The sequence below is a fragment of the Camelus dromedarius genome, chromosome X, assembly GCF_036321535.1.
Source record: "Camelus dromedarius isolate mCamDro1 chromosome X, mCamDro1.pat, whole genome shotgun sequence".
Taxonomy (NCBI): Eukaryota; Metazoa; Chordata; class Mammalia; order Artiodactyla; family Camelidae; genus Camelus; species Camelus dromedarius.
In genome coordinates this window covers 1,861,729-2,001,344 of record NC_087472.1, presented here as the reverse complement: position 1 = coordinate 2,001,344, position 139,616 = coordinate 1,861,729, and the positions used below count along the sequence as shown (strand labels likewise).

The window sequence follows — 139,616 nt, the reverse complement described above, 5'->3', positions numbered from 1 at the left end:
CACTCTTGCCCCTTCCAGGACCTCCGAGAGGCCACCTGAGCCACTCTACCTGTTGGCCACCAATCACCCTGCTCTCCTGCTAAGTCAGGGGATTCGCCTGGCGTGGTTGGCAGACAGCCGCCCAAAGGAGGGGGAGAGAGAGGCTCATACACCTCCCGCCCCCTTGGGGACCCTTCCCCATATGGCCAGGCTGCTTCTCCATCCATTCCCTGTGTCCTTCCCTCCTGGAGCAGCTCCCCTCTGGGAGGAGTCAGGCCTCGGCCCTGGAACTGGAGCCCCCACCCTGGGCAGTCTCCTTGTCAGTCAGACCTGGGGGCACAGGAGCACAAATGGGTATACAGGTGACCCGGCCCACTGCCACCAGGGCAGGGGTCGGCTGGGGGCATGGAGCACCCCAGCTGGCCTGCCCTTCCTCCCTCCGGTGCCATCTCAACCCCAGGGCAGCTCTCCATCTGCTGCACCTCATGGCAATCCAGATCGCTGGACCATGCCTGCAGAGTTGCCCAGAACATTTGCGCATTGGTCCTCGGAGAGGTTAAAAGAGGGGTGATGTGAAGGACAGCAGCAGCAGGGCCAGATTCATTCAGGGACAAGAGTCTTCTAAGAGTTTGCTCCAGGTCCTTTTTTTATATGTTACCATGTAATGATTTCATGAGAAAGCAATCCAGAGTAACCTCAATGTAGTCTTCCCATCCTTTGTGCTGTGGACCAGGGGAGTTCGATGTGGCTTTACCCCTGTACCCTGGAATATTGATCACAGCTGATGTTCCCTAGAGCTGCACAGATGATGTGAGGATGCACACATAGAAGTGCTCTTTGGTGTGTGTAGGGAGAAGCCATGATGGCCAGTTCCACAGTCCGCTTCTGTGTGTGCTGCTGTGGGCTGACTTAGGAGCTGTAGTGGCCTCCAATGTAAAGAAATCACTTGTTTTTACTTCTAAGCATTTGCACAGCAAAGGAAACCATAAATAAAATGAAAAGACAACCTACAGAATGGGAGAAGATATTTGCAAATGATGCAACTGACAAGAGCTTAATTTCCAGAATATACAAACAGCTCATACAACTCAATAAAAAAAAAAACCAAACAACCCAATCAAAAAATGGGTAGAAAACCCAAACAAACATTTCTCCAATGAAGACATATAGACAGCCAATAGGCCATGAAAAGATACTCAACATTGCTAATTTAGAGAAATGCAAATCAAAACTGCAATGAAGTATCACCTCACACCAGTCAGAATGGCCATCATTAGAATGTCTATAAATATCAAATGCTGGGGAGGGTGTGGAGAAAAGGGAACCCTCCCACACTATTGGTGGGAACGCACTTTGGTGCAGCCACTGTGGAAAACATTATGGAAATTCATTAAAAAAAAAACTAAAAATAGACTTACTGTATGATCCAGCAATCTCACTCCTGGGCATATATCTAGAGAAAACTCTAACGTGAAAAGGTACCTGCACCCCATCTTCATAGCAGCACTATTTACAATAGCCAAGACATGGAAACAACCTAAACATCCATTCACAGATGACTGGATAAAGAAGATGTGGTATATATATACAACAGAATACTACTCAGCCATAAAAAAGAATAAAATAATGTCATTTGCAGCAACATGGATGGAACTGGAGATCATTATTCTAAGTGAAGTAAGCCAGAAAGAGAAAGAAAAATACCATACAATATCGCTTATATGTGGAATCTAAAAAAAAAGACACAAATGAACTTATTTACAACATACAAACAGGCTCACAGATATAGAGAAACTTATGGTTACCAGGAGGAAATGGGATGGGAAGGAATAAATTGGGAGTTTGAGATTTGTAGATACCAACTACTATATATAAAATAGATAAACAAATTTCTACTGTATAGCATGGGAAATGATATTCAATATCTTGTAGTAACCTATAATGAATAAGAATATGTAATGTATATATGTATAAATGGATCACTATGCTGTACACTAGAAACTTACACAACAGTGTAAATCAACTATATACTTCAATAAAAACAAATCAATTAATTAATTTTTTAAAAAGAAATAGCTTGTTTTCAAATTGAGATAGAATTCCCATTCCATACAATTGACTCTTTTGAAGTGGACAATTCAGTGCCATTTAGTGCATTCACAGTGTTATGTAATCCTCAATCCTCACCTCTATCTAGCTGCAGAACATTTTCATCATCCCAGAAAAGACCCTATTCCTATTAAGCAGTTACCCTGCAATTCACCCTCTGTCAGGCCCTGCCAACCACTACTTTTTCATTCTCTATAGATTTACCTGTTCTGAACATTTCTTATGAATAGAATCAAACAATATGTTGCATTTTCACTCTGGCATCTTTCATTTAGCATTATATTTTCAAGTTTCATCCATATTGTAGCATATATTGGTACCTCATTATTTTTATGGCTGAATAATATTCCATTCAATGGATAAACTACACTTTATCCATTCACCAGTTACTGAACATTTGGATTATTTTCACTTTTCAGCTATTATGAATAATGTTACTATGAACATTTCTGTGCAAGTTTTTGTTTTTGTGTGAACATATATTTTCATTTCTCTTGGGTAGATATCTAGGGATGGGATTGCTGGGTCCTATGGTAACTCTATGTTTGACCTTTCGAAGAACTGTCAGACTATTTTCCAAAGTGGCTGCACCATTTTACATTCCCACTAGCAATGTATGCAGGTTCCAGTTTCTTCACTTCTTCACCACATTTGCTATTGTTCATCTCTTGCTTTTTGTCTTCTTTTTTAATTGGAGTATAGTCAGTTTATAATGTTGTGACAATTTTATTGCCCATCTTTTTGATTCTAGACATCTTGGTTGGTGTGAAGGGCTATCCCACTATGGTTTTCATTTGTATTTCCTTAGAAAGAAATGATGTTGGGCATCTTTAATCTTTAATCCATTTATATTTAATGTAATTCCTGATAAGATTTGATTATGTTTGCCACTCTTTTCTATATGTTTTATATCATTTTCACCCCGCTAGTCCCCCATTATGCCCTCTTTTGTGTTAAATATATCATTTCTAGTGGACCATGTTAATCTGTTCTCATTTCTTTTACTGTTTTTGAACTATTTTCTTAGTGGTTGTGCTAAAGAATACAACTCAAGTCCTCTGCCTTCCCTCTGGAGCATTCCCCTCCCCTGGCCCCACTGCCAGCCCCAAGTCACCCAAGTCACTAGGCTGAGGGCTACAGCAAAGGCAGAGAGACTGGAGAGAAGGAAGAGGACTGGGTCCTGCATGCAGAGCAAGGGTCTTGGAGGAAGGGGTGAGCCCAACACAGCTGGAGACAAAGAAGCGAAAGAAGAGAAACCTGGTTCTGCCAGCCTGGGGAAGGAGGGCGGGCTCTTCCTATGAGTGGCAGGGCCCAGCTGGCTTCTCTGAGGCCTTAGGGAGAGGCCCTGCCCCCACTGCCCAATGACCCCTGCACTCCTGAGCCCCCACAACAGAGGGGACACTTGGGCCCTCTATGGGGCGAAGGCAACATGAAAGGGGAGCCTCGGCTCTGGTCAAGGTGGGCTGGACAGACAGTGCCTCTGAGCTAAGGCAGTGCGGATGCTGTCCCCACCCCTTTGTACTTGAATAACAGAGGAATGGAAGACCGCCCTGCTCCACAGGCACGCACACAGACGTCAGTGGGGAGAGGGTGGGCACCAAGTTTGGCCTGGAGACAGCCACCAAGAACTTAAGGTCCCTCGGGAAATCTTTGAGAGACAGGGACAGGGCCTGAGACACAGGCCCAGCTGGGAGCTGTGCCACTAGAGCCCCAGGAGAGGGAGGAGCTGTCCCAGAGCCACCAAGGATGCAGATACACATGCCGATGGGAGGCTGTGGGGGAGCTGCCCTGGGGGCTGTGCCCAGCAAGGCTGAGGGCCTCCAAGGACAGGCCATGCGCTTGGCTTCGGGTCAAGGAGGCACAGTCCTGGGAACACCAAGTGCAGCCTCGGGGGACAGGACCTCCTCGTTTCAAACCACACGGGTGCTGCAGGCTGAGGGGCAGCGGCCCACACCCCTTGGCAGGGGCCAAGGGGTCTGGAGCCCACGTGTGGGCAGCGGCTCTGCCTTGCTCACCCCAGGCCCTGCTGCAGATCTGGCGCCTTTCCCAGGCCTCCCCCAGAACCAGTTCCTGCCCCAGGAAGGACCCCGCAGGCTCTGGAATGAGATGGTCAAAGGCGTCCCTCAGTCAAGCTCAGCCCCACCCCAGCCCCACAGGGGGATCTCCACATCCCTGCACAGCCTCATCCTGCCCCCCACCACTTGTCCTGGCACCCCTCCGACTACAAGACTGTGCCAGGCCCCTTCAGTCTGCTCCATGGCCTCCACTGTGGGGCCTGACTCCCAAGAAGGGTGGGGGAGGGGTGGGGCCCAGGTCTTCCCTGAACTGTGCCTCACATCCACACCCCCAAATCCGCCCTGCTCTGGGTGTCCCACCTCACCCCTGGCCTCCCTCCACAGGGCCCTGGCACTGGTCTCCTCATCTCGTGGCCTGAGGGCAGCTGCAGCACCAGACGGCAGGCCGAGGAGGGCACGGGGTCCCCCAGGGTTGGGAGCGGGGGTCAGAGCCCACATCTGCTGGCCCCGGTCTGGCATCAAGTGTGCTTTCCAGGACAGGGGCTCAGTAAGGTGAGCCCAATGGCCTGTTTCGTTTCCGCCTTAGCCCTTAACCCTCTTTCGCTGTCTTCCTTCCCATTTTCAGGAGGAGGGAGGACCTGGCCACCCCGGCTGGTCCTCACACTTGGACGAGGGAGCCTTGGGTGAAACAAGCTGGCGCTGCCTGAGAGCCAGCTGGGCCGTCTGCAGAGACAATGACGCACAAGGAGATACCCAGCGGGGCCCTGAGGACCAGGAAAGGGTGACAGCCCAGGAGACGCCAGAGAGACACCCCAACACCTGCCCCAGCAGAGGGTGGGCAACAGGCCGTGCCTGGGAGCAGGTGGCAGCGGAAGACCAGGGCCACCACCCCGTTGTCACCATTCGCAGTCTGCCTTGCATCCCCCAGCTGTGTTTCCGGGTCTGTCACTGCTAACCACGCGTCTCCAGCCAGGCTCACAGCTGTGTTTCCAGGGCCTGAACTGTGGTGTCTGCCAGCCTGGTCTGGATCCCAGGGCCTCCACTGAGGAGCTGGGGGACCTGGGCAAGACTCTGAACCTTCCTGTGCCCAGTGTTCTCAACTGGAGAGGAGGGAGCATAACAGTGCCCACCTTGCCCCAGGGCTCCTCTGAGGCCTCGGGGAGCGAGCACAGGCACTGCGGCTCAGCCCAGTGCCCGGTGTCTAGTCAGCGCTCAGAAATGGAAGCTGTTAGGAGGGGCTCACACTTCTCCCTGGCTCCAAACCTTTGCAGTGGATGACTGGTGGGTGCACAGCCATTAGTGCCAGGTGTCTGCAGTGGGATCATGGCTCTCAGACTGCCACGTGGGACTAGAAGCAAGGTGTGAGAGTGCCGGAGGGCATGGCTGTGAGCCCGGCAGCAGGAGGGCACACGGTGTCGGGATGATGCTGTTCAGGGCCCAGGTGGGTGTGTGCTGGGACACCTGGATCCGGCCTCCAGGAGAAGATGAAGGCCCAGTGGTAAGGGGCACAACCTGCCCTGTAACAGGGCCATGGGCCGCAAGCTCACTCCCTGCTAATCTGGGCTGGCTGTCAGCCCTGGTGGAGAGAAATCTGCCCCTGCCAGCCATACCTGGTCATCTGTTTAGGGGCTTGACGTTCCTGCTTTGTGATGGGGACCGTGGTTGGCAATGACATGCTAGGGAGATAGGGACTTATCTACTGTGAGAACGGGAGCCATGGGTTTGAGCCCAGGTGGACAACAGTGTAAGAAGCAGGGCAGTGGGTGGTGCTGGGGGCCAAAGTGCTCACGAGGACTCCATGTACAGGGACAGCAATCTCAGGCAGGCCTCACTCCAGGCTCCAGGAGGAGGTGGGGATCTAGTGGAGGATGGCGGCCTTGAGAAGGGCTGCACCCCAAATGATGGGAGCTTCAAGTGGGGAAAATCTCAGAGGGCAGAGTGGGCCCCCAGGGCACGAGTCCAGCCTGGCCAGGGAAGAATGTAGCATGCACCTCTCTGGGAGCCCCAGCAGCCTGGGGCTCTGGGCCCACCCCCCAGGCTTGGAGAAGTGCCTTGTGATCACGTGGACTCTGAACCATGCCTACCAGTCCCAGGCAAAGGAGCCAGTAGGTTGTGGGGTTTGGGTGGCGTAGGGTTCCACTGAACAGGCAAAGGAAAACCGGAGTCCATGGGGAGAAACTCGCATGTTCCTCTCTTTCCAAATCGTCTGCCTACCCATGAAGGACAAAAGGCTTGGAGGGATTGGGCTCCAGCGGGTGGCAGCCTCTCTCTTCTGTGCCAGGCCCGGGAGGAGAGCTGATTCCCAGGGCTCGTCTTGGCCAGCCTGCCTGGGGTCCGGCACTCTTTATGACCCCCTACCCATGAGAAGGGTGGGAAGTGGTGCCCCATGCAACCTGAGAAGGGCTCAGACCCACCAGTCACCCCCCACACGCACACGTACACCTTGTCACACACAATCAATGACACACACTCACACACATGCACTCACACCTGCTCAGGGAACACATACACAACAGGTACACTCTGAACGGGGGAGAGAGAGGGATCAGCCCCCTCGATGCCCTCACTTCTTGTCCTACCCTGGAGGGGAGTAGAGCCCACCTGTGGCCTTCCCCTGATCCTGCACTGCACTGTCACGGACACATCCACGTGTCCCCACAACACGGGACCAAGCCCATTGGGCTAAGCAGGATGCAGGCATGGACCTTGGGACCACCTTCCAGCAACCCCTGTACAGAGGGGTCCAATTACTCCTTCTGTCTCCCACAGAACCTGAATCACTTTAAAGGCAGTTGGAGGGCACCCCTCAATTTGCACTGGGCTCACCCGTCCCCTGGGGTGAGAAGGCAGGACCAAGGATGGTTGAGAAGGACGGTTCCTGGCTCCTCACTCCCGATTACAGGCCCCTCTGAGAGCTGCCCTTCCAGCCACGGTGCTCAGGTAGGGGGTCTCCCAGATCAGCAGTGCCTTCCACCCTGGCCGCTGCCCTCCTCAGGTGGCACTGAGGGGTCTCAGGGCCCAGAGTCAGCCTCTGGACAGGAAGGGGCCATCCCCAGGCCCTGCCTACAGCCCCCTACTTACAGTCCTCCACCTCCTGCCTGCTCCCAGGACACATAACTGTGCAGGGGAGTGGGACAGAGAGGAGGCGCCCCTGCCCTTCTGGGGGCCGCCTTGCCCTGGAATTTAAGTGGAGGACACCTCCCCTGCCTTTCCCCACCCCCACCCAGGGCATGAGGGCTGTGGAACTCCTGCTGGCCTGCCCTCCTTCCATCGGCCATCACACCCCCCCAGGTCACCAGAAGTCTCTCAGTGCCTACACCAACCCCAGCCACTGTTGGCTAGCAGGGGACACTGATCACAGGCAGGTGGACAAACCCACCCACCCCGGAGTCCTGCACTGAGGTCCTGGCAGGGGCTTCTGACCTCACGCCTGGACCCTTCTGTGGCCGGCTGGTCCTTGGGACTGCACACGTGACCTCCCTGAAGGAAAACACACAGTGCTACCAGGGATCCTGTGGCTTCGGGTCCTGCCTGCGGTCCCCCCCCATCCAACGTGCAACCACTTATTCCTGGGGGTTCCCCCAGTTTCCTGGGACCCAGCCAACCACTGGCCGTGCCCACAAGTCCTGTCACCTGGCTCCGTCCAGCCCAGGGTACCACACAGACCCTCTTGGACCCTGCTCTAACCATACTCCAGTGCTGACTCGAGGTCCCAGGCCACTGTCACCTCCCCCTACCCCCATCCCCAGTAGACCCTTCCTTCAAACGCCCACAGCAGAGGCCAGACTCAGCTGAAACTTTCAACGAAATTTATTAAAGAGAAACATTGACAGAAACAACTGAAAAGAGGGAATGACCACACAGACAGAAACTTCTAACGGCCACTAAAGCCCACAGATCTCAGCCCCCTCCTCCTCCTGGGGTCCCTCACCAGGTGTCTCAGCTGCCCCCCACCATGCTGTGGCCCTCCCCGCGTAGTCTCCCTTCCTGAGGGCCCCACGGTCAGCCTCTGGCCAGGACGGTGGACCCCAGCAATGACCGCTGCCCCCAGGGCACCCCTCCACCTCTGGCCCACATGCTGGGGCCTGGCCCTGCCCTCTGGCCCCCACAGGACAGTCCAGGACACTGGAGAACACGGCGGGGAACGCTCCCCCAAGCCCAGGACAAGGGGTCACGAGGAGCAGCGATGGCAGATCACAGCACGGTCCCCGAGGACCCTCCGCAGCCCCCGACCTTCCCCGGCCCAGTTCTTCCTTCCCGAGGCCACCAGGTGGGCGTCGTCCATCTGTCCTTCCCGCCGTCTCCTGGGACCGGGCTGGGGTCTCCGGGCTGGGCTGGGGGTACTGCTCAGAGAAGAACACACACACATCTCCACAAGAACAAGCAGCGGTTGGCCTAAATCTACTCCGACACAGCGGGCGTGGAGCTCACGACACTGGGCCAGAGCGAGCAGAGCCTTGGTGCCCTGAGCTCAGGGCACGTGGCCGGGCCCAGAGGTGGCGGCCCGGGTAGGAGGGACACCCGGCCTGGGTCCACGGGCACCTCAGGGCTCTGCACGGGAACAGGGGCTGGTGTGGGGGTGGTGAGGAGATCACTATGGGGCCTCAGAGACACAGGCTTCCTATGGGCTTCCTAGTACAGGGAGCAGCCTGCCCCAGGGGACGGTGACTAGGGGCCCCTCTCGGAGGCCCAGGCACCTTGACATGGCCCCTGACATCTCCCAGGGCAGTGTGGGGGCAGACGTCTTCAGGTGGCCCTCACCAAGGCCGGGGCTGGGCACTCAGGGATCCTCCTGGGCCGGCTGCCCCAGTTGGCAGGGCTTGGGGCTGAGGCTGGTGTGGTGTTGCCATGGTGGGGGAGGGGCACCTCTCCCCGCCCCATTTGGTGTCTAACATGGAAGGACTCATGGTGGTGGGTGGGGTCTCTTGCAGGTGATGGGGGGCCCAGGGAGTTGCTTTGGGCTGGGCTGGCCCTTCCCTCCACCCTGCTCCCTACCTGGGGTGAGGTGGCTGCCTGGCCTGGCCTCTACCTGCCTCCAGGCCAGGGGGGCCCTGGGCCTGCTGAGCCTATTGACCCGAGGAGGACTTGGGAGGGCTCATCTCCACAGCCCTGTCCTCATTTCCCGGGTCCTCTGGGATGGGCTTGAGCCCCTCCTCGGGGGGCCCCTCAGCCTCCTGGTCTCCTGCCTGGGTGAGGTTCTCTGGCTCACAGCCAGGACCTCCTGGGGCCTCCCGGGAAGCACTACCCATCTGGGCAGTTGGGGGCGCCTGGGGGTGTCTGAGGGTCCTGACTCCCAGGAAGCCCTGCCTATCTGGGCAGGGGTGGGGGCCCCAGGGGCCTCTGAGGGTACTGACTCCCAGGAAGCCCTGTCCATCTGTGCAGGGGTGGGGGCCCCGGGGGCCTCTGAGGGTCCTGACTCCCAGGAAGCCCTGTCCATCTGGGCAGGGGTGGGGGCCCCAGAGGCCTCTGACAGTCCTACCCCCCAGGAAGCCCTGTACATCTGTGCAGGAGAGGGGGCCCTGGGGGCCTCTGAGGGCCCTGACTCCCCAGAAGCCCTGCCCATCTGAGCAGGAGAGGGGGCCCCGGGGACCTCTGAGGGTCCTACCCCCCAGGAAGCCCTGTCCATCTGGGCACGGGTGGGAGCCCCAGGGGCCTCTGAGGGTACTGACTCCCAGGAATCCCTGTTCATCTGTGCAGGAGAGGGGGCCCAGGGGGCCTCTGAGGGTCCTGACTCCCAGGAAGCCCTGTCCATCTGGGCAGGGGTGGGAGCCCCGGGGGCCTCTGAGGGTCCTGACTCCCAGGAAGCCCTGTCCATCTGGGCAGGGGTGGGAGCCCCGGGGGCCTCTGAGGGTCCTACCCCCCAGGAAGCCCTGCCCATCTGGGCAGGAGAGGGGGCCCCGGGGGCCTGTGAGGGTCCTACCCCCCAGGAAGCCCTGTCCATCCGGGCAGGGATGGGGGCCCCAGGGGCCTCTGAGGGAGCTGCCTGACCTAGGCCTGCAGGGATGGGAGGATTTTCGTCTCCCTGAGTGGCAGGGGAGGACTTGCTGGTCTCCCCAGGGGCAGGGGCTGCCCCAGTGGCAACGTGAGTTTCAGGGTCAGCCTCACCAGCCTCGCCAGTGCCAGGAGCCGCCTCGCTGGCCTCTTCACAGGCTGGGGTGGCCTCAGTGCTACCTTCCTTGGAAAGGGCACCCTGGGCGGTCCCTTCACCTGCTGGGGAGGCCTTGGCTCCATCTGCAGTGGTGCCCCCGGTGACGACCTCCTGGGCTGAGGAGGCCTGGGCACCATATTCCTGGGCCGGGACAGCTGGGGCACCTGCCAGGTCTCCAGGGTTCACGCGGGCCTCTTCTTCCACTTGGAGCTGCTCGCTGCCCGCTGGGCCAGCCTCCGGTGCCTCGGTCTCCCGGATGAGCCGCAGCATCCCCACGAAGCCCGGGGGTCTCCTCTCCAGCCTCATCCTCCTCAGCCTGTTCTGGAGTGCAGCACTCGGGCGGGCCCGCATCAGCACCTGCCGGGCGCGCACCTGGTCTGCGATGGCCGGGTGGATGGCCCCCTTCTCCAGGGCCGACTGCAGCAGGCCTTCCAGGCGCATCATGTAGGCAAAGAGAGTCTCCTGGGGCCGCTGGGCGCAAGTCATGAACTTCAGCCGTGCGGTCACCCGGGTGTCCTTGTTCCCAAACGCCTGCACCAGCGCGGCCAGGCAGTCGTGTGCGGCCATGTCGGGATCTTCCACCAGGAGGCCACACAGGAGATCCAGCGCGGGGCCGCCCAGGCTCTCCACCAGCCTCCTCCTCCTCTCCCTCTCAGACACGTGGCGCCACAGGTACAGCATGTCGTTGGCGTGGTCCAGCCAGCTCTCAAAGGACTCCTCCCCGGGGCCAGGCTCTTCCAGCCCAGAGAAGGGTCTCAGGCCCTGAGAGCCCATGTTTTCCAGCACAGGCTGCAAGACCTGCCTCCATGGCCGGTTCCCGGCTCTCGCCTCGACTATGGCTGCTGCTGCTGCCCCCGCAGCTGCTTCCTCACCTGGGGCTCCTGCCTCACCTCCCGCTCCCGCCACACTCAAGGATCCTGCCACGCCTGCAACTCCTGTGTCACCTGCGGCTCCCTCCTCATCTGACACGCCTGCTTCATCTGCAGCTCCCGCCTCACCTGCAGCCCCTTCCTCACCTGCGGCTCCCGCCTCACCTGCAGCCCCTTCCTCACCTGCGGCTCCCGCCTCACCTGCAGCCCCTTCCTCACCTGCGGCTCCCGCCTCACCTGCAGCCCCTTCCTCACCTGAGGCTCCTGCCTCACCTGCAGCTCCTGCCTCACCTGTAGCCCCCTCCTCCTCTGCAGCCTCTACTTCCTGTGCAACCTCTTCCTCACCTGGCGTTCCTGCCGCGTCTTCAGCTCCTGCCTCACCCTCAGCTCCTGCCTCATCTGCAGCTCCTGCCTCACCTGCCCTGCCAACCAATGCTGGTCTCTGGGGCTGGGCAGGGAAATTGGGTCTATCCTGTGACTCAGAATCGGGGGCCTGGGGCAGGAAGACCACAGGCCAGGCCCCTCCCGTGCCTGGTATTTGTCGAGGAATCAAGCTTCGGTTTAAATACTCAGCACACTCGACCAAGGCAACCCTGGACCCCAGCTCCTTTCTGAAGACCTTGCCCAGCACTCGGTACCTGCCCAGGTGCCACAGGGCAGCCCGCACGGCCTCCTGGAATTCCTGGTCCTTGCAGTCCTCCGGGATGCCCAGGATGAGCAGAGAGCGCTGAGCGTTCACGCCCATCCAGCCGCACCAGTCCCGCAGCACCGCCAGTGCCATCGCAGGGACCTGGGGGGAGGGTGCGCGGCGATCCGACAGGGAAGCGCAGACTGTCGCAGTCTCTGCGCCTGCTGCAGAGGGGAGAGAGGGACATTAGTACCAGACAGCCTGCCCCACCGCTCCCCACAGCGGCGGCCTGGCGCCCTTCTCCCGCCACTTCACGTTCCCCACTCTCCACTGCAGCGACTCAGAGCCCCCCGACCCGTGCACCCCTCACCTCCGCAGCGAGAAGATCCTCTTTCGCCTTGGCCGACGCCCCTGATCCTGCCATAGCAGCCAGAGCCCCTCTCACCACCATCTGAAACCCCCGCAGTCGCCAGGAGCCCTCCCCGCCCCTCCCAGACCCCCTAGCTAGGGGTCCTGCCACCCTCTTTCCTAGTGCAGGACCTGGAGCGCCCCTGCTCCCTACACCGACCCTGGCAACCTGGAGAGTCCCCTCCCACGCCCCCCAAACCGGAGTCTGGAGCCCCTCCCCCACCCCACCAGCCCCTGCCCCTCTGCAGCTGGAGCCGCCCTCCCCTCCTGCATCCCGAAGGCAGGAGCCCCACCTCCCCTCCTCGCCAGCGTTGGACCAGGACCCTCTCCCCCACCACTGCCTGTTGGGGCAGCGATGCGGCCCCTACCCTGGGCGCCCGCGGTAATTCGGGGTGGGGGGGTGTCCCACCGGAGCCAAGCCCCGGGTCGCCTGCTCACTTTCTCTGACTCTGCGGGTGCTGCCTGCGGGCTGCGGAGCGGACTCCAAAGGCCACCTCAAAGCCCTGGGGCCAGAGAGTCAGAAGAATGCGCCTCAGGGCTGTGCAGTCCAGGGTTCTCCCAGGCCCTCCGTGCCGAGGCCACTGTGGGCTCCTCAGTGCTCCCAGAAGCCCCAAGTAGTTGAGGGAGCCAGGTCTCAGCCTCTCTGTGCAGGACAAATGGCTGGATCAGGAGAGCATTTGAGGTGTCAGTGTTGCTGCCACGGGACCTGCTTGGTAAGGGCTTGCTGTGGCAAGGTTTGGAGCCTGCAGAAGCAACAGGCACACCCATTGGCCCTCCAGCAACAAAATGGCCTCCATCAGTAATTGTGCCCAATGGTGGGGAGTATGTAGGGGCTGGGAACCAGGAGTCCTGGGGGTAGTGGAACCTAATAACAGGTCCCCAGTGCCACTCTGCACTCACATCCTGCCCTCATTAAGCCTGGAATCTCCAGGAGAGACTCAGATTGGCTAGTCCCAGGCCAGGAGCCTCATCACACCTCTTTACACTGCGAAGCCAGCCCTCAACCACCCAGGCAGCCACTGCATTGGAAAGGCTGTGGGCTTTGGGTCAGGTGAACACAGAGGCTCCTAAGAGCTGGGTGGCCTATACAACTCATCGAACATCCGTGCCCCACGTCTGTAAATAGGCAATAGGAAAACTTTCTTATTTATGCATTGCTGGATTTGATTTGCTGATAGTTGAGTATTTTTGTTACACTGTTCATGAGAGGTATTTTTCTGTAATTATTTCCCCATAATCTTTTTATCATGTTTAGTAACGTCTATTGTAGCCTCACAAAAGGATTTGGGAATTGACCCCTGCTCCTCTATTTTCTGTAAGTGTTTGTTTAAGTTGGTGACTTTTGTTCCTTAAATATTTGCTAGTATTCGCCCATAAAATCGTCTTGGTCTGGCTTTTTCTTTCATTATGTTTGTTTTTAGGAATGTTTTTTTTTTTGGTAGCAAATTAATTTATAAGAAATAGGGCTACTCATATTTTGTATTTAATCTCTTGTCAGTTTTGATAAATTGCTTTGTTTCCAAGGATTGACAAATTTTTATCTAAGTTATCAAAATTATTGGCATAAGGATGCTTATAACAATCCCACATTATTTTTGGATACTGGTATGATTTATAGTGATATTCCTCTTTCGTTCTTGATATTGATGATTAATGTACTTTCTCTTTTTTCTTGATTAATCTTGCTGAGGGTTATAAATTCTATTGTTCTCTTACAAATGTATGACTTTGCTAATTTTCTCCATAGTTTGTTTCCTACTTCATTTATTTCTGCTCTTGTCTCTATTATTTCCTTTGTTCTACTTATTTTGGGTTTACTTTGCTTTTCCTTTTCTAACTTCTTTAGATGGAAGCTTAGGGCATTGCTTTTATGCCTTTCTTCTCTAATATAAGCATTTAAGGCAATAAATTTTCTTATAATCATTTCTTTAGCTGCCTCCCACTCATTCTGGCATTTTATTTTTTATTATTTTTCCATTTGAAATACTTTCTAAGTTCCTTTGTGTTTTCTTCTTTGACCCATGGGTTTTATAGAAGTGTGATGTTGAAGTTCCAAATATTTGGAGATATATTCTTGTTATTACTTTGTAATGGAATGTCACTGTGGACTCAGATAATTTATTATGTAAATTTCCTATCCTTCTAAATTTGTTGAGGCTTGTTTCATAGCCCAGCATTTGATCTACCCAGGTGAATGTACAAGGTGGCCTTGTAAATAATCTATATTCTTCAGTTGTTAGGTACCGTGTTCTATAAATATCAATGAAGTAACAGTGATTGATAATGTCATACAGACCTATATGTTTACTGATATCTTGTCCAGTTGTTGTATCAATTGCTGAGGCAGAGATATTAAAATCTCTGATTATAATAGTGGAAATGTCTATTTCTCCCTTTATTCTGTCAAATTTTCTTTAATATATTTTAAGTTCTGTTTTGGGGTACAAATATGCTTATGAATTCTGTGTGTTCCTGATTAATTGACCCTTACATCATTATTATCCTTTACCTCAGGTAATATTCTTTGTCTTTAACGCTACTCTGTCTAGTATTAATATAGCCCTTCCCACTTTCTTATGCTTACTCTTTGCACGGTATATTTTGCATCCTCTTCCTATCAACCATCTGTGTCTTTATATTTAAATGAATCTCTTAAGAACAGCAAAGACCTTGCTCATTTATCTACTTTGATAATCTCTGCCTTTTAATTGGAGTGTTTAGCCCATTTACACTGCATGTAATTTTTTAAACAGTTGGAGCTAGGTTATTCTTTTATTATTTGTCCCATCTATTTTTGTTCCTGTGTTCCCCCTTCCTGTCTTGGTTAACCAAACTTTTTTTTACAATTCCATTTTATTTATATGTTATATTTTTAGCTACACCTCTTTGCACCTTTTTTTTAGTGGTTTCTCTAGAGATTATCTTTTCACTGTCTACTTAGAGTTAATATTGTAAATAAATGTAAGACTATATTTCCACCACATAAATTCATTCCCCTCTACCCCATCCTTAATGCTGTAGTTGTCATATATATTACATCTACATGTGTTATAAACTCTATAATACACTGTGAACATTTTTACTTTAAAAAGCCATATATGTTATAAAGAAATTAAGAGAATATTTACCCACATATTTACCATTTCTGGTGTTCCTCAGATCAAGGTTTCATATTTCTTCAGATTGAAAGACCTCCTTTAGCATTTCTTTTAGTGCAGGTCTGTTGATGAATTCTTTTAACTTTCATCTATCTCAAAAGGTTCTTATTTCATCTTTATTCTTGAAGGATATTTTCCCTGGATATAGAGTTCTGAGTTGAAAAGTTCTTTTCCTTTCAGAACTTTAAAGATGTTGTTCCACTATCTCCTGGCTTCCACTGTTTCTAATGAGAATTCAGTGAAATTCTTGTTAATGATTTCCTATATGTAATGCTTCATTTTACTCTGACTTTTTCTTTGCTAAAATATCCTATTTTATAAATTCATTATTATTCCCTTGGACCATATTTTTTTTGTTTTTACATTTTACATTTTACACTTAACATTTACATTTTTACATTACACACTTGATTATGTATAGGTCATAATAAACACAACAGCTGAAGTGTTAAGTAGTAGGGTTGGTGCATAGCAGTCATTCATGTATTCATCCATTCAACAAGCATCTACTATGAGCCTACTGTGTCAGACAATGTCCAAGTTCCTAAGGATTTAGGAACAAACTAGAAATGGTCTCCAGAATGGCAAGGAGAGGCAGAAATATAATTAATGGAGTGATACAATATTACTGGGGTGGTGGTAGGGTAGTATACAGAGTGCAGCAGGAAAACCAGGTGAGCAGATCCATCTAGGCAGGGTCAGGAAGGTCCTCACAGAGAAAGTGACCTTTGCATTGGTGTAGAGGAGCTTGAAGAACATCAGAGAAAGATGTCCAGTGGGCAGATGGAAATTGGGATTTGGAAAACAGAAGAGAATTTGGTCCTAGAGAACCAGGTCTGGTGGTCTTTAGATTTGAGTTGGTTGTGTGATGCTGAGGGAATGGCTGAGCATCCCCAGATCATACTACAGGTAGACTAAGAAGATGAGGGTGAAAAAGAGCTGGTCTGAGCCTTCATCAACAAAGGAGAGCTGAGCAGGATGTGTTAGAACCGAGGGCCAGTCTCCAAGCCTGAGTCACCTGGAGTAAGTTTATCTTAATCCTCTAAGGACAGAGACTGTGGATCAAACAGTCTGAGTTCTAAAGCCGGCTATGTGGCCTTAAAGAGATTGCTTAAAATCTATTTGGCTCACTTTCTATAACAGTAGAATGGGAATAATAATGGTACCTACCTCAGGGTCACTGTAAGAATGAGATACTATTTATAAAACAATGCCTGGCACATATCAAACAATCATCAACTAGTAGATTTTGTTATTGATTCATTATTAAAATGAATATGAAAAACCAAAGAGCAAATTTTAATTCCTTAACCACTAGATTGGAACACACATGAATTCATTTATTTAAGAAATATTTATTGAACACCCACTATATGCCAGACATAGTTTTTGGTCCTACTGGGGAAAAACAGTATCTGTGACCTTAAGATCTAAAACTGACATTAAGAACTTAAGGAATCTGTAAACTTGAATGGGGGAAATGCATATTTATTTTTACTAAACTAAGTAAAATTTAGCATTCCTTCCATTATGAATGTGGACAGCAAACCACAATAGTATCGGCAGTACATGTTACTTTGTTACCAACAGAAATAAATATTTTCAAATCCCATTATGTTTTTTTCGAAGTATACTCAGTTTACAATGTTCTGTTAGTTTCTAGTGTACAGCATAGTGGTTCAGTTATACATATATATTCCTTTTCATATTCTTTTTTACTATAGGCTATTACAAGGTATTGAATGTAGTTCACTGTGTTCTACAGTAGGACCTTGTTGTTTATCTATTTTATATATAGTACTTTGTATCTGAAAATCCCAAACTCCCAATATATCCCTCCCTACCTCCATTCCCCTCTGGTAACCATAAGTTTATTTTCTATGTCTGTGAGTCTGTCTCTGTTTTGTAAATAAGTTCATTTGTGTCATTTTTTTTTTTTAGATTCCACATATAAGTGATATCATATGGTATTTTTCTGTCTCTTTCTGGCTCACTTCACTTAGTATGATGCTCTCCAGGTCAAATCCCATTATAGTTATTGCAGATATTTAGAAATAGCATTACCTCAAAATTAGAGAGTTGGTAGACCACTTTTAGATACTGTTATTTTGTGTGTTGATGAAGAAGCACATAAAGCATTATAAAATGTAATTATGAGCATGCTTTATGTCCTTAAGCATATTTATAATAGCTGCTTTAAAAATATCATCTGTGAATTATAGTATCAGGGTCATCTTAGGGTCAGGTTCCCTTGAATGCTTTTTTTCTTGAAAACCACCACATTTTCTTGTTTCTCCTGGTAACTGAGCATCATATCCTGGACTTTGTCAATAACATGTTCTAGTGGCTCTGGCTTCTTGCTTCCTATTGGCTTTCTCCAGAGAGGTGTTGTTGTTATTGTTGCTGCTGCTGCTGTAGCAGGCAGTGAACTTAACCTAAGCACAAACTCCAAACTCCCTCTCCGCTGTGCTGAGCATCATCTGAAATCTCTGCTCAGTTATTTTCTTCGAGTCTACCCTGTGCATACACAGCCCGGTGGCACCAGAGATTTGGGGAGAATTTATATGCCAAATTTCACTTCTCCAGCTGTGGTTCTTTCCTCTCCAGGATTTTCCTTCTCACTTCCCCTCTGCTGTGGTCACCCTGAACTGCGTCCTCTGTATCTCTGAGTTTTAGCCACCTGGCGTGGCATCCCCTGCAGCCTCCCCTCACGTGTGAACAAATATGCAAACGGGGATCTCAAATTCTACCAATTTTTAAAGGAAGAGGCAATGTCAGTACTACACAAACTCTTCCAAAAAAATAACAAGGAAAGAATACATCTAACTCATTCAGTGAGGCCAGCCAGGATTACTTTGATATCAAACCATGCAAAGACACTATGTAAAAGAAAACTACAGACTGATGTGCTTCATGAACATACATGTAAAAATTTGAAACAAAATTTTAGCAAATGGAGTTCAACATGATATAAAAATGATATTATGACTATGTAGTCCAACATAAGAATGCAAGTTTAGTTTAAACCTTTGAAATTTTATCAACATAACTCAGCATATTAATAAAATCAAAAATAAAAACCAAATGATGTATCTTAGTCTATTCAGGCTGGTATAACAAAATATCACTGGGTACCTTATACACAACAGAAATTTATTTCTCACGGTTCTGGAAGCTGGAAATTCAAGATTAAGGTGCCAGTATGGTCCAGTTGCTATGTCCTCACGTGCTAAAGGGGCAAGGCATCTCTGGAGCCTCTTTTATAAGGGCATTAATCCCCTTGGGACCTAAATACTTCCCAAAGGCCCTACCTCCTAATACCATCACCTTCCGGGGTTCGGATTTTAACATATAATTTGGGGGCTGGGATACATTCTGACTATAGCAATCTTCTCAATAGATGCAGGAAAAGCATTTGACAGAATCCAACATCCATGCTGGATAAAAACTCCCAGAAAACTAGGAATAGAAGGGAATTTCCTCAACCTGATAAATGGCATCTACAAAAAACCTACAGCTAACATCATCCTTAGTGATGAAAGACTGAGTGCTCTCCCCCAAAATCAGAAAGAAGATAGGGATGTCCACTCTTATACCTTCTATTCAACATTGGAGGTTCAAGCCTGGGAAATTAAGCAAGGAAAAGACATAAACTGCATCCAAGTTGGAAAGGAAGAACTAAACTGTCTGTGTTCACAGATGACAAGATTATCTATTTAGAAAATGCAATGGAGTCTACAGAAAAGTTCCTAGAACTAATATGTAAGTTTAGCAGTTTGTAGGATATAAGATCAGTGTACCAGACTTAGTTCAAAGCTCAAAAGACTCAGTATTAGTAAGATGTCAGTTCTCTCCAAAGTAATCTACAGAATTTAATCCAGCCTCAGTCAAAATCCCAGCAAGCTTTTTTTCTGGAAATGAAGATGAGTCTAAAATTTATATGGGAGTGCAAAAAACTTAGACTAGTTAAAACAACACTGAAAAGAACAAAGTTACAGAACTTACCCTATCTGACTCCAAAGATTATTATAAAACTACACTAATCAAAACTTCACATTATTGGCATAAAGATAGAAAATACATCAGCAGAACAGCATAGGCAGTTCTGAATCCACAAACTGATGGACAACTGATCTTTGATATAGGCAAACAAATACCGTAGAGAAAGATGATCTTTTCAACAAATGATGCTGGAATGATTGGATAGCCATAGGCACAAAAATGAACTTTAACCCATATCTCACAAAACATACAAAAATTGACTCAAAATGGATTAGAAACTTAAGTAAATATAAAACTTAAAACCATAAAACTTTTAAAAGAAAACAAGATCTTTGTGACCTTGGGCTAGACAAAGATGTCTTAGATATGACACCAAAAGTCATACAAGAGCAGACTGATCAATTTCACTTCGTCAAACATAAGAATTTCTGCTCTTCAAAAGGCAAGCTACAGACTGAGAGAAAATGTTTGCAAAGCATCTATCTGACAGAAGACTTGTATTCAGAATATATAAAGAGATTTTACAACTTAATAAGAAGACAAACAACCTGATAATAACAAAATGGGCAAAAGGTTTAAGTGGACACTTCACCAAAGAAGATTAACAAATGGCTAATGAAGATGTGAAAATATGCTCAACATCACTAGTCAGGGAAATTCAGATTAAAATCATGGATTACACTACATACATATTAGCATGGCTAAAATTAAAAAGAAGACTGGCTGTAACAAGTACTGACTGACAAGGATGTGGAACAACTGGAGCTCTCCTACACTGTTGCTGGGGGTGTAAAATGGTACAACCATTTTGGAAAACAGTTTGGTGGTTTTTTAAAAGTTAAACACACCTCTAACATATTCTAGCTGTACTACCCCTTGCTATTTACCCAAGATAAAAGGAAATACATGTCCAGTTAAAGTCTTGCACATGAATGTTCATAGAGCTTTATTTATAGTTGCCTCAAACTGGAAACAACCCAAATGTCCATCAACCAATGAATGGATAAACCCATTGTGCTACCTCCATGAAACGGACTATTATTCAGCAACAGACACAAGTGAACTGTTGATACATGCAACAATATGGATGAATCGCAGAATAATTTTGTTGAATGAAAAGAACCAGATATGAGAGAATATTTATTATATGATTCCATTTACATAAAATTCTAGAAAATGCAAACTACTCTATAGTAACATAGTAACAGAAAGCAGATCAGTGGAGCAAGAAGACACAGAAGGGACAACAAAGGGGCACGAGGAAACTGAGAGTAATGGATAAATGTATTGCTTTGATTGTGGTGTTTGTGGTATATATATATAGCAAACCTTATCAGATAGTACAGTTTAAACATGTCCAGCTTATCTTTGCCAAATATACCTCAAGTAGGCAGGTTTTTTTAAATATACTTACAAGTAAATAATAAAAGGACAAACAACCCCATAAAAGTGGAAAGCTATTTGAACACTCTCACAAAGGAAGATATAGAAATGGCCAGTATGCACATAAAAACATCATACTCAGCGTGACTAGTCATCAGGGAGATGATAATTAAAATCACAATGAATTACCACTTCACACCCACTTAAAGGGCTAAAAACAAAGGCTGACAACCCCAAATGCAGAGGAAGATTGGAAAGAAAAGGAACTCTCATACATATCTGGTGGGAATACAAGTTGTACAACCGCTTTGGAGAATATTCTGGCAGTTTCTTATGAAAGAACTCTCCTATAACATGGTAATTCCCTTTCTAGGTAGTTAGCCAAGTCAAATGAAAGCGTATGTCTACACCAACTTGTACATGAATGTTCACAGTAGCTTTATTTATAACACTCCAAAATGAAAACAGCCCAGATGATAAGGTGGTGAATGAATAAACCAACTCAAATATATCCAGACAATGGAATCCTACTCAGTAATAAAAGGAAAGAAGTAACAATTCAACATACATAAATCTCCAAACCATCATATCATACTGAATGAAAGAATCCAGACACAGAATAGTACACACTACATGATTCCATTCATACTAAGTTCTCAAATAGGCGAAAGTAATTTATAGTAGAAAAAATTTAGAACAGTAGTTACCTCTGTGTGGAATTGTGGTGGAGACTGGGAATGGACACAGGGAAAATTTCCGGGGTGTTGATAGTGTTCTGTATCTTGACAGGAGCTTAGAGTATGCATTTGTCAAAACACACTGCATGGGGCACTTAAGATTTCTGCATTTCACTGTATGTAAATTTTACCTCCAAAAAACAAAAAGAACAGTAAACAGGTATTGATCTCTAGCTAATGCCATGCATGCTGAAGTGTTAAGAAGTGAAGGGTACTTGTATGTCTGCAACTTACTTTGAAATGGATCAGTAAAATAAGGATAACCATGCAATCAAGCAAGTATAGCATAATGCTAATTGTAGAATACTGGTAATTGGTTCATGGGTAAATCTTTCAATTGATCTGTACGTTGCAAAGTTTTCATAATAAAACGTGGAGGGTAAATAGGAAAAAGAGTTGTTAGCATCTAACGGATAGAACTGTTACAAGAATATTTAAGAAGTTGGTTATAATCATTATCACTAATAAAGCATTAAATGTTTATTTTTTTCTAATGAAGAAAAAATTAGACCATGTCCTTCAGATTCAATTTCAGTGTCTAGCTTCACCGCTACAGTGTGGCTGTGTTTCCCTTGACTTACTGCACTCCAGCATTTTCCTTTTCATCCTAGGGAAATCCTTAGGAAACAGGAATCTTCAAGAAAGCATTGATGGGCTTAGCACACTGCAAGGGGCAGCTGCTTAGATTTTTGTTGACTGGCAGCAAATTCATCTGGAACTGGCGGTCACTACTGCAGCACCCGCGGTCCAAGAATTCTGTTTTCTCTTCATAGTATACGACCTGCTATTTTGAAATTAAGTCAAGTGCGTTTCCCCTCCACCTTTATCCCTGCACGAGCGCGCGCGCGCGCGCGCGCACACACACGCACACATACTCACTGGAGCTCTTAGGCGCCCAATGCGCGCCCCCTGAGGGCAGGGATGCAGCTGTTTTGCTCGCAGCTTTATTCTCAGTGCCTGGCACAGCAAGGACTCACAATACCTTTGGTGACTGAGTAAGGCTCTTTGACCCCTCCAGTGGAAGCTGGCTCTGCTCTGCTTCGCCCTCCGTTGTCATTCCCCCCACCCATATTCCCGACCAGAAGGCGCCCAAGGGAGAGGGGTCCTTTCCATTCCTTCGTTCCCTGCTTCATGGGCTGGTCGGTTCATTCGCTCGTTCATTCATTCATTCATTAATACATTCCGCCCACTCCTCCCGCCTCCACCCAAGCATCTGGCCCTCGTGCGCGGCTCTCCGGGGTCTGGCCGGACCCTCTTCACCAGAGCTCAGCCCCGCCCCCGCCCCGCCTCGCCCCCTCTCCAAGCCAATCGGGGCCGGCGGGCCGGGCGGGACCGGAGTCGGGGCGGGGCCTCGCTCTCCCACTACCCACGGCTGCGCCCGCGGCTCCGGAAGCGCGCCGCGGGGCTGCTGGGGGCTGCTGGGCTCTGCCGGGCGCTGGCGGGTCCGTGGCGCTTCCTGCCACGCCGGGCCTGGCCGCGCCAGCGCTGATCCGCTGAGGGCCTTGCGTCGGCCGCCGCCGGGCCAGGGTGAGTGTGCGGGCCACGAGAGGATTGCGCGGGGCGCGGGAGGGTGTGTGGGGCCGGAGTGATCGTTTGGGCCACGGGAAGATGTGCAGGGGGTGCAGCCCAGGAAAGTGTGCAGGGCCCGGGTGGGTGTTCCAGAGTGCGGTAGGGGTGGGGGACAGGGGCGACCAAGCCTTACTGGTGGAGTGTCTCCGTTCCCGCGGGAAGCTACTTGGCCCTGGGGCCAGCTGAAGCGGGGAACGGTTAGATGGCGAGTATGAGGAGGCCGAAGGCCTTCCCGCGGCGGGCGTGGGGCGACGGTGGGGGGCGGAAATCACTAGACGTGCTCAGGCCAATGCTGCTTTTAGGATAGCCCTGGGGAATGGGAACCGATCGGTATGGGAAGTAGGGGACCCTCCCACCCCAAGTGCAATGGAGGCCGGGGGGACTGGGCGTTGAGGGGGGGTGTTAAAGGGCTTTTCCCCAGTCTGGGGGAGGGGCTGAGCAGCAGTCTGGGACGCGGGATGGGTGAACAGGGGACGGTTCCTGCTGGTTGGAGGAGTCCTCCTTTCCTTTTGAGTCAGGGTCGAGCCTCAGCTTGGCGGGGAGGATGGGGCGGGTAGACTAGGGCCCAAGTGCTGTGAAGGAGGGGGAGGGGCAGCCCTTGCTAATTGAAGATGAGCTCAAGGCCCTGGGTGAACAGGGCTATTTTTCTGTCGCCCTTCTGGGGCCACCATCTCCCGCTCCAGTGCCCCCCCCCCCCCCCACTTAAACTCCTTTGCTGCCTCCTCTAGTCTATATTTGGGTGATTAATTACATGTCTTTCTCCATCCTCCCCCCACACACACTCGTCTGCCGCCCAAAGCCCATGGTCCCTTTCAAACACCCCCCCCCAAATCCTGGCCCTCTTCCCGGAGGTCCCACCCTGTTCCAACTGACACCCTCCAGCCAGCGTTGGCCCAGCCGGGACTGCCACCCCTCCAGACTCCTTGGTCAGTGAAATATTTCCTCTTCAACCTCAGACCTGACATTTTTCTTTTACCAAAGGCTTTCAGATGGGATTGCTAGAACAGCACCCACTCTGGGTACTAATGCCGCCTCACCCCATCCCCCATCCTCCCTCCCCAACTGGGCCTTTAAGTAAAAGCTGCTTGCACAATGCCTGGCACAGTCCAATCCATGTCCCCAAAACGGCTCAGGATCTATATTTAGAATCCTATTGAACAGTGATTTTCAACATTCTTTGGTTAAGAGACCCCTTAGAAAATCACCCAAAAGTGTGAATTCTCTTCTGAGAAACCTGACAGCACAGAGATTAGGATCCCATTCAGGAGGCTCATGGGCCAGAATCCTGTCTACCAAGTGCTGGTTGAAAATGCAGATTTCTTGGCCCCATCCACACCTGCTACTCTGCCCCTTGAGTTCTTAGCAAACCCCAAGCCAGGGTTCTAATCCACTGATTCAGCCCTAGCCCTAACCTGCCCAGGCTCTGCAACTGGCCCGGGGCCCCTTGGGACTTGCACAGCATTCCCACCCCCATTTAGAAATTTTCATATCCAGGACGGTGTAACTTAAAGGAAGCTATCCTTGCAATTTATTTTGATTTTCAGTGAGATACCATGCATCTTCTTGGGGAAATGGGAACATAAACCTTCCCTCAATTAAGTACAACAAACACTAAACATCCCCTTCTGGTCTACCTTCTGGTTTTTTATAGAAGGGAAAGAAAATGGAAACCTAAACAGAGAGGGACAGGTGCCCAGGCATCGTGAAAGAGGAAAACTGGGGAAGACGGAGACAGATGCCTCCTACCCACGCACACAGAAAAAGACACACACAGACGCAAACATCCTGAGAGAAGCAGACATTCCTGGGGAAACACCCTCTCTTTTGGCCCTTTAGGATTCACTTCTAGTAGCAGTGCATTTGCACAGCACAGGGTGGGCCCAAATGAGGCCTTCGCAGCCACATCCTGGTGGGATGTGTTGGGAGCCCCTGAAGGCGAAGCCCAGCGCTGCCTGACTCGGGTGGATTGGGGTCTCAGCAGTGTGTGGGTGTGTTCAGTCTCACAACCCAAAAAGATGTTCCCAGAAGGTGTACCCAAGTCTGCTTCTGTGCCCCCAGATTATTTCAGTCCAACAAGTGGGACCTTACCTACCTGGTTAATCACTCAGATTGTTCTGAGACGCGATGCCATCCTGTGTGTCTCTTTTGGGTAAGCCTGGGTGTTTACAGACCATGTCTGTTGGCCTTCAAGCTGGCCGTGCTGTTACCAGATCCCATGGGTGGGGATGCAAGAGGGTGAGAAGTGTTGTTTTTGTTCTGGAAGCACTTATGTTTTCATATATGCCAGTGTCATCGAACCATCTTTGCCAAGAGACAGTTCTCTCAATCTAAGTAACACAACTCAAGGGAGAACAGATACACAGGAAGGAGAATTGAGAGTCCAGGTGATCGTTTGAATGGGAGAGGGAGCTGAAGGCACCCATCTGAATTAGCTAATGGAGAGTGCGGTTTCCCATGTGACCTATAAAGACACCCTCCAGGACATTTATGCTCTGGCACAGAACTGAAATGAACACCATGAGCCACCCTTTGTCTTCTGGGGTCGGAGGACATTCTGCTCAGGTCCTTACTTAGATGCTCCAGGGAGTCCAGGTGCTTCTGGCATCCCTTTGAAGTTTCTGGACACCGCCAGCTCTGGCTTGGGTGCCCCTGCTCCCTGTCCCCTGCCCCCGCTGCTCAGCTGAGGAGGCTGCTTGGCTATCTGTGCTGCAGAATCAGTCAAACACTGATCTTTTAGGTTCAGAAATGACCTTTCCTAGTAGCCATACATTCTAAGGAGGGATCCTGGGCTCAAAGGTGACCTGAAGACACCTGATTATTCACCTCTTTTTGTAACATCGGTTGGCTTTTGTCTCCATTGAATTCAACTCTTAACTTCTGTTCTTTCAAGTCAAAAGGAATGAATGTTTTGGTTGTCAATGTTTCTGATTCCCTATGGAAAATTCAATTTAAAGAACTTGGTTAAAGTTTACATTGCCCTCTAAAGCACATATCAAGAAGGTTCGTTCACTCACACAAACTCTTATGTTGTAGGAAACAGGATTTTTCAGATTTTCAGGCAGTGGGTTAGCATTGCCACTGTTTCCCTGTGTCCATGGAGCAGCTGCAGTGTCCATGGCACTTGGCTAGGTCCAGGGTGGACTCCGCAGTCAACCTTGATAGGGTCTCTGGTCTCTGGGAGTACATAATCATTAGATGACACTTCAGATCCCACTTAAGGAAGGAAGATATTGTTTATATTAAGAGGCAGAGATTTGTTTTCCCATAGTCTTTCTCCTAACTTCCCTTTCCCGGTTGCGTAAAGGAGTTGAGGCATGCCTTTCCATGGTGAATGAAAGTGCCTTACATTCAAGGTCAGCCTTACCCTCTGTATCCATTGGGTGCATGACAATGCTTTTCACATTCTCCCTGGAATTGCTTTGACCTTGAGCCCCCAAGGTCCACTTTTGGAAGGCAGTGGGCACCTGTCTTTGTCACTTTGCTCACAGAGTCCAGCTTCTTTTCCAGACTAGTTCCACCGTTTTAAAGTAGAGCAGTTGGGCAACATGGCTTCTAAATTATCAGACCGTCTTCGGGATTGATAAAGATTTTATTTTTAACTGCAGTGAGATTAATGTGTATTATCTTTTTTAATGATCTTCCTTTATATCTCCTAAAACTTTTACCCAATATACTTTGTTAATTGCGCAGAATTTAGCCTCCTTTTGTGAAAGCAAGGCTCACGTTTTCCCTCCCATTTTTATGAACGCCTTCTAAGTGGTCTCTGTGTGTCCATGGGCTCTGTCACTGTGGGGGGGTGATCTGAAGTGCGCTTTGGTTGAGTCCCCTGGGCAAACCTGGTACAGGAAGGGCCACTCCTGCTGTTACACAGGAAAGGGTAGTTAACAGTTCACTTGGGGGTTGTGGTTCCAGGACTTCAACAGTTAATCATGCCAGTTAAGTAAAACACTTCGGTAGGATCTGCTCAATTACATGAAACACTTTGGAAGGTCTTGCTCAATTAAACGTGGGTGGCTTGGAAAAACTGTGAGCGAGTGAGAGAGAATGACGTGTGTCTCTACTGCGCAGGGAGAGTCTGCGATGGCGTGTTCACAGGAGGATGGAAAGCCAGTCCCCTAAACCCATATAGACCATTAGGCTTCAAGGGCATTCAGTGGCTGCCTGCCCTCTGGATATGGCCTGGAGTTAGACATTACTGCTCTCTTCTCTGGAGTGGTTCAAAATGTCTCAAATCTTGGGAGCTAGACCTTACGCAAGTTACTTAACCTCTCAGATCCATGACTTCCTTCTCTGTAAATTGGAAGTGGGAATGACTATAGGTTGCAATAGTTACATTAAATTAAGTGAAGAGAGAAGCACCGTGGCAAGCATGCAGCAGGTACTCTGTAAATGGAAGTTCGCTGCATTGAACACAGCCCTCCCCCAAAGTTAATCACATGCCCCCTGGAGCTAGCTGGGGATGCAAGTTGACCAGGAAAGAGAAGGCCCCTGTCATGTGAGAGGTGACATTTCTCCCAGGGAAAATCAGATACAAATGTGCAATTCCAGAGGATAAATTTTAGGTAGTGAAGAGTGTTACAAGTAACCCTGATGGGGCTGGGAGGCCAAATTCTGAATTCTCCAAAGGAGCCACCCACTTGTGGCAGGTTCAGAGGCCCTGAGGGCTGTCACCTTGCATGTTTAGGACAGAATGAAGACCAAGTGTCTGGAAGGAATGACTGAGATGTGGGGTGCAGGAAATAGGCCTGATGGGCTCAGCCAGGACCTTGTCGGGGGCTAAGGTGTCTGGCCTGAGGGCAGTGAGATGAGGTTTGTCATGGACTGTCCTTCTTAGAAGGTGCATGTCAGGTGTTCTCTCCATTCCACTGGGCAACAAAACCTCAATGTCCATTGGACGTGAATTTTTAAAAACGAATTGTATAAGTAACCTATGAGCAGGTCATTTTGTATTGGAAGCCTGAGTCAAACCAGACATCAGATATACCAGGAAAAATCCAACTGCCCAGAGGGTGCCCCGCCCAGGTGACAGTGGGGTATAGATGGCTTGGCTGCTGGGCACCTGGGACTTCCCTCACATGCTGGGGAAGCACCTGTGCTGGGCAGTCTGTTAAAGATGCAAGTGGGGTTTCCGTGGACATTGGGGCCAAAGGAGGCCTTCTGCTCACACCTGTCCATGGTGCTGATAGCTGGGGCGGGGGTGGCGGGGTGAGCCCTGGAAGTCACAACCCCATGGACCTGCCTCTAAGCTTTCTGGGTCTGCCCACACATTCCTGCTAGCACTGCTCCACTCTGCCTGCCTCGTCTTTGTGGGCACCTCAGGATGTTGCCCAGTTTCAAGGACCGTTCCCTCTTGTCTCCTTGGCCTCAGCCCTGTCCTCTCACGTGCTGGGCATCTCTCTTATCCAAAGTCTACCCAAACCTTTTCAAATTGTTTTTTCCTTTCTGATCACCAGAGAAATGCAGCTTGGTTACTAAAACTTCCTTACAGAAACAGAAAGCCAAAGACCTTTCTAGACCTGGACTCTACCCCAGGGTGGCACACATTGCGGTCTAGATGTGCTCAATTTAGCTATGAGTCACTCTCAGTTTATTCCTTTTTTCTTCTAAAATGCAAATATATACTGTTCTCTCCCCTCCCCCTACCTTCTTTAGATTTTTAAATAAATAGTTGCTGTCTGTCTACAATCTTCTTTGAAGGATTCAAATTTTGTAATCTGCTGTCTGTCATCCTGCATAGGCTACCTGTTGGTTTTTATTATCATTTTCAGTTACTTATGTCTCTTTTTTGTTGTTGTTGTTTCTTGTTTCCTCTTACCTATTGATTTTATACTTGAGTTCTTCAATTTTCTTCCTATTCTGAGTTCTAGGATTCCTCACAAAGGTCTCCCTCTTGTTTTTCTGACATTAGGATTATTGAGATCCTTCCTGTTGGGTATAGTATGTTTTCCATCCGTTTACTTTTAACCTATCTATGTCTTTACATTAAAAGTCTTTATATTTAAAGTTTCTTGTAGACAGCATACAGTTGAGTCTTGTTTTTTTAAATATAGTCTGATGATCTCTGTGTTTTAATTGGCGTGTTTAGTCCATTTATATTTAACTTAATTATCCATATGGTTGGATTTAAGTTTGCCTCTTGCTATTTGTTTCTATTTGTCCCATATGTTCTTTTCCCTTTGTTTTTACCTTTCTTCTTTTGGATTTTTTTTTTTTAAGAATTGTATTTTACCTCCACTACTGGCATACATGAGAGTCTTGGAGGGCTTCCTAAAACACAAAATCGTATGTTTTATTTCTACATATGTTATAAACTCCACACTGCCTTATTATTTTTGCTTTAAATGCTCAGTTTTCTCTTAAAGATGTAAAAATGAAGGAAGTAAAAGCATTTTATATTTCCCCACATAGTTACATTCCTCATGTTCTTCATTCCCTATGACCCAAGTTTCCATCTGATATCATTTCCCTTCACCTGAAGAACTTTCTTTAATATGCCTTGTAGTACAGGTCTGCTGGTGACAAATTCTCTCAGCTGTTCTTTGTCTAAAAAAGTTTTTTATTTTGCCTTCATTTTTGAAGGATACCTTTCCTGAATATAGACTTCTAGATTGACAGGGTTTTTTTTTTCCTTTAGCACTTTAAAAATGCCATTCAGTTATTTTCTGACTTGTACACTTTCTGATAAGAAGTCAGCAGTTATTCTTATCTTTGTTCCACTGTCTATAACATCTTTTTTTCCTCTTGTTGCTTTAAGATTTTCTCTTTTATCACTAGTTTTCTGCAATTTGATTATGATGTGTCTCGGTATACATGTTTGGGTTTGGGGAGTTTGGTTTGTTTGTTTAGTCTTGCTAGGGATTGACTGAGCTTCTTGGACCTAGGTTTCATCAAATTTGGAAAATAAATTTTATTCGTTATTTCTTCAGTTATACTTTTATCCCCCTCCTCCTCTTCCTCATCTTCTCAGATTCCAGTTACATGTATGTTAGAATACTTTCTGTTATCCCCAAATCACTGTGACTCTGTTCTTTTAATATTTTTTTCTTTCTGATATTTATTTGGAATAGTTTCGATTACTGTCTTCAAGTTTTCTAAACTTTTTTTGGGGGGGGGGGATGGGAGGGCTGTGTCTAATCTGCTGTTAATCACATCCGGAGAAATTATCATTTTAAATGTTACAGCTTTTACCTCAATAAGTCCCATTTGGTTCTTGTTTACATCATCCATTTCTCTCATTGTATTCCTGTTTTCCTTTCAATACTTATACATAGTTAAACTAGATGTTATCCTTGTTTGTAAGTTCTATCAGCGATCATTTCTGAGTGTTTCTATTGATATTTCCTTGCCATGAGTCACATTTTCCTGTTTCTTGGCATTTATGTAACTTTTTATTGGATGGTGGACATTATAGAGATTATGTTGTTGAGTGTCTGGGTTTTGTTGTTTCACTGTGAAAAGTGTTGGACTTTGTTTTGGGAGGTAGTTATTTATAGAACAGTTTCATCCTTCTGAGGGCTATTTTTAAGCTTTTCTAGAGCAGGTCCAGGGTAGCTGTGGCTCCAGGGATACATCAGTCCAACTACTAAGGGATGGCCCCTTGATTCTCTACTAAATACCCCAGGTGATCACTGAAGCTTCTCTACTCTGGTTGATTGGACCCTGAACATCTCCCTACCTTTGTGTGTCCTAGGAATTGTTTAGCTTACAGCTTCCTGGTCATTATTTTCTTATTCTTTGGGAGTTTCACTCTATGCATGCATGGCTTGGTAGTCAAGAACGACTCAAAGGGAGCCTTACACAGATTTTTTGGAACTCTTCTGCATACCTCCCTCCTTTTTGGACCTCTGCTCTGCAACCTCCAGCTGCTTCAGCTTCCCTGAACGCTGGTCTGTGTTAATGATGAAACCACCAAGCTCTGTTTCGGGCCCCCTTCCCTACACTCTCAATCTGGAAATTGCCTCCAGGAAGAGATCTGGGCCAATGATCAAACTCACCTCATTTGTTTCTGTTTTCTCACAAATCTGATCCAGTGCTGCCTGCTGTCCGATATCTAAAAAGTATTGTTTCACATCTGTTTTTTCCAGTTTCCTACTTATTTATGGCAGGAGATTAAATCTGTTCCTTTTACTCCATCATGGCCAAAAGTGGGCGTCTCTGTCTATCCCTTTTAATATAACATCTTACTTTATGTAAAAGTCTTTCTGGAGTATCTGGGTTTTATACTCCTTGAGCTGGTGTAAAAATGCTTCCTTTTCGTTTAACTGTGAAACAATTTGACCTGACATCAGAACAGAAATGGTGTTTCTGTGTCTGTGAACTTACTGAGTGGGAGGCTTGTGATGCATGCACACCAGTGGTGGGATCCGACAGAAAAAGTTCACTTGCATGTGTGGTTCTTTTATTTCACAACTTACTATTTGAAGATCTTTTTTTTTTTTTTGAGGCTTCTTTTTCCAGCAATTTTGTTCAACTTTTCATTTTGTTAGCTATGTTACAGAAATGTTCTTGCCTGCAGCCATCTTGTTGTCACCTGGCGAGTTGTTTCAGTGGGGTGGGGAGGGGCTCCTGCTCTTTCTTACCTCTCTTCTCTCCAGTGGCCCAATCCAGTTTTTTATGGTCCCTACAAAGTTGAAAAGGCTCTCTCACTTCCTAGTTATTTATTCCAATGTTCTTTTGGGGGATGCTTCCTTCCTGTGCAGTATGAGCATTGATGTATTGGAGGCCTACTGCTTGGAGGCCTGTGGCCGACCTGCCTCTGGGAGCCAGTCCCCCTGCCATTGGCTCTAGGTCTATGTTTGTCCTCAGTATGTGCCTGGGCTAACATTCATTTGTCCTGTCCAGGTTCTTTCTGGCCTGCCTGTATCAGTTCTGTGCCAGCCCACTTTCCCCACTGTTTAGGATCTGTTTTTTCAGGCATACCCGTGCTCTGGCTTGTCACTCAGCCTCTGTGCAAGGGAAGGCGCTACAAGATCTAAAACCAGGGAAAGGGAAATCGCCAGTTTCACCCCAGGGGACCCAGAGGCAGGGCTTCTAGCACTCACAGCTCTTTTCACTTTCCTTAGCTCTGCCTGTCCCCCAGGGTCTTGCCCTTTCCTGAGATGGATTCCCAGGAACCCAAGTCCTGGCAGGCCCTCTTGAGATGCTGGAAGCCCAGGTGAGCTGTGCTTCCCTCTGCCTGGCTTGGGAATCTGTCACTGCTCCCTGATTCTGGCCTCAGCCTCTGACTCTTGCCCCAGCACGACACACAACAGGGCCTGAACCCCAGCTGCTGCCTGCCCTTTCTCTCTCTGCTTTTCTCCCCAGAGTCTGCCAAGGAGGGGATGCCTGCTGGCTTGTAATTCCCATTGTAGTGATGGGGGAGCTGAGTGTCAATCCAGGAAAGTGATTGAACTGAGGTCCCTTGGGAGGACAGTGGGATCCAGGGCCACAGCCCAGGTCTCCTGGCACACGGTCAGGTTCTCTTTCCAGGACTTCTTGAGGCTTGCAGTGATACATCCATGTTAGCAATGCACACCCACTCTCCAGACTCTCACCTCTTGTCCCTGGGGTTACGGCACTACCCTTGCCTCATTCTCAAATGGATGGAAGGACAGATTATCCCTGGGAATTCTTTCAGGATTCGGTGACATTTGGTGATGTGGCCTAATACCTCACAAAAAGGGAGTGGTTGAGACTGGACCCTGAGCAGAGGGCGCTGGCATATTGAAGGTACGTGACCTCCATGGGTAAGGATGCCCCTAGCCCTTCCACCAGCCTGGCCAGCCGCTTCCTGCTCCTACGAAGCAGAGAGTGAGATGAGGGGCACCAGGCACAGCCATACACCTTCCAGGGGCTTGTGCTTGCTGGGGACGGGCTGTGAGGAAATACAAAGGGTCTATGACACCCAGCGTCTCAAAGTAACAGGTCTCTCTCCCAACTCCTGATGGCTTGGAAAGAAGCCTCGCCAGTCTTTTATTGGGAAATAAATTAGAACAAACGGGCCACTATAATTTAGATTACTTTTTTTAAGTGACAAATTATACAAGTTGACTGGCAACTTTTTGGTGGTTTCCTATTGAGAGGGGTTGACATAGCAAGAGCCTTTGCACCATCAGGGGCTGTGTGTGTGAGGTGGGAGGCTTCTTAGGAGGAAAGATGACCAGGTGGCAGCCTTGACAGTTGTGGAAGAACCCCGAGGAGGGGGGAGGGGGGGAAGGAAGAATTAGCTCCTCAGGAAGACCCCCAGCACCCCACCCGGGTGGTGGGGCCCAGAGCCTGCTTTGTCCAGCCCCTGGAGGGAGCTGTCCCTTGGGAAAGGCCTTTGACATGGATGAATGACTTGCCTGAGGATGTGGCCAGCCCAGCCTTTGAGGACTGAAAGGAAGGTTTTCCCCTTCAGAGGGCCTGCCCCATTCTGATGTCAGCTCTGGCTGCCACCAAAATGTCTTTCCTTCTCCCTAAGCAGGAGTTTCGGTTTTGAACCCTGCATTGGTCTCTTACCTGATGTGAGGACACGGGCTGTTGGTGTCAGACCCCTCCCATAACGTGGATTGAGCTAAGCCTTCTGGAGAGTGAAAAAGAAAACTGAAGAAAGGTGAGGATGTGGTGGGGGAGGCCCAACTGAGGCTTTGGGGAGGGGGTGTGGGGGCTCCTCAGTCACCTGGATTCAGGCCCTTCTGTCCCTTCCATCTATGCTCTGTGCTTCTGGTCAGGTGGGTACCAGCCACTGTGCACCCTGGCCTCCAGGCACGGGCTCAGCAGCTGTCTCAGGAGGAGAGTGATCCTTGACCAAGGAGAGTAACCTCCTTTCTTCCTCCTCTGTGGTTTTCATTTCAGAAAGCATCTGGGTGACCCAACAGCAGGCGATGGGTGAAGACGCCCAGTCACAGGAGATGGCATCCACGAGCTCCCTGAGGGCCACTGAGCCCAGCCCTGAGGTCAAACAGAACGGGGACTCAGAGGGGAGGGGAGGGAGCCCCCAGAATATGCCTGTAGAACATCACTTTGCATGTAAAGAGTGTGGGGATGCCTTTCGGCTTAAGGTTCTCCTAGTGCAGCACCAGAGAATTCACAGTGAGGAGAAGGGCTGGGAGTGTGGCGATTGCGGGAAGGTCTTCAAGGGGGTCTCTGAGTTCAACGAGCACCGGAAGACCCACGTGGCAGCGGAGCCCCGGCCCGGCCCCAGCCGCGCCCTTGACGATGCGGTGGAGAAGAGGGAGCAAATGGAGAGGGAGGCGAAGCCCTTTGAGTGTGAAGAATGTGGGAAAAGGTTTAAGAAGAACGCCGGCCTCAGTCAGCATCTGCGCGTCCACAGCAGGGAGAAGCCCTATGACTGTGAGGAATGTGGGCGGTCCTTCAAAGTGAACACCCACCTCTTCCGACATCAGAAGCTTCACACGTTGTCGGAAAAGCCCTTTGCCTGCAAGACTTGTAGCAGGGATTTCCTGGATCGCCAGGAACTTCTCAAGCACCAGCGAATGCACACTGGCCACCTACCCTTCGACTGTGATGACTGTGGCAAGTCCTTCCGAGGGGTCAACGGCCTGGCCGAGCACCAGCGCATCCACAGCGGGGCCAAGCCCTACGGGTGTCCCCACTGCGGCAAGCTCTTCCGGAGGAGCTCGGAGCTCACCAAGCACCGGCGGATCCACACGGGCGAGAAGCCATACGAGTGCGGCCAGTGCGGGAAGGCCTTCCGACAGAGCTCCAGCCTCCTGGAGCACCAGCGCATCCACACAGGGGAGCGGCCCTATGCGTGCGGCGACTGCGGCAAGGCCTTCCGGGGGCCCTCCGACCTGATCAAACACCGGCGGATCCACAGCGGACTGAAGCCCTACGAGTGCGACAAGTGCGGAAAAGCCTTCCGGAGGAGCTCTGGCCTGAGTCGCCATCGGAGGACCCACAGCGGAGCGAGGCGCTGCGAGTGCAGCGAGTGCGGCCGCGTGTTCAAGAGGCGCTCGGCGCTGCAGAAGCACCAGCCAACCCACCGCGAGTAGAGGAGGCCGGGTGCCCCACGGCCCGCAGCGGGGTCCTGCCGGGGCTGCGGCCCCCGGGTGTGAAGGTCAGAGTCAAAGGAGATGAACAGTTTTGTAGCGCTCCTATATTTGATCGTCAGAAAGGTTGAAACCAATTTCTACTGCCACCAGCAATTTATAGGTGTACGTGTTTCCCATTTTGCCTATGGACAGTAGCTTCTACCATTTTGATTTCTTTGGGCTGGTTCAGCTGGCATCAAGTACCTCCAAGGTATTTAAATCCACAGGCCTTGAATCTGAGAATGAGAAAAGAGAAACCTGGATGTGGGGGTGGAGACAGGGCTCGTTGGTCCCCCCCACCCCAAGCTCCCTGCTCAGGGAAACTGAGATGTAGAGCTATTCTGTGATGGCCTTGATGTAATGTGATCCCAACTTTCCCGAAGACAAGATCACCCCAAAGGTTTTTGGCCTACTTGAATTTATAAATTTTAGGGTTGTAAATAGAATAATCAAATGTCTTATACTATTTAATTTATTAATTTAGTTATACATACATATTGTAAATCACATATTATATAGAATAATATATTAATTTAGAAAATGTTCCTCTTTGCCCCAGCTCCACGCCCTGAGATCATTTTATTCTAATTCCTCACATGTACTTCTAACCCCACCATTTTCTCCAACCTCAAAGCCCCTTGAGTCATCAGACAGTCGCAAAGCTTCCATCCACCCAAGCTGTGTGCCACATAGTGCTGTGACAATCCGTGCACAAGGCTCTCACTAGAAATTGCCTCCCAAGCCATAAGTACACGTCCACGTAATATTAGTGTGATTGGTGGTGCTTTTCAGTTCGTCCTAGAGGTCTACAGCACAAGCACTTAAAGCTGTTCTGTTTTTAAAGTGACCTTTAAAAGACTTTTTTAAAGCATCAAAAACTTGTCACGGTGAAGTCATACTCTTCAGATTAAGTACTGAATCTGAGTTAAATTTCTTTTGTGTCCTTTTGTCTTAAACCAATTCAGTCTGGTGACTCCCATGCAGATCCAAAACTAGCACTGACTGGGGTTGGTTTCAGGCTAAGGGGTCTGGTCCTCAAGCAGCACCATTTTGTTCAAGATAAAGTAGTGGAGAGAGCATCCCCACGATAACAGGGACACTCAAGGACTCAAGTGTAAGGGGACCATAACCTTTCCTCCTCTGTAAAACGGGGCGATCATAGGACTACCTCCTAAGGTTATTGTGAGGACTGCGATGCCACGCCTGGCACGGAGGTACACACTCAGTGAAGGTCCTTTGCCGTCATCATCGTAGTTACTGCTGTCGTTCTGTGACTCAGTACCAGAACGTGGGATGGACCCAGGCCTCCTGACTCCTAGTCTCATCTTTCTCTCCCGCGAGGACTTAAAATACTGTTTCCGTTTTCTTGCATGCAAATCGTACATTCATCTCCTTTGACCAGTTATCAAGTTACCTTTGGATATATTGACTTCATACAGCAGTTCTTTCTATATCGATCACGATGATCTCTTTTCCAGTTTGATTGCTTTGCTCTTTGTAGCAGTTTTATTACATGTTTGTTCTGCAAGCTTTTGATTTTTACATATCCAAGCATTCGTTGTTGTCGGTTAAGTCGTAACTTCCATTGCTTCAGTAGTTAGAGATGATGCTATTTTCTTCTAGAATTTTAATTATAAATGAAAAGTTGAAAGCCCTGCCCCACCAGAAGATGGATGCGCCAGGTGGGCAGGCTGGATGGAAATGGGCCAGAGAAGCAGGCTCACTCCTCATCCAATATGCGGACCCTGCATGTCTGTGGGCAGTACTTGACTATCTAACCTGGCCACTCAGGCACTCAAGAAGAATTTCCATCTCGGATTGGCCAGAACACTCTGACTGTTCCTTAGTAGAGCCCTAGCCATCACCAGCAGGGCTGGGCCTCACCTAGATCTATGGGGGGTTGAGGGTCCAAACTTGGTCCTGGTAGCAGCTGGCCGACTTTACAGCTCCTGGGAGCCTTGGCTATGCTCGGCGTGGATTCAGTGCCTGAGCAGCAGATCCAGCCAAGAGACATCTCGGACACGGGAAGACTCACCCAACTGATGCTGTCACGTGGATGGCACCTCCTCCTAGCAAGTGACTCTGGAATTAGAAAGGTCGGTTTGGCAGCTTCCACTTTTGGCATCTAGGGGGAACTCACCCATGTGTTCTGACATCACCTCCTGCAGCCACCCCAGGCCTGGGCTGTGACTTGCCACAGACATGCCCAGGAAGGCCATAAAACAAGGGTTTGGAGGGCAATGATGCCCTTCTGACGACAGCCCATGTGGCATCAAACTAGAAGTTACTCATCCTGGAGCTGGGCTGGTACCTGCAGCAGGACAGCAGCATGGGCTAGCCAGGAACCTGGCCCCTCCGGTGGCCTGCAGAGGCTGCAGGTAGAAGCCGGCCACACTGGGGCTATGGCGTGACTTCCCAGCAAGTGTGCCCAAGCTAGAAGGTGCACCAGACGGCCTGCCGAGGATGGGCCCCCCAAGGCTGGGAAGCAGGGTGCCACGGTGACCCTTGTGACCTGAGCCAGAAGGTATTCTGGAATGGTTCCCAGGCCACATCAGGGGCTCTCTGCGATGTCTCCATCCTGCCCCCCAGGCTGGAGAGAAACCGACAGCACTTGTTACCTAATGATTCTTTTTGCTCCGGGGGCTTCAGTTCTTGCAGTAGTTGTGAATGTGTGTCCAAAATCACTACTTCCTTCTCTCATGAGTTTTCTCTTAAAGCTGTTATGATGAATGTGCTACAACTGTCATTTGGTAAGGAATGTTGACATCCACAGGGGGGCAAGTCTGGCACCTTGACCTGGAAGTACTCTGCTAATTCTGGCCTGGGTTTTATGAAGGATCCAGATGCAGTATTATCTCGGAACTTAGCGGCATCGTCATCACTGCTCCATTTGTCCCCAGCCAGGACACAGCATCTCTCCTTTCCTTTTCTCCATTCTCAGTTCTGAGATTTCCTCTCAAACAAACCATCCTCTAGCATGAACACATCTTTTCCGTCACTGTGTTTGCAGGTGAAGTGTGTGCGCTCTACAAACGCAAGCAGTCTGTGGCTTTAACGTGTGTCCTGTAGTTGCGCCGAGTTCAGTTTTTGTCTCTGGTCACTTGCGGGTGGATTTCCTTGGATTCTTTAGGTGTACTGCTGCGTCAGATGCAAAATGTGATCAAACTTCCTGTCGTGTGTGCTTGTCTGTGCATTCGTGTATCTACCTCATTTCATTTTTCTTTCTGATCACATTTATTCCTTTCGCAAGGCAAACAGAGCAGGTGGGTGACAGAATGCCAGCTCTCATTAGAAATATGTCCTTTTCTTCTACTCTGAGAGAAACCCCTCATTGCTTTTATTAAAGCTTTCAATCCTTGCTGAAATTTTCAAAAGAAAGTGACGGTTTACTACTTCTGCTGCTTAGTAAGATGGACCGTGCTGATTAGTTGGGTCAGACTCACTCTTGCATTTCCAGAACCAGCCCCAGCCACTGGCGGTGGCATCTTTCTCGCGTGGCATTGTGTCCCACGTGCCCGAGGCTTTGGCCCAGTCGTGTGCCATCTGACCCCTAACCCGCACAGGCCACGTTAATTCAACCAGAACTGAGCACCTGACTCATGGGCAGCAACCAGTCGACAGAGCTGGAGACAATTGGGCCAGGCCTTCCGGGATCTCCGTCTGTGAAGGGCAAACAAGGAAACAGAGAGAAGTTTCTAGTTGGTGCTGGAAGAAAGAGGGAGCCACCTGGGGTTTAGAGGAGGTGCCCACATAGGCAGCACTGGCTTGAGGGCCTCCTGGCCCTATCATGTTCTGGGATTTCTGGCGATTGCCCTCCTTGGTCCACTTGTGTCCCCAGCATAGACTCCCTTGACTTGAACCAGCTTTAGGGGGTCTGCATCTTGCCATTTGGCTGCTTCTTGAGAAGAGTCACATGGCTGGCTTTCCTCATGGCCTGTGTGGCCCTCGTGCCTGGCCCAAGTCCCACCTGACTGCCGTAAACACCTGTTTTAAATGTGGTACTGTATTCGGTTCACTAACATGGGTACACATCTATGCCTTCTAGTCTCCGTGAGTTTGACCAGTGCTTATCCGTCTGGGCATCATTCCCAGACTGACCCTGTGTTTGCCCTGGGAAATGAGTTAAGTCACCGCCCACCTTGTTCCTGACGTTGGAAGTATCCCCCTACTTTTGGCAAATCTGTCAGATGGGGGAATTGGTAACTCCTGTATGACTAGTCACATTCTGTAGTTCTTATTGCATCTGTTTGGGTGTTTCTCTTCAAAAGTGTAAAGAGTCTCTTTAAACATGGCCTTCAACTTGCGTATCTGAGAACAACTGTGTCCTACCCCAGTTTGTATTTTGGTTGTTGGCGCTCTTTTCTTGTTCCTCCCTGATCTCCTTAACTTGTCTGTTTTATGGCACTTAATATAATCGGCCTTGCACTAGAGCTTCACTCTCCCCGGCCTCCCCAACCTGGTAGATTGTGAGCTCTTAGAAGACAGAGGTGGCCCTTCACGTCTGATTCCCCTACCAGATCTAGCACAGTGCCTTGCATCAAGTAGATTTCAATAAATATATGTGAAATGGCATTGGTCTTCCTTGACTTCCTTTGTCAAAGCTTACTTGATCATTTCTTCCCTTGCTCTTTTCTCCATGCTCTGGGCTTCAGCTGTCTTGCCCCCAACCCCTTGCTGGATGCCTGGAGGGGAGAAGGAAGTACCCTGATGAGAGAGGGCTGGTTTTCTTGGAACTTTGAGCTGTCCTTTGCCAGGAGGGGCCAGTCATTCAGCCAGCTGCCTTCCCTCACCCCAGCAAGGGCTCTCCCCTGAGTCTGAATTCCAGGTGGGAGCAGGAGACCGGCTGGATGCTGAGCTTCTCCCCTGGGGATCAGAAATGGGGTGACAGAAATGGCTTCTGGGACTTGAGAATCAGCCAGCCTCTCTGGGCTGTGTAGGGATGGGAGTGGGGAGGTCAGTCGTCTTGCTGGCCAGTGGCTGGTCCTCTCTCTAGTGACTGTTGCCTCAGAAAAAGGCAGGTAATGAGGACAGGCTGCTGTCTTCCTGAGCTTCCCAACTGCAAACGAACAGAGCTCAGCCGTGAAGTCCAGCCATGAAGCTGCCCAGTCCTAGAAGGCCAAGGGCTAGATGTGTCCCAACAGGAGGGAGCCACATTTTGGAAAGGAGCGTAACTTCCCCCACCAACTTGGTCTCCCTGGAAGCACCCAGGCGAGGCCTAGTCCTCTTCCCCCAGGGTCCCATCCTCATCAGGCTGTCAGTCATTCTACCCCAAATGCAGCTTGGAGGAGGTGGTGTGATACCATGATCTGTGATCCACTAACAATGGCCCAGGTGAGCAGGGACGGCCTGGGGCATTTCTCTTTGGGCCCTATGGGCCTCCAGCAGGGGATGATGTTCCCTTCTGCTCCTCTCCTAGTGCCCCTGCCTTCTGGGGCCCTGGAGCTTCTACCAACACCACCCTCCTCCGAGGCCCCATGTTAGTACTTTGCTTACCTGAGAGTTAACAGTTCCCAGACCCCCACCCCATGGGCCAGCATCTGGGCCCTGGCTCCCACCCACATCCCTCTGCTCCAACCCACTTCTGTCCACCCCGCAGCCCACCTTGGGGGACCACTGGCATTGTCCTAGTCCATTCGGGCCGCTGTGACAAAAATACCATAATGTAGACATTTATCGCTCAGAGTTCTGGAGAGTGAGAAGCCCAAGATCATGGTCCCGGCAGAGCTGGGACCTGCTGAGGACCTGCTTCCTGCTTCCCAGATGACTGTCATTTAGCTGTGTCCTCCCCAGTAGGAAGTGTTGGGGAGGTCTCTTGGGCATCTTTTATAAGGGCACTAATGCCATTCATAGGGGCTCCACCCTCAGGACCTAAGAGCCCCACCCACTAATCCCATCTCATTAGGGCTTAGGATTTCAATATATGAGTTTGCGGAGGACACACACATTCAGTCCATAGCAGGCATTGAGGTAGCAAGGGGGTGTGTCTCCACTTTACCTTGCCCTTCCCGACAATCTCCTAGCCCACTAGCCTGAAGCTTCCAGAACTGCATCCAGATCCACCCTCACCAGCTCCTCCAAAAGACGCTGAGCCCCACTGGCCCAGGTCATCATCAGAATACTGGGCTAAAATGCATTTCATTCCAAAAACCGAATGCCTGGGCTGCCACAAGACTCACCTTGAAGTGCCCCATGATGTGAATCTGAGGTGGCCTGGCAGGACAGGACTGAAATCATCACACTGGTGATGAGAGAGAAGAAAAGAGAAACATGTGGGCAAGAGGGCCCTGCCCACCGTGAATGGAGGTGAGGGGATTTGGGCTTCACTGGATTCATGCATCTGTGAGCTTGACATATACACTGGGGGGCTGTTTGACTTTTTCCCACTGAGCACATGTTATTGCTTTAATTAAAATACTTGTAGACTATGTAATAAAAAACATGGTCCCCTGATTTCTTCAGCAAGACAGGTTAGAAAAACCCTTTGCTCCCTCAGTCCTCACCCCTTCTTTGACCTTCATTCAACATGCATTGATTGAGTACCTGCTCTGTGCCAAACTCCAAAAGAGAATGACATGATCCCTGCCCTCAAGGACAGGGCACCAAAGCAAGACAGACCTGTAACCAAAATGTTATCACAAGTGTGACCTATGTTTACCAAGCTGGACTCCTAGGATTTGTGCACTTTAGTGGATACCGTTACACTTGAGTTTTTAAAAATACAAACAAAAAACACTACAGAGCCAAACACACATGCACAACATTAGCAAATAAATCCCCCTCCCTCCATCCTCAGGGCCTTTGATTTTACATCCCCAAGAGCTCCCTGGGCCCCGGCCATGGATTCCATGGCGGTGCCCATGATGCTGCTCAACCTGGTGGACCAGTTCGGGGAGAAGGACGAGGAGCTGGCAGGCAAATACGCAGAGCTGGGGGACTGGTGCGCTCAGAGGGTCCTGCAGCACGTCCAGGTGGGGGCTGGAGGCTGATACAAGCTGCCTGACAGGGCCTGGGGAGCTGGGGGCAGGGCGACCCCTCCTCTGCCCACATCCACCCTGCACTGGGCCCCGATGGGCCCCTTTACAGACAGGGAAACTTGGGGAGGCTCAGCCAGGGTGAGGTGTGGCCAAGGACCCTCAAGAAGGTGGAGGAGGGCCCCGGGGGAGCCGGGTGCGGTGAGGGCAGGAGGCTGGGTGCCAGGGCCCCACGGAGCAGGAAATGCGGCCAGACCCAAGTTTGTCCCAGGCCTCTTTGTGTTCCAAGACAGCCACTTCAATGTCTGGTTAGAGATGGCAGGTGGGTGGCAGGTTCCCAGAGGATGAGGGAAAAAGTGCAGCTTCAGCCTTGACTCAAAAGTGCCTAATGGTGGGGGGTGGGGACTGTTGACTCTGAACCTCAAGGAGCCTCACAGCACCAAGCTGACCACAGAAGGGCATGGAAGATGCATTTGGTCAATGTCAGGTGGCCAAGGCCAAATCCCAGATCACACTATCAGGGAATGAATTTCTGAGATTCAGTAATTCTGAACTGTATCTCCAAATGTAACTGTTATTGCAATTCTGCTATCCACTTTCATCCTCCAACTTTCAGGGTTGGACTTCTGGAAGGACCCACACTCTCAGCATGACGTCGGATGCTTTCGAGCAGCCTGCTGGATTTCAGAAGAAAGGTTTCAGTAGCATGTTTACCAGAAGGGCACTTGTACCGAGGATTAACAGTTTGGTCAAATCTCCAAAACCCTTTGTCTTTAGTTGCTGAGAACCATCGGTGTCTATAGCAGTCTCGTGACGAGATTGCTCTTAAATTTTTCAGCAATTTAAGCATTTTGTAAAGTCTGGTTTGAAGTTTGTTTAGTTGAGATCAAACTGGGTTTTGAGAACCTCGTTTTTCTCTGAAACATGATTCTTCTTCTTCATATGTTCACATTCGTTACTATTTCAGGATCAGAGATGACTTACCAAAGACACGATTGTATACAACTTTGGAGATATTCTTTCTGAAGGTTCTGCTTTATTTTATTTTTGCAAACTGAGAATTCCCCATAGGATTTTTTCTGAAAACATAACCTAAATGGAATCAACAACTGAATACTAAATTCCATTCTTAAAGGTCCTTTACCCAGGTGCTATGAATGCCGTGCTGGTACACCAAACCACTGAGTGAGATTATTATCCTATGTTGTATTATAATTTTAAATGTATAAACATTCTCTATTTTATATTCTTTGAAATTTAATTTTAATTACACAAGTGAAATACGGATATAATCTCATTTTAAAATAGTAAACAAATAGGGATGAAATAAAGGCCCTTTTAGCCACTTTCTAGGCCCCTCCTAATCCCCCCTCAAAAGGATCCTTATCTAATCAGTTTTTCTTTTAAATTTTAAGCCAATCTTGTGCATTTCTCTTCAGAATGGATTTAAGAATCAGCTCATCAGTTTCCAAGAAAATTCTCTTGAGATTTTTTTTTTTAGTAGGGTTGCAATTGATGTTATAGATTAATTTCAAGGGAACTTTCATCTTCCAAAGTTGAGCATTTCTCTCCAAGAACATGATCCAGCTCACCATCTACTCGGGCCTGCTTTTATGTCCTACAGTGAGTTTTTATATTTTTCTTCACATCAGTCTTTCATGTTTTAGTACATTTTAGTCAAAAGCATTTTATAGTTTGTGTTGCTCTTGGGCTCAGGGTTTTTTAAAATACTACATTTGTTCATTGCTAATGACTGGGAAGACAGAGCTTGTGAAAAGCTCTCATATGAGCTCTAATGACTTTCCGGGTACTTCTTTTAGATTCTTTAGACATATGAGTATAACATCTCTGAATAATTTGGGTTTTTCTCTTCCAATATTTATATGCCGTATTTCTTTTTCATCTCACATTGATCAAGATGAGTCCTGTACAGAAGTGTGGCAAGAATGGCATAAAAAGGTGTTGAATTTTATCAAATGCTTTTCCTACATCAATTGAGATAAAATATTTATGCTTCCCCTTTAACCAGCAATGAAGTGAATTACATTAATAACTCTGTCAATAGGAATTTATCATTGCATGATAAAGGATATGATTTAGTATCTTTGTGTTTGGATTCATAAGAAAGATTGGTCTACACAGAGCTTTCGTTCCAGTTTCTTCTGTGGATAATGGTTGATTTTGATTTTATACTTCTTGACCATTTTTTAAATTCATATCTTATAGACAATAACCTATTTCATCTAGATTTTCCAATGCATTCATATTAAGCTGCATGTAATAATCTCTTACAATTTTTAGAAAAAATGTCTCTGCACCTGAAGTTTCAACCCACCCTGTTTCTTATGATATTTATTTATTACTTCACACTCTTTTCTCCCAATCAAAACTGCCATGAGTTTGTGCATTTTTTGTTTTGATCTTTCAACTATTCTGAGCTTTGGTTGTTTATTTCTTTCATTAATCATTAATTTCAATATCAAGGGTTTCCTTTGGTTGGTAATTTCTAGTTTTAATGCTTTGGAATCAATGACTAGGATTTTTTTTCTGCTTTTGGACTTGTTGGAATTTTGTTTCTGACCAAACACGTAGTCAGTTTTGGATAATGCTTCATATTCCTCTGAGAGGTATCTGTGTTATCTGATTGTCGGGTGCAGTTGTATATACACTGTATATCTGTTAGGTGAAGTTCATAACTTGTGTTATTTAAATCGTCTATATTCTTTTTTTTATTGAAGTATAGTCAGTTTAAAATGTTGTATTAATTTCCAGTGTACAGCATAGTGATTCAGTTATACACATATATATTCTTTTTGATATCCTTTTTTATTATAGGATTTGCAGATACCAACTACTATACATAAACTAGATAAACAACAAGGTCCAAATACATAGCACAGAGAACTGAATTCAAATCCTCTATATTCTTACTTATTTTTTTGTTTCCTTGGTCTGTCAGTTCCTGACAGAAGTACAGCAAGCCTCTTCCACTCTGATTATGTCAATTTCTTTTTGAACTTTTAGCAGTTTTTAGCGTCATATATTAGCTATGTTGAACACAAAGGTTTATGCCCATCATAACTTCTCTGGACTTGTGTCTTTTATTTATAGGATTATTTGTATTTGTCCCTTTGGAAGCCTTTTGCTTTGGGTTCTATTTCATATGGTAAAAGTATTGCTCTTCCTGCTTCTTTTCTGTTACTATTTTCCTGGCATATTTTCTTATCCATTCATTTTGACCCTTCCCAGGATGTGTTTTGTAACAAGACCCTGAGTTTCTTAGGGATAGCAATGGGTCAAGTTTCAAAACTACATTTCCCAGCCTCCCTTGCAGATGGGAGTGGCCAATGAAATGAGAGTGGAAGTCATTGGGTGGAGCTTCCAGAAAGTTCTTTACAGTGAGCTGAATTAGTGGGAGCTTCTTCCTTTTGGTCATCTTCTGCCCCTTTCTCTTTCTCCAAACCTGGAACATATATTTGATGGCTGGAGCTTCAGCAGTTATCTTGGTACAATAAGGAAAATGCCAAGAGAATCATAAAGACCTTTCTTTCAACCTTCTTCAGTAACTAACCAAAGCCAGTTACTTCTCACTTTCAAACATCTCAATACATGAGAAAAATAAACTTGTTGTTTTTAAACAATCCTTGTTAAAGGTCTCTTACTCCATTCAAACACAGTTCCTATGTTCCAGGGCCTGTAGAGGCAACCAGTGTTGTTTCTTGTGTATCCTTCTAGAGATATTCTTTTTATTTCCATTATTCTATTTTTGACTTCTTATTATGGAACTTTTCTGACATACACAAAACAGCAAATAGTATGATCAACCTCATGTACCCATCACCCAGCTTCAACAACTATCCATTGATATTCTACACATGTACATGTACGTGTGCACACACACAGAGTCTTGTATTACACGAATGCCAGCAGACTGTTCACACTCTCCTTTGCCTTCCCTTTAAAAGTTAACACAGTGTGCCGGAGATGGCTCCACATCAGTACATACTTTCTTCATTCTCTTTAATGTCTACCTAGTATTCCCTTATCATTTCACACATACGCAAATATATGTGTAGAATCAATTCTTAGATGTGGAATCTCTGGGGAAAAGGTATATGCATTTGTAATTTTGATAGATTTCGCCAAAGTACCTTCATAGACGTCATGCCAGCTCTGACTCCCATCAGCAATGCAAGAGAGTGCCAAAATTTCCTACTGTTCCCAAACTGATAATTGGAAAAAAGGTATCTCACTGTATTTCTTTCCTGTGAGCTACATTCATACCTTTTGCCCATTTTTCTATTGAACTGTTGGCATTTTTCTTACAATTTTGTGGGAGCTATTTAATAGAAAATCTAGTCCACTTGTCTCTGATCCATGTGATTTATCTATTCTTCTGGGCCTTGCTTATTTTTCTCAGCACTATGTCTTTAAAATTCATCCATGCTGTAGTATAATACAGAGTTTATTCGGTTTTATCTTGCTAGAGTATTCCACCATATAACTTTACCATAGTGTATATATCCATTCTACCTCTGCTGGATATTTGGTTTGTTCTCAGCACCCAAACGCTGTGATGAATCATCGTCTTAGTTTCTTGTGACTGCCTTAACAAAGTGCCACAAACTTGGTGGTTGACTACAACAGAAATCAATTGTGTCACAGTTCTGGAGTCAGAGGTCTAAGATCAAGGTGTCAGCAGGGCCCTGCTCCCTCTGAAGGTCCTAGGAGAGAATCACTCCCTCCAATGTCTGCCTCTCTGGTCACATGACCTTCTCCTCCTTTATCTCAAATCTCCCTCTGCCTTGCTCTTACAAGGACACTTGTCATTGGATTTAGGACCCACCCAGCTAACCCACGATGATCCTTAATCACATCTGCAAAGACCCTTTTTCCAAATAAGGTCATATTCACAGGGTCTGGGGTTTAGGATGTCTACATATCTCACAGGGGCTGTTGATCCCATGATGATTTACACTTGTTTCCCGGTACCAACATCCAAAGTTTCCCGAGTTTGTATACTTGGCAGTGAAATGTTGGGTCATAGGAGATATATGCCTTCAATGTTCTTACAAAACACCAACCTGTTTTCCAACACACACTCCCATCAGCAATATGTGAAAGTTTCCATTGTTCCACAAGTTTGCCAACTTTTAGAATCATCAGACCTTTTGGTTCCCAGCAATCTGGTGGGAGTGTAATGACAAATGAAGTTCATATGCTTGTGAACCATTTGGTTTTCTTATCTTGTGAAAAAAAAGTCTGTTCAGAACTTTGGCCCATTTTTCTGTTGTGTTATTTGTCTTTTTCTTGTTATTTTGTCCCTTCCATCTTCTAGTTAGGAGAACGTTGTCAGCAATATGTGTTTTTTCCCAAATCTCCCATCAGCCTCTCTTATGTAACATATAGGAAAAGGAATTCTGGGGAATGTAGTTCTGGCTACCCAAGATGACACATTACAAAGCCACCCCAATCCCTTTATAGAACTATGCTCAAATGACTCTGTTTGCTTGTGCCTCTGTTTCCTGACAGACCACTGACTGATTCAGAGGTGTAGTAATTTTTAATCACTCAATAAAATATTTTCTAATTTCCATCATGATGTTGTCTTTGAACCCTGGATTATTTAAATGTATATTTCTTCATTTTTAAACATGTGGGGATTTTCCTAGTTACCTCTTTGTTGTGAGTGTCAGTGTGCCCAGGAACACAGCTGTAGGTGAACAAGTTGGGCCTGTTCCTCTCTGCAGGGAGGGAGAGGCACATCATGGGGAGCTGTGGGGTGTCTCAGAAACAGTATTAGAAAGAACCTATTGGGTTTTAGTGGAGTGATTTTAGGGAGAATCCAAAGAATCGAGAGTTTGCTTTAAATGCTGTCAGAAAGCAAAGGTAGTTCTGTGACTGAAGATGTCAATAAATCTTCTCTACAATAAATCTCTACAATAAATCTTTCTGTCGACTACAGCAAGGCTAAAGCTGTGATTGGGAAAGTCAAGGAAGCAGGGGATGTTTGGTATCTGCAGGTTGCACATTGATGTTGGTTTTATCTGGGCTTAGAAGCAATCCTGAAATGGCCTTGCTTCATCTAACTTTATCAGGGTCTCAGAGTAACCTTGTCTGAGCTTGGTGTTCCATGAGATGGCTTCCATCCAGTGAGAGAACAGCCTGGTCTGGCTGTGAGGGCCAGACAGCTTACAAATGCCAGGGGGCTGCTGTTTTGTTCTTTTTTTCCTTTCTCATGGGTTTCTAGCTTAATTACACCATGGTTAGAGATCATGCCATGAATAATTTTGATCCTTTACAACATGTTAAGACTTGCTTTAGTCCCAGTATGTGGTCAGTTTTTGTAAAGTTCCCATGTGTGCACAGAAGAATGTGTAGTCTGCTGTTGGATGCAGTGTTGTGTCCGTGTTCATTAGATAAAACTGCCAATGTTTCAAATCCAGATCCTTTTTGATATTTTTGTCTGCTTGATCTGCCAATTACTGAGAGAGGTGTCTTAAACTCTCCCAACTCCACATATGAAGTACTTCTGCAAAATAAAATATTTGAACCCAAATCTAGTCAGCCCTCTAGATCCAACTAACAATTTACAGGAAATATGAAGCTCAGAGGAACTTAAACTACCCACAGGGATACAGTCATCAACACAGACTGTGGGAACTCTTCAGTACAAACAACAATTTTCTCAACAAATAAATTGCAAGGAAAAAAAGAGACAGAAGAAGAACCTGCAGATTAAAAAACACTTAAAAACATATTCCCAATAAAAGAATATGAAAACAAATATATATATGTATATGCATGACTGGGACATTGTGCTGTACACCAGAAATTGACACATTGTAAGTGACAGTACTTCAATTTTTAAATTTTTTAATTTAAATAAATAAATAAATAAAAATTTAAAATAAATAAACAAGAAAATATATCATTCCCCATATGGACCTCAACTGGTTCCTGATTCAAGCAAACAAATAACATATAAAAAAAACTGATGGGGGAGAATTTGAACAGAGACTGGATATTTGACAATAGTGAAAAACTTGTTCATTTTCAGTGTGATAATAGTATTGTAGTTATATTAATAAAGAGTCCATCTTTTAGAGGTACATAGTTAAAATTTATGCAAGTGACAATCTGTCACCTTTGCTACATCAAAATATTTTATAATCTTGATGTTGTTATAAATTAAATGTTTTATATTTTTATTTGGAAACAATTTCAAACTTACAGAAAAGGATCAAGACTAGAATAAAAACAATCCAAATACACCTATTATTAGCATTTTTCCTCATATACTGTATCATTCTCATCCTCTCTTTCTATTTTTGGTACTAAAAGCCTCTCTCCTCCCCCATTTGTTTATTCATCTATTTATCTCTTTATTATTGGTCTGGACTCAAGGTTTCCATCTTTTGGTGGCTTATAATTCATTACTGTCCTCACTCATTTGGTGCTCAAATTTGGCCTAAGGCATGGTTGAGTTTTCTAAATATTCTCTGTGTGCCTGAAAAGACTTCTCTGTGGGGCACAAGCTTTGGTATGAATGTCTGTGTGCACATTTACATGTGTCTAATATATATTTTTATGTTAGCTTATTCTTATCTTTAAATCTTCTATAGTGTTGCTTCTATTTTGTCCGTTTAGTGTCTAAATTGCTGGGACAGTTGTCTTTAAATCTCCTACTATGTTTGTAGATTTGGCCATTTCTTCCAATGATTGCTTTTGTCAGTTTCAGAGATAGATAGATCGATAGAGAGACAGACAGACAGACAGACAACACTGTTAGAAAAGGAAGGATAGCACAGCAGTTAAAAGCATAAAATCTGTATTGAACTGCAAGTATCAAATCCAGGATCCTTTATGAATGACTTAATTTGTTTGTGCCTCTGTTTCTTCATCTGTAAAATAAGCATCACAAAAGTACCTTCCTCACAGGATTTTTGTAAGCACTAAGTGATTTCATCGCATAGGGTACTTTGAACGGTAAGTGTCTGCTATTATTACTTACACACAGGTTAATAAATTTTGTAATGTTCAAAGTAGATTGTTTTGTTTATCAATATAAAATGCTTCTTCTAACTCTGTTTGCCTTAAATTCTATTTTGTAGGATAATTAACACGATAATATTTCTTTTCCTTTGGTTAGTATTGAGTTGGTTTAGCTTTTATTTTTCCTTTATTCTCAGCCTTTCTTAATCACCTTATGTTAAGTGTATCTCTTATTTGTTTCATCCATCCAATCTGAGAATCTATTTTAATCAATGATTTAACCTACTTACCCTTATTTTGATTCTTGAAATATTTGGGCTTTCTGTCTTATTTTATATGTTCTTTCTATTTTTTCTTTCTTGCTGTGAATTGGATTATTTACTTAACTTTTTGACTTAACTTTCCTTTACTAATGTGGAATTTATACATTTTGTGTCTATTCATTTAGTGATTATTCTCACATTTTAATGGGCATGTCAATTTATACCGTTTTAAGAAAGATTAAGGTCAATCACCATCTCCAGCCTCCTTCCAAGCAAGATAAGAGCTTCCATGCATTTTAATATCCCTGCCTGCCCCCACTTCATCCTTAGTGTTGTGTGAATTTTCAACACCCCTCCCCAATACTAATTTAGATTTTTCAACATCCTTTGCCAATTTATTTGTCCACTATTGCTTCTCCATACAATTTCTTTCTTCCAGGATGTTTTATTCCTGCAAGAGTACACCCTTTAGTTATTGTATAAGTAAAGATTATGTTCGGATGCTTGTAATAAGGAGTCTCAAGTCAGCAGTCCAAGATTGGCCATGCCACTCAACAACTTTTCAAGAACCCAGTTTCCTTTTGAACCTCATGAATGGTATGAAAATTCCTGGCATAAGGAAAGGAGACAGTTAAAGAGCCAAATGTGCATGTTAGCTCAGTCTGACCGTTTCCAACAGAAGGTTGCTGAGTAAGCAATAACAGTAGCTGCACAGTCGTTTTTTCAGATTTGTGTGTAGGTAGCACAATCCCTTAAACTTGGTACATCTGGCCCTTCCTTTGAATGAGAGTAGACCTGGGTGTAGAATGCCAGGTAGACAGCTTTCCTCCATCAGGACCTGGAGTCTCTTTGTTGTCATATCATGCATAGCTTACCATCAATCTGTCTTTCCTCTTGAGTGAATGTTAAGATTTTTATCTTCGTCTTTGATGTTCTATGCTTTCACCACAATGAATTTGAGGATGTGTTTTCTTTTCTGGGAAAATAAAAAAAAACCTTACTTGGCTCATGGTGAGCTCTTGAAATTTGAGAACTCATATCTTGAGTCCAATCCAGAAATTTTTCAACTATTAACTCCTATAATATTTGATCTCTCATGCTTACTGTTCTTTCCAATTGGATATCCTATTCAGTCTTGGAGGGTCTTGACTGATCATCACCCATGTCTCTTTGTCTCCCTGTGCTATGCTTTAGGGGCAGTTTCTTGTTCTATCTCTTTGTTAGGGATTGAAGTGTTCCCCCTACACACACACAAAATTCATATGTTGAAGGCCTAATCCTCAATACTTCAGCATGTGACTGTATGTGGAGACGGGGTCTTCACAGAAGTGATCAAGGTTCAAGTGAGATCATTAGGGTGGGCCCCACTCTCACAGGACTGGTGTCCATATTAAAAAGGGAAATTTGGAGACATAGCCAGGCATGGAAGGAAGATGATGAGAAGACACAGGGAGAAGATGGTGTCTACAAGCCGAGGAGAGAGAACTGCATGCACACTCCACTCGGGCCTCATTGGCCTCCTTGCTGTTCTTACCACAGGGCCTTTGTACTGTTTCCCTGGCCTGGAACACTCTTCTCCCAGACAGCCACATGGCTTATATCTTAGATTGAATTTCCCAGAGCAGACCTTGAAATGAAGAGTTAAGTGAAAGTACTTTATTTGAGAAGTGAACCCAGGAAGACCAGTAGGAGAATGGGGAAGTGAGGCAGGGAAGGAAGGCTATCAGCACTAGGTGTATTATCAAGCAAGTCACCACTGGGGGCAAGTGAATCTCAAGCCTGAGATGCAAGGGAGCTGAGGTATTTATCCTCCAACTCCCATCCATCATTGCCTGAGGGCTCTTTACAGAAGCATTGACCCCCACCCATCCATATGAGAATGCAGCCAACCAACACCTTAATTACAGCCTGGTGGGATCTTGAGCAGAGGACCAGCTAAGCCCAGGTACCTAACCCAGGGACTGGGGGTTAATAAATGTATACTGTTTTAAGCTGCTAAGTTTTTGGTCATTTGTTATGCAACAATAGAAAACATATACCTGTTGTAGAGAGTTGAAAGGTAACCCTCTAAAAGACATGTAGACATGGAACCTGTGAATGTAAGTTTATTTAGAAAAAGGGTCTTTACAGATATGATTAAGTGAAGGGTCTCCATGTCTTGGCTATTGCATATAGTGCTGCTATGAAGACTGGGGTGCATGTATCTTTTTGAATTAGAGTTCCCTCTGGATATATGCCCAAGAATGGGATTGCTAGATCATATGGTAAGTCTATTTTTAGTTTTTTGCAACCTAAATGTCCATCAACAGATGACTGGATAAAGAAGTTGTGGTATATTTATACAATGGAATACTACTCAGCCATAAAAAAGAATAAAACAATGCCATTTGCAGCAACATGGATGGACCTGGAGATCATCATTCTAAGTGAAGTAAGTCAGAAAGAGAAAGACAAATATCATATGATGTCACTTAATATGTGGAATCTAAAAAAAGAAAAACAAAGACAATAATGAACTCATCTACAAAACAGAAACAGACTCACAGACATAGTAAGAAATCTTATGATTATTGGGGGAAAGGGGGTGGGAAGGGATAAATTTGGGAGTTTGAGATTTGCAAATATTAACTACTACATACAAAAATAGATTTTAAAATTTCCGTCTGTATAGCACAGGGAACTACATGCAACATCTTGTAATAACCTTCAATGAAAAAGAATATGAAAATGAAATGAATATATGTATGCATATGCATGACTGGGACATTGTGCTATACTTCAGAAATTAAAGCATTGTAACTGACTATACTTCAACTTAAAAAAAAGTGAAGTATCTCAGTATGTGATCATTCTGGATTAGGCTGGACACTAAATCCAATGACTAGGGTCCATCTATGAGACAGAAGAGAAGACACAGACACAGAGGAGAAGCCACATGAAGGTAGGAGCAGAAATTGAAAGGGTGCAGCCACAAGCCAAGAACACCAGGGGTTACTGGCCACTGCTGGAAACTGGAAGAGAGGCCTGGAACAGAGGAGACCAACCTTGCCCACACCTGGATCCCAGACTTCTACCTCCAAAATTGTGAGAGAGTCTGTTTCCATTGCTTGAAGCCCCCCAGTTTGTGGCACTTTGTTATGGCAGCCCCATGAAAGTCATAGCCCTGTGAGTGCACAAAGCAGTAGCACACAGGGCAGAGTGCAGCGTGCTTTTTAGAGCTACGGAGTCCAGTGGGGGTAGAGTAGGGAGGGAAGATGACGTCCAGCCTGGGGCCCAGGGGACACCTATGGGCAGGCTGCGGAGAAGAAGTAGAATTGGGCTTGATCCTGAGGAAAAGGAAGTCCGTGAACAGACAAAAGAGACATACGAGAGAGTTAAGCAGGGCAGGGTGTGTCCGTCCAAGGTGTAGTGTTTGCTCTGGTGTCTTTAGTGTGCAAGAAGGACGGGGGGATCATTGAGGAGCTGGGGCTGGTTCTGCTGCCAGCCTTGGCCTCTCTGCTAGGGGCTGCAAGGGGCTGTTGAGCGGCTTTAAGCAAGTGTGGGCAAGATGCGACTGGCACATGTCAAGGATCTCTCTGCTGCTGGATGGAAGACGGTATGGAGAAGACTGACCTGGAGACTGACCTGGAGGCTGGGCGAGCCAGAGGAGGACATCACCGTGGTCCAGAGGAGAGAGGGGACCTGTGAGCACAGTGAGAATGAAGAGGGTGACACGTGATAAAGTCGAACCAGCCGAATGACAAGAGAGACAGAGGTGGGAAAGAAGACCAGCAAACCTCGAGCCAGTGAAAGCTTCCACAGCAAAGTAGACATTGCTTGATGCTCAATAACCCAGAGGAAGCCAGAAAGGCAACTACAGCAGGAAACAAGGCAGTTATGGGAAGGCCCCTGCCCCTGCATGTCTGAACCATCGAGTGGTTCCTGATGGACCCATCAATCTATCAAGTGTGTCCCTTTTAGGTGACTACAGTGGCCTTTCCCTCCACAGGCGGTGATTCTGAGCTCTCTGGATCCCAGCAGGGCCAGGGCCTTTCCAGCCCTTCCCTGTTCTCAGATGGGCATAATTAAATTCTAGGTACAAGGGACTCAGCTGTTACAAGGATTAAATCTTCTAGGCCTGCTTCCCGATTCTTACATTCCATTCAGATTGAGCTGTAAATCTCGGCAGAGAGCAGAATTTTCCAGAGGGGGCAGGGTCTCCCCTGGCTGTGCTCCTAAGGCTTCTCTGCCTCCTGTAGTGGTCAGGGTCCCTGTGGCCAAGGCCAGTGGATCTGTGGCAGCCCCACTCCTTGCAAAAGATGTCCATGTTCTCATGTCTGGAACCTGTGAATGTGACTTTATATGGCAAAAGGCACTTTGCGATGTGCCTGAGTTCAGGACCTTGTGTCACCTTGGAAGAGGGGGGGCTGAATGACACAAGTGACGGAAGCAGAGAGAAAGAGCCACAGGCCAAGGAATGCTCTAGAAGCTGGACAAGGTCGGAAAAGTGGATTTTCCCCTGGAGCCTCCTGAGGGAGCATGGCCTTCCTGACACCCAGAGTTGGACCCAACAAAACTGATTTTGGACCTCTGGCTCCCCCGATGTTATCACCTTCTTGGCAAAGGCTTCTTCTCAGGTCCCAGGGTAGGGTTAAGGGTGCCTAGCAAGACTGTATTTGTAATTTTATATTCTTTTTCTTAGAGAGGCCCCTCCAGATTGCATAAGCTGTGTCCTGCCCCAGCCAGCAAATGTGATGGGCCATCACGCCTATGACTGGGTTATGTTCTACAACATGGGTGACTTTAAGAAAGAGCAATTATCCCCAGTGGACCTGACTTAATCCCAGGAGCTCTTTAAATCAGGATCTAACTGCCAGAGGCAAAGAAGTCAGCAATTCAAAGCACGAAAGGGATTCAATGAAAAGGAAATGCTCCTGCTGGCTTTGAAGGTGGAGGCCACATGGCATGAATGCAGGCAGCCTCTGGCAGCTGAGAACAGAATCCCAGCTGACAGCCAGCAAGCAAGCAGGGACCTCGTTCCTATAGCCCCAAGGAGCTGAACATGGCTAATGACCTTAATGAGCCTCCAGACTAGAAGGCAGCCTGGTGACATCTTGACTGCAGCCTGTGAGACCCTGAACAGAGGACCCAGGCCTGTCATGCCTTCTGACTCGTAGGACTGTGAGCTAATACGTGGGTGTTGATAAAAAGCCACTAAGTTTGTGGTAATTTGTTATGCAGCCATAGCTGACTAATACACTTGCCAATCATGATTTGGTCCCTAGCTGAATATGAGGGCCAGGAGCTGGCTGACTTGGGCTTCTGGGTGTGTCTCAGTTCCTAGCAGAGTGCCTGAGACACAGCTGGTGCTCAATACATGGGATGAACAAGCAGCCACGTGGGAGGCAGTGGTGCCAAAGAGGTAGGAGGGGCAAAGCCCTGGAAACCCAGGTGGTGAAGAAAGGGAGCCTGGAAGGGACTGGGCAAAAGTGGGTGGGGACAGTGATGCACTTTCTGCCATCAGGGCAGGAGGATTGTGAGGTGGTGGCCCCTGGAGACACTCACTCTGCAATTGAAGCAGGAGGTAGAGAGGAAGTGTGAGAGTCACAGTAGCAGGCACAGTGGGAGGGCTGGGGAGGAGACTGAAAGAGAGGGTGGAAGGCAGTGACAGGAGGGAGTAGGGAGAGGCCCAGGGGGCTGGCAAGAGTCAGGAGGCGAGGCTGGTGGGATCAACTGCAGCCAAGATTTCCAAATGGACCTCTGGAGCCCTGGTGGCCCACTCACGGGGCTCCAGGTGGGAGGGTGGTGTGGCAGGGGGCTCGCCTTCTCCCTCACCGAACTCTGAGGTCCATGTCTGTGCCCAGAACTCCTGGCTTGGGCTGGCCAAGGCAAGTGGGTTCTCCACAAAGGTCAGTGTTCTAGAACAACCCGTGCTGTATGCAGGGAAAGGGCTAGGAGCTGGGGGCGCCTGGGGGCCACATGTTCCCCACCCTCATGGAGCTCGTGGTCATGAAAGGGAAATGGGTATCCAGCCAGGAAAGAAGTGGGGTTATGAAGTGATGGCTCTGATGAAGGGAGTCTCAGTTTCCTGTCGTATTCAACAGTTCTGGTCACATGTGCTGCACGAGGCCTTGGCACATGTGTCCCACTCCCATGGACCACCCTCCTGCACCCTGCTGCTTGCCCTTCAGGTCTTAGATTCAAGGTCACCTGCTCAGAGCACCTTCCCTGAGCCCCACTCCCATTAATCTCTATCCTGTTTATTCACTTTGGAGCACTTCTCCCAGTTCATTCTTTTCTAACATGGGGGTGGGATCTTCCATCAACGTCCACTGCCATGACTCTGTCCACTGCCATGACTCCATCCCCTGGGCTCTCACATGCCCAGGACCCAACCTGCTGCGAGCCAGGCCTCAACACCCATTGGCTAAAAACTTGAAGGGAGGGTTTATAAAGATGAAATGAGGTGAAGTGTGGAAAAGAGCCTGGCACGGCATCTGCTGCAAAGTGCTTCTGGCATCTCCTTGAACCGTGAGATCCGTGGAATGTAAGTTTCGGAAAGTTGGTAACCAAAGCGGTGGAGTTGAGAGCATCGCCCGTCAAGCTGGCTTTAATCACCGGACCATGTGGCTCTGGCCCTTTCCTTCCTGGGCGCCCCTGACTGGAGTCATGAGACTCTAAGTTAGAACACATGTTTCCATCAGCTGAGTCACTGATCGAGGACAGATCTTGTCACCACTGGCCCCCCTCCCAGCCCCTGCCCTTGGAGCTGTGCTCACTAACTGAGGGCCAGGTCTCATCCTCGAGGCCTCAGGGCTCTGAAATAGACGTCACAGGCAGAGCTTGTGGAAATGGTGCCTTCAAGGGGAAGAAGGGTCAATTGGGCTTTGAGAGGTGCCAAGGGAGGATCTTGGGCCAGTGGGTGAGATAGAAGTGGCCCGTGAGGTCACAGGCTGTAACTGAGGCCAGCAGGAGACCCCTGGGGAGGGTGCCTGTGGCAGGACGGGCTCAGTCTGGGGTCCGAAATGCAGGAAGACAACCCTGTCTGGGAAAGCAAGGGCCCCGGCGGCCAGTGGGGGATGCAGGCTTGCCAGGTCGGGGGTGGGGAGGGTGGTTGATTCCTTTAGCAAAATGTGTCTGCTGGCTATTTTATCACCTTCTTCTGCCTGGAAAGGGGACTTGAAACTGGCCTTCAAGGCCTCAGGCAGGACCCAGGGGCCCAGGAGCCTCAAGGAGGCCCCTGTCACAGGCCCTCTTCAGGATTCTGAATTTCAGAAACGTCTCCTGCTTTAGGCACCAGAGAAATGGCTGCCCTCCCCCTTAACCCACGCATCCTAACTTGAATCAGGGCAGAGGGATGCCTGCCTTGACATTTGTGGGGTATCACAGACGTATATTTTTGAGGACTCACTGACCCAACAGGGTTAACTGAGCGTTCTCACTGGCCACGATGGATGGGAGAGCCGCCCGGGACCCTGGTGGTACACCTCATGTTTCCTTTTGTCCTGGTAGCTTTTAAAAACAAAATGTTGCTGCTGTGGGACTCCATTACCCAACAATGACATAACAGTGCATGATGTCTGCCCCTCCCCCCACTAGCCCCCCAACATGGACCACACGTGAGCATCCACCCCAGACCCCAAGTCCTCCCTCACGGTGGCCAGGCTCATGCCAATGCAGTCCGCTTGCCCTCCTTCCTGCTCATGTTCTCTTTCCACGCTTTGCTCCCAGAGGCCAACAGCCATATCTTCACTGGAGCCAGGGATGGGGTTGGGGGGGGCATATCCAGACAGAGCTAGGTGATGTTCGCCTTCACAAAGGCCTTGGCCCACAGGCCTGCAGGGCTCTGTGGCTCCAGAGCCATGCTCAGACCCCCAGAATGCATGACGGCCCAAGACCCATGCTTAGCAAAACAGTGGGGGCACTGCCGCCTCTCTCTGATTTCAGAGAGCCAGAGATGAAAGGCTGAGCTAGGAGGTGACTGACCATTGGCCTTGGGCCTAGAAATTAGAAACACGATCAAATCTTAAGCCACATAATTTTGTTCTAGAACCTTCGTTCATCAGAGCTCTTTGGTCTGAGACCCATAAAGGGCGGACGACCGCCTCGGTCCCACAGTGAGTTTGACTGTGAGCAGCATGGAGCTTGTCTAAAAAGGCCAGGGTGACTGTGTGTGGATTTGCAGACTGTTGTCTTTTGTGAAGCTTACAAGGGACTCTGCTCCTTTTAGAGACATGGGTTCCAGATTGCATCGGGGTAAAGCCTATTTCATGGCACAGGATCACCTTGCCCCTCCGTCAAGGAGGCTTAGCTCAGCAGGCTGGGAACCAGCACCCTGCATGTGATTTTCCTTGCAAATCCCATCTCCTGTGTCAGATGAGTAGCCTGCTGTTGCCGTGGTGAATCAGTATTATACTGTGACCTTGATTCTGAGCAGAAACGTACGTTGCCTTGACCATGATTACACAAAACTCGTTGCCTAGGAAACAGCACAGTTCCGAGAACAGGAAGAGCTAGATCATTCTTGGCTTTGACTGGAAGGCACACAGGGTTACCTTGTACCCAGTGGGGTCTCAGCTCTCCTCAGGGACTTCTCGGCTTCATGTTTGTGTGTGCGACACGGGGGGTGGGGAGAGACAGAGGCAGACAGAGAGGGAAAGAGCACTAGCATCCCTCTGCACACGTCGGGAAGTTTCCATTCAAGACAAGCTTCTGCAGCTGTTGTTTGGAAGAGGAAGGGGCTTGCAGCACCCTCTCCCATCTCTTACTGGGAGGCTCTAAAGAGGGGAGCAATACTTCTCGATGTTTCTGGCCTTCTGCCCAGTCCCTATCACCCAATGCAGCCCCAGAGCTGGGGAGGCATGGTGCCAGGGGAGGCCCCCACTGGGCTCTGGGACATGCTCATTTCCCATCCAGGTGCCTGACTCCATCCATAGGAAGCTCCCTCACATATTCAAACTCACACTCACACACACACACACCCTGCACCAAGGGCAGACAGATACAAGGGTAGCTCGTTGGGTCTCGAGTCTGTTTCTTTCCCCACATGAACCACGCATGCTCTCAGAGCTGGCTTCCCAGGCCAGCCATGAAAGTCACCTTGACCCAGAAAGAAGCCTTGGAAGAGGGTTCCTACCAGCCTGTGGCCACAGATGCCAGCATGGTGGGGGAGGCAGTTTCCAGCAGGGCACCCTGAGTGAGGACCCCACAGAGGCAGCCCATGGGGGTTGGGGGTGGCCTGTGCCTGTATAGTTTGGCTTCCAGCTCAATGGCTTCTTCATCCCCCTCTGCCAGGGCCCTTCCCCCTCACGGCTGAGAACTGCCTAGGTTAGGAGCACATCCCCTGCCCCCAGATGGACACACCTGCTGATAAGTAACCCCACCCAGGTGCTGGGCTGAAAACCTCCACATCATCCTTGACTCTTCCATCTTCTCCACCATGAGCGCACACCCATCTCCAGTCTATCAGGCTCCACCAAGGGGGAGCCATCCTCACTCGACTGACAACTGCACGTGAGAGGGGTACAGTAACTACTGTTCAAATAAATAACTGAGCAGACTCACTTTATCAAGATACTCACTTTACGCGGAACTGAACCCGAGATAACTCTGAGGTGTGCTTGTATTATACTCATTTTATTTATGAACAAAGAAAAAGAAATTGCAAGAAAATGAAAAGATTTGGTGAACTTATAATAAATGTTTCTTTATAAAGAGTATTAGTTCCTAAATGCATCCCACAAATTTAAGGAATGAAACTCTGAAAAAAGGCTAAGCTTTTTGAAATATTTGAAATATTATGTTGAATTACATAGTCCAACACAGTATCCAATGACTCTCTGCTCTACCAGATGAAGACATCATTCCACACTCTTCCTCCCACCCCTTCAGTCGTCCACCTCTGGTTTGATTAGATGATTACTTTTACATTGTCAAGGTTTCTAAGATCTGTATTTGGTCCTGTAGCAGGACATGTCTGAATGCACTGTTCCAACAGTAATGGAGTATGAGATGAGTTCTGCATGGAAACGGATTCAGTGCTCAGGACTGTTCTTCCATTTCCAAGTTCTTTATTTCAATTCATCTTTCAGTTGGCTAGCCTTGACTGTCCACTGGGAATTTTTACTTTCTGCTTTTAGACTTGAAGGGCAAGTTGGACAGATGGAATATTCTCAGAGTAAATTGTCTTTTCCTCAGAAGTTTGGAAAACTTTCCCCCACTGGCTTCTGGCACTGAGAACTGATTCGGAGAAGTCTAAGGGCAACGTGACATTTACCAGAAAGATTTTCTTCTCTTGATTGTTCGCTTTTTCAGGAAACCAATTATATATGTGTTGCACCTCCTTTTCCATCTCCCAGATTGTTATCTGCTTTGTATTGTGTGACTTCTTCAAACCTTGCTTCTGTGTACCCAAATGGCCATTAGGTACGTGGTCTCCTTGGTCCTGTTTACTCAAATTGTTATTGCTCTGTGTAGATTTCATCTCAGTACTATTTTTATTTTTCTCTTCCCATCCTTCTCTGATTTCTGCTACCTTCCTTTCATTTCCTTCTGCTTTCTTCTAATGTCTTCTTTAAACTCTAGATCTCTTCTTCAGATTTTCTTGTTTTGAGAAATCGTGTTTTCTGAAACTTCTTGGCATCTATGGAGATTTGTGTGTGTGTCTAGTCTTCCCGTATTTCTTGTGTAATTCCCCCTTGTGATGTGCTTTTCATCTCCTATTTGCTTCTCTTCCTTTCCTCCCCTTTTATTTTTGTAATTGTTGCTGTTTCTATTTTCTGTATAGGACCCACACTGGGCTGTGGGTACCCTTGGCTTCGCCAATATGTCCACACCATCTCCTATTTGCATATCATCTGACTGCTCCAGTGGCCTGTGTCCTGAAGTTTCATTAATCTAAGCAGAACTTCTGGCCTGTGACCCTTGACTTTGGAGCAGTCTGGTTCCTGCTCCAGCTCTGAGAAGGCATTGCCAGCCCAGCTGGCTCCCTATCCCTGTCCAGACATAGCTGCATTTGGCTGGAGAGATTCCTAATTTGTGGTCTGGGGTTGTAGCCTTTTTCAATGTTGTTTTTCTCTTTGAAGCCAGGCCAGCCCATCATTTTTCTATACAACTGGTGAAGGAAAGAGCCCAAGGCCTTGAAGGAATTTCCTTTCTTAAGTCAGTATCTTTCACAGGCAGCTAAATTTCAGACAAGCACACAGAGCACCCAGCTCTACCAGCTCCCAGGCTGAGCCAGTCACAGAGGGGTCTGAACCTGGAAGAGACCCAGGCTGGGAGAGAATTTCTGTCACCAAGTGCTGCTCGCTGCCAGCCATCATACTTGTGAGGTCACATTCAATGTGTACATTAAATGTCACAGTAGGGCTTTCGGAGATGTGTCATGGCTGAGCACCAGCCCTCAGCTGGCTGCTTCTCAGGGGCCTTGGGAGGAGCTGGAGATGGAGCATGGAAGGAGATGCCCCATCTCCCAACGTGGCTGGACGTGACTAATGAGCTCCAGCCCCTTTGATGAACAAGTTGAGTCTCTTGGGCAGTCCCAAGTCCAAGGTGTTCCTTAAACCATGACCCAGGGCATTTAAATTGCAGACCTTCTCAGCTGCCTGGGATGACATTAGAGAGAAAGTGACCTGAAGTAACCCCTGAAAGGCAAAGGCAAGGAGGGCAGAGCAGACAAGGGACAGCAAGCAGCCAGCAGCCCCATGCTGGGAGCAGCCAGGGCAGGGCGGCCCCAGGTGGGGAGGTCCCTTCAGGTGGAGTGGCAGGAGCCTGATGCAGGGAAGGCACTCTGGGATCCGGATCTGCTCTCCAGGCCGCCCCGGTGCCCTGTCAGTTAAGGTTCCTTCAAAAGCAGAACTGACTCCCTGAGGGATACAGATGATGTGTCATGGGGGTTACCCTCCTTGCAGTTGGGGGAACTGCTGCTTCTGTGCATAAAGTCGGCAGGGCTGGCTCGAGGGAAGGAGAGACAGCCAGGAAGTGGAGGGGTGGGGTCAGGATGAATGAGAAGCAACATGTGTCCCAGCACCTCAGACCTGGTCGATGCAGGTGACCTGCCAGAGGCAGGCACTGTCCACACAGAGCCACACTCGCAGCCAGCCCAGAACTTGAAGTGAAAGGAGGCGACTTGGTGGTGGCAGCAGGTCAGTCAAGACAGCAGAGTGGGGAGGGTGTGCAGCTCAGTGGTAGAGCACGTGCTTAGCATGCACCAGGTCCTGGGTTCAATCCCCAGTACCTCCATTAAAAATAATAACAATAATAGTAATATTAATAATAAAAGACAGCAGATCAATGAAGCTGTGCTACAGCGAACTTCTGAGCCAGCAAATTTCTGAGCATTAAAAACAAAAACAAAACATGACCCCTGCTTCATTTCTCCCTTCCAAATCTCACACAAATTTCTCCTGTGGTTAACCTTCACCTGGGACCATAAAAAGCAAGGGATTCTCGGAGAACTAGCTGCAGCTTAGCCCAGTGGACACCGTACACTTGACAAGGGCTGTCTCCCACCTGGGGATGCCTCACTGCTTCCTCCGCTCCTCCCCACCACCCCTTTATGTGCGCCTGGAATCATGCACCCCATGCTTCAGAGGTGCAGATGTGCCCTTGGGTCCCTGAGCCTTCCCCACACCCACCCCAGCCCTGAAGTTACCCGTCTCCATGGGCACTGGAGGGCAGGGCTGGGCGAGAGGATTACTAGGGGAAACCACTGGGGCCCAGCCTCTTGGAGAGCACAGCAGGGAGGCACCACCCCTGCAGCAGTGCTGAAGCCAGCTTGAGCACAAGATCCTGATGCAGTCCCCTTGGCAAGGCTCCCAAGTCCCCCAGGATCTTGGAATGCACCAGATGGAAAGACTGGCAACTTACACAATGATGATAGAAGCTGCCTCTCCAGCTCCGAACCTTCAGAAAGACTGGACTTTGGGGCCTGCAAAATAGCTATGAGAGCACAGGCTTACCAAACTCCCTCCAGGCGGCCCCCAGAGCCCAGATCCCTGTTCACCCAGAAGTCACTGGCTCCCTGGGGATCTGGCTACGAGCAGAGTCCCTGGAGCCCTGATTGTCCCCCAAATCCCAGCCTGGCCACTGAAATGTGTCCACAGAGCAAGGCTGAGGCTCCCAGGCAAGCCTCTGTGGGTAAACGGCTCAAGGTGACTTCCCCAGTGCCCCCTAACCACCGCTGCTGGCAGCCTCTCCACAGGGTGGTCTCAGTGGCTGTTTGCTGAATAGTCTGCCTCTGTGCAGACAGAGATTGGGCTGGGACCAAGATGGGCACTGACAGAGATGGGACCCCAGCAGTACCTGCCTGAGGGCCATCCATTCAGCGAGCTGCCACCCCTTGGCCGACATGAGCCCCACCCACTGGAAAGGGCTGGGGAGTGGAGGGCAGGACTCTGCAGTCTGAAGGAATCTGCTCACTGCCCCAGATGACACGAAGGGCCAGGACAGGGCTAGGCCAATGTGGCCTGGGACTGTGGGCCAGACAGAGGGCACAGGAGGGAGACTGAAAAGGAAATGTGAAAGGCACTGTCAAGGCCTGTGGAAAAATCTCTGGCCACCACATCTGGGACACAAGTAAAGTACCAGAAGCTTTGGGAAATGAAGACAGAGCAGGACACTGGGGACAGCCAGTCTGCATGGCCCCCTCAGTTGGCTGGAGTCAGCTGATGTGTTCTTCTAATTCATAGAGAAGAAGGAAGCCCCTGGAAGTATCAGGCCCCCGTCCGAGAAGGTGATGTGGGCTGGAACAAGCCACTCTGCACCCTACACTCACTTGCACATTCACAGATACCACACACACCTACATACACACCACACGTGTACACACCACACACACACACACACACACACACTCACCAAAGCTTTCCCCTGAACCTTCCCACACCTTAATCTTCCCTGCCTGCTTTCCCCCAGATCCGGCCTGGAAGCGTTAACCTTGGCCTTCCAACTCCCGACCACCTGGCAGGAGTGCAGTACAGGGCTCTGCTCCTGTGGTGCTAGGGGTCCTTTCAGTGAATTTCATGGGAGACCCCTGTACCACTTGGAGTCTTTAGCAATCACATCTCACTGTGGCCAATGGAATAAAAAAGGGAATTAACGGAAGGGTGACAGGTGTCCCATAGGCATTTGGGGAGGGCTGGAGAGCCAGGCTCTGCAGAGAGGAACAAGGGCCTGAATCACATCACAAGGCACCCGTGTGGCTCCTTCCCTCCCTCCCATGGCTGAGCACAGACACTGAGGCTTGCACCAGCCATCTGGGACTCAAATGCTGCCGTGAGAACCAAGGCTGCCAATGCTCCTGGAGAAACAGGTCCCATGGCCCCTGTCACCTGCCCATCCGAGTGGGATCTGTGTGGCCCCTGCTTCTCCCTGGCTCTGGCAGCAGGTGCATCTGATCGCCAGGCCTGCGTCCTATGCCCCTACCCTGGCTGCAAGAGAAGTTGGGAGTCTGGCATTTTCTGCTCCTCTTGTAGGAAGTGGGTTCAGCCTCATAAAGTGGTAACTTTCTGGGACAGAAGGAGTGGAAAGTGTCCACTGGGCTTACTGAAATGGTCTAACATTGTCCCACTGCCTGTAGCCTGAAACCCGATTCCCCCATCCCTGAACAGCACCCCTTCATACAGCAGCCTTCCCCTCCCCCAAGACTGGGGCTTCTGCTCCAGTGCATCTTGCTAGCCTGGTCTTTTTTTCTTCTCGAGAGCAGATCTATTAGCAGGTGAAGGTGGTATGGATATGTTTGGGCCCATTCTCCCAGGAACCCAAATGTCTAGGCTAGATTTTCAGTTGCTCCATAAGTCCTATCACTGTTCTGTGGTGAGATTTTCACATTGCAAGATTCCTCAAATTAAAATACATTTGGGGTTTTTCAAAAATCTATCAGTCTAATGCTGACTTTCTCACCAAGGAGGCTAGAGACCTCCTGGGCATGACAGCTCCTTGTTTCAGGGCCCCAGGCCATGGGGCCCTCACACACATTTAGCAGTCCTGAGCCCAGGGACTAGATGCCAGTAGCACCTTCCCCACTGTGAAGGAGAAAACCAGAATCACCCCACCCACCTTCAAAAGACCCAGGACACAAAGCATCCCAACAGAACAGGTGGACACCAAACTTTATAATTGACCTATAAAATGGAAAAAAATACCCTCAACACATTCTGGTCTGCCAGTCAAAGTGCCCACCCCACCCCCTCGTTGGAGAACTCTCCCAAGGGCGTGGAGCAGGAATCATATTCTGGCCCTCCACCCCCATCCCCAGTAGACCCTTCCTTCAAATGCCCACAGCAGAGGCCAGACTCAGCTGAAACTTTCAACGAAATTTATTAAAGAGAAACATTGACAGAAACAACTGAAAAGAGGGAATGACCACACAGACAGGAACTTCTAACGGCCACTAAAGCCCACAGATCTCAGCCCCCTCCTCCTCCTGGGGTCCCTCACCAGGTGTCTCAGCTGCCCCCCACCATGCTGTGGCCCTCCCCGCGTAGTCTCCCTTCCTGAGGGCCCCACGGTCAGCCTCTGGCCAGGACGGTGGACCCCAGCAATGACCGCTGCCCCCAGGGCACCCCTCCACCTCTGGCCCACATGCTGGGGCCTGGCCCTGCCCTCTGGCCCCCACAGGACAGTCCAGGACACTGGAGAACACGGCGGGGAACGCTCCCCCAAGCCCAGGACAAGGGGTCACGAGGAGCAGCGATGGCAGATCACAGCACGGTCCCCGAGGACCCTCCGCAGCCCCCGACCTTCCCCGGCCCAGTTCTTCCTTCCCGAGGCCACCAGGTGGGCGTCGTCCATCTGTCCTTCCCGCCGTCTCCTGGGACCGGGCTGGGGTCTCCGGGCTGGGCTGGGGGTACTGCTCAGAGAAGAACACACACACATCTCCACAAGAACAAGCAGCGGTTGGCCTAAATCTACTCCGACACAGCGGGCGTGGAGCTCACGACACTGGGCCAGAGCGAGCAGAGCCTTGGTGCCCTGAGCTCAGGGCACGTGGCCGGGCCCAGAGGTGGCGGCCCGGGTAGGAGGGACACCCGGCCTGGGTCCACGGGCACCTCAGGGCTCTGCACGGGAACAGGGGCTGGTGTGGGGGTGGTGAGGAGATCACTATGGGGCCTCAGAGACACAGGCTTCCTATGGGCTTCCTAGTACAGGGAGCAGCCTGCCCCAGGGGACGGTGACTAGGGGCCCCTCTCGGAGGCCCAGGCACCTTGACATGGCCCCTGACATCTCCCAGGGCAGTGTGGGGGCAGACGTCTTCAGGTGGCCCTCACCAAGGCCGGGGCTGGGCACTCAGGGATCCTCCTGGGCCGGCTGCCCCAGTTGGCAGGGCTTGGGGCTGAGGCTGGTGTGGTGTTGCCATGGTGGGGGAGGGGCACCTCTCCCCGCCCCATTTGGTGTCTAACATGGAAGGACTCATGGTGGTGGGTGGGGTCTCTTGCAGGTGATGGGGGGCCCAGGGAGTTGCTTTGGGCTGGGCTGGCCCTTCCCTCCACCCTGCTCCCTACCTGGGGTGAGGTGGCTGCCTGGCCTGGCCTCTACCTGCCTCCAGGCCAGGGGGGCCCTGGGCCTGCTGAGCCTATTGACCCGAGGAGGACTTGGGAGGGCTCATCTCCACAGCCCTGTCCTCATTTCCCGGGTCCTCTGGGATGGGCTTGAGCCCCTCCTCGGGGGGCCCCTCAGCCTCCTGGTCTCCTGCCTGGGTGAGGTTCTCTGGCTCACAGCCAGGACCTCCTGGGGCCTCCCGGGAAGCACTACCCGTGCGGGCAGGGATGGGAGGATTTTCGTCTCCCTGAGTGGCAGGGGAGGACTTGCTGGTCTCCCCAGGGGCAGGGGCTGCCCCAGTGGCAACGTGAGTTTCAGGGTCAGCCTCACCAGCCTCGCCAGTGCCAGGAGCCGCCTTGCTGGCCTCTTCACAGGCTGGGGTGGCCTCAGTGCTACCTTCCTTGGAAAGGGCACCCTGGGCGGTCCCTTCACCTGCTGGGGAGGCCTTGGCTCCATCTGCAGTGGTGCCCCCGGTGACGACCTCCTGGGCTGAGGAGGCCTGGGCACCATATTCCTGGGCCGGGACAGCTGGGGCACCTGCCAGGTCTCCAGGGTTCACGCGGGCCTCTTCTTCCACTTGGAGCTGCTCGCTGCCCGCTGGGCCAGCCTCCGGTGCCTCGGTCTCCCGGATGAGCCGCAGCATCCCCACGAAGCCCGGGGGTCTCCTCTCCAGCCTCATCCTCCTCAGCCTGTTCTGGAGTGCAGCACTCGGGCGGGCCCGCATCAGCACCTGCCGGGCGCGCACCTGGTCTGCGATGGCCGGGTGGATGGCCCCCTTCTCCAGGGCCGACTGCAGCAGGCCTTCCAGGCGCATCATGTAGGCAAAGAGAGTCTCCTGGGGCCGCTGGGCGCAAGTCATGAACTTCAGCCGTGCGGTCACCCGGGTGTCCTTGTTCCCAAACGCCTGCACCAGCGCGGCCAGGCAGTCGTGTGCGGCCATGTCGGGATCTTCCACCAGGAGGCCACACAGGAGATCCAGCGCGGGGCCGCCCAGGCTCTCCACCAGCCTCCTCCTCCTCTCCCTCTCAGACACGTGGCGCCACAGGTACAGCATGTCGTTGGCGTGGTCCAGCCAGCTCTCAAAGGACTCCTCCCCGGGGCCAGGCTCTTCCAGCCCAGAGAAGGGTCTCAGGCCCTGAGAGCCCATGTTTTCCAGCACAGGCTGCAAGACCTGCCTCCATGGCCGGTTCCCGGCTCTCGCCTCGACTATGGCTGCTGCTGCTGCCCCCGCAGCTGCTTCCTCACCTGGGGCTCCTGCCTCACCTCCCGCTCCCGCCACACTCAAGGATCCTGCCACGCCTGCAACTCCTGTGTCACCTGCGGCTCCCTCCTCATCTGACACGCCTGCTTCATCTGCAGCTCCCGCCTCACCTGCAGCCCCTTCCTCACCTGCGGCTCCCGCCTCACCTGCAGCCCCTTCCTCACCTGCGGCTCCCGCCTCACCTGCAGCCCCTTCCTCACCTGAGGCTCCCGCCTCACCTGCAGCCCCTTCCTCACCTGAGGCTCCCGCCTCACCTGCAGCCCCTTCCTCACCTGCGGCTCCTGCCTCACCTGCAGCTCCTGCCTCACCTGTAGCCCCCTCCTCCTCTGCAGCCTCTACTTCCTGTGCAACCTCTTCCTCACCTGGCGTTCCTGCCGCGTCTTCAGCTCCTGCCTCACCCTCAGCTCCTGCCTCATCTGCAGCTCCTGCCTCACCTGCCCTGCCAACCAATGCTGGTCTCTGGGGCTGGGCAGGGAAATTGGGTCTATCCTGTGACTCAGAATCAGGGGCCTGTGGCAGGAAGACCACAGGCCAGGGTCCCCCCGTGCCTGGTATTTGTCGAGGAATCAAGCTTCGGTTTAAATACTCAGCACACTCGACCAAGGCAACCCTGGACCCCAGCTCCTTTCTGAAGACCTTGCCCAGCACTCGGTACCTGCCCAGGTGCCACAGGGCAGCCCGCACGGCCTCCTGGAAATCCTGGTCCTCACAGTCCTCCGGGATGCCCAGGATGAGCAGAGAGCGCTGAGCATTCACGCCCATCCAGCCGCACCAATCCTGCAGCATCGCCAGTGCCATCGCCATTTTTGAGGAGCGGAGCATGAGGGCAAGTGATGGAACAGGGGTGCACAGACTGAAGTGTGGAAATCAGCCTGTGGGTACAAAGGGGAGAGAAGCATGTTTGTGCCACACAGCCCACCCCACTGCCCACCAAGAGTCCCATGCCCTTCACAGCAGCAGATTGGAGCACCACCCCAACCCTGTTTTGTTTGTTGGATTTTAAGAAAATTTTTTGATAAATTTATTTACAAGATAGAAGGCTAGTCATGTTTTCTACTTTTCTGGCATTGATTTTAGGAAGCTGCATGTTTCGCAATGAATTTTCAAGTTTTCAAATTTTTAGCATACATTTTTTGATAATATCCCTATATTCTCCTTTTAATATCAGTCTGATCTGCAGCGTTAGCCCTCCTTCATTCCTCATATTGGTGATTAGCGTTCTTTCTCTTTTTCCTTGATTCTTTAGGGCTTTCTCTTTTTTTTTTGTTGTTGTTGTTGTTGTTGCTATTTAAAAACAAGAACCACCGCATGCGGCCTTGTTCACAGTGTCCACAATTTGCTTTCTATCCCCGATTTCCTCTCTTAGCTGTACTATTTCTGCCGACAATTCATTTTGTTTCCTTCATACTTCTTTCTCTAGCTCCTCTAAATAGACTGTTAGGTCCCTGATTTTATGCCCTTTCTTTTCTAGCGTAAGCACTTCGATTTTCTTTCTGTCGCTCTTTAGCTGCCTTCCACTAATTTTGGTAAGTTGTGCTTTTTATTATTCAGTTTGAAATATGTTCTAAGTCCCTTTGTGATTTCTTCTTTGATACACGGTTTCCAAATATTTAAAGATATATTATCATTATTAATGTCAAGTAAAATTCCCCTATGATGGGAGAACTTACCTTGTAAAATTCCAATCCTTTTAAGTTGATGGATTTTTACAACCCCAGGTACGGTCAGTCTGGAGGAATGTAGAAAGCCGACTTCATAAGAAATCTATATTTTGTACACGGAGACCAAGGCCTTGCCCCTACCATCACTGCAATCCCTATGCCACCCCAGACGGAGGCGCCCTGGAGCCTCTCAGATACCTAATGCGCAGGCCCAGGGCTCCTTTCTGAGCCACTCCCCCAATCCAAGTGCCATGGCCAACAGCCTGCACCAGATCAGAGCCGCCCCAGCACCTCCCCCTCACCATCATCCACACCCCATGCAGCCAGGCGGCTCCTCTCCTGCCCCTTCCCACTTCACCCCTCCCCCACAGCGGGTAGCACTCCACTCTTGGTCCTTGTAGCAGGGCGCCTCCAGATGCTGAGAGACCAGACTTCCTCTCTCACCTCCTCACACCCAGGAATCCTCCCAGGAGCACCCTCTGCCAGGAGCTCTCCCCTCTTCCGGCCCCAGATGCAGACTGGGAGCCCGCCCCTCTTGCCTCCCCTTCACCCAGACCCGGGAACTGGAGCCCTGCTTCTTGCCACGGGCGTCCTCCCCGACCCCCCCACCCCCCACAGCAGGAGCGCCCCCTATGCTTCCACCTCCACACCCGGGAGTCCTCCCGGTCTCTGCCCTCCAGCCAGTAGCTCCCCCCACCCCCGGCCCCCACACACGCGGCAGAGGTTCGCCCTCCTCTCCTATCCCGGCATGGGGAGCCCTCCTCTCCCATCTTCCCCACCCCCACAGCCAGGAGTCCTCTGCTCCAGCCCCCAAAGCCGGTGCACCCGCTCAGCAGGGAGCCCTCCCCTCCGAGCCCCCACATGCTTAGCCATTAACCCCACCCTCTGCCCCCCAACAGAACACTCCTCACCAGCCACCCTCCTAGCCAGCAGCCTTCCCCTCGGACCCCCACACTGGAGAACCCTTCCCTCAGCCCCACTTCGGGCAGTAGCCCTCCCTTTAGGTGGGGGCCCTCCGCCTCTGCATCCCCACTTGAGACGTTAGCCCTCCCCCCACTTCCACTCCCTGCCGGGGCAGCTAATGGGCCCCCGCCGAGGGCCCCTGGTAACTGCAGAGTCCAGGCCCAGGTCAAGCCCCTGCCGGTCCGCTTACTTTCTCTGACTCTGTGGACAACTCCGGGGTCCCGCTCAGAAGGGTCTGAAGAGGTAGTCTCAGCACTGTGGCGAGGAACTGAGCAGCGGACTCTCCCAGGCACTCTGTGCTGCGACCTCGTGGGTTTCCCCAGCCCTCCCGGAAGTCCCAGGAAGATGAGTGAGAAAGTTCTAGACGTCTCTCGGCAAGGAAGATGATTGGATCAGAAGAGCACGTGAGCAGGTGGTTTGTTACTGTAACAATAGGCCGTGAGCAGTAAGGACTTGAGGTCCTAAGGCTTGGCGCCTCCAAAGCAAAAGACACGCCCACTGGCCTCCTACCGGTAAAGTGGCTTCCGTACAAGGCAACGGGGTTGAAGGGGTTGCAGATGGAGAACCCACTGTAGCTAATTGGTCCAGTTTTTCTTATACTTTGTTTTCTACTGTGATGGATAATGTCATAAAGCTATTCCGTATATTTACTGATTTCTTGTCTAGTATCAATTGCTGAGGCAGAAGTGTTAAAATCAACTATACTTGTGGAAACATCTCTCTCTTTATTTTATCTATTTTCATTTCATATATTTTAAGGTCTGTTAGGTGCAAGTAGACCTGAATTGGATGCATTCCTGGTTAATTAACCTTTTATCATTATTACCTTTTATCTTCACATGAATGTAAGAACCTCTCTGCCACATAGATTCATTTCCCCTCTACCCCATCCTTTATGCTGTAGTTGCCACATGTCTAAATATATTATAAAACCTACAATATACTATTATAACTTTTACTTTAAATAGTCATCTGTATTATAAAAAAATTAAGAGCAAATACCTCTTCTTTAATGTTTACCCACACATTTACCATTTCTGGTGTTCTTCATCTCTACCAAAGTTCAAAGTTTCTCTCTTGTGTTTCTTCAGATTGAAAGACCTCCTTTAGCATTTCTTTTAGTGCAGGTCTCTTGGTGAATTGTCTTAGCTTTCATCTATCCCAAAAGGTCCTTATTTTACCTTCATTCTGGGAGGATCTTTTCCCTGACTACAGAGTTCTGAGTTGAAAGTTATTTTTCTGTTGTTCTTCATCACTTTAAAATGTTGTTCCACTGTCTCCTGGTTTCCATTGTTTCTGAGGAGAACTCAGTGGATTTTCTTATTAATGTTCTCCCATATGTAGTGCTTCATCTAACTCTGACTGCTCTCAAGACTTTCTCTCTATCCTGTGTTTTCAGTAGTTTGACGGTAATGGGTCTACATGTGCTTTTTCTTTGTATTTATCCTCCTTGGGGTTCACAGAGCTTGTGAAATTTGTAAATTATGTCTTATGTCTACCTCCAGATTTTAAAGATGTCAGTCATTATTTCTTCAAGTTGTTTTTCTTCCCTGTTCTCTCTCCTCCTTCCTGGAATCCCAAATACATATGCATTAGACCTTTTTATATTGTCTCACAGCTCACTGAGGTTCTGTTTTTTGTTTTTTTGTTTTTGTTTTTTTGGTTTGGTTTGGTTTTGAAAAGGTTTTTTTCCTGTCATTTTCTTAGAATGGATCATTTCTATCTTTCAACAAGTAACATGAAGCCTCTAAATATTCATGACTATTAAACACTAACATTAAAAGAAGGATGGAGTAAGAGGAACCAATAAAGGACTGTGTAAAGAGCCGCACTGAAGTTAGTGAGCAGACACACTTCACTGGCCACTCCCCCTCCCAAGTGTAGACCCGGGATGGGGGACGGGGGGGGGGGGGCACAGCCACTAGTGGAGGTGGGCATTGGTTGGCGAGGTGCAGCCTGGCTGGAGGTCGGCCTCAGGCTGCTGGAAGGTGAGCCTTCCCTTCCACCAGGCCATCCTGGCTGCATAGCTCTTTCAGACCACTGCTGGCTGCCCTCCCCACAGCCATTCTCCTTCTTCCATTTCATTCAGGTGTCCATTCCCCCCCCCCAGTGTGGCTTGAGTTATGGCAACCCCCATCCCCAAATCCAGAGGCAGATCTGATGGGTCCCAGTCCCCCAGCCCCCACACACATGACATCCCTAGGGCAGCTGTTAGAGATCTGGGCAGCGCCTGGACCAAATGGCCCAGTCAGGCACCAGCGAAGGAGTCACTTTCTGTCCGAGCAGCAGGGCTCCTCTTTCCCTGAAGAGGTTCAAGGAGGCAAGTGGTCCCCGTTGCCAATGACAGACTTTTCCCAGCCCCCAAGGGGCAGGCTGACACCAGAGCCAAGACTTGAGGGTAGAAAGAGGCTGGGTCCTGGGTGCAGTCTGGGGCTTTGTAGCACTTTGGGGTACATGGCGGGGCAGTAAAGGGACAGTTGTGGTCATACTGGGAGAGTCAATTTTTGGGACAGTGGTGGCCACACTGAGGAGGGACAGCAGAGGGACAGTGGTGTCTTCTGTCTGGGAAATACAGGTGTCAGAGTGGCAGCTGCAGCCGTCAGAGAAGCTCCAGTTCCAGCCGAGCTCCAGGCCCACAAACATCAAAATGGCCTGCTCTGAGGGGAGGGTCTTGCTCCCTACTGGCACCCAAGTCCAGTTTTGTTGCCCCCACCAGCCTCACCACGAGACCCCCATCCAGCCTCCGGGGCCCCAGGGGTCTGAGGACTGGCCCCACGTGTGACATGACACCTTGCATCCTGTGAGCCACTCAAGGCTCTGACCCTTACGCAGGGTCAAGGAGCAGCCCTGGTGACCTAGAGCGCTGATTGCCTCAAGCGTGCCCAGCCCCTACACACCCCAGGGCCGCTGTCTCCCAGGACCACACCTTGGACTACCCCCTCCTCCACCCATCAGCTCCACTCCATCCACACCACCTTCCCGGCAGAGAACCAGCTCACCTCACACGCTGTCAGGCCTGGTCTCTGTCTGTCACCCAATTAGTGACAGGGGCTGAGAGGACCCCACCCTAGACCACCTTCCTCCCTGGATGGGCTGCCAGAGCCTGTCAGCCACAGCGTAGCCACTGCTGGCTTGGACTCCCCCCTTGGGCCCCTTCCCCAGGCCCCTTCCCCATGGGAGTCTGAGGGACTTGCTGCAGGGTGGCCGAATCGGGGCTTGTTGCCCTTGGGGCATAATCCTCACCGCAGCAGGTGAGGCCACCTCTTTCGGAGAAGGTTCCAGGCCCCCTGGTCACAATAAGGGGAAGCAGACAGAGGAGAGGGAGAGGGCTGGACCTGCATAGACCGCTGTGGGAGCTGCCTGGTGCATACACAGATTTTCGTTCGATTACTCTCCCTTGGCTGGGCATGTGTTCGAAATCTTCATAATAAAAAAACCGAAAATCTTCTAGAAGGGAAATTTATCTCCTGCTACCTGCTGAGAGCACACAGCCATTCCACACTGCACTGGATGCCGGGATGTACTCCCCAAGCCCCTGTCTCAGCCTCAGGCTCTCATTTCCCTCCTTCCATGAAGGTTGGATGCCAAGGCTCTCTGAGAACTGACCAAGGCCAAAGGAGCCGCCTTATCCAAAGTTGCCCCCTGCCCACCTCCAATTACTAATTGTGAAGGTGGGTGCAAAGGCCCAGCCCTCTTTTGGCTCAGGCTGTTCCCTCTGGAGTAGATGCAATACGTTACCACAAACCAGGCAGCTTAAAACAACAGGAACTGGGGGAGGGTGTAGCTCAAGTGGTAGAGTACATGCTTAGCATGCATGAGGCCCTGGGTTCAATCCCCATTACCTCCTCTAAAAATAAATAAGCCTAATTACTTCCTCCCCCAAGAAAAATTTCTTAAAAATCAAAATAACAGAAATTTATTCTCTCATGGTTCTGGAGGCCAGAAGCCCAAAGTCAAGGTGTCAGCAGGGCTGTGCTCTCTCCAAACGCCCTCTAGGGGAGGACCCCTCCTTGCCTCTATGATTTCGTAGGGCTCCAGGCACTCCTGGGCTTGTGGCCATATCCTTCCCATCAACCCTCCCGTCTCTCCTGTCTCTTGCCTTTATCTTCCTGTGGCCTCTTTCCCCTCTATGTCTGTGTCTCTCCTCTTCTGCCTCTTAGAAGGACACTTATTACTGGATTTAGGGCTCACCTGGATAATTCAGAAGGACCTCATGTTAGGATTCTTAATTTCATCACATCTGCAAATATCCTTTGGCCAGGAAAGTTCCCATGCACAGGTTCTGGGAGTTACGGGTGCACATATCTTTTGAGGGGCCACCATTCACTCCACTACATCTGTTAAGCACAGGCCCAGGCGTGTCTAGCCATACTTCTGGTTAGAGACAAGATTGGTCATCAGGGCCTTCACAACCAAAGGCCACAGGGGACCTCCCCGCCTCTGCTCCAGGGAAGGACCCCTGAAGCTGTGCTGCACTTGCCCCCACCCCGGAGATCCCTGCTCCCTGAGGCCAGAAGCACCCTGAGCTGGTGTCCCAGCTTTCCCCTGAAGCCAGGCGTGGGCAGCTGCTGCCCTGGGAGCATGGGCATGGGGAGGGCTTCTCACTGCAGGCCTGCGCTCTCCTGGCCGGGGCCTGGAGCCGTTTGAAGAGAAGATGCCAGAGATCTGGTTGTGTCAGGAAAGGTACAGCTCAGGGGCAGAGGAGGTGCCCACCTCAAGCACAGCAGGGACCGGGAGGGGTGGGACAGGCGGTCCCGCGGGTTTTTTCCTTGTTGCTTTTCCTCCACGGCCTTTTTAACTTAACTTTGGGAGGAACTCATCATTGTCAATGGTGCATTTGTGCAGAGTAGGCCCTGTATTTCAACCCCAGTCCTGCCATGTGGACGGTGACCTGTGGGAAAATGGAGACCCCACTGCCCACCTTAAAGACCAGTTTGATGGTCACATGGGGCGGGGTCCCAATGCACCGGGTATCTCTTCTCTTTCTCCATCTGTCTGCACACGGCCTTCCTCCAAATCCCCCTTCACTGCTCCCTACTTTCTCATCTTTGCCCTCCTGGCTCAAGCTGGTTGGTCCCTTACGGGGGGGGGGGGGGGGGGGGGCATGGCTGGGTGCTGGCTGCCCCGTAGGGATCCGGTGGGTCCCAGATGGATGGTCGGATGAATGGATGGACGTAAAGTAAAGCCCCAGTGGAAGTGCTCTGCCAACGTTGTCCCTTTCCTGTCCCCTTGGGGCACTGCGGTGAACTGGCTCCTGCGACCCCAGCCCTCGAGGCAGCCCAGATGGAGAGCGGAAGTGCCTCGGGGTACGCAGGGAGCTAGGCCAGAACCCCCGTTGGGCGCGCCGGGGCGGGCACGGGGCCGGGCCTCCTTACCGCCGCGCCGCGCATGCTCCGTGCCCCCCCCCTCCCCGCGCCCCGTTCCCACGCCACCGCCGCCCCAGCCCCGCCCTCGCCCTGGCCCGGCTCGTCGGCGCTGGACAGACAGACGGCCGCGCAGAACGCGTCTCCGGAGCGGCGCCCGGGGACGAGATCGAGACCCAGCCGGGAGCCCCACCGCCTTCCGGGGGCGCTGCCCTGGAAGGCTTCTCGGAGGCGGCGGCCTTGACCTCGGGCCTGCCAGGGGGGTGGGTTGGGGAGGAGGGAAGGACAGCCCCGAGGCCCGCGAGCCCCATCTCCGCAGGTGGCGAGAGGGTGAGGGAGCTGCGGCGGCAACAGCCTGGACGCCCTGGGAGGTGGCGAGCACGAGAGCTGCCGACCGGCCCTCGGGGCTGCCCCTCCCTGGGCGCCGGGGAAAGGCAGCCCATATTTCCCAGTTTCTCTCCTCCGAGTGAGGTTCGCTGCAGACTCTGGGGCTGGCGAGAGAGCATCCCGTCGCCCAGCCACTTGGTAAGTTTGGGTTTTGCGGTTCTGCATGAGGTCACGGCACTCCTGCCCAGGGGCACCTGGCGAAGCGTCCGCGGGCGTGGGCCCTGAGGGTCCCAGTACGAGACCCTGCGGCTGTCAGGGGTGGGGATTTGGGCCCCTTGGGGGTGCGGGGTGCTGGCGGGACGAGCACGCCAGAAGGCACCAAAAGGGTTAGATGGAAAGACCCCAGGAGCAAGAGAGGGAGTGAGCTGGGCTGAGCGGAAAAGTGTGCGGGATGGCCATGCAGGGCCAGTTCTGACAGCCCTCCGATTCAACAGATAGCTGCCAAGCACCTCTGTGGGCCAGGCCGCCACGGGCATCGGAGATTTATTAGGGAACAAAACAGCCAAACCCCGCTCCCGCGTCCAATTCTAGTGGTAGAGCACAGGTAATAAACAGTAAGCGCTTTCAATTAAGAATTATCCTGTATGGTAAACAGTGGTAAATGCCATGGGGAAAACAGAGCAGAAGGGAGTGGAGGGGTTGGACTGCAGGTTTAAGAACTGAGGTTAGAAGGCGACATTTCTCAAAAACTTGAAGGAGGTGAGAGAGCCTTCCTGGCAGAGGGAATGGCCAGCACCAAGGCCAGTGTGGCCGGAGGAGAGGGAGGAGGTGAGATGGGCACCCCAGGAAGGGCTGTGAGCAGGGGAGAACCCCGTTAGGAGGTGGCCTCTTTCTCTCCAGGTTAGCCTCCATTCCCGCCCCAGAGCAGGGCCTGGAGACGCCAGTGGCAGGGTGGCTCCTTGGAGGGTTTTGCTGGGCCAGACAGCACGGAGGGCCCTGGGATGACCTGTGACAGCGCCCAGAGCAGACCTCGGCTCTGAGCTGAGGCTGGACTCCCTGGGCACTGGGTCCTTGGGCCTTTCCAGAAGGTGACAGGTGACACAGGGAAGCCTGTGGCAGCTGAGAGGAGGCAGCTGGGGATTTGAGTTGCCAAACCCCAGAGGAAGTTCCACCAGGAAGGGAGAAGCCCGACCCTGGTGGTCCTGCGTGTCCCTCTTGGTGGGCGAGAGAGCCCCAGTTCCTGATCCAGCGTGAGTGGGCTGGCTAAATGCCTTCCCTGTTGTTGTTTATTTGTTTGTTTTCTGTTTTCTTTTTCTGGGGAAATAGCCCCATCTCGTGGTCTTCCGAAGACATCAGCACTGAAGCCCACTGGAGGCTTCTCCCTTTGTGGGGGCCACGCTGCTCTCCCCAGGCTGCTCCCCACCTCCCCCTGGGGCCTCCCCACAGACGCAGCCGCACCTCGGCCAGGCTCAGCGAGCGGGATGGGAGTCTGCTCCCTTCCCTGGGGTGGAACAGCCCAGGGGTAGGCACCCGGTTCCCCAGGGTGAAGGAGGCTCCCCAGGTTCTTGCCCCAAGTGTGGCAATCTGATGGACTCTTGTCTGCCCTGTGTGCCCAGTGTCCTGTTTCAGGGAAACCTGAGCTTCGGGGCCTGGAATCATCCCGCAACCTCTCCTCTGCTCTGGAGGCCCACCGAGGTCAAAGGGGTCTTAGGAGAAGCCACTCTCCAGTTCTGCAGGCTCCTTCCATAGTCTTCCTTGCATTCTTGCTCGGGAGTGTCGCCCTGTTTCCACCTGGGGGCTGCCTGGCATTAGGGTTTGGGAGGGCTTGTCATGTGTCATTCCAGGATTTGAAATTATGCTGACGTCGGGCAGTAGGTCTGAAGGATGGACACTGCTGTGTGTGACCATTCACGTGGCTGGTGCCTCCAATGGGCCTTATGGTTTGAACTTCAACGTTGGTCTCTGTCTGCGGGTGAAAACTGTCCGTGATGTTTCTCTCAGGCGGTCACCGCTCAACAGTGTCTTCTCTCTTGAGGGCTTGCTCCCCAGCATGTCTTGGTGTGGGGGATTAGACAGAACGCCTTTTCCTTTCAGCTTTTCTGTGTTGTCCAAAATGGATGGTGACCTGGCAGTACAGTCATGATAGGAAAAAAATAAGCTTGTGATGTGTTTCCAAACAATTTGCTGTTTGTCTGAAAACCCTTGCTATTAACAGTATTCTCGGCGCTCCCCATACCTTTAACTTGTGCAGGTCTCCCAGTGACTGACGGTGTGTCCCAGTGAAACCTAGGTGCCCTGTGGACATCAGAACGATGACTTGGCAGCAATATTAAGTATATTTGCAAAGTTGTGCGACCATCACCACGATCTATTTCCAAAACATTTTTATCACCCAGAAAAGAAACCCCATCCTCATGAAGCCCCAACTCGACCCAACTCCAGCCCCTGGCACCCACCAATCTGCTCTCTGAATCTCTGGGGCTGTCCCTAGTTGTCTGGAACCTGGACCTGGACTGGGAGACCCCGATAAGAGGGGAATGGGGGTAATGGCCCCAGAGGGAGGGGCCCTCATAAGGGAGATGGGTGGGGTGGGGGCTTAGCAAACTGCCTTAGAAGGGCCAAAAAGAAGAGTTTTTAATCATAACTTCAAAACCAGGTCAAGAAAGCTCTTGTGAAATATTATATTACATCATGTAAATAGAATCATACAGTATGTGGCCTTTCATGTCTGTACCTGGCTTTTTTCCCTTAGCATCCGGTCCCCAGGTTCATCCACATGGTAGCGTAGACCAGTATTTCATTCCTCTTTGTGGCCAAATGATATTCTGTCATGTGTCTAGACTGTGGCTTGTTATCCATTCTTCAGTTGATGGACATGTAGGTTGTTTCCACCTTTTGGCAACTGTGAATTGTGCTGCAGTTGATTAACACGGGTGGACACGTTTTTGCCAGAACACCTGTTTTCAGTGCATATACCCAGGAGTGAAACTGCTGGGTCATAGAATAACTATGTTTCCTGACTAAGGAACCACCAGACTATTTTAAACCCTTCTCACTCTGAACACTGTCAAGCAGACAGACAGGTGCAGAGAATAGTCCAGCCACGCCCAGGGGCCCTCCCGCCCGGGTTCGCAGTGGCCTCCTGCTCCCGTTTGCCTTATTTGCTTGTTTCTCTCTCTCTCCCTCTCTCTCCTTCTCGCTTTCTTTTGTTTTGTTGAAATATTTTAAAGTAACTTCAGGCACCATTTTCTCTGCAAAGAGTTCAACGCGTGTCTCTTGAGAAGGACACTTCTTCCCTGACCCGGCGCCACTACCCGTTCCACACATGGGCAGCAGTGGCCCTGCTGCCACCCTTCTAGCACTCCCCAATGCCTTTGACCCCTCTTTTGTTCACACCAGCATCTCACCGAGGATTCCCCTTCCACTTGGCTGTTGGCCCCTTAAATCTCTTTTTATCTGGAACAGTCTCCCTCCTCAGCCTCCTCTTTTCCCCGTGACACTGATTTACAGAGGAGACCAGGGAACAGCCCACCTTCAGGATAAGGCTGGTTGCTTCCTTGTCGTGTCTTTAACTGGTCCCTCTGTCCCCCAAGTCCTCTATAAACTGGAAGTTGGGTCCCAAGGCTGTAGTAGAGACAGGTCAGGCTCTGGCAAGAGCCCCCCTGGGCATCATCATAGTGGGGACACCCCACGTCTGCCTCACCATCAGGCCCGCTTCCTCTCGTGGCCGGCAGTAAGCCAAGAAGGTGTTTTGACATCACGTGGATGGTCTTTCTCCCTCGGCCTTTCACCTAATGGCTTTAGCATCCATTTGGCCTTAAGGGACTCTTTCTCTCTGATGAGTATAAACTTCTTCACCAGACATGCATTTGTCTATTTATTCTGCTAAGGCACTGGCAGGGGAGTGGAGGGGCAACAGCAGAGCCACTGCTGCCCATGTGTTGAATGGAGCTGTTAAGTGACAGCTCATCATGGTGACAAGGGAATTTCTGGATATGTAAATTGCTCCGGGACCTCACCCCTTCACCCCCTCTCCTGCTGTGGTGCCCACGTGTCAGAAGCACCCCCACTCCCATGTCGTGGTCTCCAGTGGGCGGAGATAACATCCTTGGAGCAAGTTCTCTTTTTGCAGCCCTGTCTTCTGGCATCAAGAACGGATGCAGAGAAATCTGATTCTGTCCACTTTGTCAGTGACGTGCTCTTCCTGCCTGAGAGAGCAGAAGGAAATGAGAAACAGCCTCTCGAGAGCCTGGCTCGGCGGGCCTAGCACGGGGAGAGGGTGTATATTTGTCCAGTGGGCCCTGCATGGCAAGGAGAGGGGACAGAAGCTCAGCTAGGCAGAGTGTTATGGGCTGCATTGCATCCCCCCCTCAAAAGATAAGCTAAAGTCCTGTCCCCCAACATCTGGGAATGGGACCTTATCTGGATGATGTCACACTTAGCGGGTGGACTCAGCTCACCCCTGGCTCTTCCCACCCCCTTAGCGTCTCCGTGGCCCTGTGATGGCAGCCGTGCTCCTGAAGGCCAGACCCAAGGTGAGTGGGGCTTCCTGATGGCGGGCATGCCCTCCCAGCAGCCGACCCGCCTACCACCTCCTCTGGCCCCAGCCGAGCTCTCTGGGCACCCCCTGATCCACGTGTCAGTGCCGCCAGCTCACCCTGGGGCCCGCAGGGGTGAACGCCACAGGAATGGCTCATTTTAGGTGCCAGTATCTTTTGAAGACGTGTCCGTGTACTTCACCAAGACAGAATGGAAGCTCCTGGATTTCCGACAGAGGGTGCTCTACAAGCGGGTGATGCTAGAGAACTACCGCCACTTGGTGTCACTGGGTAAGGACCCCCCACACCCAGTCCCCCACTCTGTCTCTGAGCTCAGTTTATTTCCGAGTCTCTTTGCTCATTGGTTACTGTGAGTCCGTGGGAGCCGTAATCCGTTGTAGCCCTGCCTTCACCTCAGTAGCACAGTTTTGAGCTACATGGTCTGGGCCTGTGGGTGTGTTAGGAAAATGTGTAGGCCCCCGTCACACTTATTTTGCATATAAAATCACGGGTAAACTAAACCTCTTCCACTCGAAAGATAGATGCAAGTTATCCTCGAATATTTATATGCACTCATTTATACTTAATTCATTTTTGCCAAGGCTGCCTGTTCCATTCATCTCACGGTATAGAGTCCAGCAGCATTTTCCCTTGCATCAAGTCACAAAGGGCCCAGAACACAGAGGCCCAGGACTTGGTTTCCCCGTCTGCAGAAGTGGGAATGAGCTGGAGTCGGCTGCCCCACTGCACCCTGCCACCTTCAGGCTTGGAGGGGACCCATTCTCTCCAATTCTTCTTTTCGACTCTGCAGATCTCACCTGCAGTCATCTAGTCATCTAGTGTTTTAGGTAAATGCGTGGGCTCCTTCCTCTAGGTTCTTTCTGACCCTCACCAGGTAGATCTGGGGTTCCCAGGGGAGGTCTAGAAACCTCCACGGAGTTTGGTGTAAGGAACAGAGACACCTGTTCTGTTGGATGGTGAGACACGTGTTGTGGCTTTCAGGGCATAGGCAGCCCTTCAGCTCTGTGGCTTCTGATGCTCCCTGGGGCCTTGTACCCTGTGGGCACCTGCTCCAGCCCTTCCTCTGTCCTTTAGGGTTTCCCCACAGATCCCCCTCTTCCCACCAGCCTGCCGCCCTTCCTTCAGGCCAAATAATAACATCCTTTATCCTCTTGGGCCAAACCACCACATACTTAATACTTGCCACGCACACCTGGCCCCTGTACACTCAGAGCCCCTTGCTTCCTTAGAGGGACTCTGCCCTTCTGGACTTTCCCAGTGGCACTCTCTAGAGAGTTCTTCATTCTCTGTTCCTGAAGAGACTAAGGCTGGGCTGAGTTCAGGAGTGACTCATCTGCTTCATTTCCTTGGACAGGGTTTTCATCCTCCAAGCCTCACCTGGTCTCCCAGCTAGAGCGAGGGGAGGGGCCCTGGGTAGCAGACGTCCACAGGATGGGGGCCGTCACAGGGATGCAGACAGGTGAGTGAGGGGCGCTCTGCCGGCTTGCCTGAGTCATTTGCAAAGAGCAGCGGCCAGTGGAGGGTGGCATGGCCAATTTGGGTGGGACATTCTCTCTCATGGTAGATTGAAATCTCCCAGGGGGTCCTGTGTCGAGGTACCAGGTGAAGGGAGCATGTGCTGCTATCTCACACCAGCTCTGCTATTTCCAGCACATTCCCACCTCTTCCCCTCCTGCCCTCCTGTCTGCTGACGATGATACTCAACTCCTGATGCATCTCTTTCCATCCTTGGAATGAGAGAGCTGGGGTTGGGGGGCAGGCAGTGACACTGGTTGGTGCTCCCTGTCTTTACAGGTGACAGGATAAAGAACAAGACGTCGATGTCAAAGCAGAAAGATTGTCCAAAAGAACTCGCAGGGGCCGGTCTCCAGGGTGGCAACAAGGGCCAGGTAGCTGGGCCGTCAGAGGAGACACTTGATCACAGACGGAAACACGCTTGTGGTTCAGAGACAGGTTCTGGCAGGGGTGACCATCCCCGGGAGAAAGGCCAAGGCAGCTCCTGGGGTGACGGAAGAGAGACACCAAGAAGCAGCCATGGTGGCAGGCAGGATTCCGTTCTAAGGCAGCAGGGCTCCAAAGGCGCCGACAAGCGGTTCCTGTGTCAGCAGTGCGGGAAATCCTTCAGCCGGAGCTCCAACCTCATCAAGCACCGGATCATCCACAGCGGTGAGAAGCCCTACGAGTGTGGCGAGTGTGGGAAACTCTTCCGGCGCAGCTTCGCGCTCCTGGAGCATCAGCGCATCCACAGCGGCGAGAAGCCCTACGCGTGCGGCGAGTGCGGGAAGACCTTCACACGCAGCTCCAACCTCATCAAGCACCAAATCATCCACAGCGGCGAGAAGCCCTACGAGTGTGGCGAGTGCGGGAAACTCTTCCGGCGTAGCTTCGCGCTCCTGGAGCACCAGCGCATCCACAGTGGCGAGCGGCCCTACGCGTGCAGCGAGTGCGGGAAGGCCTTCAGCAGGAGCTCCAACCTTATCGAGCACCAGCGCACCCACAGCGGCGAGAAGCCCTACACGTGCAGCCAGTGTCCAAAAGCCTTCAAGGGCATCTCCCAGCTCATTCACCACCAGCGCATCCACAGCGGGGAGAAGCCGTTTGAGTGCAAGGAGTGCGGGAAGACCTTCCGGGGGCGCTCGGGCCTCAGCCAGCACCGGCGGGTGCACAGCGGGGAGAAGCCCTACGAGTGCAGTGAGTGCGGGAAGACCTTCAGCAGGCGATCCAACCTCTTCAAGCACCAGGCTGTGCACAGTGAGGAGAGGCCCTACGAATGTCTAGAGTGCGGGAAGATGTTCCGCAACAGCTCGGTCCTCCAGGAGCATCGGAGCACCCACAGCGGCCAGGGGCCGCGCGCGGGCAGCGACTGCAGCAAGGCCTTCAAGGGGAAGTTGCCGAAAACTCGCAGTGGAAGAAAGCTCTCGGAGGGGAGCGGCTTGGAAAAGGCGCCGGCCTCCTTGGGCCTCGGAAGACCCGCTGCAGAGCCCCGCCCCGAGGACGAGAAACACTGGTCAGACTCCGAGGGCGCGGCTGTCCCCAGTGCAGACTGATGGGCTGCTCCGCGGGAGGGCCAGGTTCAAACCGAGGGGCCTCCCGCCCCCTTCCATTGGCTAGTTGGTGATGCAATTGAGGCACAGGGACTGGTCCTGGTGCGCGCGCTTGCGCGTGTATGCCACGTGGGAGCTGCTGAAAGTGCTCTTGCCCCACACGCGTGGGGACCGCCCGCTGGGGGTGGGAGGGAGCCCAGTCTGGGAGCGCTCCTTGACTTGGGGAAGAGTGGTCCATCTCCTCTCGTGGGGTTGTTCGCTTAACCCCAAGATTTGTGAGTGTTTCCAGGTAGAAGACACTGAAAGCACTTTAATTCTTTAAGAGCCTATAGATGGAAGAGACCAGAGGGACTTCAGAATTGAGGGCTCTACAATTCGACTGTGACTTGACTGTAACATCACCTAAAATTCATCAAGAAATGATCTGGAGAAGGACTCGGGCAGCTGTGCTCACTCGTGGACTGCTTGCTTGCACTGGTCTTGTCAGCCCGCAGGGAGTGGTGTCTCCCTGGAAGGAGGGCACGTGACCCCCTACTATTGCGTGCAGCAGTGGTCCATTCGTTTTCCAGGCCATTCATCCTTGTGCCTGAAAGCCTCCACCTTCCTTGGGCGTCCCCAGCTGCTTCTTGGAGGAGCAGCACCTGGGCCCCATCTTCTCAGAGCTCTAGGAAGTTCTAGGGGATGGTTAGCCTGGGCCCTGAGGAGAGAATGAGGCCTGGGGACTCTTGCCTTCTCCTTCCCAAGAGGAACCCGTTGGCTCTGGACCCGCACAGGAGTGGGCTCCAGGCCAGACGTGGAAGCCTGGCAACACCTGCCTCCAGCTGCCCCGCTGCCTTTGGTCCCCTCCATGCCCACCGGGCTGGGGGCTCTCTGCTGCCTTCAGACCCTGTCTGCAGAGGCCACGCCCCTCTCTGCCTGTCCCCACCACCCTCAGTGCCTCCAGCTTCAAACTTAGCTGCTCCCCCTCTGGCAGCCGCCCCTTGTGGCTGGTGCCTTCAGGAGGGAAGCAGGACCCATTAGAAATTTGCCCAGAGCGGAGGCGCAGTGGTTTTCGTGCCTCAGCTCTGTCTGTCATGTGACATTTCTGAACCCATCAGAGGTTCTGTCGCTTCGAATGTTTTTGCATGCAGGGATAATACAAGTTGAAGATAGAGATGTTTGCCACATGAGAGTGTCAGGGAACCACTCCTGAAATGAGAGTCCCCCAACCCTCCGAGAAGGCCTCAGGCAGGAGAAGGGAGGCCTTTCCAGGTCCAACACCCTGCAGCGGGCTGCAGGCCAGCCCCTCTTCTCACGCCTCCCCCCACCCCCGAGCCCCAGGTAGACAGCGTGGGCCCTTACAAACTTCACTGTAAGCAAAGGGAGACTCGCCAGCAGACAGCTGATGCTGGGGGTGGGGTGTGCGGGCTGGCAACGTCTGGCAAGCTCCGTCCTGCTCCACCCACGCCGTCCCCAGAGCTGGGACCAAGGGTTTTGCCCCTTGCTGTTCTCAGTCCAGCGTCCTGGTTGGCTCTCCAGCTCCTTCGAGCCCTCCTCACTGCCTAGGACTCTGGCTCTGTCTTCCGGACAGCCCCCGGGCAGGCAGGTGGCAGGTGTGCTGCAGGCCTCCTGCTGGGCACAGACAGGGTGGGTCAGAGACCATCTAGAGAGGGTGGAAGACTCTGAAATACAGGGTTCCTTCTGCGCCTGCTGCTTGGAGCTCGAGCTGCTTGGATAACTCCAAAAGAGAGATAGAGATTAGATATAGTTATAGAAGTTATATATAGAGGTGGGGGGAGAGAAATGATTTTACGCACCTGTGACTCATGGGAAATTCTAGAGTTGTTGCAACTCGCTCTTATTTTATAGCTTCCTTCTGCTCTGTGTGACCCGTGCGTCTTTGAGCCCAGTCCTCTGTGCTTAATGAATACTTGGGAAGTCACTACTGCCCCCGAGCGCATTGCACTCAGGTCTAGGCCATAGTCAGCTCCAGCCTTACCTGAATATCTGCAACTTTGCGTTTTCCAGTAGAAGGAGAAGTAGTAGGAACAGTGCCTTTGGGATCCATGGCGAGGTCCCTGGGAAGCACATGCTTACTGAAGCACAGACACTCTTTGCTAAGGCAGCAGGAGACAGCCCCACGCAGGGCAGGGGACAGTGGCCAGAGCCATGCACTTGGGCTGCAGTCTCATTTTTGCTCAGCCGTGGCCTGCAGGGGGTTTGGGCAGCAGTTGGTGCACAATGGGACCTGGGAAGAGCGCAGATCTGTGGACTCCGATGTCTGTTTCCATTGCTCTAGTAAGTGAAAGACTTCGCTCCTGCAGGCTAGTCAGTAACCAACTTTTAATAAAGAGTGGTATCTTCCCAATATAACGTCATCCCATTGGTTCTACTGGATAAGCTAACTTGATTCTTTACCGTGAGCTCCTTTTTTTCACCTTGGGACACACACCCAAAGATGACCAGATGGGGGAGGGGAGGAGTAATGTCCAGGTGTTTTCAGAAGAAAGGGCATTTGCCGGAGAGATGTCTGGCACTTGTGCTCTGGTTTTGGGGTGTCCTGAAAAGATCCGGAATCCCCCAGTGCTCACCTAGATAAGTGACTTTTCTAATAGTAATGTATCTTTTGTTTGTCGATTCTTGGTCTAATTTCACTCTTCTTTGTTAGATTTTCGCTCTAAAGCAATTTTGAGTGTCATTTTCTTCTAGATCATGTGTGCAACAGGAACTGAATGGGTATGGCATGAAATACAAGCCAAGAGAGTGTCTGGAAGAATGCTTGTGTAGTTCCTTCCCCAGTGCCTTGAAATCGGGCTCCACCACTGGCTTTTCTGATGGACTGCTGGAGTGTAAAAGCTGAAACTACTGGGGGACATCCTGCCTGCTTTCCAGGCTCCATTCCCCCCAGCAACTTCCCTGGATGTCAGCCCCTTCACACCGCTGGACTGGCCTCCTGCCCCAGAGACGATCCTGCAAGAGACTGGATCAGCCCGTATGTAGCACCTTATTTGCCGTTTGAAACTTTGGCCACTTTTCTAAAGCTGTTTACATGCCATGACAGTATCTCCATGTAATGAGTAAACTGTCCTGACCCAATTCATCTACTTTGCATGCAAACAAATAAGGAAGGTCTGAGTGTTGACCTTGGAATGAGCCTTCTGGCGGAGACGGCCTCTCCTGATGGTTTGAAGTAACCAGCCAGCAGTTGGGTGGAAAGTGTCAGGGAAGGTTGCACACCCAGATGGTGGGGGCACGCCAAGAGGGTATGTCTGGGTGCCCTGTGGCCCCTGCGAAGGTGAGGTGGGAACTTGGGAGTCGAGCTGCACAGGGATCGAGCCACCCAAGGCTGCTGGGACACCATGACTCCGAGACCTGGGAGGGCAGAGTGCCACATCGGACCTCTGAAAACCACAGTCTGGATGGCGTCTTAGAACCTTTGCTTAGATGCCTGCAAGACTTGCTTTGTTTTGTGAAGCTGCCACGTGCCTTAAACAAAGAAATACGTAAGGGCTGTGCTTTCCAGGGAAGGAAAAAGCAGGCCTGTGAAGGGGGCTCTTGGAGGATTCTGTTACCATCGTCCCTGAACATCCTTAGCTTCTAAGGATGCCCCAGACAGAGGCAACTCTTCGTGAACCATTCAGGAAGGGCCAGGACCCTTCACTCCCTTCCTCAGCGGGGAAGTGGGTGGACTACATGGCCAGCTTTCAGTTAGAGATGCTAAGTCTACACCTTGTTAGGTAGCAAAGTGTGACAAGCAGTGCCTCAAGGCCAGGGAAGGAGTAAGGACTGGGTGAACTCTCAAGACAGGAAGTAGAGGTCAAGGGGCTCCTGGGGGGTGGAAGGAAGAACAGGGGGCATGTGGTGCATTGAGGAATCCGAGAACGACAGAGGACTGTCTGTAGGGAAGTCGTGGGGTAAAAAGTCATTAGAACCAGGGTTCAGAGAGCCAGGGATGCCAGACAAAGACGTTTGGTCTCTAACTGGTTCCTGAAGAGGAGCATTTTTTAAAATACAGAAATATTGTAAGATCAAGGAAGAGAAGTCGATGCAAATGACAACTGTTGGAGTGTGTGAATTTACACATAGATGGCCACCAAGTTTCCACACCGTAGCCATCTAGAGCGTTCTGATGCTTGTGGGTGTTGACCTGTGGGAATGGGTGACAGCACTCCGCCACCCAGGATACTTTGACACGAGCAGCCTTAACTGACGTTCTTGGGAACTCCCACTCACCCTGGTACTTACCTAAACCATCTGGTTTCCTCTTATGCTACCACCAGTGTGTCTGTGACTTCAGTCTTTTTGAAGACTGCTGATTCTTCATCTTCCTTGACAGCCTTATAAAGGTATAATTTCCACACAAGAAACTGCACATACTTAAAGTGTACAATTGGATGAGTTTTGACGGGCATCCACCTCTAAAACCATCACAGCAATGGACATGGTGAACATACATCCATCACCCCCGGAAGTTACCTTGTCCCGCCAGCGATCCCTCCTCCCTGCCCCCTCCTCCCCCACACCCCAACAGCCACTGCTGACTGTAAGTGAGTCTGTGTTCCCTAGAACTCTGTGTAAATGGAGTCCTGCAGTGCGCACTCTTTCCCCGGCCGCGCACTCAGTGGCATGCTTTTGATGTTCACCCAAGTTGTCGTGTGCATATCGAGCCTTCATTTTCTCTTGCTGAGGACTATTCCATCGTCTGGATGGACCACAATACCTGTTGAAGACCTGTTTGTGGACATTTGGGTTGTTTCCAGTTGGGGGCTGTGACAAATAAAGCTGCTATGAACATTCGTGTGCAGGTTTTTGTGTGGATAGATGTCTTCCTTTTTCCTGGGTCTCTGGCTAAGAGTGGGATGGCCAGGTCATGTACTCTATGTTGAACTATTTGAGGACCTGAAAACCTGTTTTCTGAAGCATTTGCACCATTTTACATTCCCCCCAGCAGGGTATGAGGGGGGTCCAATTTTCCACATCCTCCCCAACACATGTTCTTGTCCATAGTTTTGATTCCAGCTATCCTGGTGGGCGTGAAGCAGGATCTCATCGTGGCTGTGATTTGCACTTCCCTGAGGATGAATGATGTTGAGCACCTTTTCATGTCCTTGTCAGCCATTCATACATCTTCCACTTTTTAACTGGGTTGTCTTATTGTTTAGTTATGAGAGTTCTAGATACAAGTCCTTTGTCAGATACATGTTTTGAGAATATTTACTTCCAGAGTCTGGCTTGCCTGTCCATTTTTACATCTGTTTTTTGATAAGCACAAGTGGTTTTATCTCGATGAAGTCCAATTGATGGATTTTTAAATTTTATACTTTGAACTCTTCATCTCAGAGTTAAGAAATCTTTGCAAAACTCGAGTCACTAAGATTTCCCTTTCTGTCTTCTCATAAAAGTTGCATAGTCTTAGCTTCTACGTTTACCTGACATGAACCACTGGAGTTAATTTTTGTGTCTGATGTGAGGCGAATTCCGAGTTCATTTTTTTCCTATAGTCATATCCAGCTTTCCCAGAATCGTCTGTTGACAAGACAATCTTTCCCTCGGCACCTTTGCTGCCCGTCAGTCGGCCACGCACGTGAGTCTGCTTCTAGGCTCCTGCTGCTTCTCCCCCAGTCGGCTTGTCCGCCTTTCTGCCAATGTCACACTTGATCTCTGTGACTTTGTAATAAGTCTTGAAATCGGGAAGCCTGAGTTCTCTGGTGTGGTTCTTTTTCAAAATCATTTTGTCTATCCTAAGTGTGTCACGTTTCCATATGAGTTTTAGAATTCTTTGTCAGTTTGTATGGAGGAAAAAAAAAAGCCTGCTGGGACTTTTGATTGGGACCGCATTGAATCTATCAATCATTTGGGGGGAGTAGTGACATCTGAACAATATTGAGCCTTTCAGTCCATGAACATAGCTCTTCATTTGGGGGGCCTTCTCTAATTCCTCTCAGTGATGGGTTGTGGATTCAGTGTCCAGACCTGGCACATGTTTTGTCAGATTTATCACTACAGGCAATTATTGATCTCAAGGTTATTGTTTGTTGAAACATCCTCGGTAACCTGGCATTCTTGGGTAGTCACTCCTTCCTTCCACAGACACACATCGGACATATGGCCATGTGTTGGGATGTGAGGATGAGGGAGATGCATCCATGATCAGGAGTGAGCATATGATTGTTCCTTTGACGTCTTTGTTTACCCGGCCCACATTTGGTAATGGCCTAAACCACAATACAACGCAGAGCACCCATGTTCATGGCTATAAGAACTTAACCACTATTCCAAAAACTTTTTAAAACTTTTTAAAACTTTTTCTGGCAAAATCTTCTAACAGAAAAACAGAATCAAACCAAAACGAGTCAGATTTCAATTAATTTTTGGTCTTTTTCCAGTGAACGTATTCCTCACTTAATACATAATACACTTTCCTTCCCTAGTCTGGCTAATTAAGTGGGGACAAGGTGAAAGGAGGGAGAGGAAGCCAGATGGGCAGAGAAGGGATGGGGAGAGAAGGACAAAACTGGGAAGACGAAAGGACAGTTGAGAGGCAGAGTAGCCCTGCAGTGATTGAACACTTAAGGAGAAAACGGCTTGGTTATCACCTCAGATTACAGGAGTGGCACAGAGGAACAAATAAACATAGTGTACCAGGAAAGTGGCCACAAGTAATAGGAAACCTGACTGTGGTGGATAAATAATTAGAGGTTTAATTTTCTCACCTGAGGATTCTTACAGCATCCCTCTAATTAGCTTAGCATTTCCTCATGATCACGATGATGGCTGCTGAAGTTCCAGCCATCACATATGCATTCGGGAATAGGAGGCGGGAGGGCCAAGGACAACAGCGTCTCTCCCCTTTTATGAAGAAAGCAACAATTTGCCCAGAAACTTGCCCAGGAGACTTCTATATAGGTCTCAACCAGTAGTGGATTGCATGGGCACTCATAGCTGGAAGAGAGGCTGAGAAAGTAGGGCACAGGATTGTCATGACTTGTCAACTGAGGCTGAGCCCACTAAAGCCCTGGAAAAAATTGGAGTCTTATCCCCAGGGGAAAATGTTGGAATGGATATTGTGCGGTGTTATCAATTGAATTGTGTCCCCCACCAAAAGACGCGTTGAAGTCCTAACTCACAGTACCTCAGAAGGTGAGCTTGTTTGAAAGATGTAACTAGTTAAGAGGACTCCACTGGACTGGCAGGGGGTGGAGGCCTTCATCCAGTATAACTGGCCCCTCCCCAGGTGCCCAGGCTCTGCACCTTCATGTGCACACTCTCACCACTGAGATGGGTACCATCCTGACCCCTGTTTATAGCAAGGAAACTGAGGCTGAGAGACAGGAAGGAACTGTCCAAGGTCTCACTGCTGGACAGTGACAGATTCTTGCCCAGATTCTGAGACCCCAGCATCATAGCTCTTTCTGCTCCACCAACTGTGTCCCCCAAACTAGAGGGAATTCAGCTGGCTTTCCCACTGGTGCATGATCCCTTACACTTGCCATAGCTGAAGATAAAATCACATCAAAGTAGACTTAATTTTCTGAAAGGTATTTTACAAAAGAAAAACACTGTTGAGTCCTGTTTTATGAAATTAAAAAAAAAAGTTTGACTTAAAAAAAAATAACCACCAAACCTTCGAGTCAGTCCAGGGTCTCAGCTGGTCAGACTCTCCTGCAAGCCGGGGACTGGGGCCCGGGAGTAGTGCCAGCAGCACTTTCCTCCGTCAGATGCCGAGTGCCTCAGTTCCTTCCTTATAATAAAGGTGAGAAAAGCCTTCTTCAGTTCAGTGAACAGACTCACCCTAGGAGAGTTCTCTGGGCCAGGCCCTGGGCTGGGTTCTGGGCCCAGCAGTGAGTGAGGAGCCTCCTCCTCTGTATGTATCTCTCCTTGTCTGTCCCTTATAAGGACACCTGTCAGTGGATTTAGGGCCCATGCAGGTCATCCAGGATGACCTCATCTCCAGATTTTCAATGTTATTATATCTGCAGAGACCCTTTCTCCAAATAAGGTCACATTCCCAGGGCCCAGGGAGGTAACGTGCTGATCACAGAGCTGAGGAACAGGGAGGGTTGGGGCGGCGCCCAGGCTCCCCCACAGCCAAGTCTGTGCACGTCACCAAGACCCGAGGCTCTTTCCCTCCCGACAGTTGGGTCCCTCTCCCTTCCCCACCCGCCCCTCTGCCACGGGGCCAGGGCCAGAGGAGCACACAGAGGGGAAAGGGCAGCGATTCCTTGCTCTCTCTCCTTTTTGTCCACGAGCAGGATGTCCAGGGGATGTTCAGGTTCTCCACCTGAGGCGCCCTGCTGGGCAGGTGAAATACACTACTTCTTTGAGCCGCCAGGGTCAGAGTGAGTGAGTGAGCAGAGGTTTCTAGCCTTCTACTGGCCAGCCTGATCCCAGATTGCTGGACCTCCAGCTTTCCTGCCTCCTCCCACATCCTTCTGCCTGTTCCGCTGGCCCTCCTTCCCAGCCACCGTCATCGGCCCCCCATCCCATAGCACAGCCGAGGTGGATGGGGTCCACTTACCACTTCGGGTGACAATGCCACGTTAGACCTTCCTAAAAAGGTCCCATCCCAGGAAGCCTTACCTGCAGGCTTGCCAAGAGCACTTCCCTTCCCAAGAATCCTAGTTTTGCTTGGCTTGGTGGTAGTGAAAAGAGGCGGATAGGTGACAGGGAAGCCATCTGGAGCGGGGACAATCCACCTGGGGCCTGTGAGAGGCCACGTGTGGGGTGTGCACAGGACACTGAGCCCTTCGCCCAGCAGAGAGTTGCCTGAGTGATGGAGAGTCCAGGCAACTCACAGGACATCCGAGTCCTAAAGGGCAGCCTCTGAGAATCCACAGGGACATTGTGCAGCCTTCAGTGGGAGCTCACCCTTCACTGGCCCAAGAACCTGAGCACCGGCTCAGCGATGCAGGAGCATTTCCGGCAGTGGAGAGACCGTGGGAAAGCTGCAGCCCAGCTGTTGGAAGGAGACCTTTCTCCCATCCCTTTCTTTAGAGCACTTGGGTGAGAAACTGCCCCTTTGTGAATCCCTGCTCTGGCCCTTTGAGATGTATGTAAATCTTTGTCAACCTAAATAAGCCTCCTGCCAGACTTACAGCCCAGGAAGGTTCTTTTTAAGGGCCCCAGAGTCAACTTTTTGAAATGCAAACCTCCAGGAAGGGACCCTAGCTCCCGCTGCAGGCAGAGAGAAAGCTTTCATTGTCTTGAGGATAAAGGCAATTCACAAACACAGATGGCCACCCTGATTAGCCGGTGAATTTGCCATGAGCTCGTTCATGAGCTCAAGTGGGCGATCTTGGGAAGTCCTGCCTTCCCAGCAGGCCAAGGTTTCCTTCTGGCTTCGCAATCTCATGACGACGGCCTGAGATGGGCATGAAGGGCAGATGGGTTCAGAGCTTATTCAATAGTGAAGCTGTTTGCTTTCTGGCCCACTTTGCGGAGAGGACTCCAGAGTGGCAGCGTCCAGGGGGAGAGGGAGGTCATGGATCTGTCCTACTTAAGAGACCCCAGCTGCTGGGTTAATTCTGTGCAGGTTTTTGTGTACCAATTATATACCTCGATAAAGTTGAGGAAAATAAAAGTAAATTTGAAAATAAATTTTAAATAAAAGAGAGGTCCTTGGGATGCTAACCAGGAGACAATAAAGAAGGAGTAGGGTCAGGATGGAAACAAGATAACACGTCATTGAACACCCTCTGAGAGAACAAAGGCCCTCCCCACCCATCTACACAGTAGGTGGGCTCACCAAGCTTCAAGACCCAGGCATGCCCTAATGAACATTCTGGAGATCCCAGGAAGACAAGAACATCTTGGAAGATTCTGAACAAAAGGAACCAGCCATAGCTAAAATGGATCATCGACTGAAAACAAAGCACAGCGTAAAAGTTTAGAATTGTTTTCTTTGGGGACGTTACTATACTCCGGGATACAGCCTCTCACATCAAAAGCTTACTGCTAATCATGAAAACCAGACCTCTCAAGTTAATGAATTTAGTGCTTCTCTATGTATGGGAAGACACAAGAGCCTGGGCTCATTGAAATCATTCCTTTGATACAAATCTTAGCTCTCTAGGGCCAGTATCCTGTTCTTCTCCATCCTGAATCCCCTCAGGGCGCACTTGGCTAGGCCAAGTTTCCCAGTTTGGGGTCAAACATCAGTCTAGATATCACTGTGAAGGGATAGAGTCTGAGACCTCGAGATTTCCCCTTCCTCACCAGCATTTAGTATGGTCGATCTTTTGTATTTTCACATTCTGATAGATGCTGAAAGTTTGGGAATTTTGAGAGTGGGTTGTTAAACACCAGCATTATTAAAAATTAAATTATATAAAGTTCCACTTAAATTATGTCTTCTTTCACCACATTTCACGGTTATTTATGTCTTGTATCAGTTTGCTGGGAATCAATGTGACAGTGTGCTGCTCAGAATCTCTTCAGTGGTGCCACATGAACTTGGCCTGGTGGAAGTATTTGCCCCACAGGAATCAGCACAGCCTAAAAACCAGGGCTTGACCTGTTACTGTTCACTTGATTGTATAGATTTGAGTCTAGTAATTACAATATGAACAGCAAAAAACAAAAAAGGAAAAACTTTTCCAACATCAAAAACTATTATCTGATTCGGCAGAGAATTTGCTCATGCCACCAATGAGCGTGTGAGGCGCCCTTGTCGTTTCACGTCCGTCTTCCTCGGTGAGGTAAGTGAAAACGCCAACCAGCGCTTATGTAGCGACCACACTCAGTCACAGGGTGCAATTTTGGGTCAGGTACCGATATGAGAGTTTGGCAAAAGTCAACTGAAAGGATTTTGTGAGAATCAACTGGCTGTATGGAATTTATAAACAGTGTATCATATATTTTAATGTATATTGTGTATATACTTCAGATTTTACTGGCAAATTGTCTGCTCACATCCTTTACATCAATAAAATTCATAATAAACTTACATACGTCTGTATGTGTCTCTGTGTATGTGCATATATATCCAAAGAGAGAGAGAGAGAAATAGACACACACACACAGAGACAGGTTTGCATTATTATTTTCCTGGAAAGCCACCGTCGCCGTTTATCAGGATATCACTGCTTTCGGGCAGCAGGGCAGGCCCCAGACTGTCTACCTGGCACAGAAGGTACAAAGCTTGGCCAGCCCAGTCCAAGCAGAGGCTCGGGGAGGGCACCCGAGGCCAGCATGGAGTGGTGATGGAGAAGCACCTGGGCCCTCAAAAGGTGACAGTGCACAAAACCCGAGACCATGCTGTAGTGGTGGCAGTGGCCCCGGATCAAGCCACCAACCTGCTTGTTTGGGCCTGGAGGGGCCCTCTTGGCATCTCCCGCTCAGTGAGCTGGTGGCCCAGAGCCTGGCCAACCAGGTAAAGGGGACTCAGCCTCACCTTAGTTCTCACGGTGTCCCCACTCCTTCAGCTCCAGCCTGCCGCCAGCTGCTGGGCTGAGGCGCAGCCTTGTGCCCTCTCCCCGGCGGTGCTCTCCCGGGGCAGGGGGCCGAGCTGACCACCCCCCTCAGGAAGCTCAGCAGTGCACAGACCACATGCAACCACACCTGCAAGCTCATCCCCCAGATCTGCCCCTGTGGCGCACCCCCACCCCGACCCCTGCCATCCTGTCTGGGCCAGGCCAGCGGTTCTCCCTCCAAAAGGGCTCTAGTCCATTCTCCACATCGCAGCTTGAGAAGTATTGTAAAACCGTAAATCTGATTTCTCCTCTACCCTGCTTACAACACTCTGTTGCTCCCCATGGCCTTCAGGTTGGTCCAGACCGCTGGCCCAGGCAATGAGGGTGGCCCAAGGTGGCTGGGCCTCACCATTCTGCCCCCTTGCACGTCGCTGTGGCTCTAGTCACTCTGACCTACTTAGCATTCCTGGACGGCCCAGCTGGCTCAAGGCTCAAGGCTCAAGGCTTTGCTCCTATGAGTCACTATCGGGCATGGCGGCCCCACCCACCCCACACCTTCTCACCCGCTCTCCGGCTCCTGGACATCTTGCCCCTGCCTTGCCCCATCCTTTGGTGACACAGGTGGGGCCCCAGAGGCAGGTGAGCTGGCTCCCCAAAGCCCAGCTGAGGGAAGCGGCTGCCGAGAAGCTGCCCTCCGCAGAGCACTGGGCTGAGAAGCCCGAGTTCCCTCAGGAACAGCCAGGGAGGAGGCCGGTGGCTCGGGGTCCACAGCCTCAGCCTGTCAGCCCCTTGGACCAGGCTGTGAGCGCCCACACCTCCCCCACCCACCCACCAGGCTTACCGTAGAGATAGGCCACCAGGGGGTAGCCCTGGGGGCTCTGCTCTGGCCCCTGGCCTGGCTCACCCACTCCGGGTAGGGTGTGGGGAAGGGGACAACCAGAAAGCCAGCTGGTGAGCTGTCGTCAATATTTATTGAAAGACAGGGTGATGAGTGGGAACCAGCAGCAGCAAAGTCCATGGGAACACAGGCTGGGGGAGGGCAGAGAGGAGGCTCCAGGGCTGTGGGGAGAGTTAGGCCAGAGACTGGGGAAAGCCTGGTGGATGCCCTGCCCAGGGTTGCCCAGCCAAGAGGCTGTGGGGAGGGGCAGCGAGGTGGCGGTCCGGTGCCCGCTCCAGGACTCCAGGCCTGGCTGAACGGTTGAGGCTGGCACTGCCTGTGGTGCAGGGAGTGGGCCTCTTCGCCCTGGGTGACAGTGTCACCAAGGCCCTGGCTCAGGACTTGAGACTTGGGCCATCGGGTGGCACATACATGGGCTCGACATGGGCCCAGCTGAGGGCCTGCTCATCGGCCCAGGCAAGCAGCTCGGCGGCTCGGTGCAAGAAGACCATGAGCAGGGTGTGCACGTCTCCCTCGGCCGAATGGGCCGCGCTCGGTTCCGCCTGAAAGTAGCGGCGGAAGAGGCTGCCCAGGCTGTAACCCTTGCTGCCCTGGGCCCGGGTGCCGTGGCTGTGGGCACGGTCCAGGCCCCGCAGTGCCGGCAGTGTATCCAGGCAGACAGTGTCCCCGGGCAGGTGGGCGCCCAGGCGCTGCAGCTCCATGCACAGCAGGGGGAAGTCATAATCGAAGCCGTTGTGGGCCACAAGGCAGACAGGGCCCTCCTGGCGGCTTAGGAATCCCTGCAGCGTCTGCACCACGGCATCGTCAAAGCCTGCCTTCCGGCACCTCGCCAGGCCCTCATTGCTCAGGCCAGTGATCTCGCTGGCCCTGGTGGTGAATGGGCGCTCCGGGCTCATGCACAGTGTGAGCTTATCCAGGACCCGGGGCAGCACAGGGGCGCCAGACTCGTCGAGCTCTGGATTCTCCAGCAACGAGCGGTGGACGGCAAACAGGGAGATCTCTGCGATCTCAGGGTCCACGCTGGGGAGCCCGGTGGCTTCCAGGTCCAGGAAGACAAAGGTCTCAGCCCGGGGTGCCTTGGACATAGTGATGTTCTCACAGGGACAGTGAAGCCTATAGCTGCCAAGGCAAGAGGCGCAAAACCTGAGGGCCAAGAGATGGGGGTGCCTGGACCCAGCCACCCACAGCCATGCTCGTGGCCAAGGTTCCCACCCCTGTGTTCACCCCCTGCCACCTCATGGGACTTCAGGCTCTAGGAGCCACTTCTAAGAGCCATATGCAGGGAGACTGTTCAGGGGCCTCCAGAGCTGGAACCCAGTGACCGGGGCCTGTTACTTCTTTTCTGTCCAGGGTGAGGTCTCCTAGAGGATTGTCACCCCATCCACTCTGACTCTCTGTCCCTCCCTGGCCATCCCCACTACTACCACCTAGTTGACAGCAAAAAGATCCGATGTGCACAGACCCCAGCCCAGAGGCCTCTGCCTCTGGCCTCCAGGGACATGGACATGGACAGGAAGAATGTGCCAAGCCCATGTCATCAGGGACAAGGGGAGGTGCAGCCCAGGATGGCGTCCTCACCAACACACCATGGCCAGGAGCCTTTGGCAATGCACCCCAGGGTCAGCAGCTGGGAAGCAGGCAAATGGGCACCCGAGAAAGCCCTCACGGTGACCCCCAGCCTCCCTGGCTTGGCCTCGTCTGGCTTCCTCCCTGGCACACAAGTCCTGGCCTGAATCCAGCCTCCACCTGCCTCCGGGCCCCTGGCAGCTGTCCTTGCCAACCCTACCGTGCCGGCTTACCTGGGGCGGGTGTTGGCCGGCTTCCTGGGCTGCTGGGCACCTGTCTCTGCACAGTCTGCTCCAGGCGGCCTTTAATCTGCGGCCGTGGCCCGCCCCCAGCCGCCTGTTGGGCAACACGGAGGATTGAGGCCGCAGGACTTGTGTGGCCAGCTCGCCGCCCCCTTGGTCGCTCACAGTCACTGGGACACACGCCCCGTGTTTATAGATTGGAAACTGGCTCCCGGGCCACACACAGGCTCCATGTCATCACAGGCACGAGAAGGGAGCCCAAGCCCTCCACCCAGCCTTGCCTCCGAGTCTAACTGGGCCCAGCACCGCAGCTGGGCCTGGCTGACTTACGTTCAACACCCAGCCCCAGGCTGGGGCATCTCCCATGGAGGCAATGAGGCCCCTTCTCCAGGGCACGGCTCCCCCGTCACAAGGGACTGAGCTGCCCCTTGGGAAGCTAAAGTGAGCTGCAAGCACAGGCCTCGGTGTTGCCCCAGTGACAGGGGGTGGGGTGCCTCAGTGCGGCCCACACGCTGCCTGGCCATGCCTCACCCACCTTGTGGGCTCATCTTCCACCAGGAAAGGGAGATGGAGTCTGTTTCTCACATATAATGACCCATAATATCTAAGGAGCCTTTAGCAGAGATCACCAGGCAAGGAGAAAGAGGCAAGGTGGGCAGGAGCATGGTGGGGGTAGGGGGGACAGGGACGGTCTCAGAGGCACCCACAGCCCCAGCCTCTCAGACCCCAGGCTCTCGGGCCTCCCCAGCCCCAAGGGTTCAGTCAAGGGTGAAAGGAAGTCAAAATGGGAGGGGACTGAGGAGGCCCTCCCTGGTCCAGGAAGCAGGTGGCATTATCCCCAGGACCTCATGCCGGGACAAGACGTGCCAGCCCTTGGCAGTGGGTGCTCACAGGCCCAATCTCCTGCTGGGGTACAAGGTGGCAACTGAGGTGCTGGCAGCAGCCTGCCCACTGCAGGTCCGCCAGAGTACCTTAGTCTGTAAAGCTGTTGGTGAACCTGGACTGTGGTGACCACGGGCTGGCCTGTCTTCCCATAGCAGCCATCTGGGAAGTGTCCCAGGCAAGCGACTAGGCCCAGGGGCTCCGGCAGCCCAGGTGGGAGGGGACCTGGTGTCCAGCTCCCGGGAGCCTCCTTGTCTAGAGCACCCACAGGGGAACTTGGGGAAACGACGGTGCAGATACAGGGAGCAGGCCAGAGCGGGTAAAGCTGCCACAGCCTAGAGAGGGAGGCCCCTCCCTCACCCCCTTCCACCTGCGGCTGGGCTGAGGGAGGCGGGGCCGCACCAGTTGTGCCTGTTCCCGTGCTTGAAGGGAAGGAGGAGGCTGTGACAGGCACAGCGCTCAGGGAGATGGGTCACTCCGGGAAGCCCAGAGAACAGCTTCCTGGACAACCAGTCAGGCCACGGCACAAGCTCCCCAGGCTGGTGCAGTGTCCTGGGGAGGGAGGAGGAGGAAGCACACGGCCGCCCGCTGCATCCAGGTGCGGTGCGTGCCTGGCTGAGGGGCTGCAAGGAGGCCTCATGTGGGGGCCCCCAGGGAGCAGGGGGGGGCGGTGCTCTGACCATACTCAGGACCAGGCAGGGGCAGGGGAAGGATGGCAGGAGGCTCCCAGCCAGGCGGGGCCCAGGACATGGAACAGGCGGGATGTGGAGAAGGGAGGACTGAGCACTGGGGCGACAGCAGAGGGAAGGAGGAGGTCACATGCAGACATGGAAGCAAAAAAGCAGGCTGGAGGTAACTTCTTAGAACCTGAGTTTTCTTTTCTCCCAGCTCACACTGCCCTACCCTGCCTCTACCCCTTCCCAAAGAGCTGCAGGCGCTGAGTACTCGGAGGCCGTGTCCGGAGAACTCGAGGGCTGTGACTGCTGATGGCTCAGCACCCCCCGGCCCCCGCTGCCTGACAACTGGGGAAAGAGCTGCCAGCTCCCAGGCTACCCCGGGCCTTTGTGCAGACCGTCGCTGAAAATCTCATATATTTCTGGGTTAGTTCTTCCATTTTGGTGGCTGCAGAGAAAAGAAAAAGGCCAATGGCAAAGTGAGTCTAGCGCTTCCCAGCCTGGAAGAGGCAGCTCCCCACCCGCCCCCTCCCTGGCCCTCCTCCTCCACTGGTTTTCCACAGCGGGGCCTCCAGGGGGGCCCGACTCCCGCTATGACTCAAAAGTGCTAAGCCAGGAGCTGCTGAGGGGGCAGGGGCTGGAGAGCACTGGGTGCCCTGCGCGAACAGAAGGCACCTGTGGGTGCCAGGTCGAGCCCCAGGCCAGGGCCCACTAGCCTGTCCCCGCCCCCAGCCCTCTCCCCAGAGCCCAGGAGCCAGGGCTTGTTCTGATTTTGATGCTGTCTTCAATTTTAGTCAGACCGGCAACCTATGCACACAGATCAATCAGCACGGGCCCTAGCTGCGCACCCCACCGCAGGCCAGCGCTGGGATTCTGCTGGGCTCTGGGGCGGGTGGGAAGGGAAATGCCACCATAACACACCTGCCTCCTGAGTACCAACTTCAGATAGTGAGCACTGGGCCACTGGCGCTCACTCCCACCCCGAACCCTCCCTATGGACTGGGGCTCTCCCTTCAGGTTTTCCTGCTGGTGGTGACGGAACTTAAACAGACACCTAATCCTTCCTCCAACTTGCCTCCCTCCCTCCTGGCCCATCCTCTCCCCTCCCACATGGCAAGGATGTCAACTGGCATGTGGTCCTGCCCATCCCAAGGGTGACTCCAAAGCTCAGGAATCAGGGGGTGGGCCTCGGGGCAAAGCCTGAGCAGGCGGACTCCTTACAGAGCTGAGACAGCACTCGGCCCACCCAGTCCCAGCCCTAGCAACCCTCCACGCTCACCATCAACACTCCCTCTGGGGCGTGGCCACATTTCTCCACAGATGGGATTTGGGGGTATCTTCTGCCTTCACTAAATCCTCAGGTTTTCCCAACCCTAAGCTGTCCCCAGCCCCGCTCTGCTCCTGGGGACCCCCACCCCGGCTGCTTCATCAGCTCCATCTCCCCTCTGTCCTGTGCTTTCGGCGCTCCCTTGCCTTCTCTTGGTGTGGATCCCAGACTGAAAGCCCCTGGTCCTCTGAACACGCAGGACATCATCATCTGGAGGCCATGCGCTCTCTCCGGAAGCCAGGCCCGGTGCTACGTCCCCACTACTACGGACTCAGGAGGCTGGGCTTGGGGGCACAGCTTGTAGGTGGCATCTGCTCTGTCCTGGGAACCTGGGCCTGCCACTGAGCTGCAAACTCTGCCTCATGGTCCTTCCTTTGTCTGCATCAGGCCTCGGCCTCGCTCTTCTTTGTCCTCGTTTTGTTTACCAGTCCCTTTTTTCTCTACTCTGAAGATTCGTTGCCTCATTTGTTTTCTACTCTTTGCATGGGTTTTTTGAACTCTTTAACAACCATTTTTAACTCCTGAGTGTTTGCTTGCTTTTCTCCTTGCTGGTTCTTCATAGTTTCCTAGGTACGTTTGGACAAGATAGTGAGTACGTTAATTTCAATTTGTTGGAAAGTTCTCTTCTCAGAATGAGCCAGTACCATGCTTTTCCAGGTCTTTCTCTCTTCCATGGTATTGGCCCAGGTTGGAGAGAGGAGGCCAGGGCAGCTGGCGCACTGGCCCTGCTCTACTCCAGCGGAGCCGCCTGTTTCCTGCAGGGTCTCCCCAGCAGGGAACCATGCGGGGGGGCATGGCAGCAGGGGCAGGTAGGGACTAACCTTCACGCCAGGGACCCTGGCAGGCCAGAAGGAAGTGGGCTTCAACCGGGCCTCCAGCCATGCTGGGAGCCCGGATTTGCCATTCAATTCGGTCATTTTCTCACTGGGAGTGCCAGTCCGTACAGACCTGCCTCGCCTATGCCCTCTACTTCTGGCCCACTGGCCACTGTCCCCTCCCTGGAACTTCCGGCCACACAGCCCTGGGACCATGGTGGTTCCACCAGGCAGACCGGCTCCCCTACTGCCCCCTCGGGCCGTCCTCCCAGCTGCAGCTTGCTCCACCCACTGCACCCATCAAATTACTCCCATGCACTTTCCAGCTTCCAGAAACCTGCTTTCAAAATAAATGGATATTCTCATCGCCTGGGAGGCAAATGGGGCTTCAGGTCCACCCAGGTGAGAGGGTGACTGGTGGCTGATGATGGGATAAGCCGCTCTCCATCGCCAAAGCCCCCCGCCCCGCACACAAGGCCATGGCTCCAGGTACGGGCCCTGCAGGCACAATGGTCCCTCACTCAAGCCCCTCACTTCCAGCATGGGGACATGGGACCAACACAGCCCAGCTACAGCACCCAGAACGGTGGCCTAGCTTCTCAGACCAAGAGATGGAGCAGCACAGACACACACAGCTTGCACATGGTTGGCCCAAGGTCATAGAAACCAAGGACCTTGGTTTGTCAGGTAGGAACCAGGGAAATGCAAAGGCCATTCTAACTGGCCCCTGGCATGGGGCTGACACGGATCGTTTCTCTGTCGTGTCTATAGCACAAGAACACACCTCAAACAAATGAGGAGGCTGCACTGACCAGAGCTGGGCCAGAGGTGTGCGGGGGCAGAAGGAAGCTCCCTGCTCGGGTGCAGCACTTGCCCTCAAGACTCTCCAGGCTGCAGGGCAAGCGGATGCTTCTCTGCACGCAAAGCACAGGGGGAAGGGGCAGCGGCTCGCCCCCTCCCCCTTAGGGCGTGACGGAAAAGGTGAAGCCTGCACGGTCCTGTGAGCACTCCTGTGAGCAGGGGTGAAGACGTGGTCATTATTATACTAATGACAGCACAGGCTGTAGGCATTGTCTGAACAGCAATTACGCAATTACACGCAGGGGGGTGAGAGTCAGAGTGACAGTGATGATAAGGATAAACGTTATGAGAAATTTCAAAATGGAGGAATCTGCTGCAGTTCAGTCACAAAGAAGAGAGACCCCTGGGCGGTCAGGGGTACATGTGCCAAGTGTGTGTGCCAAGCCAAGAGCAGCAAGAAGGCCGGCTTAGTGAGAGGAGGGCAGGCTGGTAAGTTCATGCAGACAGCCCCCCAAAGGGAGGGCTCAGGGGCTACATGAGCTAAAGCCACCCCTCGGGGGCGCACCGGGGCAGCATTCGCAGGCAGATGCTATAATTGCCACTGCCTAAGATGGGGGATGAGAGTCAGAGTGAACAGCAGACAAACCAAAAGGCGCGGAAGGAGAGGCTGCAGAATGAGATGTCCAAGAGGGCTCTGAACAGCTCTCACAGTCCGGGGGCTCTAGAGGCCACGTGCTCGCTGGAGCCGTGCAGATGCCCAGGGGAGAGCTGGGAAGGCCCTGAGCCATCGCCTCGGGTGGACCTCGAGACTGGGAGCCCCGGGAGGTACAGGAGAAGGAAGAGTCAACTGTCTGGCTGAGTGTGGATGAAAAACACGAAGCTAAACATCCAAGGAGCTCAAAACACTCCAGATGGGAGAAACTTCAAGTGACCCACACCAAGGCACATTACAACCAGACTGTCAAAAGCCAAAGGTCTGGCTCCATGGCAACACACGTGAGAGGTAGGTGGAACAGGGACAGAAGTCTCACGGTGTCAGAGTGGCAGTGAGCTGTGGGCAGGAAGAGGCCGTGGGCATCTCCAGGGTGCGAGGCCTCTGCCAATTCCTGAACTGGGTTGTGTTTACACAACTATTGGCTTTAAAATCATTGCAACTGGACTGAACAGCACAGGGAAAACATCCTATTTTTCACCATTCTACCCCTGTGAGTTGAGACTCCTCCCTAAAAGCTATTTTTCTTATCACAGAAGAAAAGGTGGTGGGGAGCCTTTTCTGAGTGCAAGTGCGTACTTCCATAGGAAAGATAAACTTACTCAGAAAGAAAAGTTTAAAATTAAATTCAGATACAATTTTGCCCCTATCCAACAGCAGAAAGGTTGGAAGGAGCAAGGCCAGGGCTGATGAGGATACAGGAGGATGGAAACTGCTCAGCCTCACCACCACGAAGGCGGGAGCCCCTCCTCCACTGAAGGATGGGGGCTACAATGTCTAACCGTGCTCGTGACAGTTGAAGGGCGACCACCTGAGTAATACATGTTCACTGGGGAACAGCTGAAGACTACAGAGCAGGATAAAGAAACAGTAAATGAACTAAACCACCTCTGATTCTAACACGGAGAAAACCAAGGTCCACTTTCTAGCTCAGTTCCTACAAGGGATTCGTCTACATTTTTTCCCCTTTAGAAGAGTGAGATCATACCGTGTATTTCATTTTTAACCTATGTATTTCGCTTTAACACTCCGCAATACGCATTTCCTCAGGTCATCATAACCAAGTTCTCAGACAACAAATACCGTCCCACCACCTACCTACACCGTTATTTATCCCAACGCTACCCCAGGGTAAGACCCTGGGTTGTTTCCATTTGTCATAGTTGTAAATCTTGCAACTGAAAATGACCTACAGGCTCAGTAATAGAAAATGTTCAATAAATTATAGCAAATGCCTGAAAGGAACAGTGTTTGACAATTAAAAATGTGACTTCAGCAAGGGAGAATGCTTACAATGAGGTCCAAGGCGAAGAATACAAGAGCGTATACATGCTGTGATTATACTCAACTCATGCAAACAAATAAAAAATAGATGAGAGGAAAAAGAATAGAGGGAAACAGACCAAAATATTAACACTGACCATCCGTGGGCCACCCCGTTATGCAATGTTTTTAGCTTACCTCTCCACGTCTTTTGACTATTCCAATTTTCTATAATTCATGTTTTTCTTTTATAGGCTGTCAAAAGCATTTTTTCAAGGGAAGGAAAACCTTATGCATTAGAAAAAGAAGAAACAAGTAAGGCACCACTCCCCAAGTGCTGGTCAAGCACAGAAGGAGGCAGGTGCTAACCTGAGGTGTGCTGGGACAGCCCCATCCCTGACCACCAAATGGGTGGCCACAGCCACAGAAAGTGGTGACCACATACCTAGACTCATCACAGAGTTGCTCCTGCCCCAGCAGACCGGCTCGCCCTGCTGCTGCTTTGCCATCTCCACGGCTTTCACCGAGGTGTCAGTGACCTCCACGACTGCTTTCAATAGCTAGGCAGGAGGGGACATGCAGCCACTTAATGCTGGTGGTCTGGCCTACAGAAGGCACCTCCTGCTTCACATCCAGGCTCACACTGAATATGTGCTCTGCCCTAGACCCTCAAATATATGACATTCACCCCCAAGGACAGCCCAGGGCGAGGGCAGGACTCCCAGCTGGAGAGTCACCAATCAGCGTTCCCCAACCTAACTCCCTTCCTCCTGGCCCAGAGGGGGCACTATCACGTGCTCCATCCCACACTGGTAGCCAAGCAAAGCCAGTGGCACGGTGGGAAAATCAGTGTCCCAAGATAAAAGGGCCTTTCCAATGGGAGAAGACTGTGCTCTAACTTGTCCTGTTGGTAGAATCACAAAGGACAGGCTGGTCAGAGGTTTGGAAATCTAGGAGTTTTTTGTTAAAAAGCCAAGGCCAACATCATGGAAGCCCTGAGCCAATGTCAGAGTTCCATGCATGGCAACTGTACTCATAATCATAACCCAGCCTAGCATCTTAGGTCAGCCTCTGGGGATCTGAAACATAGAACACCACAGAGAGTCAATACTGACGTAGTCAGCACAGCAGCGTGGGACCGCTTCTTCCTGTCTGTCTGAACTGGGCCAAGGGCACAGACAGGCAAGCACCTATCTGTCTGGCATAGTTCTTGGACATTCATAAGAACGAAGAGATTCTGATACATTTGGGTATACCGTGAAGACAGAGACCAATACAGGGACAGAAGCTGGAGGTGAGGGTCTCCTACAGTTGCTAGGCCCCCGAGCAGGCAGTGCACACACCTCTTCTGGGCCAAGGGTCTTGGCTGAGTTAGTACCTTCTTGAAGTGCAGGGAACCCACAGGGGGACATCCCCATCAGCCCTCATCCCCTCCATGGCACCAGGAGAGGCACCTGCCCCAACCCACCCAAAGTCCCATACTGAGGCCTAGAACCTGGAGCCCAGTGTGCCACTCACTCGCAGGGAGGCTGAGGCCAAGTCCCTCCCAGCCCCGTCCCAGCCCTCGGGTCCCTCCGTGGGGGCTGCAGTGGCCCGTGGGAGGGAGGAGGACAGAAGAGGCAATTCTTACCTGGCTCCATGAAGTCAGAGTCTGGTACACGGCCTGGATGATGGGGCCACATGGGTGGAGGTAGGGGCCTGGGCACTGGCAGCACTCCCCCAGCTCATCCTCATACACTTGGAGGAAAGCCATGATGAGCTGATGGAAGTCAGAGATGACCAAGCGCAGTTTCTGGTCCAGGGTACTGTTGTCAGCCCTGTTCACAGCGGCCCCTGGCTTCTGCCGCGCAAAGCACTGCAAAGCCAAAGGTCGAGGGTCCCTCGAGGCCACCCTGTCTGTCATGGGGCACCATGTCCCTAACCTCCTTCGGGAAGCAGGGTCTACTGGCCACCCCTCACTTCCACAAACCAGGAGACATTAAGACCAGAGACCTGGGTGGGCCTCAATGTGCTCCTCAGTCCCATAACAAGGCCAGGTCCAGGCTACACACAAGAAAGCACATGGGGCCTGGCTCACAGCCGCCTGAGGCCAGTCCTTTTGACTCCTCGGAAAGCCTCCCTGCTTGTGCCTTCACGTGGGCTGAGCACCCTCCACCTTGCAGGCGCTGGCTCTGCGCTCATGCCACCTCACTCAGACCTCCCAACACACCCAGTATAAAAACAGGGCATCTGAGGCTGGGTGCGCCTTGTCAGAGACAAAGCTGGGGGCAGCGCCCTCACCTCCAGCCTGAGCGACTGCAGCCTGGTGGCGCTCTCCTGCAGCTGCCTGGCCAGCTCCTCCACCTTCTCTTCCTCTGACTCACTGGTGGGGCTAGCCCTGCAGGGAGAGAAGGGGGGCCACTTCTGCTCGGTGCCAACACGGGCATCGGGGCACCTGTGGGCCACATGCAGAAGCGCCCATCCAGGTAACAGAAGCAAGGGAGCATGTACCTCTGCCAGTCATCGCTCTGCTTGTCCAGAAGGGGCTGCATGTCCAGAGGCCATGGGTCACACTTGGGGCTCAGCAGCATCCGCAGGTGGGAGCTCGAGAAGAGGTCCCCCAGCAGCGCCTCATTCTTCTCCCTGATGTCCTCAAAGTGCTCCTTCACACTGCAAAGGCAGCCCCAGGCCACGCTCATCACCAGTCAGAGACCCAAGTGGCAAAACGAAACCAGGCAGAGAGGCCAGGAGACAGCATCTCCTCCAGTCTCCGAGAGTCCGCCCCCATGGCAGGGACACCCCGGGTGCCTGTTTTCCCCATCCCCAGTGGCTGGCCCATGCCTTCACACCGATGGCCTGGTACCTTAGGCAGCACCCCCAGGGTGGTGGGAGTCCTGCCTAGTCTAGCACCCCGCAGCTCCTAGGCCAGTGTGTAGCTGCTGCTCCCAGGGCAGGGAGTGAAACTCTAGCTGGAGACGTGCCCGGTGGCGGTCCCCTAGCCCTACCAACTCCAGCTGGAGGACCAAGGGTGCCCACCAGCCGTTCGGCAAAGGGTGTGTCCCGAACCTTTACCTGGAGCCCCTGGAGCATCCAATGGTCAGGCTCTGGGCCACATCCAGCAGCTGGTCCAAGAAGCACAGCTGCTTCTGGGAGCAGGCCTGGCCCTGGGCAAGGAAAGCAACATGCACTCGCTAGCCAGATGTGCCAGGTGCCCCTGCCCCACATTCAGCCCTACTGGGCCACCAGCAACCGGGACCCCACCCAGCAGCATCATGGACTGGCTCAGAGCCCTTGGCCCAGCAAGACGGGGTCGTGGAGCTGGCCTGCACCAAACCTACTCCTCGTGACAGAATAAGGGCTCATCCCCAACAGGCAGCAAGTGGCCAGGCTTTAGTTAGGGTCCCTGAGTAGCAGCTGACTTAGCCCCCCGCCCCCAGAGGCGGCTGGGATTCCCAGCAGGGAGCTGCCCGGCCAGGAGCTCAAGGCTTCGGAAGCACCACTCCTTCCTCCTTCCAGAAAGGGGAGGAGGCTTGCAGCTGATCCCCAGGACCTAAATACAACCTGAGAGGCCTGGCCTCTGGAAGCTTCTGGCATCTACATCTCCATGCCCTCCTGTTGACTCATTCTCCCCATCTGCCCATACAACACTGAGCCCGAATGACACACTTGAAGGGCAGGCCGGGAGTGGGAGGTGGCAGGTGTGACACTAGACAGGGGAGAGCCCAGGCAGAATCAAGAGAGCAAGTGCCACGCAGTACGTCACAAGGCCTTGACCAGTGGCCAGGGCTGGGACACCCTGACTGCTGTCCCCTCCTCAGCACAGACCCAGCTCCCCCTCAATGCCCAGGAAAGGATGGTTTCCCTGCTTGAGGCTCTGCCAACCTGAGGTAGGGCTCAGACTGGCACTGACCCCACTGGGCAGTTCCGGCCTGTGTCTGCTTACAAGCCTCCAGGCCAGGTCCTCTGTGGTTCATCAGGGCTCAGCCCCTCTAACACTCAGGAGTCGCCAGTCTGGACTACAGCCACCTCACTGATGCCCATCCATGGCCTCTACTGGCCTGGGGGCAGCACTAGGCCAAGGCCTCATCTCATGCCATCTGTGTCCCCTGCTCTCCCCAGCAAAGGGCCAGACCCAACAAAGACACTCAGAAAGGCCTGCAGAGTGAATCCTTGAAGCCCCAAACCTCACTGTGCTCTGGGTGGGATGCCCTCCCCTGGGCCCCAGCCCAATCCCTCCATCAGCAAAGCAGGTGGGCCCCACCTAACCTGGCTGCTTCCCTCCACTGTGGCCTCTGCGACCACAGCTGCCCAAGCCAGTACCCGTCTCTGTGATGCTCAACAGACTCTGTCTAGCGGCTGCCCACTGCCCTGAGAAAACACCCTAAGGCCTCCTGCGAGGCTTGGTCCCTAGCACCGCTCCAGCGAAAGAAGCCTGCTGGCTGTTTCGGGAACAGGCCAAGGACACACTGCTTCGGGGCTGTGCCCTCACTGTTCTTTAGCCTGGAGCACTCCCCTCCCAGGTGTGCTTTTTCATTCTGAGAGCTGGTACTTTTTACTGAGATAGAATGCACATACCATGAATTCACCCTTCTGAAGTGTTCAGATTAGTGGCTGTTAGGACAGTCACAGAGCTGTGCAGCCATTGCTACTATGTCAGTCCAGCACTGTCATCACCCCCAAAAGAAACCATATCCCCATTAGTAGCTGCAGCTCCCCACCCCTGCACCCAGCAGCCCCGGTGCCCACTCATCTGCTTCTGCTGCTTTGGATTCGTGTCTTGTGGGCCTTTACTACAAGTGGGAACACGCTCCTGGCCTTCTGTGTCCGGCTGCTCTCACGCCGCATCCTGTTTTCCAGGTCTACTCAGAGTCGCACCGATCGGTATTTTCTCCTTTCCTGTTGCTAATTAGTTTACCCATCCACTAGCAGATGGAAATTTGAGTTGTTCCTACTTTGGGGCTACTAAGAATACTACTTCCTGTTCATGTACAAGCTCCCGTGGGGACCCAGGTTTTCGGTCCTCTTGGGGAGACAGCTATGAGTGGAAGTGCTGGGCCAGGTGGGAAATTGAGCTTTACCGTCTAAGGAACTGCAGGCGGTTTCCTGCCCTGGGCCTGTGTCACAACTACAGTGTCATTGCTCTTGGCCTTTTCAGGGGATAAAGTAAGGAAATTGTGTGTGTGTGTGTGTGTGTGTGTGTGTGTGTGTGTGTGTGTGTGTGTGTAGACACACATACGTTCTGAAAGTTCAAACACATTACGGGCTCATACTGACACTCCCGAACCTAACAGTCTTATGCCCAAATCTGCTTTCTCCCACATCCCGACTCCCAGCTCTCAATAATGCCAACATGATGGTTCTTTTGCTTTTATGTTTTATTCCAGGAGATAGACTGAAGTACTGATTCATGCTTCAACATGGATGACCCTGGAAAATACTGTATGATTCCATTCCTATGAAATAGAAACAGGAAAGCAGTGGGCGCCAGGGCCTGTAGCTAATGGAGGTGACTGCTTAATGGGCACAGGACCTTCTTTTAGGGTGACAAACATCTTCCAGAACTAGACAGAGGTGAAGGCTGCACAACATGAGGAATGTATTAAATGCTACTGAATTATATGTTTGAAAATGGCTTAAAAATTGGGTAGTTTCAATTTTGGAAAACGAAAAGCGTTATGGAGATGGTGGTAATGGCTGCCTAATATTGTGAATGTACCTAATGCCGCTGACTATACACTCAAAAATGGTTCCAATGGTAAATTTTGTTATGTTTGTTTTACCACAATAATAAAGTATTAAAACAAAGAATAGAGCCCCTCAGGGCGGGAAATTTTTTTAAAAAATGGTTAAAAGGGTAAATTTTATGTTACATGCATTTTACCACAACAAAAAAATTTTTAATTAAAACTAAGGGAAGGGTTACAGTTCCAGGTAAGATGGAGAGAGCACACGTCACCTTCCTGAACACCCACTGACACCCACTGCTCAGAGCGGACAGAAAGCATGTGGCTGGTGTCTGCAGCCTCCGAAAGGTAAATGTCAGCAGGTGTGTCAGGGAGGTCAGAATCCAAGGGCACCATTCAGATTGGTGGGGACGTACCACGTTCTCTCCTCTGGTCTCCCCAGGCCTGTGCTCAGGCCAGCCCAGGCCCAGAGAGAGCACGGGGCACACACGGAGAGCTCCAGGAGGAGAAAACCCTAGCACTTAGAGAGACTGGAAAAGTCCCTGGCCTTTTTCTCTCTCTTTTCTCTGTTCTCTCAGACCCCAGACCCCAGGCAATGTGGGGGTGGCAGCAGCACATAGGCAGCCTGGCAACAGAAAATTACAGGAGCCAACACTCTGAGGGCAGGGAAGCGTCCTCTCCACTCAGTGGAGCTATGGGCCAAACGCTGTTACTCTTTCTTCCTCTCTGTCCTCCCACCGCTGTGGTGCAATCATGGCTGGAAGACAGAAAAGGAGAGCCCCATTCCCCAAGAACCAGATAATATTAGAGATGACTAGGAGGGAATAACTCGGGAAACTAAACTCATCAATCTGTCTGAGAACGCCCCCCCCCTCCATGTAGGGCTGGGTCTGACCTTGATGAGCATGCTGGGGCTCTGATCACTAAGCCAGTGGGGAGACCAGCACCCAGGCCCCAGGCTGAATGCTGGGTCACGTATGCAGCAGCGCAAAGGCTGTGGGAACTGAGCAGACACTGGAACCACGGGCCAGAGAAGTGGGCTGAATGTACAGCTTAAACCTAACCAGGTTAAGTGCCTGCTAAAACACAAATATCAACATTCTCCATAAAATCTAACGAGACTCGAAGTCAAAGTAATAGTCAAAATGTCTAGGACACAATCTAAAATTACTTGGCACATGAAGAAAACCATAAAAATCCCAACTTGAATGAGAAAACAGTCAACAGACACCAATGACAAGATGGTACAGATGCTGGAACTACATGACAAACTTAAAGCAGCCATTAGAAAAATGCTGACTAAGCAGTCATAGACACCACTGAGACCAAAGCTGGAAGAGAAAGCAGCAGCAAAGAGACAGAAATGTGTGTGTTTTTTAAACCACATAGACACTTAAAACAGAAAAATAGAGTAACTGAAATAAAAACTCACTGATGGAGTGAATCAACAGCAGAATGGAGGAGACAGAGGAAAGAGTCAGTGAACTTGAAAACAGATTAACAGAAACTACCCAATATGAGCAACAGTGAGGAAAAAAAATTGAAAAACATTAAGAGCCTCATGGACCTGTGGTACAACAATAAAAGGCCTAATATGTGTGTCATAGGAGGCCCAAATGGAGAGGAGAAAAGTACGTAGACTGAAAAAGTATTTTAAGGAATAATAGCTGAAAACCTCCCAAGTTTGATGAATGACACAAACTTACAGATTCGAGAAGCTGAGCAAATCCAAATAGGACAAAACCAAAGAAACTGTCGCACAAATACATAATTAAATTGCTGGAAACTAATGACAAAGAAAAAAATTTAAGTAGCAGAAGAAAAATAATACATGACTCACAGGAGGGAAATGACTCAAATGACTGCAGATTTCTCATCAGAACCTGTGAAGAAAGAACTGCCAACACAGAATTCTATATCCAGTGAAAATATCCATCAAGAATGAAGGAGAACTAGACATACTCAAATAAATGAAATCTAAGAGAATTTGGACACAGCAGACCACTTCAAAAAAAGAATTGCTAAAGGCAGTTCTTTAGACAGAAGTGAAATGATATCAGAAGGAAACCTGGAACACCAAATGAAGGAAAAATAGAAAAAAGGACAAAACCACATGATCATGGCAGCAGATGCAGAGAAAGCATTTACAAAATTCAATACTCTTTCATGATAAAAACACTTAATCCAGGAATAGAAAGGAGCACCCTCAACTTGATAAAGGGCATCTATAAAAAACCCGCAGCTAACATCATACTCAGTGGTGAAGATCCATGCTTTCCCCCTAAGATCAGGGACAAGATAAGGATGCCCATTCTTGCCACTTCTATTCATCACTGTACTGATGTGTTAGCCACAGAAATTAGGCAAGAAAAAGAAATAAAAAGCATCTAAATTGGAAAGGCAGATGTAAAACTATCTCTATTTGCAGATGACACAATCTTGCATACAGAAAATCCTAAGAAATGCATTAAAAACTACTAGAACTAATAAACGAGGTGGCAGGATACAAGAGCAATGTGCAAAAATCAACTGTATTTCCATACACTAGCAATGAACAATATAAAAATAAAATTAAGAAAACACTGCCATTTACAATGGCATCATAAAGAGTGAAATACTTAGGAATAAATTTAACAAAAGAAGTACAAGACTTGTACACAGAAAGTTACAAAGTATCTTTGAAAGAAATTAAAGAAAACCTAAATTAATGGAAAGACTGCCCGTGTTCATGGACAGAAAGACTTAATACAGTTGATGACAATACTCCTCAAGGTGATCTACAGATTCGACACAATGTCCATTAAAATCCCAGTTGGCTTTTTTGCAGAAATTGACAAGCTGATTCTAAAATTCACACGGAAATTCAAGGGACCCCTAATAGCCAAAACAATCTTCAAAAAAGAGCAAAGTTGGAGGATTCACATGCCATGATTTACTACAAAGCTACAGTAATCAAGGCAGTGTGGTACTGGCCTAAGGACAGACATACAGATCAATGGAACAGAATGGAGAATCCAGAAATAAACCTTCGCATTTACACTAGCTGATTTTCAACAAGGATGCCAAGACAATCCAATGAGGGAAGAATGGTCTTTTCGTAAACGGTGCTGGGAAAACTGGACAGCCACATGCAAAAGAATGAAGTTGGGTACATCCCTTATACCATATAAAAAAACCTAACTCAAAATGGATCAAAGATCTAACTACAAGAGCTAAAACTATAAAACTCTTAGAAGAAAACACAGGTGCCAATCTTAATGACTTTAGATTTGGTGATAGATTCTTAAATATGACACCAAAAGCACAAGCAACAAAAGAAAAACAGATAAATTGGATTTCACCAAAACTAAAAACTTCTGTGCTCCAAAGGACACATCAGGAAAGTAAAAAGACAATCTGCAAAATGGGAGAAAGTATTTGTAAATCAAATATCTGATGTGACTTCTATCCAGAATATATAAAGAATTCTTATAACTCAATAATAAAAAGACAAACAGCCCAATCAGAAAGTGGGCGAAAGAATTGGACAGAAACATGTCTCCAAAGAAGACGTACAAATGGCCGATGAGCACAGAAAAAGACGTTCAACATCGTTAGTCATCAGGGAGATGCAAATCAAAACCACAGTGAGACAGCCCTTCAGACCCACGACGATGGCTAGCAGCAAAAAGATGGACAGTAACACGTGTCGGTCATGATGTCAGACCCTGGCACCCTCCTCACACACCGCTGGTGAGAATGTAAAATGGTGCAGCCACTTTGGAAAGCAGTTTGGTGGTTCCTCAAAAAGTTAAACATATTCAAAAAAATTCAGAAAGTTTAACAATTCCACTCCTAGCCATATACCCTGGAGAACTGAAAACATGTCTTTGGTCAAACACGTATACAGGAACATTCACAGCAGCATTATTTCTAATAGCCAAAATGTGGAAATAATTATTTCAAATTTTTTTTAATTTTAAGGGTATGTGGCAGGGTTTCTTTGACTGATGTGGGGGTGGACTGGGGCCATCTCTGTATAGAAACCCACAGTGGGCAGCAGATGGGGAAAGTGCATAGGATCAGGAGCCAGAGGCCTGCGATGGAGGCCAGGCTCTGTCACTGGGTAACCTTGAGTGAGCTGTCTGTCACCTTCCCCATGAAATGGAGCCAAGACAAGTACCTACTGCCAAGGGTGGGTGTGACAATTACCGGCATGTAAAGTACTTACCACAGTGTTGGTGTGTATGATGTCATCCACCGAGGACAGGATGTGTTCTCTGTTCCTTTGGTCATGATAAGCCAGAGGTCCTCCTTGGCCTCCTCAGCCACCCTCCCCTCTTGTCCCTAGGGATGGCTGGGATCTACCCAAGGGAATTCTATGGGTTCCTGCCCCAGGGAGCTAAGAAGCAGAGACTGGGGATGCTACCTGCTGGACCTGAGGAGCAAAGGCCTGGGGAAAGAAAGCCCCTGCGTGCCCACTGCAGCCTTACTGAGACCCCCATGGGGACAGAGAGGGCCCTCTCTTACCTTCAGGAGCTCCTGGTCATCCGGCCCACACAGCATCAACTCATGGCCTAGTTTCACCATCTCTGTTAGAACACAAGGATCCAGTTACCGCAGACACCCACCCAAACAGGCGAGGACACCACACACCCATGCAGGGGCCCAGTGCTCCCATGGTGAAGATGCTCCCGCTCCTGGCTGGGCCAGGAAGACCCAGGTAAACAAGTAAGCAGGTGGAGGACACCCCCAGGTGCCAGGACTGCCTCTTGCTCTGTGACCTGTATCTAGTCACTGCCCTTCTCTGGGCACCAGTTTCCTCACCTGAAATAAGACGCTGCATTCAACGCTCTTCCTTACAGAGAACTCTGGCTTCTAGCAAAAGCCAGTCAGCTGCCTGAGGAGTCAAGAGAGGCCAGGGAATCTTCCAAACATGCTGTGTGCTGCCCTTTCAGAGACCTCGCCAGGCCAAAGCAAAAGGAACCGTCTCTCATGTTCGTCAGTTTCCTACAGGCCTTTCACATCATCATCTCCTTTCATCTTGCTGACAAGCCTAGGAGGTGGGCCTTAGCTCCATTCACAGATTAGGAAACTGAGTCCCTCTGTGGTATAGGGTCTGCTTGGACATGTTTTCCAGGGTGCCCTGAGCATTCTGAGTAACCATGTGGCACACAGAGAAAGGCCAGTCCTTGGAGCCAGAAAGCCTGGGGCCAATGCCAGCTCCATGCCCCCCACCTAGCCCCGTGGCAATGTCCTTACCCCCTCACAGGTCCATCTCCCACCCTCACATTCCTCAATGGCAGAACGGGCATAACTCTGGCATCTGCTTTGGAAGGTTTGGTGTTAGAAGCAAGCAGAGCGTCTATGTGAAAGTATGAATAATCCTGGAGATGGCTCACAAGTGCCAGTTACCCCCCAGGCACACCTGCCCGGCCCGCATCCCTTAACCCCAAATCCTTGTGTACGTGCTGGCCCCGCCAACTCTGCCTTTGCTGTAAATCCAGGATCCAGTCAGTGCTCCCCTCTCCCACTGCCCCCACATCTCAAGCCTGGATCGCTGCAGGAGCCTGTCAGTGGTGTCCCTCCCTCTGCCCAGCCTCCTGCTCTCAGCCCAGCAGCCCCAGGTACCCTGTTAAACCCTAAGTCAGGCCGCAGCCCTCCTCAGAATAGAAGCCAACGTCCTTCCGTGGCCCACAAGGACTGGGCCAGTCTGGCCCCATTGCCCCTCTGACCTGACCCCCCTCCTCCTGTTGCTCCACACTCCATGCCAGGTACCCTGGCCACCTGGCTGCTCCTCAAAACTGCGAGGCACACACAAGACTACCTCAGGGCCCCCACACTTGCTGTTTTCTGGCCCTGAACACTGTTCTTTCCTTCTGATATCTGCTTGGCGCACTTCCTCCCTTCCTGCAAGTCTCTGTTTTAAAGAGAGGCCCTCCCCAGCCATCTTCTGTCAACAGAACCACCCTTCTCCCCACCCATCCAAGCACAATTTTGCCTTCACCTAGCTTTGTTTATGGTGCTTCTCACTGTCTGCTACACTACAAATTTTGCTGCCTTCTTGGTTTAGCACCTGCCTCTCCCAGCTACAGAGGAAGCTCCGTGAGCACAGCACAATCACCGCCAGCATCTGAAACAGCAGTGGGCGCGTACTGGTGCTCCAGAAATACCCGTCAAGCAAAGTGCTGAATTCTAATCTCCCAACTTATCCTGGTCTCTCCCAGTAATACTCTTCGACGAGCACTCACGTCTACCACCTGCTCTGCCACTAAGCACACTGCCACAAAGTGGTCAGGGCTAGGTGATACTCCAAACCTTACAGAAGAGGAAACTGAGGCTGGGAATGGCAAGGCCAAGGCCGTGGTTGGGCTGAGGGCCAGGGCTAGCACCTGTGTGTGCATGTGTGTCAGAGAACTCAGCTACGGCCTGGTGAACAGGCTCACCCAGCCTTGACTGCTGTGGTCCCCTCAGGAGGAGGGGGACCAGTGCTGGGGAGACGGGCAGCGCTGCTGCACAGCCCAGGCTGGCCCACAGGCTCCAAGGCCCAACGCCTTGTTGTGGCCCATTTCAGCCTCGGGGACAACTGTCCCCAGATAACTACTTTGGCAGCGCCAGCAGGGGCATGGATCAGGATTCCAGGGTCCAGTTCACCCATCCTGAAGTGGCGGGGCCAAATGAGACCCATGGAAAATTTGACCTTTGGAAACACTCCGTGTGCACACAAGGTGAAGGGTCAGCCACCACCTTGAGGATAACAATTGGCTCCCCTTTACCGAATGTTCATGACCAGGTAAAGCACAGTTTGTGCCAAGAAAGGATCAAAAAGAAGCAGTTCCAAGACAAGTGCCGTGGAGACCTGCTCAGCGTGCTCACAGGAGCACCACACGTAGCATGCACGTGCACACACCAGCGACATGTGAACAGAGCCACTGGTGGCATCAGTGAGAACTGCTGTCTGTGCCGCCAGCACCTCAGTGGATGGGCTGGCAGGGCGACGCGGCCTTGGCCTTCATGTGCCCCCAGCAGAGGAGCACTCCCACTCACCACGCCCAGTGGGGGGTGCGGGGCAGGGCCGATTCTCGAAGTCTCTACTAACGTCCACAGAGTGCGCACCTTCCAGGAGAAAAAAACCCGTCTCATGGGATGTTCACAACCTGCGAGGAGACTGTGCACCAGGTCAAAACAGCCCAAAATCCACCACTTGACACCAAACTCCGAGGACGAACACCCACCTTGGACCTTCACCTCGGCTGGAGCCCCCTTCAGTGAGCTGAACTTGTCCTGCCAGGAGGGGCAGACCCTGCAAGGAAAGAGCAAAGCTAGTCAGGCCTGAGTGGGCCGCAAAGGCCCCCTCACCACCTCTCCTTACACATGCTCTCAAAAGTGAATTACTCATTTGTGCAAAGTGCTAAATGCCACTGAAACGTTCACTTTAAAATGAGTAACTTTATGTGATGTGGATTAACTCCATACATTATCAGAGAAACAGAAAAAACAAAATATCTTGGAAAGTTTACCTCAGAAATGTGAATTTAAATACTGAAATTACAATTCTCACAATAAAAAGATGAAAGGACTGCCCAAGAGGAAAAATCTGAATTACTCAGAGCTCCAAGCTCTGTCTCCGAAGGAACCTAAGGGCTGTCTTTTCTTTAAGTCAGGGAGGATGTCCCAAAAGGCCCTTCCTGCTCTGGTGTCCTTGCAGGCCCTCCTGGGGCGCTCTCTCGCACCTCCGTGTGCACCTGTGTGTTTGCCCTTCTCGGCCTGGAGTGCTCTCTTCCCATACAACCCAAGCCCACCAAGTCAGCTCCAACACATCCCACAAAGCCCATGGCTGACATCGCCTCCCTAGGGAGGCAGGGAAGGGCTGGACGTGCCTGCAGCCACCTTGGCACCCCTCCATCACTGCTGGGCCTGGGTACCGCCCTTCCACCAGGCTTTACCTTTCAGGCTTTGGGCTCACAGAGGCCAGGAGCCAGCTTTCTGTTCTGCATTTCTGGGGTCTAACACGGCAGCCAGCACCAAAAAGGTGGCCAGTGTGCCTTAACAAATGGACGACCGTGGCCTCTTGCCACAGAATAATATGCCATTAATAAGTGCCCATGCTGAGCTCTTTCAACAGAGAGACATTTTCTGTTTTTAAACAAACAGAAGTCAACAGGAGATGATGCTACTCCAGGTCACAGCTTTGAGCCATTTGAGGGTTCCTAGATGATGGGCTCTGGGGCCATAGCTCTAGTCCCCTGGGTGGGGAGACAGCAGTCCCAGCCGCCCCCTTGGGTCTGGTGGAGCCCCAGCCTTGACGGTACCCACACAGGTAAATGGGATGGTGGCCGCTCGTAAGCAGCTTGCCTTAAGATGCTGAGCTGAGGAGCAGACACAGACTACACCCAAAGGCAGTAAGGGCTGCCACACACCAGCAGGCATCACAAGTGACACAAGGCACACGCCTCCCAATAGGTCTTCCCCAGGAGGCACGGTCTGAGCCCCGCACTCTCAGCCCGGAGCCCAGCTGGCACAGCACCGCAGCCATGGGAACTGCACCCCAGCTGCTGAGGCCGCACCTGCTTGCCAGGGAGCCACAGCACGGCCTTCCTACGTAAAGATAAAGAGACTCTTTCCACTGCTTTCTAGAGTGGTGTGGGGACCCAGGCCTCAGGCCTAGGGACCAGCTGACTGACTCATCATGGTGGGAAAGGGCATGGAAGGTGTTCAGTGGAGAGGGCTCACTGCTTCCCTGGGGTTATGCTATCAAACGCCTGCATCCCAGGCCACACTTACAGCACCATGCTGGACCCCTGGGAGCTGGGGCTACCCGGGACCTGAGGTACCAGGCCCCACACTGCAGGACTACAGCAGAGAGGAAGTGGGATCCAGCAGCCTCAGCTGCACTGCCTGTCTGCATTATTCATTAAGGCAACCACCCATTCAGCCAAAGAGTGCTGGGGCACAAGGAGCGGGGGTAGGAGGCTGGCCCTGGGCTGGTTGCTGGGCAATGCTCCCACTCACAAAGCACCAGGGAGCAGAGAGCACTCCACGATCCATCAGGCTAGACCGCAGCAAACCACTTCAACACACTAAAGGACAAATCCCCAAAAGCCTAAGTGACCTCACTCGGAAAGGGCTTTCATTAAAGTTGATTTTCCTGAAGCAGCAGGGAGCAGGGCAGAAACTAACGGTGCTCAAGGCCTTGCAAGCAAAGTACAGCTCTTCAGGAGCCAAGGAAACCCACGTGCCTTGAACTCAGCAATGCAGGGGCCCAGTGGCCCTGCCCTGCCCATGCTGAGGGCCAGCTGGGTATATGGGCCACCAAGAGCTGCCACACCAGGCCACCTGGCCAATGTTGGGTATGGCTTCCAGGTTCTGCCCAGAGAGGGGTGAACAGGTGGCCCTAAACAAGGGCCAAAATAACCACAAGCAAAGAAGCCAACATGAAATTGGGAGAAACTGAACTCTATTCAATCCTCTTCAGGTCCTTGAAAGGCCTATGGCACTTTTGCCAGCTTGGGATCATGAAAAGCAATTGAACGTTCCCTGGCTGCTTCTTAAAAGGATTCTGTTTCTTGTATTTTAAAAAGCACTAAAAGTATCTGAGGACTGCAGCCGTGGACTCTCACCCCCTCCCTTCTGGCAGCAGAGTGACCCGGTCCCCAGTTTCCACATGGGCCAGGCAAGTCTGGGTTCCCTCCCAACGAGAGCCTCTCCAAGACATGACTTTGGCCTCCCTCCTCCTGGGAGCCTGTTCAAGATCACTGAACTAGCCCCAGCCATCCCCACTACTGTCTCTCTTCCCAGGTTCCTGGACCAGTGGCTGGTGCCTCCAGGGCCGACAGTGCCTATCACTTGAGCCACCCACCATTCTAAGACAGGCTCCTGTCATCCTTTCCCGGGGTTGTTGCAATAGCCTCTGCATTGGTCTCCCTGCCTCCAGCCTCTTCCCTCCAAATCCATCCACCACAGAACTCCCATGTCACCCTGCCAAAAATGCCAATTTCGGTATGCCACGCCCCTGGTCCCAGGCTCATCCTGCCCAGAGCATAAAGGTCAAAGGCCTTCACATGGCAGCAGGAGAGGCTGCTGAAAGGCAGAGGCTCAAATGTGAAAACACCTCCTCCTTCCTCCCAGCCATCCCCAGGACACCCAGCCCAGGGCCAGGCCTACCGACTTCCCATGGCCCAGCAGGCACTCCAGCTGGGTGCAAGTTGAATCCTCGCTGCCCCGGCCAGGTTCCTGCCCAGGCCCCTTCCTCAGCTGCGAGGGCAGACAGGCCAGGCTGAGAATGGGCAGAGGCTTGGCATCATGAAAGACTCTGGACCGACCAACCACAGTCATGCCAGAGACCGGCCTGGGAGTCATGACCTTAAGACAACCGCTCAGCTCAGGGGCTGCTGCTTCCAAGGAGCAGATATTCGAAGGGACTTTATAGACCTTTCCCCTTGCCGTCTGGACAGGCTTTGCTTCCCTTGCACAGTGCCAGGCACACACACCAAGGTGCACCTTGGCCTGAAGGACTGGGAAAGGGGGTCTCAGCCCTGCTTGGCACTCCTCAGTGGTAAGACCTGAGACAGTTCACGACTCCAGCCTGACCCTCAGCTGCCCAGTCGGAAAATGAAAGGACTGAAGTACATTATTTCCCAGGTCGCTGCCAGCACTGAAACTAATAGTTACAGCAAGAAAAAAGCTCAGGAGCCAAGCTCCACTTCAGCAAGACAACAAGTAGACGAGCTGAAGCACTGTCTGGGAGCACTTTCTCCCCCACTTCGAGCATCGCTCCACAGCTGGCACTTCTCAGCCAAGCAGGTGCTGTCACAGTGACCTGGGATAGAGGACAGCCCCTCATCAAAATAACAAACCTCTTCATCCCCAGGCCGATTGAGTGGTGCCCATGTGCATCCGGGCTCGGGGAAGGAAGAAACAATGATGTTACCGTATATATATCCACTCCAGGATTTCCAAGCGGTACTTCGAGGGGCTGCACAGCAGTTCCTGAATGGTCTTGGGTTCTGTGATATACAGACCCTCGAGGAAGGGGCAGTTGAGCTCCTAAGCAAGGAAAGGGAAAGCCAGGGAGCTTTAGAAAGCCAACATCAGGGAAAGGTAAAAACACACTTCTGCCATCATGCTCTTAGTGCCCCTCTCACGCGTTTACTGCTGCCACGCCGCCGCCAGGCTTGTGACACATGCTCCCCTCCCGCAGCGTGTGCACCCGGGCGGCGCTCTCCATCCCACCCAGAGTTCCATTCCCCTCAGCTCCGTCTCCTCTAAGTACGCCCCCTCTGGGCTCACACAGCAGTCTGACCTCGTAGCAACTAGGGGCTTTAGTGACGTTCCGATCCATGCTCGGGGAAAGGAGAGGGAGAGGGCCGATCGCGGAGGGAGGAGGCGCGGGTGAGGGGGACAAGGGGGAAGGGCGGGACAGGGCGGGCGGGATCAGGGACCTGGGACAGATACCCGACGAGCAGGGGCGGGTCTCCTCACTCCGGCCCCCACCGGCATCTGCCATGGACCCCGCGCGTGTCTCTCCCCCGGAACCCCGCGAGCTCGCTGAGGCGAGGGCCTGTGCCCTTCTGTCTCCACACCCGCTTTGCGCGCCCGGCCGGGTCCAGCCGAGTTCCGTGCCACAGAGGCTAAGGCGCGGGCCCGAACTACCAGTCCAGGGCCGTGGAGACAGCAAGAGTGAAGGCCCGGGGCCGCCCAAGGAGCAGAGATGGAAGCCCCACAGCCTCCCCCTTGCAGCCGCCACAGAGGCCGCGCGCCTGGCGCCGCCGACTTCCGCATCAGGCCCTGCCCGCCCCCGCCGCCCGGCCCCCGCCGCCCTGGGGTGGCTCCTCGGCCCCTCGGCACCTTCAGCTTCGTGAACACCTCCACGGCCGCCTTGAACACGCTGTCGTCGTCCTGACCCTCGTTGCCTCCGCCGCCGCAGCCAGCACCTAGCCCCGCCATGTTTCGCGCTCACAGTCGCACCCCGCCCACGCCCCGTGCTGACTGGCCGGCCCGGCTGCCAATCAAGCGCAAGCCCCGCGCTCCTCCCACCTGCGCCGGGGCGGGAGCGGGATCCAGAACCAGCGCGCGCACAGCTGCGACCAACCCCCCTCCCCCACTGCGCCTTCCTATTGGGCCGCGACTCCGCCCGCGCCTCGGCCCCGCCCGGGAGGCCGAGCTCAAGGAAGGGGGCGGAGCCGAGGTTGGCTGCTGGGTCTCTCGCGGGCTCACGTCTCCCCCGCTGACCCGGGCGGAGGACGCGTCAAGAGGAGCGTCCTCCAGAAGAGGGCGCTCCTGACTTGGTCGGTTTCTCTGCGGGACGATAAAGGGGAGCCTTGGGGACAGGACGAAACTGGGACTTGAGCGTCCGGTCTCCCAGCGCGGGGCTTCGTCTTTGGTTTCCCCCACTCCCAGATGTAGTTACAGTGGAGTTTCGTGGGTTTGAACCCGGCCCCAGCTGTGTGACTTTGGGCGGGTGACCTAACCTCTCTGTGCCTCCTTGTCCTCACCTAATATGAAGCACTTACCTCACTGGGTTGCTATGAGGATGAAATGAGGTGCCAATTCCTATGAGATACCTAGGACAATACCTGGTATATAAATAGAACTACGTAAACGTTCACTATTATTATGCTGCACCCTGCTCCTTCTACTTCCTCCTCTAGTCTGTCTTTGAACTTCTGGAAAGTTCTCCTTCCTGCCCTGTCCACTTACAAATGTCTTTGCATCTCTCAGGGCCCTCAAATTCAATGAGTCAGCAATGAAATTTGTCAGCCTGTCCTCCCCCACACCTCCCAAACTCAGTGAACGCCTGCGCCCCCCCCACCAACGTCCCAGGGAAGGAGGGTGGCTGGGGCCCAGGGAGTGGGAAAGCCGCGCCAGGCAGTTGCTACCAGTCCTCCTTGATGCTCTTGAGTCTATCCCTCCTCTGTGCCCCACCCTGCCATCTCCTGAAAGGTGGGATGGAGGGGGCGGGCGTGTCTAGAGAGAGGCAGGCAGACCTAGGGAGCTGACAGGAGGCAACTGCGGTCATCTGAGTGACAGGAGAGGACTCAGCTCAGTTTTGGGAAGAGGGGAAGGGCAGGAGACTGAGCTAACAGGAATGGACCCCAGCCTGGCCTTGTGGGGCAGGGCCTGATTCCCTACTGAATGGCTTGGAATTCCAAGCTATTCTGAGGACACAAAGCCTCGAAATTTGAGCTGAAGGGACAGCCTGGGCCCCAGAGCCCGGGGATCTAGAGACTCGCAGAGCACCTTAAGGTCCCTTCCCCCTCCCGCTCCAAGGAGGCTGCTGCTTTGGGCCCTTCCAGTGGCTGAGGACTCTTAGGGGGCTTTGGGTGGTGGTTGTTTTTTTTTTTTTTTTTCATCTTCTTTTCTTTTTCTGTTTTTGTTTTTCTTTCTTTTTTAAAAAATTTCATTTCCATCACAGCCCCAGCTCAGACATTCAAATTCTTGTGGGTTTTTCTGTGGATCTTTCCTAGGACTGGGGAATTTGGCGGGAGAAACCATGGCGGTGAGGTGGCCTCCCCCACCCTCCCCATATCCTCTGCTCCTGAGGATCGGGAAGAAACCAGCCCCTGTGTATTCTGGAAGAAAAGCCCTCTTCTCCACCCAGCTCGGCAGAGCCAGCGCTCTAACCGGCCCTTCCCCAACCCAGCAGCTCTGTCTGTGGAATGGGGTGGGGCATGGAGGGACTGCCAGGGCCTTGAGAGGGGAAGACCATCTCAAGGGGTCCTGGGATCGGTCCCCCTGCCTGAAGAACCTGCCGGCCAGCCCTCAGCTAGTAGAAATGGTTGCCCACACCACCCCTGAATCATGGCGCCTCCCAGGCATCCTCTGCTGGAAAGACCAGAGTCTGGGATGGGAACAGAGACTCCTGGGCCTCTCAGGGAGAGGGAGGAAAGGGCTGCCGAGTGGTAGAAGCTTCTGGAAAAGCAGACTCAGGCTCAATACAAGGAAGTACCTCTCTCAGAGGGCACTGTCCAAACAGTAGCCAGCTGCCTGGAAAAGGAGGGGGCCCCCTGTCCTGGGATGTGTGCAAGCTCAGGAAGGCAGGTAGGCATGTGGAGCACTGGATTGCTACCCGTGAGGAAGGAGTGGCCAGTTCCCTAAGGGGCATTCCTGCCCAGAGCACCTGGGTTCTGTAAGGGAGGCCTGCGCCATCAGGGGCCAAATATGGGGCTGAAGGACAGGTCCGCCTAGGAGGGGATGCGGCTGGCAGGGTGGATGTCAGCGGAGACTGGGGGGCCCTGGGCAGACCCCAGGCGCGGCACGTAGCAAGAGCCAACCTCCTGATCGTGGGGGAAACTTGGCCATGTGTCAGTGCTTGGAAAATAGGTTGGAAAATGAGAACAGTTGACAGGTATTGGCCCCACTGTGCCAGGGATGGGCTGGCAGCAGTGGTGGCTGAGGCAGCCAGCCATGTGAGGCACCTCACTTTGTGCCCCAGGCACGGAAATATATAGCCAACCAGGTGGCTTCACCCAATGGCCTCCCTGCCCTGGGGCAGCAGGGCTGTTGGCAGGAGCTGTGTGGGGCATCGGGTCAGAGGAAGGGCCACAAGAGCATGTTCTAGCTGCCTTTAGCAGCAGACCCCAGGGTGCAGGGGGAATCTTAACCACGGCCCCCCAACAGCCAATCAAAGGAAGCTGAAGTTCAAGGGTTTACCTCTCCAGCAAAGAAGAAAAGGCAGATTGGCTTCTGCTGCATCCAACAGGGGTTGAAGGCCTTTTTCCAAAAAGGGGGAGCTTTTGAGGGATAGAGGATACCTCCAGCCCCGACTCTCCCCACCCCTGAGATTCCCCAGTAAGAAAAGGAGATCAAAGGACTCCTCACCACATCCTCTGGTGAGCACCAAATGCAGACTCCTGAAGAAAAGGCAAGTGAAGAGGGCAAGCACACAGGCGCACGTGTGGGACGTGGGTGGACATCTCAGGGGAAGGATTCAGTTATGGGATGAGAAGCTTATCCGCTCCATGGGAGAAGTAAATGGCAGTGCTTGGCCTTGGATTTGGGGGAGAAATGAGACAAGGTCATGAGGTCAGGATGAGGATGATCTGAGTTCAAGGCTCTCCAGGAGAGACCAAGTGAGAGGGCTGTCTCCTTCCTCTCCTCCCTCCCTCTCTCTGCCTCTCCCTCCCCTCTCCTTCTCCGACCTCTCTCATCTGCTCCAGACTAAGCTGCCATGATGGGCTGTTGATCACCCGCCCACCCAGGTGCCCAGGGCTTACAGCCAGCCCATGCCATCTGTGCCAGCCAGAAGCCCACTCAAAAGCACACCATCTTCACGCAGATGAGAGGAGGGGTGGGGAACATGAAAGTGGGAGGCCCTTGCAAATGAAATGGGAAAGACCCTCAAGGCTGCAGGGACTCCAAACTTTGACCTGAACAGAGAGACCAGAAGAGTTCTGGAAATGAGAATGACACTGACTTTCCCTCGGGTAGCTGTCATTCACCCACCCTGAGGCCCTGGGGACTGGCCTGGCCAAGCACAAGCTACTGGGGTGGCATAAGTCTGAAGGACCCCAGAGCTGCCACAGTGGGTCTGACAGATGTGAGCCTGCCCCATAGGTAGGCTGGGGGGAATCTAGTGGTCTCTGGTCCTAGCACTGGATGGAGGAGACTGTCAACCTAGGAGCTGACTGATGACTGCCAGTTCTGGAATGCTCTCATTCTAGGCCTGTGTCTGTCCACATTGGGAGTCTACTGGCACGTAAGGATGGAGAAGCTGCCCTGGGACTTTGGCCTCCTCTTCCTATCCCTTCTGATCCCTATTCTGGGGCAGGGACCGTGGCAGCCCAAGGCAGGGGCAGCTGGAGAGCCAGCCCTTGAGAGGGACAGGTGGCTCCCTGCCCATGGGACACCTAGGCAATGGCAGCCTCACACCCTGTCAAACCCGGGACCTTTATTGTTCCACAGCCTCCTGCCGCTGAGGGGCCCTCAGAGCCAAGGGGACACAACCCACCCCCAGGCCACAAGCTCCTACAGAACATGTCACGCCCCAGACCCACTCCTAGGATCTGCGAGGGTCTGCGGGTCGCCTCCTCCCAGGGCGAATGTCGCTTGGAAGCCCAGGCGTTTGGGGGTGGGGGGGTGTTGACGGAGCCAGGCTGCGTGGACAGGGCTGTACCCACAAGTGCACTCCTGGCCCCGATGGGGCCTGGGGTGGGAACAGACACGGGGGAGAGGGATGGTCACAGATGGGGGTGGGCTGGACCCGTGGGGGCTTTGGGGCTCCCCGCTGGCGCCCCCGCGCTGGGGGTTTGCAGCGGTCCAGGCACGCGCGCCCAAGGGTAGACGAGCGAGCGGGGCGTGTGCACGCGGCTCGGGGGAGGTGGGGACACTCGCAGCTTCATGTGCGCGAGGGCTCAGCCACACCCCCGGCGGCAGGAGAGGAAATGGCGGGCGGGATGGCCCCCTCCACCGGGAGACACTCCGGTCTAGACGGCTTGGCAAGGCTGACGGGGCTGAGTCACATGCGTCTGGAGCTGGAGACGCGGGCGCCAGGACTGGAACATGAACGTGCCCACTCGGGAGGGCCAGGCAGGGGAGGGGGCGCCCAACCTCGCCTTTCCGCTCCCTCGCCCCCAGCCCAACAGGAGCCCGTTTCTGCCCAGCCTGTCCCCTGTCTGAGGCCCCTCGATGCCCACCTGGAGGGGCAAGGGCAGCTTCCACAGAGCGTCCAGCGGGGCCCACGTTATTGGCAGGAACCATCTGGGATTTCAGACAGAGAAGGAGGATGGGAAAGTGGCCTCCATGTGCCCCTATGCCCACCATGGCCCTGCTCCCTCAACCCAGCCACATCAGCCACCTGGGACCTTTTAGCCCCCAAACCACCCTTGTTGCTTTCCACCCCCTCCAACCCACCTTCTGTTGGCAACCTCCCCTGGGACGCCAACAGCCCAGCAGCCGAAGGCCTCGGCTCTGCTCCCCTGACCTCAGTGCTCCTTACTACCCACCCCATCCCCAACCGTCATTGTCCCATTTGGGGGTTCTGTTCTGTGTTCCCTTTCTGTCCTTCTTTCTCTGTCTCTGCCTCAATCTCTGCCTGTGTCCGTCTGTCTGCCTCTGTGGCTTGCTTGCTCAGGAACACCAGGTCTCAAGCAAGGAAGCACTACGCATGAGTCTGGATCGCTTGATGTATTTAGTTCTCACAAAAGCATCAGCAAGAAAAGCTGTTTAATTGGGACCAGATCCTCTGAGGCTTTAATGGCATTAAAACAAGATAGGTTTTCTCTAGGGAAGAGACGGCGGCTGGCAATGGGAAGAGGGCATGGAAAGTATGGCTCTTTTCTTCTCAAAATTTGAAGAGGAAAAAAGCCACTGTACCTTTATTTATTTACGATAGATGCCCAAACATGTGCCAGAGAGACCCTCCCACATGCCCCCACCCATAGGTAGACTGGCATCTGTGTGCACACGTGTGCACAAGTTGCCCGGGTGCACACACACACGCTGGTTTTGATGTTACTCGGATACAATGTGGAAGGCGTAAGAACAGGCCTGTTCCCTTGCTCTTGAGGGGTCACCCCAAGGGTATGTCTTTGGCTGTAGAGCCACTGTTCTGCCCTGGGCCCTGATGGAAAGTCTGGTACACAGTAAGGGCTCAAGGTACTTGTCAAATGACAGACAGTGGGAGGGTAGAACTGGCAACCCAGACCTTGGCCCTGAGCTCCAGATTCATGCAGAGAACTGCCTTATAGACATTACTGCTTGGCTGTCTAATCACCAACCTCACACCTGACAGGTCAGGAGCTGGAGTCCCCAGCTTCTGTCCCAGGCTCACTCCGCCCACAGTGTTCTCACTCCACCCACTTCCCCCACCTGCGGCCTCCACCCCGGGCCAGCCAGATAACCTCTCCCCAGGAGAGTGCAGCTGCCTCCGCACTGGCTTTCTCCTTCTGCCCTTGTGCCCCCAACACGTCTGTGCTCCACCCCGCAGCCTGAAGGATCCTTTTATAAGTCAGATCATGTGTGACTCCTCTGCTCAGAAGTCCACAGTGGTCCCCAGCTTCTTTTAAGTTCAAAGTCAAAGTCCACCTGCCACCCTTCAATGCCCTATCAAGCTGGGCCTTCCACTCTTCCCCAGCCTCACCCCTCATTCAGCCTGCTCCACAGTACTGGTCTCCTTGCTGGTTCTCAAATTGGGCCAAACCCTTCCTGCCTCAGGGCCTTTGCACTGGCCATCCCTCCTTTTGGGAGGGCTCTTTACCAGAACTCTTTTGGTGTAGCTATCTCCTTTTCACTCACGCCTCCACCCAAATGTCACTTTCTCACAGTCCTCATCCCATCCCCTGTCAAAAGTGTCTCTCTCTCCAGCCGCCATGGCCAGCCCCTTTCCTCACGCCCCCCAGTCTGTGAGCACAAGGCAGCTGGCCACATGGCTCACTGCTGTACTGCTCACAGCACCGGGCACAGTGCCTAGCCCACAGCAAGCGCTCAGGGATGTTCAGTGAATGAAGAATCTATTCTCCAATCCTCCCTTGATGGGAGGAGGGCTCTCAGCTATGCAGTTCTAAGGCGCTTTGAGGGATGAAGGGCATGGCTTTGGCATCCTCCAGGCTGCCAGTTTGAGTCCTGACTCGTGAGGGGCTGTGTGTTCTTGGGGGCAAGATGCATGGACAGTGGCCCATGTGGAAGGGGAGGACAGAAGGAGAAGGGGCAGGAGTCCCTTCCTTGCCCTCAGAATCCTGGGATTGTGCAGCTGGAAGCAACCATGATCGTCTAATGGCGCTTATCTAGGCCCCTTCCAGTTCTCAGGTTCTAGAACTTTCTAAGGAGCCCTTATCCACCACATTGTGATGGGGAGACCGAGGCCCTGAGCGGGGAGGCTTGCTACTGACATCAAATGGTCCATCTGTCCAGGGCAGAGCTGGGAGCCCAAAAGCCTTCCAGCAACCCCCAGGCTACATCTCTGGTTCCTGGAAAATCCCGACACCCCTCCCACCCTGTGCTCCAGACACCAGGCTCAGGGTTAGTGTTGGCCAGGGGCCCTGCCTGTCTCAGCCCAAGTCCACGAGTAAGCTCCGTGTGCAAGAGGGGCGGGTGTGGGAGGGCACCTCTGGTTCTGCTGAGCCCACGACAAGCTGGCTCTGCTCTGTGGGGGTTCTTTCAAGGTCCCCACGATGGCCGAGCACCCTAAAACTGGACACAGTAGGTGGCCAGGTGGCCGCTGGCCCCCAGTGGGGGAAGGGCAGTGATGACTGGACTCCACAGGACCTGGGGAACTGAGAGTGCGCCAGGCCTCGCCCCTTCCTGCTTAGGTGGGTCGGAGCGAGGGTCCCTCCCTCCTCCAGGCCACTGTGCCAAAGAAACCTGGGAGCAGGCTTCCCCTCACCCCCAGCTCAGCTAATGGGAACCAGATGGCAGGATGTTTAGTCAGCGCCTGGGGAGCGGCGCGAACAGGGGAAATGGGTTGGGGGCCAGAATTCCAGAAGCCATCCCCAGGCAGGGGGAGGGTTAGAGCTGGGGGTCCCACCACAGTTGTCTCTAGGGACCCACTTCAGGCGGGGTCCTACCCCCTCCTCCAGGGATGCCTGGACCAGGAGGCAGGAGACAGGAGGCCTGGCCTCTGGCGTCTGCCTCAGGCCAGCCCTACCCCCTCTCAGTTCCTTCCCTGTCTTGGGGGCGGGGGTTTGTGCTCAGTCTTCCAGAATCCCTGGGCAAAGCCCAGCCTCCCGTGCCTAAGCGCTCCCCCGCGCCCAGCTTGGCAAACCATTAGCCCAGGCCATCCTGTGTCACCCACGGGCACACGGGCACGTGGCGGATTCATCCTTGGCTCCCAGGGTACTTGCTCACGCTCACTTTGCAGACCGTCGCTGTCTGTGTGTGGCACAGTCCCAAATTCAGGCCTTAAACTGGAGCACTGGACAAGACAGAGGAGGGGGCTGCCAGTGGACCCTGTGTGGCTCACGTGGGACTGTTAGCTGGCACGGAGGCTCCGGGAAGGTGGTGACTCCTTTGTCCCTGCTGTACCCCGGGCGCACTACATCTGATACTCGGGACTAAGGCTGCTCCCCGGGCCCAAGTGGGTCAATGCTGAGGACTCCAACAAAGACCTGCCTGAGGGGGACTCTGTGCCCTACCCCCACGCCCTTGCACACTCCTCTGTGGCCCCGAACAGAGACCTTGAACCCCAGGTGGCTATGGGAAACTCCTCCACAGTCCTTCCTGGCCCTGCGCCTCCCCCCCTCCCCCTTTCCCGTCCACCCAAGCCTTGCCCACAATTAACTCATTTTTTAAGATCGCTTCCAAACATAAGTCAATGCTGGACAGAGCTGTAGGAAAAGCTTCCTCAAGGCTGGCCCCAAAGAGCCATGTGGTGAGACCCGGCCTCCTTGCCAGTCCCCGCCTGCCCTCGGCTCCCACAGCTGGGTCTGGGGCTGGGGCCATCTGAGGGCGGGCCCGGGGCCTGTGGTCAGACACCCCTTCTTTGCCTCTTGCTCCAGCCCACGGCCCTGCTCTTGAGCCCTCTCCTGACCCACAGGTGCCCCTCGGCCAGAGAGGGCGCGCGTGAGGTGTAGGGAAGCGATGACACTGGTCAGTCCAAGACCTGGAACTCTCGGCCGAGAAGCCTGGAGGGAACTGTGAGATGGCCTCCGCCAGGCTACTACTGCCGGGCCAGTGGTCCCTGAAGAACCCAGCAGTCCCGGTGCACATACACTCCAGTGTGAGGTGGGGACATAGCAGGGGTGGGAGTCAGCGGGATGTATACCCGCTCACCATTTTAGAGGGGAAAGTGGAGGCCTAGAGGGAAGGTAGGGAGCCAGTAGAAGGATCCAGAGCTGAACTGCCTACTCCAGCCCCATCTGAGGCAGGAGGTCCATACCCAGGTGGCACTGGGGCCCCAAGGGCTAGGGTCTCTGCTTGACACATGTTCTGTTTCTTCTGGAGTAGGGAGGCCTCGGCACTGGCGCCCACAGAGGAAGCCCACAGGCTTGGCAGGTTCCAGAGGAGCCAGCGCCACCATTGTCCGGGTGGCCCTGTCACCTGTCCCTTCTCCCAAGGACCCAGGAGGCTCTGGGGCCTGCTGCTGGCAAGGCCTGGCCCCTCTCCTCTCCCGGCCATGGAGGTGGGACCTGGCAGCCTTGGGGTGGGCAGCCTGCTCTGTGGTGGGCCTCACAGGTCCACTGTATGTGGAGACAGAAGCCCCATTCATGGGGGCCACTGGGCCAGGGCCAGTGGAGAATAAACGCAGGCCTCACAGAAAAAAACGAGAGCGCTTGGGTCCAAGAAAAAAATCAATCTCTCTTTCTCCTCAGGTGGGAGCAGGGGACTTTGAGCGGAGTCAGGGGCAAGGCCTGGGGAGGTATTTGTTGGAGGGGAGCCTTCCTGACGGAGGGCTGGGTGGGTGGCGGAGGCTCCCAGCGCTGCAGCTCAGGGAGCAGGGCTGTCGCTCCCTCAGCCCGCTGGTGTTCCATCCTGCCGCCGTGGCTCCCACCTCTCCCAGCTATTCACCCCCTCCGCCAGCCCAGGCAGCCTGCTCGGGCTGCACGGTCTGCACGCGGCAGCCATGAAGAGTGTGCTGCTCCCCGTCCTGGCTCTCTGGGTGGGGTGCTGCCCTGGAGGGGCCCTGGCCAAGCAGGGGCTGAGCCTGAGAGAGCCCAGGGCCCGGCCATCCTCCTCGGCTTTGCCCACCCTGCAGCCGCTGCCGCCCAGCCCGCCGGGGCCCCCTGATGGTGAGTAGGTGGCACCAGCAGGAAGAGGCTAGTGGGAGGGGAACAGCCTGGGGCTGGGCCAGAGGGAGAGAAAGCTGGTCATCCTGAGGTTGCCCACCGATACCCACGTCGGTTGCTCAGGTCAGGGCTGGGAGGGATCCACAGGCCTCAGGGAACCCTTTCCAGAGGGTGAGGGGGTATTGCAGATTCAGAGGCTTCGTGCTCATTGCCTAGGGTGGGAGCAGGGGAGGGGAGAAGCTCCCCTAGGAGGGGCTGCCTCAGCTGGGGCTGCAAGAACGGATCCAGGTTTGCTGGCTGCCCTAAGGCCTACTGAGGGGACCCAGAGATGCGTAGGAGACCGGAAGTCGGGGCCTGGGGCTGCGGTGGGGTGAGGTGGCACAAGGGCCTCCAGGTGAATGGCTACAGGGTCACCCTGGTCTCAGATGCCTTCGGTTAACAGCATGCGTGGTGGCCCTGCCCCAGGCCCAGGGTTGGAGTGGGAGGGGCCAGTGGGTGGGCCTGGGTGAGCCGATCCCCCAACCCCTGCAGACAGCAGGACCTGCAGGGAAGGCCCACAGTTAGTGCTGATTGAGGAAGGGTACCATGCAGAGGAGGCCAGGCCCTGGAGCTATCACCCCTCCTTGGCCGTTGCTGACAGCCCCTCAAGGTGGCCCCTGGGCTCAACTCGACCCCAATAGCCTCCTCTCCCTGCAGGCACTGGGGCTTCCACCTCCAAAAGCAAACTGTGCCAGGTGGCAGGGACCCCTTCGTCTCCCCAGAGGCTTCCCCAACCCCTTCCTGCCCAGGAAGAATGCACCGGGGACTGGGAGGCACAGGAGCAGGCCCAGCCCCCTCCATCTAGGGCCACTGAAGCGCTCCTGGAACCTGCCTGTGCCCTGTCACAATGAGCCTAGAAGGTCCCCAGAAGTTCTGAGAGGCAAGTAGGGTGACTCCACGTGCTTCTGGCTTTGAGCAGCCCCCTGTTCTCCCTTTCTGGTGCTCGGGGTCTCCCACTCTGGAGCCATGAAAAAGCAGGGCAGAGACCAGGGACTCTCTGACACTTGGTCAGTAACAGAAGGCTCCTGAGCAGAGAAGAAAGAGGCAGAAGTGAGGTCTGGGCAAAGAGGCAAGGAGGGAGGTGGGCCAGCCTACGGCTGATCCCCCCACTCAGGATGGAGGTGCTGTCTTTCAGCCGTGCGGGGATCCCAGTCACCCCAGCCCACATTGGCTCCTTCTGCAGGTCAAGTTCGGCCCATCCCCGAGAGCGACGGCCTGGACAAGCCTGAGGACAGGCAGCTGGACGGATCACAGTCGCAGCTCACCTCCAAGGAGGGAGCCCACAGAGCCCCCACCCGGTTCCCAGCCCCCAGCTGGAAGGCCCCTGCCAGGCCAAGGCTGGCCCAGAGGAAGGCGACACCATCAGCTGCCTGGGAGCAGGAGAGGGGTCCCAACAACAGGGCAGGCACCGTGCAGGTCGATCCCCAGGCCACAGCAGCAACTGGGGCTGGGGCAGCGAGGCCCAAAGCTGCCAAGCTCAGGCCCTTGCAGACCAGCAGGGCTCCCCGAGCACAGGAAGGGGCAGTGGCCACCGAGGAGGGCCATGACAGGAAGGCAGGAGGCTGGGAAGCCAGGGAAAGGGGCCCAAAGCCCGGGAGGCCCCCCAAAGGTGAGGACTGGCTGGGGCAGGCGGCCCCCAGATAGGGCCTGCAATGGGTAATGGGGCCATACTCAAGTCTGAAGGGGCCAAGGCGTGTGCCAACCTCCACCAGTCAGCAGCCACTGAGACCCCACCCTGCTCTCCACGTGCCCAGGCTGAACACCCCCATGTGCCTGGCACGAGGGGAATCTTCAAGGGTAGATCCCCTTCCCCCTGCTTAGGGTCCCAATTTGGACCTAGCCTTTGCTCTTGGTGCCAAAGGAAAGGGGTCAAACCCAGTGGCCTGTTGTTCCAGCTCAGCTGGCCGGGTCACCAGCAGGTCCAGGGAGACCAGGCAAGCCCCTGCCCCTCGGTGGGCTCCTGCTGCTACGTGACCAGGCTGGGGTCTCGGCTCTCGTCCCCCAGGGGCCTCCCACCAACCTGGCCTGGGCAGCTGGCATCAAAAGAAGGTTCAAAGCCAAGGCCAAGGTGGCAGCCACACCTCAGAGACTACAGGTCATGGGCGGAAAAGGCCTGGAAGCAAGCGAGGACACAGCCATGGTTTTGCAGACCTGGGCACTGCGGAACAGCCCACGCCGTCCCTGCCAGCCTCCTGCCTCCGGGCCCAGGCGGCCATTGCCTGTGGCAACGTCAAGATGAAGCATGTCCCTGCCCTGTCCGACCCCGGCCTGACCACGCTCTACTTGGCAGGTGGGTGGCCCCTCTTCCCTGCAGCCATTCCTGCAGCAGAGGTGAAAAGGCCCCCCTTGAGTGGGTCCTCGGCCACCCCACCGTGCCTGGGGATGGCTCACCTCCCATGGGGTCCAGGTTGGCAGTAAGAAGAGGCCCTGACCTGCTGCCCCTGGCCCATGTGGGGAAGCACAGAGTGGCAGAGGGGAGGGGGATGGAGGGGCACGGAAAATGGCTTCCCCATGTGTGCACAGAGAATGAAATTGCCAAGATCCCGGCCCACACGTTCCTGGGACTGCCCAACCTGGAGTGGCTGGACTTGAGCAAGAACAAGCTGGATGCCCGCGGCCTGCACCCTCATGCCTTCAAGGTGCGCCCCAGGCCCTCCACCCCCCCCCTCCCAGGGGGCTGGGCCAGGAGCGGGCCAGCAGGTCCCATGGCTCCGGGCAACCACTACTCCTCTCCCCACTCTGCCTGGGCGCTGTGCAGAAACCCAGCACGGGGCCGGGGGGCTGGGGGCTTCAACGGTTTGGAGTGACATGGTCTACAGCTGGGAACACAAGGAACAACACAGATCCTTGAGCCCCACAAGGGATCAGCACTCTTAGGAGAAACCGAGCAGAGTTCCAGAAACCCCCAGACAGGCCTGGTCCAAGAGGGAACTAGGAAACCACGATGCTACTAAATGGGGGTGACCCTGGGCAGGATGAGCCTAGCCCCAGCCAGCAAAACCCCAGCCCCCAGCCCCCTTTCCACCCCCCACCCCCACCCCCCACTCCAGACTCTGACCAGGCTGAAGCGGCTGAACCTGGATGGGAACTCGCTGTCCACGGTGCCGGCCTTGCCCGCCTCCTTGCAGGAGCTCAAACTCAATGACAACCTTCTGCAGGGCCTACAGAGCAGCAGTTTTCAGGGTGCGGGCAGGCTCCGGGGGGCAGGGGCTGAAGGGGCTGGCCAGGGAAGCCAAGGAAAGGTGCGGGCGAGGGGAAGGTCTGCCCAGGGCTGCCAGGCTGGAGGGCAGAGGAGGGAGCATCTGCTCTGGGAAGTGGCACCGGCCTCTAGAGCCAGGGGGTCTCTGGAGCTCAGCAGGCAGCTCACGCGCCCCTCTGCCATCTGGCCCTGCAGGACTCGGCCAGCTGCTGACGCTGGAGGTGGAAGGGAACCAGCTGCATGAAGGGGACATCTCCCCGCGGGCCTTCCAGCCCCTGCGCAGCCTGCTCTACCTGAGGCTGGGACGGAACCAGCTGCGGACCATCCCTCCTGGCCTGCCAGCCTCTCTGCAGGTGAGCTGGGAACCCCAAGGCCACGAGAGGCAATGCTGTGGCCGAAAGACCTGAGAATCTGCCACCACCGGCCCAGCAGGCAGGTAGAGCTACCCATGCGGTTGAGGTGGGGGTGGGGGTTGATGATAAACCCACAAGGCCTTAACGCCAAAGAGCCTTTCCTCTACCTGACCTAACCTTCTGGAAGCCCAAAATTAAGCCTCAAGGACTGTCCTGGACCCGCTGGATGTCCCTGAGCTAGACCCGTGCCCTCTCTGGGCCGCATGATCTCCCTGTGCTTGGCGGTGCTCCCTGAGGCTGTCTTGTGCCACTGGGATCCTTTGCACAGTCGGCCAGGGCCCTGAGAGGGGCAGAGACGGTGGCATCTGAAGTCCCACGGGTGAGACCTAGTAGAAGGGGGCAGGGAGCGGGACTAGGCAGAGCAGGAACCCAGCCAGGCCACCAGTGAGTAGAGGGTGGGCCCCTCACCCCAAGCCCTGGCCCTAGGAGCTGCACTTGGGCACCAACATCATCGAGGAGGTGACAGAGGGCGCACTGAACCGTAGCCACAGCCTCAGCGTGCTTGTACTCAGTAACAACCGGCTCCAGGAGGACCGGCTGGCACCCCGCGCTTGGATCGATCTTCCGTGAGTGCCGCCATCCACCCTGGCCTGGCCCGAGCTTCACCCACTCGGGCACTTGGAGTCCAGAAAGGGAGGATGCTCCTCAGGGAAGCTAGGGAGTCAGGAGCAAGGGCAGAGAGGGCTGGGAGAGGGGGCTCTGCTGCCCAGGCCTGGCTTCTGGTGGCCTGGGCCCTCAGACACCACTTGTTCCTTCAAGGTTTCCCTCTGTCCCTCCCGCCAGACAGAATCTCCAAGGCCACAGAAACCCCCTCCCCTGCCATGCCTGGATTTGCCCTGCAGGCGGCCAGGAAGCTCCTCTTGGATTGCTTAGATGGAGGGGCAGCCTGAGTGGTGAGAACTGGCCCCGTGCTAGGTTTAGCTAGGAAGCAACAGGGGCAGGAATGGACATGGGGGAGATGGCGGCCGTGGGAAAGACATATGTGAGTTTCCTGGGGCAGAGGTAACAAAGCACCATGAAGAGGGCAGCTTAAAACAACAGAGATTTATTTTCTCTCAGTTCTGGTGGCCAGAGGTCCAAAATCAAGGTGTCCCAGGGCCATGGTCCCTCTGCAGGCTCTAGGGGAGAGTCCTTCCTGCCTCTTCCAGCTTCTGGTGGCTCCAAGTGTCCCCGGGCTTGTGGCTGCATCCCTCCTGTCTCTGCCCTTGTCTTCATGTGGCTGCCCCTCTGTGTCTGTGTCTCTCCTCTTCTGTCTCTTATAAAGACTCTTGTCATTGCATTACTGCCCACCCCAAACCAGGATGATATCATTTCAAGATCCTTCACTTACTTACGTCTACAAAGACCTTTTTGCCAAATGAGGTCACATTCACAGGTTCTGGGTAGACATATCCTTGGGGGGCCGCTATTCAGCCCACTACAGGAAGGGTCCAGGATGAGTCCCCATGATCTGGTTTGGACAGCTGAGTCGGGGCACTGACAGATGGGGTCCAGGAGGAAACAGGGCCCTTGCAGGCACTGCCTAAGGAGTCAGGATGTGATCCTGGGAGCAGCGGGAGGGCTGGGGAGGTACAATCCATGGGGTCTCAAGATCACTGAGGCAGGGTAGGGGTGGGGCTGCAGGGGGAGTCAGGGGTTGACAGTCTGACCTGCCATTCCAGGGACCAGAGTCTCCCGCCCTGCATCCTAGTGTTCCAGGAAAAAGTTACCAGGACGTTTGGGTTTAATTATTCTTTTTTCCTCTCCCCCTCTTGCCAAGGGGGCAAAGGAAAGCAGACGGCAGCCTAGGGAGGGGCCCGCCCAGCCGCCGTTCCACTCCCGCCGCGGGGCCTGGGCAGGGGGCTGGCGGCCAGTCAAGGCCTAGCCGGGCGGCGCCTCACTTTTCTCTGGCTGGTGGATGGGGAGGGGGCTGCTGACTCGGCAGGCTTGGGAGGCACCAGAGCCCCCACTCCTGTGGACTAAGGACGGTGTGAACCCCAAGGCCAACGGGCTGACCCACTCGCAGGGGTAGGGATGTTAATGAGAGAAGCCACTTTCCCGGCTCTGACTTGTTCTGGAAGCACCACCACCATCTGCTCCCAGTTCCCTCTGCCCAGCCCCTGCCCACGCCCACCATGCAGCAACCTGGGTTCACGGCCGGCCTCCCTCAGGGTCCCCCGGCCCTGATCCCCGGGAGCTTCATTTTCTTCTCCCTCCTCATCTGGTTTCTGCTTGTCTTCGGCCTGGGCGAGGCAGGAAGAGGACGAGGGAGTAGGGGCAAGAGCAGAAGATTGTGGGGCAGGCCAGGAAGGGCAGAGCGGAGGCAAGCCTGGGTGGGGCAGCCAGGGACAGCTCTCTCCCCGGACCACAGCTTCTTTCCTCGTGCTTCTTTTGTCAGCCGTGAGTTTAGGAGGGAGAGAAAGGAGTGGGAGCGGGTCTGCCACGTCCACACCGAGGGCCGGCCTCATTAGCCTTGCGGTGAGAAAGAGAGCCCCCCCCCAGATCCCCTCTTCCCGGCCTCAGCAGATAGAGGAGGACACAGAAGCCAGACGGGGCCTGACCCTTGTCAGCTCTTGGGAGCCCTGGTGGCCACTCTCTTCTCCGACGTGGACCAGGGACTCCAATTTAGGGCTCCAGCTGTGGCTGTGGTCCCTGTCAGACGCCATGAGCTCACCCTGTGCTCATGCGCCCCGGCCCATAGGAAGCTGGAGGCCCTCGACCTGTCCCACAACCAACTGGTGCACGTGCCCTCCTTCCTGCCCCGGGGCCTCCGCCACCTGACGCTGCACCACAACCGCATCGAGCGCATCCCCGGCTATGTGTTTGCGCACATGAAGCCGGGCCTGGAGCGCCTACACCTGTCTCACAACAGCCTGCGCGCCGATGGCATCCACGACGTGTCCTTCCTGGGCCTGCGAGCCTCCCTGGCCGAGCTGCTGCTGGACCATAACCAGCTGCAGGCCATCCCTCGAGGCCTCCTGGGCCTCAGGGCGCTGCAGGTGTTGCGCCTGAGTCACAACAAGATCAGGTAGGGTCACCCACCTGCCTCCCCCAACCCCAGCCCCATCCCCACCACTGGCCGGGGAGGAAACGCAGCCAAGGCCCAGAGGCCTGGCCTGGTAGGTGGGCCAGGTGGGCTAGCCGGTGGGCTCGTCACCCAAGGGCCTCAGAGGCTGAGGGCGGGGCTGTGGGGGTACCCCTTCACCGCCCGCATCTACCCATCCTGGTGGCCATGTTGGGAGGCTGTGCCCAGTGGCTGGCAGGCCTGGGCAGCCAAGGTGGAGGGCTGCAGACAGCAGAATCTGGGCAGGGGGTGGGCAGGGGGGAGATGGGAGGGCTCTGGCCCAGAGCAACAAGGGCTGAGCCCTGAGTGCAGAGGTGGCAGGTGGTGGCAGCAACCCTCCAGACCCTCCACCCTGGGTCTGGTCTCTGCACCTTGGTCTCACCACCCACTCACTGTCAGGCCCTCTCTTTCTCTCCTCTTACCTGATGCTTGATTCCTCTTTCTGGAGTCTTGGCTCCTTTGCTCCGCCCTGCCACCCCCACTCCACAGACACGTGCCCCTGAATTCCATCTGTGACACACGCGTGGCCCAGGACTCCAACCTCATCTCCACGCACCTGGAGAACAACCTTATCGACCGGCGCCGCATCCCCCCCACTGCCTTCTCCTGCATCCGGGCCTACCACAGTGTGGTCCTCCAGCCCCAGCAGGGGGAGGAGGAGGGGGAGGCGGAGGGTGCTTAGCCCCCAGATCCAACCTTCCCCACCCCCTGTTCCTTGGGGACTGGTAAGGGGAGGAGGGCCTAAGCCCAGCTCCATTTGATCTTTGCATCACTGGGAGAAAGATCTAGAAGACCCTGCTGCTTCAGATGCGCCCACATCCCACTGACTGCTGAGGTCCCTTCACTTAGTAAATGACCCAGCCGGATGTGGTGCTGGTTTGGACTTGAGCATAATAAATGCATCTCATTCAAGTCCACTCACTTCCTCTAGCCTCCTGCCCTCCCTCCTGGATCTAAACCGCCTGTACACGCTGGCATTCTCTTGTGCATGGAGCCCCCAGAGCCCACATCCTGGATACTGCTTCATCAGCAGGAGTTTAAGAGGGCCTGCTTCTAGAAGCTTCTCCAAGAGTCTCCACAGCCCCACCTGCCCTGGCCAGGGTCCTG

At 52.3% G+C, this 139,616-nt stretch overlaps 7 protein-coding genes across 12 annotated transcripts; 3 read left to right on the top strand and 4 right to left on the bottom strand.

Annotated features, from left to right (window-relative positions):
- Window positions 1-9,169: 9,169 nt before the first annotated feature.
- On the bottom strand, window positions 9,170-12,206 carry LOC116150881 (paraneoplastic antigen Ma6F-like). Its single transcript, XM_064482868.1, has 3 exons — window positions 12,119-12,206; window positions 10,092-11,972; window positions 9,170-9,414 (listed from the first exon to the last, which is right to left on the bottom strand). The coding sequence occupies exons 2-3, from the start codon at window positions 11,899-11,901 to the stop codon at window positions 9,170-9,172; spliced, it is 2,055 nt and encodes a 684-aa protein (XP_064338938.1). The 5' UTR covers window positions 11,902-11,972; window positions 12,119-12,206.
- Window positions 12,207-22,841: 10,635 nt separating this feature from the next.
- Window positions 22,842-39,591, top strand: ZNF275 (zinc finger protein 275). 5 transcript variants are annotated; one of them, XM_031446293.2, is made up of 4 exons: window positions 22,861-22,963; window positions 32,622-32,713; window positions 33,450-33,578; window positions 33,821-39,591. In XM_031446293.2, the coding sequence occupies exon 4, from the start codon at window positions 33,850-33,852 to the stop codon at window positions 34,978-34,980; it is 1,131 nt and encodes a 376-aa protein (XP_031302153.1). In that variant the 5' UTR covers window positions 22,861-22,963; window positions 32,622-32,713; window positions 33,450-33,578; window positions 33,821-33,849; the 3' UTR covers window positions 34,981-39,591. The 5 variants fall into 5 exon arrangements, with proteins under 5 accessions (XP_031302156.1, XP_031302153.1, XP_031302155.1 ...); XM_031446295.2 differs by having other exon boundaries at window positions 33,447-33,578; XM_031446296.2 differs by lacking the exon at window positions 32,622-32,713 and having other exon boundaries at window positions 22,842-22,963.
- Window positions 39,592-65,514: 25,923 nt separating this feature from the next.
- On the bottom strand, window positions 65,515-68,825 carry PNMA6E (PNMA family member 6E). The gene has a single exon (XM_064482867.1). It carries the CDS (start codon window positions 68,823-68,825, stop codon window positions 66,801-66,803), a length of 2,025 nt encoding a protein of 674 aa, XP_064338937.1. The 3' UTR covers window positions 65,515-66,800.
- A 7,328-nt stretch (window positions 68,826-76,153) lies between these two features.
- On the top strand, window positions 76,154-88,720 carry ZFP92 (ZFP92 zinc finger protein). Of its 2 annotated transcripts, XM_031446291.2 has the most exons (5): window positions 76,154-76,539; window positions 80,826-80,876; window positions 81,044-81,170; window positions 82,255-82,359; window positions 82,695-88,720. In XM_031446291.2, the coding sequence occupies exons 2-5, from the start codon at window positions 80,844-80,846 to the stop codon at window positions 83,945-83,947; spliced, it is 1,518 nt and encodes a 505-aa protein (XP_031302151.1). In that variant the 5' UTR covers window positions 76,154-76,539; window positions 80,826-80,843; the 3' UTR covers window positions 83,948-88,720. The 2 variants fall into 2 exon arrangements, with proteins under 2 accessions (XP_031302151.1, XP_031302152.1); XM_031446292.2 differs by lacking the exons at window positions 76,154-76,539; window positions 80,826-80,876 and adding an exon at window positions 81,482-81,727 and having other exon boundaries at window positions 81,046-81,170.
- A 7,565-nt stretch (window positions 88,721-96,285) lies between these two features.
- TREX2 (three prime repair exonuclease 2) lies at window positions 96,286-99,630 on the bottom strand. The gene is made up of 2 exons (XM_031446290.2): window positions 98,032-99,630; window positions 96,286-97,351 (listed from the first exon to the last, which is right to left on the bottom strand). The coding sequence occupies exon 2, from the start codon at window positions 97,315-97,317 to the stop codon at window positions 96,607-96,609; it is 711 nt and encodes a 236-aa protein (XP_031302150.1). The 5' UTR covers window positions 97,318-97,351; window positions 98,032-99,630; the 3' UTR covers window positions 96,286-96,606.
- Window positions 99,631-99,775: 145 nt separating this feature from the next.
- Window positions 99,776-122,130, bottom strand: HAUS7 (HAUS augmin like complex subunit 7). Its single transcript, XM_031446288.2, is given in 11 exon segments — window positions 99,776-100,013; window positions 100,016-100,044; window positions 104,960-105,074; window positions 106,145-106,369; window positions 106,795-106,891; window positions 107,005-107,163; window positions 107,566-107,657; window positions 114,687-114,748; window positions 117,392-117,459; window positions 121,087-121,202; window positions 122,004-122,130. Coding segments are annotated over 11 exon segments (1,104 nt in total). The 5' UTR covers window positions 122,103-122,130; the 3' UTR covers window positions 99,776-99,971.
- ECMX (extracellular matrix protein 2) lies at window positions 122,101-139,191 on the top strand. Its single transcript, XM_064482866.1, has 10 exons — window positions 122,101-122,343; window positions 131,590-131,818; window positions 133,038-133,463; window positions 133,860-134,144; window positions 134,378-134,493; window positions 134,905-135,037; window positions 135,249-135,406; window positions 135,893-136,032; window positions 138,147-138,473; window positions 138,999-139,191. Exons 1-10 carry the CDS (start codon window positions 122,101-122,103, stop codon window positions 139,189-139,191), a joined length of 2,250 nt encoding a protein of 749 aa, XP_064338936.1.
- Window positions 139,192-139,616: the final 425 nt, after the last annotated feature.

Excerpts from the sequence above, each read along its gene's own strand:
- LOC116150881 (XM_064482868.1), bottom strand. The coding sequence starts at position 11,901 with ATGGCACTGGCGGTGCTGCGGGACTGGTGCGGCTGGATGGGCGTGAAC. Across the intron at positions 9,415-10,091 it reads TCCCATCCCTGCAGGCCTAG|ATAGGCAGGGCTTCCTGGGA; the intron begins GTCAGGCAGCTC and ends ACCCCTGCCCAG.
- ZNF275 (XM_031446296.2), top strand. The coding sequence starts at position 33,850 with ATGGGTGAAGACGCCCAGTCACAGGAGATGGCATCCACGAGCTCCCTG.
- PNMA6E (XM_064482867.1), bottom strand. The coding sequence starts at position 68,825 with ATGGCACTGGCGATGCTGCAGGATTGGTGCGGCTGGATGGGCGTGAAT.
- ZFP92 (XM_031446291.2), top strand. The coding sequence starts at position 80,844 with ATGGCAGCCGTGCTCCTGAAGGCCAGACCCAAG. Across the intron at positions 80,877-81,043 it reads TCCTGAAGGCCAGACCCAAG|GTGCCAGTATCTTTTGAAGA; the intron begins GTGAGTGGGGCT and ends GGCTCATTTTAG. Across the intron at positions 82,360-82,694 it reads CGTCACAGGGATGCAGACAG|GTGACAGGATAAAGAACAAG; the intron begins GTGAGTGAGGGG and ends CTGTCTTTACAG.
- TREX2 (XM_031446290.2), bottom strand. The coding sequence starts at position 97,317 with ATGTCCAAGGCACCCCGGGCTGAGACCTTTGTCTTCCTGGACCTGGAA.
- ECMX (XM_064482866.1), top strand. The coding sequence starts at position 122,101 with ATGTTTCGCGCTCACAGTCGCACCCCGCCCACGCCCCGTGCTGACTGG. Across the intron at positions 131,819-133,037 it reads CCCGCCGGGGCCCCCTGATG|GTCAAGTTCGGCCCATCCCC; the intron begins GTGAGTAGGTGG and ends CTCCTTCTGCAG. Across the intron at positions 135,038-135,248 it reads ACAGAGCAGCAGTTTTCAGG|GACTCGGCCAGCTGCTGACG; the intron begins GTGCGGGCAGGC and ends CTGGCCCTGCAG.